Source organism: Coregonus clupeaformis, unplaced genomic scaffold (assembly GCF_020615455.1).
Source record: "Coregonus clupeaformis isolate EN_2021a unplaced genomic scaffold, ASM2061545v1 scaf0053, whole genome shotgun sequence".
NCBI lineage: Eukaryota > Metazoa > Chordata > Actinopteri > Salmoniformes > Salmonidae > Coregonus > Coregonus clupeaformis.
Window position 1 is genome coordinate 1 of NW_025533508.1, and position 120000 is coordinate 120000.

General features: G+C 45.2%; 2 protein-coding genes across 10 annotated transcripts; one reads left to right on the top strand and one right to left on the bottom strand.

Annotated features, from left to right (window-relative positions):
* The first annotated feature begins 10226 nt into the window (after positions 1–10226).
* LOC121586103 (suppressor of tumorigenicity 14 protein homolog) lies at positions 10227–46162 on the top strand. Its single transcript, XM_041902590.1, has 19 exons — positions 10227–10509; positions 26551–26698; positions 27470–27630; positions 28454–28524; positions 28830–28999; positions 29957–29992; positions 30597–30828; positions 32541–32680; positions 32801–32904; positions 33565–33674; positions 33801–33931; positions 34522–34626; positions 34858–34965; positions 35291–35404; positions 35824–35943; positions 36523–36703; positions 38213–38481; positions 44874–45010; positions 45245–46162. Exons 1-19 carry the CDS (start codon positions 10483–10485, stop codon positions 45404–45406), a joined length of 2526 nt encoding a protein of 841 aa, XP_041758524.1. The 5' UTR covers positions 10227–10482; the 3' UTR covers positions 45407–46162.
* Positions 46163–52153: 5991 nt separating this feature from the next.
* Positions 52154–96084, bottom strand: LOC121586099 (kin of IRRE-like protein 3). 9 transcript variants are annotated; one of them, XM_041902579.2, is made up of 15 exons: positions 95393–96084; positions 66302–66454; positions 65457–65606; positions 63073–63230; positions 61215–61365; positions 60172–60277; positions 59571–59719; positions 59222–59349; positions 57812–57938; positions 57347–57447; positions 56345–56549; positions 55284–55403; positions 54864–55000; positions 54601–54720; positions 52154–54425 (listed from the first exon to the last, which is right to left on the bottom strand). In XM_041902579.2, the coding sequence occupies exons 1-15, from the start codon at positions 95430–95432 to the stop codon at positions 53913–53915; spliced, it is 2358 nt and encodes a 785-aa protein (XP_041758513.2). In that variant the 5' UTR covers positions 95433–96084; the 3' UTR covers positions 52154–53912. The 9 variants fall into 9 exon arrangements, with proteins under 9 accessions (XP_041758513.2, XP_041758512.2, XP_041758515.2 ...); XM_041902578.2 differs by having other exon boundaries at positions 56351–56549; positions 59571–59728; XM_041902581.2 differs by having other exon boundaries at positions 55296–55403; positions 59571–59728.
* Between the last annotated feature and the right edge of the window lie 23916 nt (positions 96085–120000).

Sequence of the window (120000 nt, forward strand, 5' to 3'; positions counted from 1 at the left end):
GCAATTGAGTGCAGTTAGAGATATCTGCTGTGAGAACATACTGTATGTGGAGGATATTGTCTCGTTCCAGGTATGAAAAATGTACACTCAGACGAGCAGCAGTGAGATATGACAAGGAAGACAGAGTCTGTGTGTTGAGAGAGAGAGAACATAGAGAGGGAGAAAGAGGAGAGAGAGAGGTAGAGAGTGAGAGAGGACAGGAGGAGAGAGAGAGGAAGTAGAGGAGGAGAGGAGGAGCAGGAGGAGAGAGAGAGGTAGAGGAGGAGAGGTGAAGACTGGAGAGAGAGGTAGAGAGTGAGAGTGAGGACAGGAGGAGAGAGAGCGGAACAGAGAGTGGGCGTGAGAGCAGATGAATATGTCAAGAGCAAACCTAGCGTACGATGTAGAAAAAACCAGGAGAAGAACTGGTGTACAGTCAGGATCCACTCTGAGGCAGAGGGGAGTGGAGGAAGGAGGGAGGGAGGGGGCTGGGGTGGGTTCTAGGGAGATTGAGTGCGTGAGCAAGAGTTCCAGAGCCCAATCCAACAAGGCAAGAGCCCCGGACCTTTCCAAGGCCGTCAATAATTGATCGCAGCTGCCGCAGCGTACAGTCATCTTTTTAAAGCAGTGAGTGTGAGTGTGCCTGGTAGTGTGTAGTGTGTGTGTGGTGTGTGGGTGTTGGAGATACCCTGCGTGTGACTGGGCTGTTTGTCTATCAGCGGTGTGTGTCATTGAGGTGCATTGTGTACCCATCAAATGTGTACCCACTACCCTTTGTATTCATGTGAGCATAGGAAGGAGGAAATGAGCCGGTAGCTCGCTTCGCTGCACACCACATCACGACTCCCGCCACCAGCTGCTGTGTATGCCCTCGCTACCGCTGTGCCATGCTACGCACCTCTGCTGCTAGAGATGGCAGAGAGCAGCGCACTGACACTGATCCAGACATCTCTCTATGCCAATCCACTCCACCCATCCAACAGTGTGTGGGAATGTTAATACACTGCTGATCAAGCCTCACTGACCCTCTGAAATCCTCCCCACCACACCCTGTCAGGCCAGGCCAGCTTCCACAAAACTATCCATGCATCCCGGGAACCATTATGGAAAGGTCCTGTGCAGTCCCAGCCCCCCCCGTCGCCTCGCCCCCCTCTTCACTGGCTCTCTGCAGTGTGTGTGAATGGGTAATGACTAGGCTCAGTGCTATGGCCTGCAGGCAGTGTCCTTTCTCCACTTTCTCCCTGGGCCACCTGTGAATACATATCCAGTACATGACAGAGATGAAGCTCTCTGCCTTTCCAGACACCAGGGCCAGAGAGAGCCGGTGGGTTTAGAGTTTCTCTTAGCACCACCAATGTACCCCCTACTACCCTCCAAGCTTATATCGCCGCTCTCTCTCAGGAAACTCTGTCTCCTCTCTCTCTGTCTACTCTCTCCATCCTCCACCGCTCTCTCTGACTAATGGAGATCTCTGCTCTCCTCCCAAAGACAGAGGACAAATGTTATCACTACGCTGCAGACTGTCTCAGGCGGTCTTCTGAAACCTCCCGCTAGGCGTCGGCAGGGACCAGCCAGACCCACAGCTCCCTTTCGCTTTGATCTTTCAACTTTTAAGTAAATTTAGCCAATTAGGGGGCTTACCAGGCCCTAGCGTTTGGGATGGGACCTTGGATTGAGTGATATCTCCAGCTTTGCCAGGAAGTTCTGACATGCAGGCAGGCACTGGAGCCAGACGTGATCAGAGTGGCTATGGAGTGTACTGGTATCCTCACTCGATCTCTGCTCTCCTCTAACTTCTGCACACGCACACACAGTTTTAGGGCATCTTAGTTCCCTTTGTACTGCCCTGTCTCAACTCTCTCCTAGCTGTTGGATTTGCCTGACACTCCCGATGGCCTTTCGTACTTCATGATACCATGTACTTCCTTGAATGCTCTGTCATGGCACGAATAACCCAGACCGCTCTTAAATGGCCCATAAGTCTTTTCATTTTAGCTGTCACCTCTGGTAATGGCTTGATTGCTGAGGCACATTTACAGCAATTATTTTATCTCATGCCTTTCCTTTCATTGTGCCCAGGTTTAATTTCACAATGACTGTGCAAGATTTTGGATCAGGTCCTTGTTATGTGCTTTTCACTTCAAACGCTTGGAAAGAGCACAATAAAAGAGAGGAGGAAAGATGGGATCCAATAAAACGGCACATTTCATGTCCTCTGGCACATGCACACGGCAGAGTAAAGCACAAGGGAAACCATTAACGAAACCCTATTATCTCCTGCCTCGAAAATTAATTAAACGAGAAAGAAATACAGACAGAGAAAGAGCTGCTAGTATCCTGTATCTGTTTCTACATATCCATAGTGCTGCAGTCACAGGCAGGGGGAGGGGGTGCGCTTCTGTGTTTGTGTTTCAACACAAGGCCTGTAAATGCTGAGGGGGGAACATGCGCAGCAATTTAGCAACTCCTGTACCCGTTTAATCTTCTTCCTCTCTTCAAACCCTTTCTCCCTTCCTCCCTCATTCATTGGAGTGCATATGAGACCTAGATAGCTGTGTTTCTTGGATCTACCAATGGCCGGGTAGTCTACGGCCTCCCTGGATTCCAGTGGCCTTATCTGCAATAATTTATCTTGATAAACACAGAGCTGTGAATTTCCTCCAAAGCTTGCAGGTTTACTGTACTATAGCTGGTGGATGAGTTTGCTTTCCTTCTACAAGTATCATCTATTCCCCTCTCTTTTCCCGCTCTCTCTTTCAGGAATGATTGAAGCAAGGGTGTTTCATGAAAAGAAAATGGATGCTCTCTCATTGTCTTCTCTCTCTTTGATTCAAGGCAGTGTTGTGTTCTCTCCCACCTCCTGTGATAAATGTGTGGATGTCTGTCTGTAATGGCTTTCTCAGTTCTACACAGTCCTACTCACAGAACGAAATCGAACACCATTATGTTGTCAGACCATCCTATGGTTGTGTTCTCAAGGCAATATAATACAATTCAAAGCAATTCTTTGGCAAATATATGCACTGGCAGATAACAACACCTGCTCATTCCTCATCATTAATACATCACTTGACTCTGACACGTCAGCTTGAAACAAAACATGTCTTTGAGGAAACATCATCTTTATCATTGAAATCTTTCCATTTCAGGCAGGTGGAAATGTAATATGAGGCTGAAGTGCTGTTGTAAACAGAATATGTCAATGTTTATGATCATCAATGTCATCTTTTAATAGCAGTTATTTTCTGTCGGAGTCATGACACACCTGTGTTATTGTAGGGAAAGTGACCTCTGCTTGCCTGGCTACCAAAACTCCTTCGGCCAAACGCTACACCACGCCCACAGACATGAGTTTCTTCTCTGCAATGAGTCTGGATCTGAGTACCTTCCCTACGATTTCTAGAATGGAAATATGTTCTAGACCGTCTGATTGGTCCCAGAAACCGATGGTTTGGGCCCAAGGATTTATATATACACTATATGTCTGATAGGGGGCGCTGTGTTGAAGCCACCATGCCTCCAACATTGCACTCCCCCACCGTTTTAACAAATATTTTGGAAGCTATAGAAATGCATGTATTAATGTCTAGAGATACCTTAATGCAGACACCCTAATGAATACTTTTACATTATGTGAGCTAAACATAAAACATTTAAAATGAACAAATATTTAAAAAATCCTTAAACGTACTTGTTTTTAAAGTTATTACTAATGTTACTGTCCTCACTACAACAGAAAATGCTAAAATACATGTAATTGTTTCGAATAAAAAAAAGAGTAGAATTCCATTTATTCCTTATGGAGGACTGCTCCTCTACTGGGGAGTGCCAATAGTGGCCGACGGTGGTTCAAAGTCAATGGCAATACAACATAAGCAATCAGGTTAAGCAGAGCCAAAACACACAGGTAAGTGATAATAATAATTTACATTTACATAGCATATAGCAGGATATCAGAGAAGTGTAATTATTTTTATTTCTTTTCATATGGCTCCCGATGGGAATCAAACCCACAACCCATGGCGTGGTAAACGCCATGCTCTACCAGCTGAGTAATCTGGGCATTCCTACCTGAGACGACGCTGCAATGTGGGCTGCCCATGGTCGGTAGACTAAGACAGAGCCTGGATTCGAACCAGGACAGTAGCCTTAGACCATGACTCGGGAGACGTCATTGGCTTTGATACTCTGATTGGTTAGAGATGATCAAATCACTGATGGCTTTGTTTTGTACAACACCCCTCATTTTGACACCACCACAAACAACTTCAATGATTGCAGTGTCAGACTGAAGTATGTAACGAATAAAGAATTCAGTTTGAGTCGTCAGGCAAGACCAATGCCAGGATGTCAATCAACTAAATACTCTCAGCACTGCAAGTGACACATGTCATTGCATCCAAGGTGGCTGAGGTTAAGACAAATAGGACAGTATAGATAAACTGTCAGTGTCATGCTAGGAGTGTCACACTACTGTGTTAGCTTCATGTACACTGTGATAACACGTAAATACACATGCCTAATTACTGCTAAATACACATGCTAACCCTTAACATCTTCAGGATGATTCCTTTGCACAACCTACTATGATGATTACATGCTAAGATGGAGATTGGGATATTATTTTTTTTTTTACATTTAGCAGACGCTCTTATCCAGAGCGACTTACAGGAGCAATTAGGGTTAAGTGTCTTGCTAAGGAAAAATTCAGAGTTTCGGCTGGATAGAATCAGACTCGGTTATTGGCATTAACTTTAAACTAATACTGAATAGTGGTTAAGTGTTGATTGCTATTCACACAGTATGTGAATAACAATCAAAATGGAGAACAAGAACAGAGAGCAAAGGTCACATTGCATAATGGTTGTGTTTCAGATGCTTTGAAACTCTAATGCCTTTGTTCTCTTACATTTCGTTCTCTGTCAACAAACACCATTTGTACTGCACCCTAAAGCCATTACATGATACAGACAACAGTTTGCCTCCATCTCCTTTACAAAGGCATTATTAGACTATCAAAATACAGAGTATTGCCATCTAACAACAATGCATTAAGTGAAAAAGATCAGGCCGTAGCAACGCAAAATTGCCCAATTTCAACCTTTACCACGGATATGGCGACAACATTCAAGAACCATCTTTAACACAGCTAATACCAGGGTGTTAAACCAGCAAGCCAGACCTCTTCAAAGTGTAATCCGGACTGTAAACCTTCACATATCTGCAGGTCTCCTTGTGTAAAGCTAAGCATGGTTCCTCAGCATACAGCAGTAATCCCAGTAATGCTCTTACAGCTATGGAATAATTCCACAGTGAAAGGAGCAGGTTTATGTCTAATAAATACACTGTGAGCAACCAGTGCCGATGGTTAATAAATACACATGCTAATCCTCTTAACATCTTCAGGATGATTCCTTGCACACCCCACTATGATGATTACATACTTTCTACTGACTGGAGATTGGGATTTCTAATATCTTCCAAGGGCATAATGTACAGTTGGTAGACAGTATATGGATAGATAGATCCAGTAAATAGATAGAAAGATAGATGTGTAGATAGATAGATAAATAGATAAGAGTGACAGATCATGCATGTGAGGTAGTTCTTACAGAGGAACATAGAGCTTCTCCTCTAGTCTACATACACCCTTACAATGCAACAGTAACAAAGAGAGGGAACAACTCATACTTCTATTTCCAGGTGGAAAGTGAGCTTGACCTGCACTGTAACTCCAGCTGAGACTCCATGAGTCCCTGCTCACGCCCCACTCTCCCCTGCCTTCCACACAGCACCCCCCCTGCCCTTTTATACCGCCCCTCCACTCCAGAGCCCCCACAGGGAGCCTGGCCTCCCTCATTAGCTGAGGGGCTGAAGGCATCCGGGGCTGGGTGAGGGAGGTGTCTGGGTCTGGTGGTCCCTGGAAGTCACCTCTGACGCATTGGCACAGCTCGGTGGTGGGTGGCACTGGCTGAAAGAGCCCATGATGTCACATATCAGTCTAGACCTTCACAGGTGTTCTATACAAAATAGTCAGATGTGAGAAAATTCTGCACATGTGCTATGGTTTCCCAATTAGCCTAGGGAGTGATTTGATCCTCTGTGGACAAGGTTAAATGATATGTCTAAGTGTTAGCACTTTGAGATACACCAGCCGTCATTATAAAGGTATAACGGTAGGAGAAAAAAGCAATTACCCCATTCAAGTAACACTGCAAGGTACTAACAATTCAAACGTCACGATTTTGAGTTGGGAAACTAAAATAATTGGTCTATTCTAGTGATCCATGGGGGATTGGAATGAGTCAGTCTGGAGAGTACAGTGCTATGCTGTGGTAGAGCTCATTAAACAGCTAGTCTGCTGTCAGTGATAGCGGTGTGGTGGGAGGGCTGACTGACTGATAGCTGCCTGGTCATTACATTGATCTGGCCCCAGAACAGTCTGTCTGTCAGAGACTCTTATCTACAACACATGAAGCATGAGATGGAGATAGAGCCTGCTGAGCTGACCTGAGAACAGCCATTTGCATTTCTTTTATATCATTCAGTGCAGTGACAAGATGGAGCTGAGTAGTAGCTCAGGCCTTAGTTCATTCTACATCCTGCTTTACAACATGGTTTTAGAGTAGTCGGATCAAAGAAGATCACGATCAAAGATGACCCCATATCAAAGCAGGAGGCTAAGGTGTAGGCTTACAGGAAGATAATTTGCTCTCATTCAAAAAAGAAACAAGGACGTAAGATGAAAAGCACCACATTTCACAATCAATACACCATTTCTCTCGCTCTTTCCCCTGGATCCACAGTGGTGCAATAAAGATTCAAGCACAGGTCTCCATTGCAGATAAATCTTATGCAAGTCCCAGATTCAAGACATAGCCTGGAGAAGACTGTGGATTTTCATTATAATAGCAGGTGTGATGCTACTCTTTCACTGTAGGCAGCCGGAAGGCCTACTACTGTGTTCTCTCATTCAGCATTCCTAGCACGGCATCATGACAAAGCAGGCAGGCAGGCAGTGGGGCTCCTCTACAGCTCTCTACATCCTCTCTACCTGGGATACTGATGGTATAAGGCCACCATTACATTAATGGCTCTGTGATGTTCAACCTGCACTTGATAGTGCATTCTTTCTATAGGCTTGCAAGCCTATAATAGCATATACCAGTCTATGGCCTACTGATATGATAAAAACAAATATGAGATGTCTGGGTGGCGTTGTTGTTATATTCTTCATTATTTTCAATTAGACCAGAAGAAAAACTGAGTTTCTGACAAAAAATTATGACCCCACCCCAGGCTATGAAGACGTTCAGTACATTTATCTCTTTGTTTATCAAGGGTAGGTCCCAGATGGTCTCTCTCTCGCTCAAACCAAGGGGAGGCTGACATACAATAGCCTAATACAAAATAAATGTGTTGGCTTGAATACTTGGTTGGCATGATTAAATGTCTGCTGATATTTCATGCATTTCAATAATACACATTTACTAATTAGACAAGAGCATTTAGTCTGCGTAGGTAAGCTACTAAGCGTTCCTTCTTGTTGACATGTAATTTATCAGCTGACAGTCTGTGTGCGCATTCATTTGCAAATTAAATCTGTGCAAGATAACGGTGCGCGTCAGCAAAAGGGATACGAATTGTTATTCATGACATGAGTGATATCGATATGAACATTTACAACACCACTTATACAACAAATGTTACAGCAACGCCAACAATTAGACGTTTATCATAGAGATTAAAGATATTCCTCTTGGTGCTTACCTCGACATTTCCCCACACATAATGGGACAATACGGCCATCAATATGGGTAACACAGTATGTCCCATTTTCACTCCTTCTTCTTCCGTTTCTCACGTTTTCTCTTTATAATCTGAATTGATTCCCAAATACAGTTACATCAGCTACTATGAAGAGCTCTGTTCTGGTCGGTGCCTGCCTCCGATATCTCCTGCGTCTGCGTCCGTGCGCACTTGCTCTGCCTGCTCGCTCCAATCGCAGCACGGGCTATTATGTGGCTGCAGCCTCGCCAGAAAAAAAAAACACGTTTTTTCTGTCTCAACGCCCATCTACGAGTTTGTATTGTACAATGAACTTTCCTCAAAGCGAAAACATTTTCAGATTAATTTAGGTTTTATTTGGTGGAGGGAGACACCCAATGGACATGAATGGGAAGTGCAGGCAGTGGATGGAAACTTGTCTATCTATGGAACTGGCTGAGCATTTTCATAACATGCGTCACGAATTCAGTGACATCAGTGCCGAAAGATGCCGCATTCACGTGCTAGTAGGAAATAGGCAACTTTGGAATGTCCGACTTGCTATATGGTTGTAGTTATACACGTGCCGCGTTTAACGTATCAGCAAATCGGAAATGTCCGAGTCTCCAAGTTCCGAATAGTATATGAACGCGGCAAGAGGTCATCTATTTTACGAACAAACCCACTCTTTGTTGTTCCGCTACAATTACATGATCACCGCGCACAAATTGCCTACATTTAAATTGGTGAGAGCACAATTAAATTATTTTAGGATATTACTGTTTAAGATTGGCCTAAAATATTTATTTTATGTAGTATATAAAGTGAATCTGAGAAATTAATAATATGATTGGATTCAATCAAATCTCCACTAAGGAAAACCTTCAATAGGTCAATGTCTCCAAAAACGCATCCTAAAAACACAATGGCATTCAATCCCATAATGATGTAATTGATCACAGGCCGATTTAAAAAATAGGAAACATTATGTTTTTAGTTAACTGATGATTAACTCAGGGTGTTTGATTGAATTTCAGCCAGTGTTGTGTTTTATGTTATATGTATGGTCGGGTCCCAATAATACTATTTCTTCTTCTTCTTCTGTGGATTTTATATGGCGGTTGGCAACCAACTTTAAGGTGCATTACCACCACCAACTGGACTGGAGGTGGCCCAAAGACAGTGAAGGTCTAAATCCTACCCAATAATCTCGTCTCCCTAAGGAAACGAAATACATAATTAAATACTACATCTCCTGAAGATTTCCCCAGCAGTTCACTTTCTCCTGGCTCTTCAACCCCATTACTCCACAAATCTATTAACAATCATTCCCTTTCTCTCAAATATTTCTGGCACTGAAATAGAACATGTTCCACTGTCTCCATCTCCTCCTGACAATGATCATACCTCCCAGTCGGATGTTTCCGCACCACTTTCAGTGCCTTGTGTGTCCCAGTCTCAGCCTTGTGACTACACTTTCCTCCCTTCTCTCTCGGCCTGAGGACCTCCCTGCCCCCACCTTTACCTGGATCTTTTTTTTTTTACCTTAATACAGGTGTCTTCCCTTACTCTCCCTGTTCCACAACTCTTGCCACTTATTTTTAACCACTGTTCTTATTAATCCCTTTGGCTTCTGCTTTACTGATTGACAATTCCATCTCAACATTAGGATGTTTAAGAGCCTGCTTGGCAATAATATTCACTCCCTCATTCCCTCTACTCCCACATGAGCTGGTACACAGAGGAACATCACAAATACCCCCATCTGTTTCTCTAAAAACCTCATACAATACATCCAGTCTGCTCTGAGACACACGTGAATGTAAGCTCATCAGTGCTGCACAGGAGTCAGAACAGATGACTACCCTGTCTGGCCTCACCTCTTCCACCCACTCTGCAGCCAATAGTATGGCCAGCAACTCCATTGTGTAAACAGATAAATGATCTGAATCTACTCCTTCCTCTACATCTCTTACCCTCTCAAGCAACCCTAGATCTATCACTGGTTGAGGGAGAAACCAAGGTGGGATAGCAGGAAGAACCACAGAGGGGCTAAACTCCCTCCCAAGCCTCCAACAATTTCTATGCCAATCCAAATTCTGCATTTGGTCACTAGGGGGCACGCAAGGTAAGAGAATGGTCTCGTTCTCTGCGTGAGGGGTATCAGTGTATTCAATCATTTCAATACTGTATTGGCGATTTTTCAATTTGACACAATATTTTTCTCTGCGTTGTGAAGATGAGATGTAGACCTATTTGTTATGAAACGTTGATATCAAGAAAATAGATATGTAGCCTACCTACCCGTAGAGCTGATATAACAGAACCGCATATGTTTACACAAACTACTTCTCATTTAAATCTTCAGTAAAATCGCAACTTCCTGATCATCAGGCCCAAATCTCACCTGGCGTTCTGGCGAATTACAAAGGCTGCACCAGGTGTGGGCATGGCTAAATGTTGTGGGTGTGAATGGAAAGGGTTAGTTTCAAGGTGTACAATTGTTGACTGAAATAAACACCTCAGCCACGACAACCACAAAGGTTTCAAAACTTTTAACCACAGGATTTGAGTCATAGAAGGAATTTACTAACATTGAATTAATCAAGCGTCGATTTGAAACTTCTTGGACCCCAGGGAGGGAGGAATATAGTCCCGTGTATTTAACGTGTCTAGATCGTTTTGTTTGATTGAACTGTCTACCAACTGGATTTAACTCTGAAGTAATTGAAGAAAATGAATTCTGCACGATTTGAACACGAGGTAAGATTTGTTTTAGGTTAATCTGGAGGCGAAAGAAACACAAACGCACACCTCTTTTAGGCGAGGTGCTGATGAAGACCGCTTGTCTGTCGAACCGTTGGTTATTAAATTATTGCATCTGAGCTCCTAGAGTGTGCGGCTCTCCTTTTCTTTTTCAAGTTTTGTTTCAGAAAAATGTTGTGTATACCAAACATTAGAAATGTAGGAACAACGATGTAACCAAGTCACGCATGCGCCGCTGCTTCACGTTTGCATTTTCACAGCTGTATTGTTATTCGCGACTTCATTTTAAATTGAATTTTACAGACCAATACATAACGTTTAATTCCAGTCACCACAATGTAAGGCCCACCTGTCGAACTCTGCCCATATAGGAAAACCTACTCCAATTGATTTTCAGTGACAACATACCAGAAGTAAACACTTCAAGGAAGTACGTTGCTTTCTCACTGGCCTTCAGGTTATCCCAGTAAATTTTTAACTTGTATAGTAAACTCATGTAGGGTAATTATTCATTATCATATCATTTGAAGATGGATGGGCATAATTAGATGTCTTTTTGATTACTTAAGAAATAATTATGTAGGAGGAAGGAACACAGTATAGGATTTCTGTTATTTTAAAATATCCTTTATTTAACTAGGTAAGTCACATCGAGATTTACATCTGTTTTCCAGATGAGCCCTGGATAATATGACTGAAACACCTGTAGCCTAGTTAGCAGGGACCCCTCTCCTTATCATGACTCTGGATATTTCTCCACTCCTTGTTAATTTAAAGACACAGCAAATACTTTGATATGACACGCAAATGACGTACATGTATCAACCAATCAATCATGGTATAAGTCACACCACTCTAATTAACGTGTCAGCTCTGTGTACCCTATCCCCCTCACTGGTCAGGGTGGCCATATTGATTTCATAAACCTGCAGTGTTCAGTGGTCACAAACTAATTACGTGCCCCTGCTGTACTAATCAAATCACATTTTATTTGTCACATACAGGTGTTTAGCAGATGTTATTGCAGGTGTAGCGAAATGCTTGTGCTTCTAGCTCCGACAGTGCAGTAATATCAAACAATTTCGCAACATATACACACAAACCTAAGTAAGGAATGGAATTTAAGAATATATACATATATGGACATGCAATGACAGAGCGGCATGGACTAAGATACAGTAGAATATTATAGAATACAGTATATACATATGAGATGAGTAATGCAAGATATATAAACATTATTAAAGTGACTTGTGTTCCATTTCTTAAAGTGGCCAGTGATTTCAATAGGCAGCAGCAGCCTCTAATGTGCTAGTGATGGCTATTTAACAGTCTGATGGCCTTGAGACAGAAGCTGTTTTTCATTCTCTCTGTCCCAGCTTTGTGGCACCTGTACTGACCTCGCCTTCTGGATGATAGCAGGGTGAACAGGCAGTGGCTCGTGTGGTTGATGTCCTTGATGATCTTTTTGGCCTTCCTGTGACATTGGGTGCTGTAGGTGTCCTGGAGGGCGGGTAATTTGCCCCCGGTAATGCGTTCGGCAGACCGCACCACCCTCTGGAGAGCGTTGCGGGTGGTGCAGTTGCCGTACCAGGCGGTGATGCAGCCCGACAGGATGCTCTCAATTGTGCATCTGTAAAAGTTTGTGAGGGTTTTAGGTGCCAAGCCAAATTTCTTCAGCCTCCTGTCTGCGTGGGTGGACCATTTCAGATTGTCAGTGACGTTTACGCCAAGGAACTTGAAGCTTTCCACCTACTCCACTGTGGTCCTGTCGATGTGGATAGGGGGGTGCACCCTCTGCTGTTTCCTGAAGTCCACGATCATTTGTTTTGTTGACGTTGAGTGAGAGGTTATTTTCCTGGCACCACACTCCCTGTAGGCTGTCTCGTCATTGTTGGTAATCAAGCCTACTACTGTTTTGTCTGCAAACTTGATGATTGAGTTGGAGGCGTGCTTGGCCACGCAGTCATGGGTGAACAGGGAGTACAGGGGGGCTGAGCACGCGACGAGGGCCCCAGTGTTGAGGATCAGCGAAGTGGAGATGTTGTTTCTACCTTCACCACCTGGGGTTGGCACGTCAGGAATTCCAAGACCCAGTTGCACAGGGCGGGGTTCAGACCCAGGGCCTCAAGCTTAATGATGAGCTTGGAGGGTACTATGGCGTTGAATGCTGAGCTATAGTCAATGAACAGCATTCTTACATAGGTATTCCTCTTGTCCAAATGGGATAGGGCAGTGTTATGGTGATCGCATCGTCTGTGGCTCTATTGGGGCAGTAAGCAAATTGAAGTGGGTCTAGGGTGATGGGTAAGGTTGAGGTGCTATGATCCTTGACTAGTCTCTCAAAGCACTTCATGATGACAGAGGTGAGTGCTATTGGGCGATAGTCATTTAGTTCAGTTACCTTTGCTTTCTATGGGCAGGCCCTGGCCCCCTGGTAACAGTACGTAGTATTGAGTCCCCACTCCCAGCCCAGACAATGCTGCCCTGTCCCGACTTCCAGGTATTCTGACACCCTATGGATCCCAGACTTGTCCTGACTCGATCCCCCCCAGCCTCGCTGCTGCTTACCCACAGAGGAAGACAACAGAGAAGAAAGTTATTCGCTGCACAGAGGAGTTTAGAGAGAGGGGGGGCGGGTAGTTTCCTCTATGGTATACCTCTTCTGCATTTTGATATATAAAGGTTGAGTTGATTAAAAGTGGTTGTGCAATGCGTGCATAGGTTTTTTTGAGCTCAGTCAAAAATAAAAGCAAACAGGAGGTAGAGTCCTCTGATAAAACATGCACTTTTTTAGGGACAAGACGAGTGTCCCTGACTGCCTTGTGCAGTTCATTCATGCTCAGGAATGTACTCCTAGTTTTCCTGGTTTGTATGCATTGTCATAGTTCTTGGACCGTCTCTAGGTCTCCCGTAACGAATACAGAAATTATAGTAAAAACTCTGTCACCAGAGGTCTTTAGTTAAACATTAGCTACACATAGAAGGGCTGGATTAAGTATAGTCTGTAGAATTGGGTCATGGAGATGTCCGCACAGATAGCCTGGCTGTGATTGATATGTTTCCATGTTACACAGTAAGTTAATACATACAGTAGCTTTTCATTAGTTGTGTCTGAGGGAAAATGCTCCTTTCCTTCCACAAGTGTCATTAGGGGAATTTGTTTCATGAACACGTACACTACATGACGAAAGTATGTGGACACCTGCTCGTCGAACATCTTATTCCAAAATCATGGGCATTGATATGGAGTTGGCCCCCCCTTTGCTGCTATAACAGCCTCCACTCTCTGGGAAGGCTTTCCAATAGATGTTGGAACATTGCTGCGGACTGATTCAGCCAAGAGCATTAGTGCGAGGTTGGGCACTGATGTTGGGGCAATTAGGCCTGGCTTGCAGTCTGCTTGTCCAATTCATCCCAAAGGTGTTCACGATGGGGTTAGGTCAGGGCTCTGTGCAGGCCAGTCAAGTTCTTCCACACGGATTCTCGACAAACCATTTCTGTATGGACCTCGCTTTGTGCACAGGGCACTGTCATGCTGAAACAGGAAAGGGCCTTCCCAAACTGTTACCACAAAGTCAATAAACACTAGGACGTTTTAGCTAGTAAGGGGGGAAAAAATTTTGGGGGGGGGGCGACCTCGGGAAGGCGGGGTCCACAAAAGTTGGAAGCACAGAATCATCTAGAATGTAATTGTATGCTGTATGTGTTAAGATTTCCCTTCACTGGAACTAAGGGGGTCTAGCCCGAACCATGAAAAACAGCGCCAGACCATTATTCCTTCTCCACCAAACTTTACAGTTGGCACTATGCATTAGGTAAGCGTTCTCCTGGCATCCGGCCAAACCCAGATCATCCGTCGGATGACAGCAACCGTGATCCCGTGTTCTGTGAGCTTGTGTGGCCTACCACTTCATGGCTGAGCCGTTGTTGCTCCTAGAAATTTCCACTTCAAAATAACAGCACTTACAGTTGACTGGGGCAGCTCTAGCAGGGCAGAAATTGTCGAACTGACTTGTTCCGGAAAGGTGGCATCCTATGACGGTGCCTTGTTGAAAGTCAGGCTCTTCAGTAAGGCCATTCTACGCCAATGTTTGTCTATGGAGATTGCATACGGTGTTTGATTTTAGACACCGGTCAGCAACAGGTGTGGCTGAAATTGCCAAATCCACTAATTTGAAGGGGTGTCCACATACTTTTGTGTATATCTTTATGTATGGTATTAGTTGTTTCTCTCAACCCTGATCCCAATAAAGAGTGTATTGCTGTATGAAGTTTCCTCACTATCATATTCTATTTTCTCAGCCTCTAAGTTGTCTTTTGTTGAATGGTTATTTATGGCAACCATAGATAACCCATGAATCAAACATACAGTTCCTTCAGAAAGTATTCACACCCCTTATTTTCCACATTTTGTTGTTTTACAGCCTGAATTTTAAAAATGAATTAAATTGGATTTTCTGTCACTGGCCAGAGCATGTGAGCGGAGGGAGGAAGAGCGAAGAGCGGAGGACGGGATTTTGGACAGTGAGAGTGGATTTTTAAAAGGACAGAGCGTGCCCTATGTCCGCAATTTCAGTTGCTACACCACGTGTCTGAAGCATGCTCAAGCCTGACCTAGAATCCATCTGTGTCCTGACAGTCATCAATAGTAGACTATTTTAATCAAAACAATAATGGAGTTAACACAAGTATTCAAAAGATGAGAAGTATACAGTGGGTATTGGTTAATATCAAACTAACTGAGAGTTAAGAAAAGAATGTGGTGAATATTAGCAGTAAAGATTCATTTTGGAATCTGAAAAGAACATTCGAAAACACGAAAGTGTGAAAAGGAAGAAAGCAAAAGGTAAAGTTGAATAGGTAACTTGTAACAAAAGTGTAAAGTAATATAACTCTAATATTCAAACAAAGTTTTGATTTCAAAGCAATATAGGTTTGTTTAATTTAATTTGTGTATTTCATGAATTTGTATTTTATAGAGTAAGAGGGAGCAGCAGCAGTAACAAGAGAAAAGGGGTTGAGGAATTTGAAAGTTTTTTCTATGCAAAAAGGCCCAATCCATAACAAGGAGAGATGGATGAATTTAAAAAAATTATTTACATGGGACTATGAACCGCTGAGTAAAGGAGAACGCGAAGGGATGCAACACTTCGCCAGCGAGCTCACAACGCTGTACACCCCCCCATGCTACAACACCGTACGGGACACACTATGCCACATGCTCCTGGAAGAGATGGGAGAACTGCAAGACCTACTGCAAAATGGTGATGGGCGTTCTGTAGCGGACATTTGGACCAGTAGAAAATTTGGCATGCGGGTAGTTTCATTGATGGGAGTCCGGAGTGGGCTGAGAGTATATAGACCATACCCCAGATCGATTTACCAAAAGTATGAAAGTGATCTAATATTGGAAGAACGACCGGTGATTCGGTCAGTTATTGAGCAGAGCAGCAACAGATATGGTATTTAACTCTCCTCCCTGGTACTGAAGAGGAGGGGAGGGACAGATGCCAGCAAGGCAGAAATGAAGAGGAGGATGAGGAACCACGCGCCGCAAGTCAGTGGAAGTGATAACAAGAAAATATGATAAATCAGTACTTTATGTGTAAATTTACATCTGAGATGCCCCATTAATGCTTTAGCCAAGTGGATAAAGACAAGCACGACAACATTAATAGGTGTTAGGAAAGGAACTGGGTGGAAAGGAAAAATCGAAACAGAGGAGAATACAATTAGGTGTCCGCTCTCACAAAATGCCTGCGCCACTCAGAAGTGGAGCAGCCAGCCGCGGATGATTGCCGCTCATCGGTTCCAAAAAGACCTATATGGTGCAAAAAAACAAAGTTGATACCTGAATCAAGAGACGCAGCTGACGCACCTTGTGCAGGTGATACCACTGGCAGACCTCACAGACAAAATGCAGAAGGATGGGGAAACGGGATGATTCCTCCTGCGTATAGAAATCAAATCCTACCGATGACACTAAGAATTTCATGGGCATCGCTGTTTTTTCAGAAACATTGGTAAACATCGTATTAATTCGTATGGAATATATATACTGATAAAGATCTCTATTTTAGATCAGTGTTAGATCCTCATTTCAAGACAGAATGGATAATGATGAGTCAGATGTATGCAGACTCTCATAAAAGAAGAGTTGAGGAATAATAATCAGTGGACACGAAAGACAGACACCCCACCCGCCGCTGACCTGAATCTCGAGCCTGAACCAAAAAGAGCCATGTTCGGGATTCAGTGAGCAGCTAGTATAACCGGAGATGTTGGAAGGTGAAGTTAAAATTAATAGACAGAACCTGTGACGTAGGATAGGTTATTCGATTTTTGGAAAGAAAACTCACATCTTCCCCACTGACAAAGTAGCTGTATTGTGTTCAGCATCCCAAGCGGGTCTGCGAGCTAGCTGCTGGCCTGCTGTCAAGAAACCAAATGAGTGAAGTCAGACATTGGCCTAACTTGTGTTTTGAAGGTGAACTCAAAAGAACTGTAGATAAGGAAAGCAATTATTTTTTATTTTTTTTTATTTAAGTTTGAAATGAATACAACAAAATTTAATCCACGGAAAAAGATAGAATTTTAAAGACTAATAGTTAATATTTAAAAATGTAAGGTATATTTTTATTTATATAATTGGCATTGATTCGCTTTTATTTTTACAGGACTTTTTGGTATATTTTTTATATAGGCTAGGCCTAATTTGTAATTTGAAATAAAACATTTATATTTGGAAAATGTTGTCGGGTTCTTTGGGAGGTAAGGTTGAGGTTTAAGCTAAAAGTGAAATACATGCAGAATTTTTTTCATTTTTTTGGAGGAGCGAGGGGGCGATTGAGAGGTGATGCAAACTGCTGAGCGCCTGAGCGATAATGAGCGGACTGGCCTGATGTGGCTTTGAGGGGAGCGGAGGTGAACAGCTCTGTGAGGGTGAGCCGAGATTATCACCGCCCAACACATAGCTCTGTCACTAACTACACACAATACCCATAATGTCAAAGTGGTATTATGTTTTTAGACAATTTATAAATTAATTATATGAAAATATTGAGTAATAAGTATTCAACCCCTTTGTTGTGACACACCTAAATCAGGTTGAGGAGTAAAGATTTGCTTAACAAGTACATAATAAGTTGCATGGACTCACAGTTTGTACAATAATAGTGGTTAGCATGATTTTTGAATGACTACTCATTCTCTGTACCCACACATAAATATGTGTAAGGTCCTCAGTCGAGCAGTGAATTTCAAACACGATTAACCACATAGACCAAGAGGTTTTCAATGCCTCACAAAGAAGGGAACATGACAGATGGGTAAAAAGAAAAGACATTGAATGTCGAGAGGTGAAGTTATTTTATTAAATTTTGGATGGTGTATCAATAATAATTCAATAACTACAAAGATACTGTCTCATAACTCAGGCTGCCAGAGAGGAAGGAAACCGCCAGGGATTTCTACATGAGGCTAATGGTGACTTTAAAACAGTTATGAGCTAATGGCTGTGATAGGAGAGAATCGAGTGATGATCAACAACATTGTAGTTACTGTACTCCACAATACTAACCTAAATGACACAGAGTGAAAAGAAGGAAGAATGTATATAATAAAACTATTCCAAAAACATGCATTCTATTGCAATAAGGCAAGAAAGTAAAACTGAAAAAATGTGGAAACAAATGAAATCTTTATGTCTGAATAGAAAGCGCATGTTTGTAGTAAACACAACACATCATGGAGTACCAACCCATTAAATGGGATAGAGCTAAGCACAGGCAAAATCCAGAGGAAACCTGCTTGTCTGCTTTCCAACAGACACAAGGCCAAATATACACCGGAGTTGCTTACTGCAAGTTACATCGAGTGGCCTGGGCTAAATTCCTTGCAGCACTTAAATGGCTGTCTAGCAATGAACAACAATCAACTGACTGAGCTTGAATAATCTTTTAAAAAGAATAATGTACAAATATTGTACAATCCTGTGTGCAAAGCTCTTATACTGCATTTAGACAAGTGACGTAAAATATAAGGTATAGTGGGACAAGAAAGCAAAGACAGTGACAGCAAATGATGGGATTCAGTAAACAAACAGTGCAAATCAACATCGGGTAGAAAACACCTGCCACAGCAAATGTTGAAACAATTTAACTTGGCGGAAGTTCGTTTGTCAGTGGCAGCTGGACGCATTCACCGCCAGCTCAACGGGCATTTACCGTTGTGCTCTCATTGCAAACCGGATGTATTGTTTTAGTTTCACAATAAACGCAGCATTAGAGACTTACCCAGAAAGACTCACAGCTGTAATTGCTGCCAAAGGTGACTCTGGGTTGTGGAATACCTATGTACATTTAGCTATTTCTTATTTCCTCATTTTCAAAACATGAAAAATGCTCAACAACAGTTTTCGCTTTGTCATTATGGGACATTTAATCCATTTTGAATCCATTTTGAAGGGTTATGAATACTTTCTGAAGGCGCTTGTATGTTATCCACCTTAGTATAGGGAATGATGTCATAGTCTGATTTTGTGTTTATGTCATTTCCTCAGTTACCATTTTAGATTTCGTGTGAATATCCTTGAGTATTTGTATTTATTATGGCAGCAGCCAAGGCAGCAGAAGTTACTTCTTGGTAAGTCAGCAAAATTACAGTTACAATTAAAAACATTACTTACACTCACAACATACAAAATATAAATTACACTACTCTACTACCACATATCTACAACACAAAAATCGTCACGTTAGTGCCTATAAGAACGGTATGTGTATATAAAGGCCGTGTGGTGTTCACAGTCCTGCGGAATGAATAGTGATTTTATATATAAGTGAATTTATGCTTTTTTGCATCAGTTACTTCTTGATGTGGAATAGAGTATGGCTGGCGGTAGTATCAGGCACTCCACAGTCTGGTCTGACTTGGGGACTGTGAAGGACTCTGGATGTTTGTTATGATAGGGGACTTATAAGTGAGGTGAGATTTTATAATAGGAAAGAAATCATTCTCAGAGTGTAAAGATTGGAAAGTTTTTCGCCTAGCTAAATTGCACTTAGCTACATCCAATTTTGGACTTAAGTAAATTATAAATTAATGATATACACTGAGTATACAAAACATTAAGAACACCTGCTCTTTCTATGACAGACTGACCAGGTGAACTGGGAAGGTGTCTGCCGGTTGGTATACCCATTGATTCTGAAGAATATAACTTATAAATGCCTCATGAGCATAGTTCAACCGTCGTGACCCCATCAGAACCTAGAATATAAGCTTGTTATAGTTCTAATGTTTGTAAACAAATAAACGATGGAACACTGTATATTTCAACATGGTTAAATCTATCAATTTGATATCATGGAAAGTCAGTGCTTACAGTACCCTTCCCTCTCAGGAGGTTGAAAAAGTTTGTCCCTCAAATCCTGAAAAAGGTTTTACAGCTGTACCCATTGAGAGCATATTGACTTGGCTGCATCACTGCTTGGTATAAATAGCACCGACCTTGATCGCATGGCGCTACAGAGGGTTGTGCAGACAGCCCAGGCACATCACTGGGGCGTCAAGCCTCGCCATCCAGGACTAATGTACAATACAATATGAAAAACCCATAGAGGATGTATATATGTATGTTTACATTACAAACATCAGATGGTTGTGTGTGAAAAGGTGCTTGTCAGTGTTAGCTATTTCTCTGAACCACACCTCTCAGTACAGAACACCTCATTACCCATCAGTCTAACTGGATTGACTAATGCTGCGACCCTACTGTAGGCCTAGCTAGTCCTACTATGCTGTTTAGTTAATACCATTAGCTCTCCAGATGTCACCTCGTGCTTGTAGTGGTCACATACAGTGCCTTCAGAAAGTATTCACACCCTTTGACTTTTTCCACATTTTGTTGTTACAGCCTGAATTTAAAATGGATTACACTTACATTTTCTGTCACTGGCCTATGCACAATAAGTAGAATTATGTTTTTATAAGTGTTTACTAATTAATAAAAAATGAAACGCTGAAGTGTCTTGAGTCAATAAGTATTCAACCCCTTTGTTATGGCAAGCCTAAATACGTTCAGGAATAAACATTTGCTAAACAAGTCACACAAGTTGCATGGATTCACTCTGTGTGCAATAGTGTTAACATGTTTTTTGAATGACTACCTCATCTTTGTACCCCACACATACAGATAATTGTAAGGTCCCTCAGTCGAGCAGTGAATTTGATACACAAAGTCGATCAAAAACCGGGGGATTTTTATCCCGCCTAAAGAGCGATCCGTTTGTGGTGGGTGGAGAAAGAAAAAAGATCCCTCCAAGAGGGTTGAATTTATTAAATTTACATTGTGTGTTTTATATGCCCTCCAGAAGAAAAAAAGGCGGCCTCATCTAAGTTGCCGGCAGAGAGGGAGCAAACAAAGAATAGAAAATGCTTATACTTATTACAAAAAAAAAAGTGAAAATAAGGAAGACTGTACAGAATAAAACTATTCCAGAACATGCACCCTGTTTGCAACAAAGCACTAAAGTAATACTGCAACAAATGTGGCAAAGCAATTAACTTTTTGTATTGAATACAAAGTTATGTTTGGGGCAAATACAACACATTACTGAGGACCACTCTCCAGATTTTCAAACATAGTGGCGGCTGCATCATGTTATGGGTACGCTTGTAATCGTTAAGGACTGAGGAGTTTAATCAGGATAAAAAGAAAATGAATGGAGCTAAGCACAGACAAAACCCTAGTGGAAAACCTGGTTCAGTCTGCTTTCCAACAGACAATGGGAGATTAATTCACCTTTCAGTACAACAATAACCTAAAACATAAGGCCAAATCTACACAGGAGTTGCTTACCAAGAAGACAGTAAATGTTCCTGAGTGGCCGAGTTACAGTTTTGGATTAAATCTGCTTGAAAATCTATGGCAAGACTTAAATGGTTGTCTAGCAATGATCAACAACCAATTTGACAGAGCTTGAAGAATTTTGAAAAGAATAATGGGCAAATACTGTACAATCCAGGTTTGCAAAGCTCTTAGAGACTTACATTTACATTTTAGTCATTTTAGCAGACTCTCTTATCCAGAGCGATTTACAGTTAGAGTGCATAGATATTTTTATTTTTTATACTTACCCAGAAAGACTCACAGTTGTAACTGCTGCCAAATGTGATTATAATATGTATTGACTCAGGGGTTTGAATACTTATGTAAATGTGCTAACATTTCTAAAAACATTTAGTCATTATGGGGTATTGTGTGTAGATGGGTGAGAAAAATTAATGAAATCAATTTTGAATTCCGGCTGTAACAACAAAATGTGGAATAAGTCAAGGGGTATGAATACTTTCTGAAGGCACAGTATTTGACCTTTTTGTGGTGTTTTTTACAGGCATAATACTGTGACAGGCTTTTGCAGTGTTTTGATTTGTTTTCTCTTGTTCTGTTAATACTGTCAGTGAAAGTTGTGTGTGTAACAGTGTTGCTTCCGTCCCTCTCCTCGCCCCTACCTGGGCTTGAACCAGGGACCCTCTGCACACATCGACAACAGTCACGAAGCACCGTTACCTGTCGCTCCACAAAAGCCGCGGCCCTTGCAGAGCAAGGGAAACAACTACTTCAAGGTCACAGAGCGAGTGACGTCACCGACTGAAACGCTACTAGCGCGCACCGCTAACTAGCTAGCCATTTCACACCGGTTACATGTGTCTACTGCATTCAACACCATTTCCTGTGTAATCATAGGACACCACTGAGTCCTGTAGTTGGATAGACATCCAGCACAGTTCACAAATGGATCTAACTGGAGGAAGTTGTATTTTTGTTTGAGAGCAGAGAGATTGAGAGAAAGGGGATATGACGAAAAGCATTTAATGGTTTTATTAGGCTGTGATCAGGGTGACTGATGGAGAGAGCGACCCCCGAGCGCTCACTGACCCCATCCCTAATGATTCCCTTAATTCCAGGCCATGATTCCAAATCCCAATTAGGAGGCATGTGTGAGAGCCGGAGCATGGTAAGAATGGCTTTAATTGCGATGAGTTATCATCTAGACCAGTGTAATTGAGCCCCCATCTTAAGGGGCGGCACTTCTGACAAATTGATTTAATACCGAAGCGATTCTCCCGTCCCTAATGGTGGATCAGGTCCTTCTCTCCACGCTGGGCCACAGGCGCAGAGGCAATTGTGTGCGGTGATTACTAACTGCTCTGTAATCGCTCTCTGTCGTCTGCGTGCGCAAGAGGACTCAGACACACACCCAGGACCCATGGCAGGGCACATAGGTCTTAGCCTATGCCTCAGGTAGCCCTGAACATACCCATCATACTGAAGCACTGTAGGGAGAGAGAGAGAGAGGGCTGATATGGAGAGTCACTAGAAGTCAATACGACATCAAATTTTATTGGTCACATACACATATTTAGCAGATGTTATTGCAGGTGTAGCGAAATGCTTGTGTTCCTAGCTCCAACAGTGCAGGAATATCTAACAATTCACAACAATGCACACGTCTAAAAGTAAAAGAATAGCATTAAGAAATATATACAGTTGAAGTCTGAAGTTTACATACACCTTAGCCAAATACATTTAAGCTCAGTTTTTCACAATTCCTGACATTTAATCCTAGTAACAATTCCCTGTTTTAGGTCAGTTAGGATCACCACTTTATTTTAAGAATGTGAAATGTCAGAATAATAGTAGAGAGAATTATTTATTTCAGCTTTTATTTATTTCATCACATTCCCAGTGGGTCAGAAGTTTACATACACTCAATTAGTATTTGGTAGCATTGCCTTTATATTGTTTAACTTGGGTCAAACGTTTCAGGTAGCCTTCCACAAGCTTCCCACAATAAGTTGGGTGAATTTTGGCCCATTCCTCCTGACAGAGCTGGTGTAACTGAGTCAGGTTTGTAGGCCTCCTTGCTCACACACGCTTTTTCAGTTCTGCCCACAGATTTTCTATAGGATTGAGGTCAGGGCTTTGTGATGGCCACTCCAATACCTTGACTTTGTTGTCCTTAAGCCATTTTGTCACAAATTTGGAAGTATGCTTGGTGTCATTGTCCATTTGGAAGACCCATTTGCGACCAAGCTTTAACTTCCTGACTGATGTCTTGATGTTGCTTCAATATATCCACATAATTTTCCTTCCTCATGATGCGATCTATTTTGTGAAGTGCACCAATCCCTCCTGCAACAAAGCACCCCACAGCATGATGCCGCCACCCCGTGCTTCACGGTTGGGATGGTGTTCTTCGTCTTGCAAGCACCACCTTTTTCCTCCAAAATAAAAACGATGGTCATTATGGCCAAACAGTTCTATTTTTGTTTCATCAGACCAGAGGACATTTCTCAAAAAAGTACGATCTTTGTCCCCATGTGCAGTTGCAAACCGTAGTCTGGCTTTTGTATGGCGGGTTTGGAGCAGTGGCTTCTTCCTTGCTGAGCGGCCTTTCAGGTTATGTCGATATAGGACTCGTTTTACTGTGGATATAGACACTTTTGTACCTGTTTCCTCCAGCATCTTCACAAAGTTCTTTGCTGCTGTTCTGGGATTGATTTGCACTTTTCGCACCAAAGTATGTTAATCTCTAGAAGACAGAACATGTCTCCTTCCTGAGTGGTATGACGGCTGCTTGGTCCCATGGTGTTTATACTTGCGTACTATTGTTTGTACAGATTAATTTTGTACCTTCAGGCGTTTGGAAATTGCTCCCAAGGATGAACCAGACTTGTGGAGGTCTACCATTTTTTTTCTGAGTTCCAGGCTGATTCCTTTTGATTTTCCCATTATGTCAAGCAAAGAGGCACTGAGTTTGAAGGTAGGCCTTGAAATACATCCACAGGTACACCTCCAATTGACTCAAATGATGTCAATTAGCCTATCAGAAGCTTCTGAAGCCATGACATCATTTTCTGGAATTTTCCAAGCTGTTTAAAGGCACAGTCAACTTAGTGTGTAAACTTCTGACCCACTGGAATTGTGATACATTGAATTATAAGTCAAATAACCTGTCTGTAAACAATTTTTGGAAAGATGACCTGTGTCATGCACAAAGTAGATGTCCTAACCGACTTGCCAAAACTATAGTTTGTTAACAAGAAATTTGTGGAGTGGTTGAAAAACAAGTTTTAATAACCTAAGTGTATGTAAACTTCCGACTTCAACTGTAAATATTAGGACGAGCAATGTCGGAGGGGCATTGACTAAAATACAGTAGAATAGAATACAGTATATTCAAATGAAATGAGTAAAGCAGTATGTAAACATTGTTAAAGTGACCAGTGATTCTATGTATATCGGGCAGCAGCCTCGAAGGTGCAGGGTTGAGTAACCGGGTGGTAGCCGGCTAGTGATGGCTATTTAAAAGTCTGATGGCCTTGAGATAGAAGCTGTTTTTCAGTACAGCTTTGATGCACCTGTACTGACCTCACCTTCTGGATGGTAGCGGGGTGAACAGGCTGTGGCACAGGTGGTTGATGTCCTTGATGAGCTTTCCTGTGACATCGGGTGCTGTAGGTGTCCTGGAGGGCAGGCGGTGTGTGTGTGCCCCTGGTGATGCGTTGGGCAGACTGCTCCACCCTCTGGAGAGCCCTGTGGTTGCGAGCGGTACAGTTGCCAAACCAGGTGGTGATACAGCCCGACAGGATTCTCTCTGTGCATCTGTAAAGGTTTGTGAGGGTCTTAGGGGCCAAGCCGAATTTCTTCAGCCTCCTGAGGTTGAAGAGGCACAGTTTTGCCTTCTTTACCACTCTGTCTGTGTGGGTGGACCATTTCAGATTGTCAGTGATGTGTACGCCAAGGAACTTGAAGCTTTTCACCTTCTCCACTGTGGTCCTGTCGATGTAGATAGGGGCGTGCTCCCTCTGCTGTTTCCTGAAGTCCACGTTCAGCTCCTTCATTTTGTTGAAGTTGAGGGACATGGTGAGGCAGTGGCTAGGGAGTATTGTTGATGATGTCACCAAGTACTTGCTCACAGTTGGCTGTTCCTTAGAGAAGGTGGAGCATGTACAGAGTGCCATGGAGGTCTTCTCTGCAATGCAGAGCATGTGCTCTCAGGTCACTAAACTGGTTGGGCCTGTTTTGACGGCAGGATTCGTTCTGAGCCTGTTTCAACTTGTCAGTGATTCTCTCTATTTATTTTGTGTGGGGTACAAATTAAAACAAAAACATATATAAAGTAATGTGAAACAGATACATTTCTGACATTGTTGTTATGGTGTGAATCAGTGTTAGACGTCTTCGCAATTCACCATCAATAATCTAATACAGGGTGATGATCCAGATGGCGGTCAGTTTAACAAACAACGCAATTGTCTGTCTTTCCCCTGCAGACCTACACACACCACACATCTGACTACTGCACTGATAGACAGACACACACTGAACTTTCCATGGCAACACCTCAAGGACATCTCTCTCTCTGCCTGTCTCTCTCGCTCTCCCGCTCATCTCTGAGTCCATTAGTAAGGTTTTGGCCTCCAATGTGAAATGAGAGGTATGGCATAGGTTATACTAATGATACATAACCCTTCCTGATGACAACAGTGAGTTGGATCAGTTCCTCTTTGGGATAATGCTGTTTCTTCTTGATTTTTGTTGCTTTCGTTTTGTTTTTTTGTTACTGTTCGAATGTTGACGATGGGAACTGTCTGATGCCAGGAACAGTAGAATTGGCACTTTGTTTCTAGTGCCTTCGTTGAAGTCACAGGCTTTTCCTTTGTAGCTTTTTACAAGCCCACTGTCATTACTTTCACCTCGTATGGTGAGTCTGGAGGTGGCTATAGCTACTGTCTTGTACTTAGTGTTCAGTCTCTTCCTGAAACTCTGATCTCCTCCTAACAATCTCCATGTCCTGATGATTTCCTGCAAGTTTGATTACTCACACACAGTACACTGGATACGTTATTGTACTCCTATATCTTGAGTAATAGTAATCTCATCATATAACTGTATGTAAGAAATGAACTTATCTTATTTTCTCCCCCTCTTTTTCTGTCTGTCTCTCTCTGCCTCTGTCTACCTAGGGGCGGACCGGGCGGCATGAGCTGGTCACCTTTCTGGATAACAAAGAGAAGATGGCCTCGAAGAAGAAGACTGGCGTGATAGTGGGGGTCCTCATCACTCTGCTTGTCTTGGCAGCCGTGGCAGGAATCCTCATCTGGCTCTTTGCTAGTGAGTACAACTTTACTATTTAGTCTGAGACTAATGCATGTAAAAAATCATAGACTGTAGGTACTATCACTCAGTCTGACTGAGTGAAAATGCAAAGGATGGCCCAAAGTGGCTCAATAACTCCAACTGTAGTAATGTTGATGATTTCCAACCCTCTCAGTTTGGCTTGGAGTATTCTGGTTTGTTTCTTCTAATGTCTGAATATAAAATGGATAGCTCAATGTAAACAATGTCGAACAGCTTTTTATAATCTACCCGGAAGGACTTAGGTTTGAGTTGGCAGCCCTAGTCAACTGCCATTGGCCAATCTAAACCTGCCATCTACAGGGCACACCCAGGAGATTTCACATTCACATGCTCCACTAAAAGTGGAGCACTGCTTATTTGAAGGCCTAGACGTTTGATACAAATATCTGAAATAAGTATAACGTTTGGAAGTTTTAATTTGACATTGATGTTAACCTGTTTGACAGGCCTTAATTTGGTTGTTGTTAATAATTCAGGGGAGTAAAGGGGCGTGGTCAAGAGTAGACGGAACACCCTGACAGACAGTCACACACACGCTCACTCTCCAGCCTGATCAGAGGTTTTACAGCGAGATAAACAAAACAAACAAACTCCTAATTCTCCTAAATCACTGTTGTTCTCTTTGTAGTCGCTCCAGCAGAGAATCCCTATTAACCATCTCTGGAAGTTTATGAGGAGGCATTGGTGTTGCATGTAGAACTTTTCTAAACTACTTCCTCTTTCTCCCACTCTCTTTCCCCCCAGTCAAAGACAGGGAGTCGGCGGCCACCATAAGTATGAAGCGTGTCCCAGCTCAGCGGGTGTATAGCGGGCACATGAAGCTGGACAACGTGCCCTACAACCAGAATCTGGAGGACCCCACCAGCACAGAGTTCAACAAGCTGGCAGACAACCTGGAAGAGATTGTGAGTTTGACCCCAGTTTAGGCTCAGATGCCAAGATGTTCTGTTCAAAAAACAGATTGAGCTTATTGTTTTTGATGGTGGTCAAATGTTGACAGACAATAGTGACGAGACGACAGACATTTCCCATTTCTTTGCTTGAAATGAGTTGAACTTTTGTTGGATGACTGGCCCAATACCCTTACCTCCACCCACAGGACCCTTTAGGCCAGGTACAGTATAAAGTCGGGTGTCGGAGTTCAGAACTGACTGAGATTCAGTTTCTCTCTCTCGTAAGATTTGTTGTAGCTATCCGCCACAGCATGTTTTTCTCCTGGTGGAAGGAGATTGCCAAAGGCACATTTGTGTGGGTGGACTGGAAGAGAGAAAATCATCTAGTTAACTCTGTTATTCACTCCAAAAACATTTCCTTTCATTAGAGTAATGGAGATGTGTGTATCGCCACTTGGGAACATGACAATGGTAAATTGCTATTGCTAAACCCACGGTCAGTGAGGCAACGCTTTAGTATGTATATCTGCGTGAGTGACAATGTAAGGTGTGTGTGAATACCGAGGTGGTCTGAATATAATTCTAGATGACTGTTCACTGAGCATTAATGTGACAACAGAACACAAACACACACCACCATCACTTTTCTTGGTATCTAACTGGCCAATACCTGGCGCACTCCCAACACCATGGTAACCTTGATCAATTAAACCTTGTATGGAGGATTCAGCAGAACTCTGAGGTCATGGCTCCCTCTCTTCGCCATGATAACAACAAATGGGTCGTCAGGTAACCTAGTGAATGATCAGTTTTATGTTTTGGCTTTTTTCTCCAGCTTAAGATCAACTACAAACAAGTTGAGTTCCTCTCCAAGTACTACACCAAGTCTGTGGTGACCGCCTTCAGGTAGGAGAGCATTCTGGGATGTGGAGTTTCTGCATGTTGGTAATGTACAGATGGCCATAAAGCTAGTCATGTGATCACTTTGTTTATTACATAATATGAATCTTTGAAAATGCTTATAGGATAAGTGTAATTTGCACAATGGAAAGTCCATTGCAGCAACTCAAAACACCAGCTGTACTTGAGGAGGGGTTTGGTAAAAACTGCACTATAGAAACGTTGAAGTGCATGATTGTGAGTGATCCATTAAGGCCTCAGTCAGCATAGTTTGGTCTTCTACACCTTCCTTCAAGTCCTTCTCTCTCCAGTGAGGGGGTGCTGGCGTACCACTGGACCCAGTTTGACATCCCGGCAGCGGACCTGGAGATGCTGCCAGAGTTCTCTGAGGATCGGGTCCTGGAGGTGCTGTGGAATGGCATCAGGGAGCAGGGCAAAAGCTCCGGCCAGAACCTCCACATCAGCAAAGTCACTGCCTCACGTGAGTTAGTAGTTAGTAGCACCCAGTCAAGAACAAACCAGTGGGTGTAGTCTCTGGGGCAGGGGGTTCTATCGATAGACATAGGGTTTAAACTAAGGCAGCAGAGACCAACCCTCCTCCTGGAGAGTTAACCTGAGTCCTGCAAGCTTCCACTTCAACCCAAATCCAACACCCCTCATTTTACTAATTAGCTGCTCACCAGGAGCTTGATTAGCTGAATGAGGGGTAACAGAGTTGGAGCAAAAGCCTGCACACCCAGTATCTCTCCAGAAGGAGGGTTGGCCTCCCCTGAACTAAAGGGTTGTTTTTAATGAAGAGCAATGTACTGTCTGAAGCAAGCCCCCTCTCTGTCATCTTTCATAAGAATTCATATCTGATCTGATTTCTGCCATTAATGGCTGTTCTATGCCAGCTAGATGTCTCTGACATGCCCTAATAAGATAACATGGAGGTATAAGGGACGCCTCTCTGTTTGTATTGTATCAGAGATTGGACACTTTATGTAGTTTGGGTCCTCTGATGACATTACAGTAGCTGGCCTCTGGGCTGCCCTCTAGCTGCCTGCCTGCCTGGCGCTTGCCATTGTCATTTTTCTAGCTTCTGTCTACATCACATTGCATTGGTTTTGCTCTCTTTAAAATTATTTCTGTTTATATGATTTGATGTGGCTGTTAGACTGAGACGTATCGCTGGGCTCCGCGGGGCAAGGTGAGGGGGGGGGGGCGTTAAACAACAGTCCATTGGCAGCTGTCTTTTAACAGCAGTGTGTACGGCAACCCAAATATAATATACCCATGCATCAAACTCTATCAGCCTCTCAGTTTGGTAACACTCTCTTAACCCTCGCTCCTTATCTCTCATTTCCCCTTTCCCTCTCCTCTATCTCTCCTTTCCTCTCGTCTCCCTCCCCCTCTTACTCCACCACTCTGTCTCCTTCCACCGCCCCCTTCTCTCTAGGCACAGACCCCAGGATGGCCAGGAACCCCAGAGCTGGTGAGTAAACCCGCTGTCTCCCGTTTCAATCAATTGCCGCTGTAATTTTCCAGCCCGCTAGATGTTCACCCTGCTGCTGCCAGTCTGTGACGAATGCCTGCCCAGCTTGATACATAATGCTACTGCTACTGCTACTGCTGCTCCAGTCATGAAGAGATTGAGAGCCCTGGCTATATAGTACATGAGTGGACTACTGAATAAAAATGGTTGTTGGCCTATTTCACTCATATTTTTTTACCCTCTGTGTTGACGTGTAATCCTCAAACGATTTCACGCATGTTACATTTAATTTCAGATGAGAGTTGATAGTTGACATTGCATCAACAGATGAAATTGCATGATGAACAGTGTATAAGATGTGTACATTTCTCCACATCATGATATGACATTTTGATTGATGCCATACAACACAACACAGATCAAAAAATGTTTCCCACAATGTTATCTGCCTTGACGTTTGCACTTTTGGGAGTAGCGAGTCCAGAGTTTTTCCTTAGCATGTGAGCTGACCAGGGAAAACCCACGGCCTTGTTGGGCTACTGTACCTGGATGTCTGTACATCTACTAATGTAATCTGTTATGCTGTTACTTTCCTGCCCGTCAGATGACGAGTGTTTCTTCCGGTTGGAGGCTGACACTTTAGTTCAGAGCTTCCAGTCTCCAGGCTTTCCAGATCAGTACCCAGCCCATTCCCGCTGCCAGTGGCAGATCAGAGCCCCAGAACAGAACGCCATCTCAGTCCGATTCTCCCACTTCCACATAGAGGACGACTGCTCCGAAGACTTTGTGTCCATCTACGACTCCCTCAGCCCGGACGAGTCCCAGGCCATCACTCAGTGAGTGCTCTCACAACCACTACTGTGATGATGATAAATAATATTAATAATGCATTGATTTTTATTAGTGCTTTTCATGGACCCAAATACTCTTGTATAGGGATGGTGATGAGAGAGGCTGAATCAGGCCAATGTTTGTCATAATGCAGCTATTCTCCACAGCCCAAGGAAATCTGTGACAAACTCCAGCTTAATATCAGCAGTGATGCACAGACAAGTGAATTCAATTGTAAGATTGCAGATTTGTGTGAGACATATGGGCTTTGTTCGATCGAAGGTGGTTACCTGGTGTCTAGGCTAAGTTTAATTGATAGGTTGTTGTGCTGCGAGAATGCGGGTTTGTTTCCAATCGATAAAGCTATGTTAACAGTGGGAAAAAGGAAGCAGAAAGTCATAACTTCAAGGTTGCTTTCTTTCAGCGCAATAAATTATAGATTCTTCATCCTACCAAGAAACAAAACATTAGGAACACGTGCTCTTTCCATGACAGACTGACCAGGTGAACTTGACACAACTTCTGAGGGCAAAAGTGGGCGGTGCAACTCAATATTAGACGGTTTTGTACGCTCAGTGTATCCCACTTGTTTACAACCTTTATTAATTATTGTCCAACCAAGACATACATACTACCAGTACCAACATATGCTTACTTAATGAGAAAATAAAGTAAAAGTGTGTCATGTAGTTTTCCAGGATTCCCAAGAGGGACCGGAACATAACTTTATATTTGGCTAAGGTGCCTGGTGGGAATAGAAAAACATGGGAGAAAACTGTCGTTTTGAAGTGTAGTGAATGCTGTGGACTTCATTCCCATCACATTATTGGTGATTTTAGTTACTTGTTGGTATCCTGGTGCATTTAGCCCAGCACGTCGTCTTTCACTGTTAACATTGGGGACCTTCAGTGAGATTGAGTTGGCTCAAAAGGACCTCTCTTTTCCAATCTACCAGGGGTGCCACCCGGCCACCATGCTGCTGTGTGTAATTACGGTTGGTTGTCTGTGGACTCTATGGGCGGCCGGATCTCTCTCTCTCCCACTGTGGCCACCTGAGTGCAAATCCGTGGCGGCTACACTGCAGGCAATTTCAAGTTCCAAACCCTTCGCCAAACAAATGTGGGTAGCCAGGCGATGCGTAAGATTTTTATATTGCTGCTCAGCCCATCAGCTTTATCCAAGGTGACACCAGGTTTATGAGAGCCATAATACAGTAGTTTCTAATGGCATTACCCTGCTGCAGGTAGATGTAGTGCTGCTCTTGCAGTGTCATTCACACCTCTGTGGCTCCGGCCGCCGGCCCACACTGTAGGAACGTTTAGCTAAAATACCTGTTTGACTTTGAAATGCCGTGTGTGTGTCTGAGCGGGCAAGAGCGAAGCGAGAGCCCAAGAGTGATCTATTGATCTCCACTCAGGCTATTTTTTCCCCCTTTTAATCGTTGATTTAATGGTTTTTGATGTGTGGGTGCTCATCAGTTATTTAGACATTTCAAATATATTTAATGGACATTTTGGGTTTCTGATTCATGTGTTTTATTGAAAGTGTGAAATGTCACTCTAGCAACACAGTGTAGATGGTATACTGATGGTTTATGCCTTTCATGCCTGCACCACATTCTGTCAGTGAATGAATTGAAGTCCCACACCTTGATCAGTGTTGCCCAGCCCTGTCATTGGTTGACGTCTCCATTTCCTGTATGAATCTCCTCCTACAGCAAGTGTGGTCAGAGGCCTCCTACCAATCCCTTGGAGGTGGTGTCGTCCAGTAACATCATGCTCATCAACCTCATCACCGACAGCAATGTCCAGAGGCCCGGCTTCAGGGCAGAGTACTCAATCATCCCCCTAACAACATGTAAGCTAACATGACACAGTCATCCCCTTATCTGTAACAACAGGTACAACGACAATGCCACTCAAACTGTCCATCTTTAACATGATGAACACTCTAATGACCCAACTGTTGCCATTTCAGCCAAAAGTTGTGGAGGAGTCCTGAGTGATGCTCAGGGGAACTTCAGCTCCGCCCATTACCCCAGCTTCTACCCCCCAGCCCTGGACTGCAAGTGGACCATTGAGGTAGGTGATGCTGCACCATAGCCCCTTCTGTTACCCTCTCTCTCTGGTCCCTCTCTATTTACCCCCTCTCTCTCTCTGGTCCCTCTCTATTTACCCCCTCTCTCTCTCTGGTCCCTCTCTATTTACACCTTCTCTCTCTGGTCCCTCTCGATTTACCCCCTTTCTCTGGTACCTCTCTATTTACACCCTCTCTCTGGTACCTCTATATTTACACCCTCTCTCTGGTACCTCTCTCTAGTCCCCTCTTTCCTGAACTATCCAATACTCTGTATGAGGGGAATGCTGAGGCTGCAGGATGTCAGCCAGGCTGTTCAGTACCTCTTCCATCTTCATCTGTCCTATTGCAGCAGCAGCCATTAAGGCTGTGTGTCTGGGGGGAGGAGGTGGGCTGGGTGTTCTCCAACAGTTACTGTAGGTTGAGTTCCAATTCCCTACACCTGCCACTTGGTCCCATTCCCCTTGTGGATTTGAAATCATTGGATTGGTGTAAGCAGGCTCGAGGGAGTTCCCACCGTATTTTCTTCACCATTTATTTTGAATTGATGAGGAGGAATGATCAAGGAGCAGGGCAGAGGGGAGGAGTGGTAGCATTTTCCAACTCTTAAGACTCACATGAACACAACCCTGGTTAATGATCTATCCACGTCCTCTGTCTCTCAGGTCCCTGCAGGGAAGCAGGTACGTGTCAAGTTCACCATGTTCCGTATGAAGGAGCCGAGAGTGGACGTCAGGGTGTGTCACAAAGACTACATAGAGGTCATGGGCACCAAGTAAGACTTTCCCTCTACTTACTGGACTTTATTGATTATCACAGGATAAAGGAAATGTGTCATCTGCTTTAAACCATCACATTCCATTGACATACGATGTCAGTATTTCCACTGTTTCTTTGTCAGGTACTGTGGGGAGATGTCTTCTCTGGCCCTGACCAGTACCACCAGCTCTCTGGTTGTGGTGTTCCACTCTGACGAGTCCTTCACAGACAAAGGCTTCCTGGCTCAGTACAATGCATACGATCCTTCCAACCGTGAGTAGTTTCTCTGGTGTTTATATATGACTCTGGATTGTATAAAATGTGCTACCATTTTATGGTACTGTTTTCAAACCCCTCTTACTCTCCATGGCAACTGATATGGGAGTGGTAGTGCTATTAATGTGAAAGTCGCTATATGACTGAGTAATCGTCACTATAACAACTGAACTAGTGCCCCAAACCCAGTGGCACACTGACTGACACTCAGACAGAGACGGTTCAATGATGGAGGTTTACAGACTGCAGCTCTGACATTTCACAGGTCCACTAATCACCATGGGAGCTTGTTTATGGTTTGTTTTATCTGGCTGTCAGTCAGGAGCACTTCTAGTTTCCGTCTCAGTCCCCTCCACTCCCCTCGTTCCCTCCACCCTCTGTAGTGCTGCTCTCTCAGAGTTGGGGCCATAATGGATTTCTAATTGCTTTGATCAATGGGTACGAGCAGAAGGCAACAAGACGGATGGGCCGACTATACACTGTCATTCCCTCACACACTCCTTCTGTCACTCGCTCTCTCTCCATCTTTCTCTCTCTCATCCCCTCCTCCCCCCACCTCATTCTCTCTATTCTGTTACTGTGTGCAGCTTGCCCCAACCAGTTTGCCTGTGGCTCTGGATTCTGTATCAAGAAGGAGCTGCATTGTGACGGCTGGAACGACTGTGGGGACATGAGTGATGAAATGAACTGCAGTAAGTAGACACTGTCCTTGCTTGGCCTCACCTCACCCCTACCTCACTGCCCCTCAACACTCCCCCTCACCCCTCCCTCACTCCCCTCCCTCTCTCCCCCTTCACCTCACGTTACCTCTCCCCCTTACCTTCCCTTCACCTACTTCCCACTCCCCTCACATTCCTGTGTGTGTGCATGTCTGTGTGATAGAAGCCTCTGACACACTGGCCGTTTCCTCTTGCTATTTTCAGAATGTGAAAAGGACCAGTTTGCCTGTGACAACGGGATGTGCAAGCCCAAGTACTGGGTGTGCGACCGTGTCAACGACTGCGGTGACGAGAGTGATGAGAAGCACTGCAGTGAGTAGCCGGCCAGACCCTCTCTATCTATGTAATGCCAGTCTGCGGGCTATATGGCCCGCTAATTGTGCTAACATTAAAGGCGCTAATGCGGTGGGCACTGGCTCCTAGCTCGGCTGTGTGTGGTCATTACTTTAGCAGTAATGTGGCTTGATGGAAGCCTTGCCCAATTTGCTCAGCCTCCATCTAGACTCTTAATCATGTATAATGCATTCAGCCTTTTAAAGCACAGAGCGGAGGAGGGATAGAGGGAGAACAAGCGGCCAGTCTGGCCACATTAGTAAAAATGTCTCTCTCTCTCTCCTCCCCCCTCCCCCTGTTCCAGGCTGTGCTAAGAATGAGTTTAGGTGTGGTGATGGGACCTGTTTTCCTCAGGATGTGGTGTGTGACACCAAGACGGACTGTGTGGACGGGAGTGACGAGGCTTCCTGTACCATCTGTAAGTCAACCCACAGAACACACACCAGACTCACTCATTACATGACATGACACACCTCTCTTTTGACATATTTTAGCAATGTTTATGCTACTACACACACCACACATACACACACCTCTCCTCACATGAAAACCCTGTCACTCCTTTTTAATCTCAGTTTTGTGGATAAAGTGGATTTGTTAGACTATCTCAATCAATACAGCCAATGTAAACCACAGCCCTATCACTGTGTATGGTGCACTGCATTCTGATGCCTAACTGATAGGAGTGTCTTTTCATCCAACCTGGCCTAGCACTGAAATAGGTTTATGATAAATGGGATTGTTTTTAAAAAATCAGAAATGTGGTTTCTTATGATGTCTGGTTGGGTTTTCACTTTATTCATTTTTTCTCCTCTCTCTCTCTCTCTCTGTGTGCAGCTTCTGGTATCTGCTCTGACTTCAGCTTTAAGTGTAAGAACGAGGCGTGTGTGAACAAGGTGAACGCTGAGTGTGACCGGGTCAAAGACTGCACTGACGAATCAGACGAGGAGGGCTGCGGTAAGACAAGACAACCCAGCAGCAAGCTCTTTCATTCCTCCTCTCCTCCTCTCCTTTAGGTCTTCACTCGCTTCCCATCCTCTGGGCATCTCTCGCTCTTCTCTTGTCTTTGGAAAAACATCCATGAGTTAGCATGTAGTCTTAGAACTCCTATTTGATGCAAAAACCTCAACTAGCACATGAAACCAGTTGTAAGCTCATCAGTGTCACTCCTAACAGTGAGCTACAGGACAGCAGAGTAGTGGGGCTGAGATAACGTATGACTGGCTGCCTGTCTACAGAGCACCAAACAAGCCTGAGGGCCTCCATCCAGCAATTTTATTTATTTGATTCTTCTTTTGAGAACTATTGACGTCTGTGTGAATATTTTTATGTTTTTCCTTTCCTACAAGCCTCGGGGTCTGGCAGTGTTTTTTTTATCAGCTAATGTGTCGGTGCCTTATTATAATTCCAACGAGCCACGCGGTTCAGCGCCAAGGCCACAGTGTCAAGTTAAAGTTATTTTCTCCTTCTCTTCTCTCTGTTCATTAACTCTCATCTCACTCTTCCTCTCCTCCATTCCGCCTTACCTCCCAACAGACTGTGGCATCCGGCCATACAAGCTTAACCGTATTGTGGGCGGGGAGAACGCGCAGCTGGGGGAGTGGCCCTGGCAGGTGAGCCTGCACTTCCAGACCCGTGGGCATGTGTGTGGTGCGTCAATCATCTCCAACCGCTGGCTCCTGTCTGCCGCCCACTGCTTCAAGACCGTCAACCCTGAGTTAGTTCCACATACACACCACTGCTCTCCCTTCCTCCCTGCTTCTTCCCTGCTCCTCCTGCCTCTCAGCAGATTGCCCTTCCTATTGTTTCTGGAGCCTTTCAAATTTCCTCCTTTCACTTTGCTTTTGTTCTCTATGCCTCTTTTTTGGGTCTGTCTATCCCATCATGCCTGTGGGGAGTTTATGGGTTCTCTACTATACTGAAGCTTCTCTCCTTGACTTCTTCTTTCAAGATCTCCAGCCTTGCATGTGTACATGGCACCCCTCACACCTCTTCTTGTTTCTGATTCATAGACGGATCCTCCCATCTCTGCTTCTGAAGCCTTTGATATCTCCCACCTCCCTCTACTCTGCTTCCAAACACCTTTTTACTCCTCCTTTCCCACGCCCGGGGGTAGTTTATGGCCACTCTGCTGTCTTTCATCTACTTGACTGAGTTAACTTTGTTTGTTGGCGTCCCATTCTCTTTATTATTGTTCATTATTCCAGAGGACCTAGTTTTAGGGAACCTGTTCATTCATTTAATACTAAGGGCTCTTCAATCTGTAAAGCTGATTCCGCAATAGAAATGTAAAGGTCATTTCCGATTGAGCAAACATATGCAGCGTTTACCGTGAATGCGTTCTCTGCTAAAGTGGGAACATTGCCTTTACATTTCAATCACACTGTAAAGCTGAATTTCCGCAATGCGGATTGAATAGGTCCCTAAGAGAGACACGAGTATGATGGGTAAACCGTGCTTTACACAACACAGGAGTGTTTTGATCCACAGTACAAGGACTGAGAAATTAGTCCCTGATTATACTGTTTAGAAGAGATGCCTCAGGGGCCACATTTGCATCAAAGCAGCTTTATAGTGTATATAATAAAGTGTAAATATCTGGGCTGACAGTAGGTGGAGCACTAGCCATGCACTATAATATGATCCAGCACCGCTGTGTTGGGATGGATGTGGTCTTTTCCATTTAGCGAGCCAGCCACTGTAGGGGATGATGTAGCTGTGCACTGCGGCGGTTTCATGAACAGTACAGAGATTTACAGAGCTCTGCTGCTAGCATTGGTTACTCTCACAATCACACAGTCAGCTTGGAAGAGAAATTGCTTCCTTTCTGTATACAGACAGCATTCTCTTATTATGTGGGGAGGCTCTATAGGATGAGCTCAATCCTATAGCAGCAGTAGGCAGTCTTAGACTCAATCTTACATGGCTGATTCAATCAATTGAGTCTTTATTAATGACTGATTAGTTCATTATTGGAGTCAGGTGTGTTGCTGCTTTGGCCGGAGCAAAAGCCTGCCCCCACATTGGCCCCTTTCAGATAAGACTGTCAGCTCCTGGACCTATTGGCTGGTTAACATACACACAATCAATTCAATCTGCTCCTGTACTTTGTAAAAAACACTTTCAAGTGAGATTTCAAAGGCAGAGAGGGCAGCAGAATAACTGAATAATGTTACCCTCCCGTGCCCTCTCTCTCTCTCTCTCCCCTCATCTCCTCCTCCTCTAGAAACCACGTGGCCTCCAACTGGCAGACATACAGTGGCATGCAGGACCAGTACAAGCAGGATAATGTTCAGAGACGCTTGCTGAAGACCATTATCACCCACCCAGACTACAACCAGATGACCTATGACTACGACATCGCCCTGCTGGAGCTGAGCCAGCCGCTGGAGTTCACAAACACCATCCACCCCATCTGCCTACCTGCACGCTCCCACCTCTTCCCTGCTGGCATGTCCTGTTGGGTCACAGGCTGGGGCACGCTCCGCGAAGGAGGTGAGGGGTCGTATAGTTACGCTATTGTTCTTATAGACCTGGGTCATATACAATACATATATTGAATAATTTCAAATGCTAATGTTGCAATTGATTTAGTGCATTGGGTTAAAGTTAACATACATTTACTTATCTTTTATGCTACAGAACTGGGTCAATCTAGGGATGGGCATTTGACATTTCTTGAGTGTTAGAGTTCTCGCATTATTTTTTTGTAGTATTGAAATAAATTGAAATAAGTATTGAAATAAATAAATAAAATATATATTTTTAGAACACAAGGCCTGCACTAGAGAAAAATATGTGTGCATTTATCTATATGCCAACAGCGCGCAAAAATGCCTAATTTATCATAACCTTTACAGATAACACGTTCTAATTGCTAAATTGCCCCATATAGCCTACAGTATATTCAGTCAATAAAAAAACAAGTGCCATTTGAGAATCATGAATTGAAACCATAATGAGCTGTATAACCGGCTTGGCTCTGGCGGGTCACTCACAGCTTCGCCTAGCAGTGGCAAAATATAAAACGCATAAGGAACTATCTTACTGTGTTTTCTAAACGCAGATCTAAAATGATTCTTATAGTAATTTCTGCTCGGCATCAGACTTATGTGCTTCAGTTGCGCTTCTTCACTCTGATGAGAATTCACGAACTGGCGTTCTATCCGCAGACAGTGCTCTGACTGATGTGTAGCTACTTTTCTCTTGTACTTTTCTTGGTGTAGCCTCCTTTTCTCTGGTAAAATGCAAGATTAACTTCAAACAAAACATTTGATTAAGAAATGTAGCTGGCTACATCCTTTCTATGATAAACACTAGAAATATGATGGCCATGCATCGTTTTTGCAAAAAAAGACCTTACTCATTGGAAGCTCATTTACATGTGTGGCTGCTAGCCAAATAGCGCTGCTCTTCGGTTGTCATCTGATGAAAATTAAGCTATTTCCTGACAAATGTGTTGCACAAATGTATTTTCTGTGAAGGAGAACTATAGTTGCACAACCCTGATCACTCTATTGAAGGGGGGGGAAAAACATTTGACTTTCAACATAAAACGCAGGTGAAAGGTTTTAAACTCAACCGCCTATCCTGGCGTTCGGGCCAGGTAGCCTACATCTGTGCGCAATCGAGCAATAGGCCCTTTTCACGATGACGTCATCTAACTTCCGCCTTTCCGCGTAGCAGGTTAACTTCACTTCCGTTCGCCCGTAACCTGAGACTTCTCAACGAAAATACAACTGTTGACCACTACATTTACATTTTTTTACATTTTAGTCATTTAGCAGACGCTCTTATCCAGAGCGACTTACAGGAGCAATTAGGGTTAAGTGCCTTGCTCAAGGGCACATTAACGTCATTTAGCAGACGCTCTTAGCCAGAGCGACTCACAAATTGGTGCGTTCACCCTATAGCCAGTGGGATAACCACTTTACAGCTAGCTACTTGAAGAAATTCCAAAAGGTACGTTTAAGTTAAATTAGTAAAGTTAAGAGTAATAATGTTTACGTATATGCAATGGTTTGTAACTTGCTAACGTTATTGTTAATTCATAATTGTTCACTGCCTTAGTTACTTAAAAGTGGGCTAACGTTAGCTAACAACAACTTAGTACCAGATACCGATAACGTTAAAAGGTAGCGTTACATTGCTGCCTGGCTGTAATGTAACAAGTTTACTTAGTTAGCTATCTAACCCTTTGTTAGGCAGTTAGTTTATTCATGAATGTATAGTAACTCACCTATTCAAATACTGTTGTGCATGATAGCTAGATAAATATTGATTCCTGGTCAAAGCTGAATGTTAAAAAAATCTCCTCAGCTCAGCAGGGAGGACACTCTTAAGACCCAGGCCATCGCCCGGCTGAGGATTTTAGTCGAGAGGGCCATACGGAGGGTGAAGGAGTACCATATCTGGGATGGGCTTGTTCCTCTTTCCACAGTGGGTTCAGTGAATCAGCTGTGGGCCATCTGCTGCCTCATGTCGAACTATCAGGGACCTCTTGACATTAAAGGAGACAAACCAGTCTGATGTTTTTGTCAACTGGAAGTTGTATATTTCCTGAGTAAGCTAGATGGGCTGTAAATAGAAGTACTTTTATATTACTGTATTGTATGTACAAAAAAATGTAAATATGAATTAACTTTGTTGGTAATTTAATTGATCTAATGTTATACTGTATGTTTTTGTTAAGGGTAATAACTTTTTCATAGCTATTAATGAACCTAATGTGATATATTGTAAAAATATCCAACTATTAACCATGTTATGTGCTTATGTGTCATGGCACTGATGGAACTATTAAATATATGTTTGCAAGCAACTGCTTCCAATCCTTTTTGATTTTGGTAAGAGCATTTACAACATCGCAATCCTTTTCAAGATTTGTATTTCAATACATAGATATACAGTATATAACACAATTAAGTTCATTTGCAGTTAAAGAAAAACATGTCGACATTTACATCACAATCCTTTTCAAAATGTGTGTTTCAGTACATAGGAGATATACAGTATATGACAAGTTAATTTGCAGTTAAAGAAAAAAATGTCAAAGGTTCACCTTCCACATTTACCTTAACACTATTTACACATAAAATTCTGCCTTATGTTTTATAACTTAAGAAGACATCCATGTAGATGTTATAATAGAAATGATCAAGCTTCTGTCGCATTGAGTGGATAATCTCCTCATCCCTAAAGATTCTCTCAACTGTGAAGTCAGTGCGGGTATCTGTAATGAAGTCACACCACTGAAGTCCGCTTAAGGCGAGTTGGCCTTGAACCTGATAGTAGTATTTGTGGCTCTTCTTAAGGCAGGCCTGGCCTTTAACTGTGATCAGGTGTTTAACTTGGGTAACATTTTCAACATCGTAACTCTTAACCTCAGCAAGACCAAATGGTGGTGCTTCTGTTGGGCAGAAGACTTTAGCATCCGGGCTGGCTGCAAGGTGAGGTGAATCAGGGTGGATGATGACCCCGCATTGTTTCAGAGAGACATCACAAAAATCAGAATATTGCCTCAGTATCTCAGGTTCCAGATCCAACCCTCTTCTCATAGCAGCTGTCTGAGGAGTTCCTCTCAGAATGCGGGTTGCCAAAGCCTTGGCAGACAACTCCCCACGAACATGGCATATTTCACGGAATCTGCTGGCTGTCAGTCGGGGTTTGCGTACCTGGCTCCACAGCTGGCATTCTGACTGCATTCTTGTTTCTGCTTCAATAGCAGCAGACATCTCCTCTGACACAATCAGGCTGTCCAAATGACATTGTTGTATGTAGTTGGGCTCAAAATCAATGGGAAATTTAAAGTTGTAACCTTCAATAGGCAACTGAGGAAACTCACTGGCACCAGGGTGTTTAATAATATCTCTACTTAATTCTAGAGGGCACTGGTAAGAAAGCACAGACCCAAATGGCACAGGGCCAAATTTAGAGTCCACCAAATTAAGGCCCTCAAGCCCGTGCAGCAATTTGCAAATCCCTGGTTGTGGACGGATGTCTTTCAGTTTCTCAGCACTGGCCATGACGTGAGGATCCGGAATAGGCCCTGGCATGAAAGTGAGATATGTCAAGTTTAGATTTCATTAAATGCCACCTTATCTTTTTCACTAAAAAAGACAACCACACTCATCCAGTCTCGTACATGCTTCTAATACAAATAAAAAAATATCCACTGAAAGTCTATATAAAAAGTAACAAATAATAATCACTTTTATGTTTGTATTATTTTAGAAATGCACTAAAGTCTTTGTGCTCTAGTACAGGCGGGGGCTCATTCAGACTCACCATCATAGGCTTGGTACAGTGTGCACTTCACACCAGCTCTGACACTTGTTTTTTTCTTAGCCGCTGGTTTACACACCGCCATATCATTGGTGGCCTCTGGTACAATTCCCTGTGATATAATAATGATGAACAATACATTGTCAAAAGTCAATACAAACTGCAAAGTTCTGCATCAGTGTAACAAATAATGTCTGACCTGTGTCCTAGGCCGGTGCCAGGTCTGCAGTGCGCTGGTGCATGACAGAGGCAATGGCACTGTCTTAAAGCCCATGGTAACATAGTGAGCACTTTGAAAAGAAGTGCTACTATGTGATTACATAGTGCTTTCCCAGCAGAGCAGGAACATGACATGTGATTGAGTACCACAGGAACCTCTGCAGAGTCTAGTGTAACCTGTTCATAGAGACATAACAATTAGTGCTGTACTTACAAAACATTTTTTCTGCGTTTCATTATAAACTACTGTACACAATTTTCAAAACCCAATTTCTTTTTTTAATTAAGAAAAATTGGCTGTTCTGAAACCTTTGACAAGTAGTGCCAACACTTGTCAAATTTGAACATTTTGAGTTATCACAGAATCTTTCCCAGTCTTTATTGCCGTCAACAACCCACATCGGTTTGTAAGAATTTCGTTGTGTATTAAGTTTAATGATACAAAATCAGAGCTCAGACTGAGAAACAAACTGATCCACAGTGGAACTTTGTGGAATCATTCTTATTAAATCTGCAACCGCAGCAAAACACAACAAAAGAAAACTTATCTATCTTAACCTATCTTATCATAATGTTAGAGAACTGTTTATCTGAGAAACCTGAAGCCGATGAGCCTCCTCATTTTTCTTCATGGACCTGTAACATCGCCCTCTCACTGTCACCTCACCGTTAACTACACTTGAGACTGTTTCAATACAGTGATTGGGAGAAAGGGCGCAGCATTAGCCATTAATACATTACTGACTCTTATCTTACGGTCGATACAAACAGCAGTAATATTAAAAAGAGGCTGCAAAACAGAAACTCGTCAGCTCATAACCTTCGCTAGCATAGGGCTAATTTAAGCTAAATAAAGATAAACACGTACCTTCATAATCAAACAGGTAACCTTCAACGAAGAACTTGTAGCCTTTATCAAGCTTCGATCTTGAAGTAAGGGACCACTTGTCAGCAAGTCGTTCTACGTCGTTAAGTCGTATTGGTGGCAGATGTGAAAGGGACTGGGTGAACTCCATAATGATGTGCTACTAGCTAAGCGTTCCTAAGCGACACCGGATGTAAACATAACCTGCATCGCGGCAGAACGGAAGTTGTCTGACGTCACGTGAAAAGGGCCTATACTGACAAGACGGAGAAACCAGACATGTTGACATAAAACATATATAATTAAATAAACCACAACTTCATTATCACCGCATAGTTTGAGCTCTCCAAACAACGTGTCCACTACAAGAATGAGAATGGTATGCCGTATTAATACATTGAATGAACAGAAATGACCGTAACCAAATATTCTAGATTAATGGGGAAATGGCAATGATTAATAGTAGCCTACAATTACTACTGGTGATACTTTTGATATATAGCAGGGAATTCATGAACTTTGACAAACAATTCACACCATGAAAACAATGTGATTTGAGCATGAATTGGCATGGAGAGAGATGTGCCCATTAGATAAAATAAAATCTGATTTTAAAGATTTTTGATGTCCATTTGATTATTCATGCCCATCCCTAGGTCATACATGTTGAATACTTTCAGATAGTTGAGCTTTGCTTGATTTAGTATGAAGGGTCATTTAGACTAATGCTACTGTTCTCATACTGCAGACTTGGGCCAAATACTGTGCATTAGGTCAAGTATTTCCATATGCTTGAGCTGCACTTGATTTTAGTTTGAAAGGAATGGTGCCAAGTGACAGTGGAATAGTCCAAGAAAATGCTGAATCCGCACACCTCACATACTAACCATTTGGCATAGTATTTGACTCAGTCAGGTGTGTTATACAGCTCCTCTATGATATACACATCTTCTACGTCTCTCTTTCATCCTGGCATGCTTCTCTTCCCTCATCTTGACAATCCTCGCTCGCTCGCTCTCTCTCCATCCCTCTCTCCTCATGTCATCCCTCTTTCCTCATCTGTCTCCCATCATGGCGTCTTTCTCTTCATCGCCATGGCATCCTTCTCTTCTCTTCATCCCTCTTCCCTTACCTCCTCCCCATTCATTATCAACCCTCATCTCTCCCGTTCATGACCTCCCTCTCTCATGACGTCCCTCTCTTCTGTCAGCCCGTTCCAATTCCTTCTCCCTCATCTTCCGTCATAATATTTTCCTCATGTCATCCCTCTCATTCCCTTTCATCTCTCCCACATCTTTCTCTTATCATCCCTCTCTCTTCCATTACACCTTCCTCCATATCCATATTTCATACCAGACCTCCTCCCTCTCTCTTTCTCTTGAGGGATCTCTTAACTCTCCATTAGCCAACACAAAGCCAACCCGTTAGTACCTGGGCTGTAGGCTGTAGCTAGTGGACATGAAGGTCATCTCCTGGTAGTTATAACCACGCGTCTTCTCTTTTTCTCGTGGCCGATCAGGTTCCGTAGCACGGCTGCTGCAGAAGGCGGAGGTGAAGATCATTAACGACACGGTGTGTAACGTAGTCACCGAGGGTCAGGTCACATCCAGGATGCTCTGCTCCGGCTTCCTGTCTGGAGGGGTCGACGCCTGTCAGGTGGGAGGGATACGCACGGCAGGCTACATGCACACACTACACATATACAACTACACACACACACACACACACACACACACACACACACACACACACACACAATACAAACACATGCAATTATAAACAGAAGCATATGGCTTACACCTACATCTTAAAACACTCCTAAACACGTTTCCTTTGTGCCCAATGTAATGTCTCTCTCCTTCTATTCTCCTCTGTTTCTCTCATCACTAGGGAGACTCGGGGGGTCCCCTGGTGTGCTTTGAGGAAAGTGGGTCGTGGTTCCAGGCAGGCATCGTGAGCTGGGGCGAGGGCTGCGCTCGTCGGAACAAGCCCGGCGTCTACTCACGCGTCACCAAGCTGAGAGACTGGATCCGCAAACTCACAGGGGTTTGATGATGAGGGGACATGAGGGAGGGGGGGCAGCGGGTAGACAGTTTGGGGGTCTGATGGGAGAAGACAAAAAATAAGGGATATGGAACATTGAGACTGATTGAGGACGTGTCCCCCCCATGGCGACCACAGCTATCCATCCATCTAGCTAGCCTCAACCAGCCCCCAACACCCACTGAGGGCCTGCATGGGGCTAGCTACTGCTCAGATGAATGATTTCAAATGGGTTGGGATTAGGTTTATCAATGTTTTTATGTTGTACTGATGCAACCTTGGTTCTCAAAGGCTCCAAGAGGCAGCAAGACTCCTGCACCTCGCTCAATCATGTCATGTTCCACTGGTTTGATGAATATTCTCCCAGTGTAAATAATGGATGATGTATATTTTGAAGACTCACTTTGTTTTTGGTGGTATTTGCCAAATCTCCCCCATTGCTATGATGTGAGATCACGTGTTCTGTTGTGCAGACAGACATGCCAAATGAACTGAGGGAAATAGAAATAGAACAGAAGTAGAATAGATATATTATAGAAAGATTTTACCTGCCAATTTTCACTTACTTAAAGTACCTTGACAAGAACATGGAATATTTTATAAGTGAGTGTGATACTAGTGATGTTAGTAATGCCGAGATGCATAGAATCTTGAGTTCTAACAAAGATTGTCTATTGCAGTGCAATCAGAACCTATTCATACCCCTTGATTTATTCCACATTTTGTTACAGCCTGAATTCAAAATGGATTAAATACTTTTTTTCACCCATCTATACACAATTACCCCATGATGACAAATTGAAAACATATTTTTAGAAATGTTTGTACAGACATATCTAATTTACATAAGTATTCACACCCCTGAGTAAATGCATGTTATCATCACCTTCGGCAGATATTACTGCTGTGAGTTTTTCATGGTAAGTCCCTATGAGCTTTCCACACCTGGATTGTACAATACTTGCACATTATTCTTTTCAAAATTCTTCAAGCTCTGTCAAGTTGGTTGTTGATCATTGCTAGACAGCCGTTTTCAAGTCTTGCCATAGGTTTTCAAGCCGATTTTAATTCAAAACTGTAGCTAAGCCACTCAGGAACATTCAATGTCGTCTTGGTAAGCAACTCCAGTGTATATATGGCCATGTGTGTTAAGTTAATGAAAGGTGAATTTGCCTATCAGTGTCTGTTGGAAAGCAGACTGAACCAGGTTTTCCTCTAGGATTTTGCCTGTGCTTAGCTCTGTCAAGTTTTGCTTTTATCCCACCAGAAAACTCCCAAGCCCTAGCCAATGACAAGCATACCCATAACATGATGCAGCCACCACCATGCTTGAAAATATGAAGTGTTACTCAGTGTTGTGTTGGATTTGCCCCAAACATAACACTTTGTATTCAGGAAACAAATGTCATTTCTTTGCCACATTTTTTGTAGTTTTACTTTTAGTGCCTTATTGCAAACTGGATGCATGTTTTCCAATATTTTTATTCTGTACAGGCTTTCTTCTTTTCACGCTGTCATTTAGGTTAGTATTGTGGAGTAACTACAATGTTGTTGATCCATCCTCATTGTTCTCCTATCACAGCAATTAAACTCTGTAACTGTTTTAAAGTCATCATTGGCCTCATGGTAAAATTCCTGAGCTGTTTCCTTCCTCTCTGGCAACTGAGTTAGGAAGGTCGCCTGTATCTTTGTAGTAACTGGGTGTATTGATACACCATCCAAAGTGTAATGAATAACTTCACCATGCTCAAAAGGTATAGTCAATGTCTGCTTTTTATTATTATTATTATTATTATTATTATTATTATTATTTTACCCATCTACCAATAGGTGCCCTTCTTTGCGAGGCATTGGAAAACCTTCCTGGTCTTTGTGGTTGAATTTGTGTTTGAAATTCACTGCTCGACTGAGGGACCTTGCGATTATCTGTATGTGTGGGGTACAGAGATGAGGTAGTCATTCAGAAATCATGTAAAACGCTATTATTGCACACCAAGTGAATCCATGCAATTTATATGACTTATTTAGCAGGTTTTTATTTCTGAACTTATTTAGGTTTGCCATAACAAAGGGTTTGAATACTTATTGACTATACATCTAAAAACATAATTCAACTTTGACATTATGGGATATTGTGCATAGGCCAGTGACACAATCTCAATTTAATCCATTTTAAATTCAGAATGTAACAACAAAATGTGGAAAATGTCAAGGGGTATGAATACTTTCTCAAGGCACTAAGAAGATATTTGAGTGACCGCTCGAACAATGGAAATATGTCCTCAAAGATGGGAGGAGGCGAGATCAGGTGGGACCATTCTAGCCAATGAGAGGGCAGATACGTGTGTGTGTGAACAACAGGCCATAGAGATAGATGGATGACTCGTCTTTGTATCTGTGCCACTATAGTGTCTGAACGCTACAATGGCGCTTCCCATGCGATCTCTTGGGTTGGGCGGTATCCAGATTTCCATACCTTCATACTGTGCCAAACTGGGATATAAGGTATTACCAGCAGTGCACACAAGGGGTGCAATTTATTTATTTACGGGAAAAATCCCCAACAAACGGCACTTACCAGAATGCTGACAAAATGCTAACAAGTACTAAGGAATCCCCCATAGCGAATGCTAGGTAAATGCTAGTGACCGCATGCAAACATTTACTACTAAAACAGACAACCCAGCTCATACATTTATGCAAGTAACTCAAAGTGCAGTTTGCAGCACTCACAAAAAAACATTTTAGACAGCAGGGATCTTAATCCAGGAGGGGATTGTCTCTGCTGCTGTTACCAAGAAGCTTGATCTTTCAAGCTAAAGTTAGCCACTTAGCTAACATTATCAAGTTAGCAAAACAAAGATGTGCCAAAATAAATTATTTCCAGGTTAACTTAATAGTTAAGAATATATATATATATATATATATATATATATATATATATAGCTGGCAAACATTAGTGAATTTCATGTAACTTGATCACCTCACTTAAAGTGGGAATATGTAAATGTTTTGGTACCTGACCAAATTCACATAGAAATGTGAGTTATAGATATACAGTGGGGAGAACAATTATTTGATACACTGCAGATTTTGCAGGTTTTCCTACTTACAAAGCATGTAGAGGTCTGTAATTTGTATCATAGGTACACTTCAACTGTGAGAGACGGAATCTAAAACAAAAATCCAGAAAATCACATTGTATGATTTTTAAGTAATTAATTTGCATTTTATTGCATGACATAAGTATTTGATACATCAGAAAAGCAGAACTTAATATTTGGTACAGAAACCTTTGTTTGCAATTACAGAGATCATACGTTTCCTGTAGGTCTTGACCAGGTTTGCACACACTGCAGCAGGGATTTTGGCCCACTCCTCCATACAGACCTTCTCCAGATCCTTCAGGTTTTGGGGCTGTCGTTGGGCAATACAGACTTTCAGCTCCCTCCAAAGATGTTCTATTGGGTTCAGGTCTGGAAACTGTCTAGGCCACTCCAGGACCTTGAGATGCTTCTTACGGAGCCACTCCTTAGTTGCCCTGGCTGTGTGTTTCAGGTCGTTGTCATGCTGGAAGACCCAGCCACGACCCATCTTCAATGCTCTTACTGAGGGAAGGAGGTTGTTGGCCAAGATCTCGCGATACATGGCCCCATCCATCCTCCCCTCAATACTGTGCAGTCGTCCTGTCCCCTTTGCAGAAAAGCATCCCCAAAGAATTATGTTTCCACCTCCATGCTTCACGGTTGGGATGGTGTTCTTGGGGTTGTACTCATCCTTCTTCTTCCTCCAAACACAGCGAGTGGAGTTTAGACCAAAAAGCTCTATTTTTGTCTCATCAGACCACATGACCTTCTCCCATTCCTCCTCTGGATCATCCAAATGGTCATTGGCAAACTTCAGACGGGCCTGGACATGCGCTGGCTTGAGCAGGGGGACCTTGCGTGCGCTGCAGGATTTTAATCCATGACGGCGTTGTGTGTTACTAATGGTTTTCTTTGAGACTGTGGTCCCAGCTCTCTTCAGGTCATTGACCAGGTCCTGCCGTGTAGTTCTGGGCTGATCCCTCACCTTCCTCATGATCATTGATGCCCCACGAGGTGAGATCTTGCATGGAGCCCCAGACCGAGGGTGATTGACCGTCATCTTGAACTTCTTCCATTTTCTAATAATTGTGCAGGTCTACAATTTTATCCCTGATGTCCTTACACAGCTCTCTGGTCTTGGCCATTGTGGAGAGGTTGGAGTCTGTTTGATTGAGTGTGTGGACAGGTGTATTTTATACAGTTAACGAGTTCAAACAGGTGCAGTTAATACAGGTAATGAGTGGAGAACAGGAGGGCTTCTTAAAGAAAAACTAACAGGTCTGTGAGAGCCGGAATTCTTACTGGTTGGTAGGTGATCAAATACTTATGTCATGCAATAAAATGCAAATTAATTACTTAAAAATCATACAATGTGATTTTCTGGATTCCGTCTCTCACAGTTGAAGTGTACCTATGATAAAAATTACAGACCTCTACATGCTTTGTAAGTAGGAAAACCTGCAAAATCAGCAGTGTATCAAATACTTGTTCTCCCCACTGTAGAGCTGTTCTATGTGCGCTATTTTTATGCTTCCCATTCTTAAGTTTTGTTTTTGCGTCTTTTACTTTCGGTTTTGTATAACAGCTTCAAACTGCTGAAACAATATTTTTGTTTATGGAAAATGCTGTATATTTCAGAGGTTTAGATGGTACAATGATTATCTACACTATACTAGCTTATTTTGTCACATAAACTGAAATTAGGCAAACTGTTAGTTTTAGCAACCAGGAAATGGCAGAGCGATGAGCAAACTGCAGGAGTGACTCACCTCACAAAGCTCCTGTTTTGCTTGTTGTGCTTCTTTGTAAATAAACACTTGACTGGCTCAAACAGCTGTTTTGTGAAACTAGTACATGTAAGCTTCATAATGAAAAATTATGTAACAGGCAAAATGATGAATGCGATCTGCTTTATCTATTACCTTGTGCATAAGTTTAATGCAGATATTTATTTAAAAAGTACAAATATTCAAATTTATATATAAAAATAAACTACTGTATTTGAAAATCATACCGAGGGTATTTCGAAATACTCTGGATATGGTATACCGCTCAACCTTAGCTATCTCCATTTTAAAGTAGTCCTTTTTCTTCTTCATTGGCTGATTGCTCCCAACTCAGGAATACCCACCCAGTTGTCTACTTTAAAATGGTGGAAGCCCTCAATGGCAATGCCCATGCTAAAACGGTTATATCTATGATGAGGCTCTGTGACAACAGGTACAACTCTGATATAAAGTCAATTTTGGGTAAGTTGCCGAAAGGCCACATGCTTCCACTTATATCAGTGTATTCGTAATAACCTAACCATTACAAAACTTATATTTGATCAAATAAGCGTCACGTAGCAAATTAGCAATTACATTTTTTGTTGACCATATTCGACACTTCGTGGGCTTATTTTTGTGGACAGATTTTGACTGGAGTAAAACCTCTCGCTTCGCGTCTGGGGGTCAAAGGGCACAATGCAATTCTGAGGTTCCTATCAATTCCTATAGATGTTGCGGCCATTTTCCTCACATTAGTATTATCTAAGAGAACTCAATATACAGGCTAGCTAAAATGGTCTCCATTTGCCAGTTGAGCTGATGGTGATGCGGGTCTTCACTCCCCTACGCACGGCAGCTCAAGCAAATCAATTGGGTTTAGCAGTTTGCCAGAGCAACACAATGAGTTACTCTCACCCCTCTCAAACAGTGGACTTCTTATTGGACAATCCTGGTCCTGCTTTTAACTGTTCAGATTCTTCATTGGTTTTCTTTCACTCTCTATTTTGGCTTGCGTTTGTATTTGTACAGTTACTGTGACTTGATAACCCAAAGATCTCCATTGTGTTTGTAAGTGTTGAAGTGCTGAAGAGATTTTAATTGTTAAAGGTTGAAGATAATCAATGTTGGGCTATTTTTTCAATGGTCCCTAACATTGGCACAATACTGGGTAATATGGAGTGTATAAAGGTATATTTTTCAGAACATGGGTTGAGGTGCCAAAAGCAACTTTATAAATCATAAATGTGAGCTCTTACTGTGTCTTCTATTGGATTGTGGACATTCCTTTTCTACTGTTCGATTTTTGTTTGTATGCCTCATTTTTATTTAAAAGATTTATGAATCCTACACAATAAACATACTTTATCTGAATCTTCTGCATGTCAATTACCTCCATTTGTCATTGACTGACTCGTGTCTCTATAATGGTTATTGTATAGTAAGTATTATCTGAGTCTGTTGTCGGGCCATGTCCCTTTACATGGCAGCCTGTAATGAATGTGGAGCTCTCATAGCTCCCATCTCCTCCCTGCCGTGACTAGCATGTCTACCTGGAGACGAGATGGAACAAGAGACCGAGGTGACAAGACAAGCTGATATTGTCACATTATACCTAGCTTTGTCACAGCAATATCCTGTTACCAGGGGAGCCTGGCGTGTGGGTGTAGGGAGGTGGATACACAGACAGTGGGGGATCTACAATCTCATCTGTCTTCGTTAAAAGCTACGCTCCACCACGGGAATAGGACAATCAACATAGACAGCGCTGCTAATTTATGTATTCATCAACTTCCGTACATAAGCAGCTTTGTTTGTACCTGTTCCCCCATGACACACACAGCACACTCATTGCATCTCCTCACCGTGCCAACTTACAGTACAGTACTCAAACCACGCTGGTCTTTATCTGAAATGGTTTTATTTAAATATAAATATGTGTACAAAGTTACAAGCAACAATAGCTCATTTTTAGCAAATAAAATCCTTAATACATTATTAAAAAACAAACAATATGAACCAAACCAACAAATGGCAATTGGTTATGTTCCCAAAAAGCATAGTTAATCTTTCTGCATTCAGTGATTGATGAACAACGGGAAAGAAAGAGAAGAATTGTGGACCCAAATAAAATCAATCAAGATATAGACTTATATGTATATATAATATAAAGGTACTTTACAGTAAAGCAGCTTACAAGCTGTACATTAAGGCTTATATAAAATATAAAAATAAAGACGAGCGATGATCTTTTTTAAAATCAGTTGGTTCACTTAGTGACGTTCTCCAATTGTGCCGACTGACCGGTCGCGCGGCTCTCGACACAAAATGGCAGTACAGGGTTCCAGTAGTGTCCGGAATCAGAATGCAACTGAGCCATGTGCAGTAAGCAATCTCTCAAACAAGCATAATGGACATGGAAAAGAAATGCTGAAGAGTTTCACTAGACACATCATCTGCATGCAACAGAGAAAGAATGGGGCTTCTTCACCAATTTGTACAGTTGATCTAGTCAGTATTTTAGGGTAGTACTGTGTTTTTGTAAACATATTGAAGCTACTTGATTGTGTTGTAAAGACTGGAGTGTGGATGGTGTCTGAAGAGGGACAGTTTCACAAGTAGAACCCATCTTAGCCTGTTCAAGTTGAGACAGTACCTCAAGCTTATTCAAGTTCAAGATTGCCACCATTTTACAAACCACATTCTCTGATTGTTCTGGAAATAGTCTCCATTTAGCAATCTGGCAAACAGAAGTAATACAGTACCCAGAGGAATTCATCTCTATCCCTAGCTCTTTCAATACACTGATATGTACTGTAGCTCACCATCTTTGGGTTTTTCCTTTTCCTTTTCATGTCCACCAGGGTAGAATGATAACACATAGGCTGTCTCTCCATTAGGTGAAGGCTAGGATACACATTATCTCCATTCCTCCCTCTGCTTTCACTCCCCAGTAACCCACACACAAGCCAAAGTTATTGTTTTGCAGAGTGGTTTATGACTGCCATTGTGGAGCTCAGGCTTCTTTTAATGGATAGAGACACTAATGTGCTTAGAATTCCTTTCGCATGCCGACAAACACCAAATGACCACAATGTGTTGACTCTTTTTAAATTTTTTATGAAGACGTCTGTATTTTTCTTTTTCGTTCATAGTCTGTTATAAGTTCTATTTGTCTGAGCATTCTGTTCCTTTTGAGAAATGTTAGCTAGGCTCCAGAATCCAGTTAGTTTAGGCCACCCAAAGTCATGAAATGTTCCTGTCTGGTGATTTCCAGTTTGCCTTCCTCCCATCCCCTCACTGGTAAAACAAAACCAGTGCCATGACAGAATTGCAGGCTCAGCTCTGATGGTCAAGTACCAGACACTGTAGTGGATTGTTTATTGATGGGGAATGTGAGTGACACATCACAATCTTGACTCCATTGGGACTCCATTGGAACTCCATTGGGACTCCATTGGGACCATTCAATCCCAAAATGACAACTGAATAACAAATTAGGAAGGCAATCCCTGTCACCTAAATCTCCTTCCAAAATGTGTCCAGGAGAAGGACCAACCAACCAGTCCTCTCTCCTCATGTTAGTCTGGCCACACCTCCTATAGAGATGACCAATGCTTCCCCCTTCTTCCTCCGCGCTCCACCCCCTGTTCCGCTGTCCAATCAGACGTGAGTCTGCATGCGTTGTGATGGCCGTCCGAAGTCTGACTGCTGGGAGGAGACCTGTGATGATGCATAGGAGAAACGGGAGGAGCTAGACACCTTGCTGGCCTGGTCCGATTGATCGTAGGCGTCCACCTTCTCGTAGGAGGCGGGCTTGACGTAGCTGGTGAAGGCCCGGCCGTATGTGGCGGCGGTGGGCAGGTAGGCAGAGCTGCTGTAGACGGGGTCGGTGGGGTAGATGGCTCCGGGCTGGGATGCTGCTGCCTGCTGGGCTGCTGCCTGCTGCTGCTCGTAGGTGGAGCGGGTCCCTGTGGTGGTGGCGTAGCGGTGGGAGAAGTCGTAGATGCGGGGCTGTGTGGCTGCCACCACTGTGTGCTGGCCGTACAGCGGGCTGGGGGAGGGCAGCTGGGATGGCGTGTAGACAGGACGGGGGTTGGGCACGTAATCTGAGAAACCGCTGCGGATAACCCGGTCCTCGTGAGCGTGCACGTTGTAGTAACCGTTTGTGGGGTCCTGAGGGGAGAGGAAATAACAACAGGGTTTTAAGTTGTTCAACCGCTTTTAAAGATACAGCATGTCTATAGAGATTTCAGACTTTTTCAAAACACCCAGCAAAACAGCCCATGCAACAAATGCTTGCAATATTTCCCATGCATGAATCATTGTATAAGTGAGTATTTCTCCTTACGGTTTTTACCTTGATGTCGGACCGCTCGTCCTCGTCCTCCTCCAGCAGGTCACTGTGTTCCGTCCGGGACGTCCCAGGAGACTCACTGCTGTTGGGGGCCTGAGGGGGAAACAACAGGCCCTACAATTACAAAGGTGGAACATCTTAGACTCAGACGAACATGAGCAAGACAAAATGACTGTACTGTATGTTATCACATCATCACAGTGATGTACATTATAGATATCTGTTCTATAAATTGAAATAGTTATTTGAAAACGTACTGAAAGTGATTGAACAGAGGCATTTACCATGGGCTCCTTGACATCCTCCTCATCATCATTGCCACGGGTAGCATTGTGGTCGCTGTGCACAATCTGAACTCTGATGTCACTCTTTGAGAGGCGTGTGCACTTTTTACCTGTGAGGATTCAAAAGAGACATGTAATTTAGAAACAATTCTAAAACTGTTTTTCATGCCTGTTGCCTTTATAGAAAAGGATTTGATTGTGCTCCTTTCATGAAGTTGAAACTAACCATGCATCGCTAAGGGTTGGGTTCAGTTCTATTTCAAATTCAGTCAGTTCAGGAAGTGAAATTAAATTAAATTAGTCCACATTGATTGAAAAATATTGAGTGAACAGTCATTTACTGAATGTCAATGAATGGAATGTAGCCCAACCCCGGTATGGCCCATATCTGACCTTCGACCTCACCTTTCCCGGTGTGCCTGCAGCAGAGAGAGACCAGGGTGACGACACAGATGAGCAGGACACACCCTCCGCCCACCGCCGCCCCAATGATGATCAGCATGGACAGGGCCTCTGTGAGGAGAGAGAGAGAGGAGGAGGAGGAGGAGAGGTGGAGAAAGAGAGAGGGGAGGGGGAGAGGAGGAGAGGAAATAGATAAGTGTCAGGATCTTGCTACTGATCAGAGAGAGACAGTGAAAGAGGCAGGAACAGATCCAGTCTGCAGAGCGTTGCTCCTCTCCTCTCCTCTGCTAACTCCACTCTACTCATTCCCCCCCAACTAATCTCTGCCAACGCCTGCTCCTATATAAATTCATCTGCAGTAAGCCTCATGGTCCCTCAGAAACACACACACACACACTCTTAGAGCCCCCTGCGTCCCCAGCTATTGTGTCTAATCTCTCTGGAAGAAGGGTAACAAGGCCTGACATGCAATGAAGCAATAGACAGTAATCTAATTAGAGATTCCAGGAGAGAGATACAGCGCAACGCTCAACTCTCCCGAGACCCCGGCTGAGCTGCCTTGATGTAAATTGCTGGCGAGGACCTTATTTTTGGTGTCTACTGCAACAAAGGCCTTCCTTCCTTACCTCCGTCAACTCCAGTGTGCAGAGTGTGCGGAGTGTGTGTGTGTGTGTGTGTGTGTAAATTGTGGTTTAAGTAAATTTGAAGAGGGTGGCTCTCACACATTTAGAGAGTGAGAGGGAGCTAAGGGACCGCCGGCGGCTCGGCCCCGGGACACCTGTGGCCTGATCTAATTAACTTGATTCCTCGATCGATATCTATGTTATGGACCCAACTTATTCATTAAGGCCACCATCTGCTGATTAAATTGTATTGATTAAAATAGTATAATTAAGATAAGCACTCAATTGGAGTTCTGCTTTGACCCCATCTAACCCCTCTCTCTCTTCCCAGCACTCTCGCCACAGTGCTCGTCTTAGTGAGATTGGTCATGCTGACTGTGTGAGATGTGGTGAGATGATAGATAATAAGGACACCTGTCCAATTCCTACCCGTACCTTGCTCCTTGAGGGTGACCAGCGCGGTGCCTGTGCCGAAGCGGTTCCAAGCGGTGCAGTTGTAGCGGAGCTGGAAGTCCTGGGCTAGGGTCTCAGACAGGACCAGGGAGGACAGGACCCCGTGGTCGCTGGTCACCGTCTGGACCGAGAAGCGACCGGAGGAGCCTGAGGAGAGTGTCAGGTCTCCAAACGTCCACACCTAGGGAGAGAGATGGGTGGATTTTAGAAATAGAGAAGCCTTATCCCCTCTAGCAGCGCTGTCAGAGCTCAGATCAACCACTACTTCCCATGCTTAGATCAATCACAGGTACCCTTTAACCAACCACCCTCCCTCTCTCATTCCTTCTCTCTGTTTTCCTCCCTCTCCATCCACCTGGCTGACATTGCTAAAGGCCGTACGTCTAAGCTGCCTCCCACGTCTTGCCCTGTAGGTAAGCCCTGTCAGCCTCTAAGCCCTGCTAGACCTGTGAGATTGTGTAAAATGCTCCTGACTGTGCTGAAGCCTCTCTCCTGCTGCTAGGTAAGGTCTACAGGGTGCCTGCCTCTCACTCCCCCTCAGACCCTAATTATCCTCTGTCAGAGCTGACCACGCACCCAGGGTCACCTGACGGGGTCAGCCCACCGAAGCCTGATGGATGCAGCGCTAATTGAGCCGGGGCTGTTTGGCTGCAGCCTGCAGGAGGTTCCGGCCCCCCCGTCTAGTTACCTATCTATTCTCTCTCCTTCTCCCTCTGTCTCTCCTTCTCCCTCTCTCTCATCCCCAATGAGTGGTGAAGGGATGAAGTGTGTGTGTGTGTGTGTAGGTGGGGGATTCAGTGTGCATTAAATGTGCACACGCATGTGTGCGCGAGCACATGCACCACACACACACACACACACACACACACACACACACACACACACACACACACACACACACACACACACACACACACACACACACACACACAAAACATTGAAACAGGAAAGACAGGAAAAGACAAGAGGCTCACTTACAATCTTGTCAGGCGGGGGGCTGTTTCCCACCAGGCACTCTAGCTTGCCCTTGGAGTGCTTGACAGCGTGCTGTGTGGCGTCCGCTGTAATGATAGGTGGGCCTGAAGATAGAGATAGAGAGAGAGAGAGAGAGAGAGAGAGAGAGAGAGAGAGAGAGAGAGAGAGAGAGAGAGAGAGAGAGAGAGAGAGAGAGAGAGAGAGAGAGAGAGAGAGAGAGAGAGAGAGAGAGAGAGATTTTGAGACATTGGCACATTGGCACATTAAACACAGATGCATTGTCAGATGGTTGACTCATCTTATGCTTGGGTAAACATTCTACATTGATAATACCTAACGTGCCTCCCTTTAATATTTTTTATCTTTAATATTCTACATCTAAAAGTCAACCAACAACCTAATGTTTAAAGTAGCATTAAATTAGCCCAATTTTCAGACAATTGAGACTCATATTATACTTTGACGTACCGTTGACGGTGAGCGTGACGTCCCTCTCAGCCACCCCGATGCGGGGGACGATGGCCTTGCAGGTATACGTCCCAGCATCCTCCTGGGTGACAGTCTTCAGCTGCAGGGTGTTGCCATTGCTGAGCACCTGGGGAGGGAGAGGAGGGGATGGAGGGAGGGAGAGGGGAAAAGAGAGAGAGAGGGGTGGACAGGAGGGATAAGAGGAGAGGGAGGGGAGAGAGAGAGTGAGTGACTCTTTAGCAGCAGTTCATTGGGGCAGTTGTTGCAGCAGTACGGATGTGGCCGAACGGACAGTCTCTCCAGCTCCTACACTCAGTTTCAGTTTCATTTCATCGTGGTGACAACACTGTGGCTTTAATCACAGACATTAAGCACTCCAGCCACTGCTGCTCTAACTTAACTCCAGCTACAGCCAGGCTCCTCTGGAGTGACCATGCTGCTGTGGAGATTGTCCTAATTAAATGTTGCCGGCAGAGCATAACGTTATCATGGTGTGAGTGGGCTTTAGCCTTTAGAGGCTGCTACAGTTTGCCTACACTTGCGCACTCGTTAGCGCATTGATCTCGCCATTCCATCAAGCTGTGATTAATCCATTTACTCTCCCCTCCCTCCCTCCCTCCCTCCCTCCCTCCTTTCACTCCCACTCTCCACTTTTTATTCAACCACACTTATAGAGTAACCCAATTAATCCATTACTGGTAGCTGTGTGAGGCGTGGTGGCCGTGGTGTGTGTGGATTAGAGAGCACTGCCTGTGTTATTTTCTTCCTGAGAGCTTTGGTTCACTCTGGGAGATGGAGATGACAGCATGGCTTTTACAGCATCGCCTGCTGTCCTGCAGCTCTTTTCTCTTTAAGTGGTGACGTTTTTTGGTAAAAGCTGCCTCTGAAATCTGATTAAGCACCGGGAGAGAAGCTCCCTGGAGATGTAGCTAGCGCTGATAGTGTTGCCTGGGGTGGGGTGGGAGACCTTTAACCAGGATGATGCAAACTAAAGATGGAACTGGGCCATTTGTAGGCTACCTCACATATTCCTCCCTAGATGTTCTTCGTGTTGAGTCTTGGTCTGGGTTGAGGAGCGGTTTGAGAAGCTGTTCTCGGAGTGGGATGTGAAATGTGTCGGCTGGTTCATAACTAGTGTGTCTCAGCTGTTGACGTGATTGATTTAGTGGTCACGTTGTTATGACAGAGTGTCACCTCCCCTGCTGTCAGCAGTATGCGAACCTGACAGTCATCACACACACTGCCTCTGAAGGTTTAGCTCTGATTTCTGAGGGCTTTCTCGCATTACACACACACACACACACACACACACACACACACACACACACACACACACACACACACACACACACACACACACACACACACACACACACACAGTATAAGTATTGATTGAGCTAGTTGTCTTACCACGCTGGAGCCCTGTTTAGTCCAGGCTAGGGTGAGGGGAGGGTTGCCTGTCCAGGTGCAGGTGAAGGCAGCATCCATCCCAATGTCCACCTTCATGGGCTTGGGGTCCGACAGCAGCCTGGGACCAACTGTAGAGGAGCCAGGACACCATCAGAACTAATACAGCCCGTATTCACCATTCAATTAAATATGACTTAATCAATCTCCTAAGGCATTGTCAAAGCACAATACACAGCATCCTCCAAAGACACTATAACTCTTATGACGAGGGTGAACGTGTTCACAGACACACTACTGGGATTACACTACAGGCTACTAGTACTATGATACAGTGATGTGCTCCACTCACATTGTACATCCACCAGGGTGCTGACGTTGGTGCTGCCCACTGAGTTGGACACCTCACAGGAGACAGGGTCTGTGAAGTACGAGTGGTCTACCGTCACCTCCAGGCTGTCCCCGTTCGCCTCCGAGATGGGGACTCCTCCCTTGGACCACCTGGACCACCAGATCACCACATCACATAGGGTTAGAAGGTCAATTTACCAGATCACATTGGGTTAGAAGGTCAATTTACCAGATCACATTGGGTTAGAAGGTCAATTTACCAGATCACATTGGGTTAGAAGGTCAATTTACCAGATCACATTGGGTTAGAAGTTCAATTTACCAGATCACATGGGGTTAGAAGGTCAATTTACCAGATCACATTGGGTTACAAGGTCAATTTACCAGATCACATTGAGTTACAAGATCACTTTGGTTTACCAGATCATATTGGGTTACCAGGTCACTTTGGGTCACAATATCATTTTGAGTTACATGTGCCATAATGATAAAGTCAAAACTGGCCCAACTAAAAGGCTAATAGTGCCATAATAACACAGTACACACTGACTCTATGAAAGAAATTAACCCAATAAAGTGTAGGTTGAGGTGCTGTTTTTTACCTGTATCCTGTGATCTCAGGGTTGGCAGAGGCAGAGCAGATGAACAGAACCTTGGCTCCCTCCATGACAGTCTGGGGCTGGACGGACAGGGTCACTGATGGGGGGTCTGCAGGATGGAGGGGAACACACAACATTACTGAGAGGTGAACATAATATATGCCATATATATATCACTATGGACGATCCTACAGTATATGACAGTATATGAAGGCTAAATATGTGTCAGTGAAGGGAGAAGGAACAGGACAGCAGTACTAAAGGAAGCTCTGTGAACACTGGAGGTAAGTGTCACTGAGCTAGGACCTATATGAAGGGGTGTGTGTTTGTCACAGAGAGGTTAGTGTATGAATCATTGAAGGGTGAGCGAGTGCATGTGCAGGCATGCAGAACTAACCACTCTTCCATTAACTCTAAAGTGGTGCTGGGTGAAATGTATTTTTTCAACCAAAGCCTTCAACTAATGCCTAAAGTATTTAAATACATATATTATATATTATATATGTGTATAGGCTACTTCCTAGTCGTTATTGGCAGTATATTTGTCACTATAAACAAATTTTCCTTCTCTGAGTTTACCTATAGGACTATGTCCCAATATCCACACTAGCATACTAGTGTCCATGGACAATACATCAGTACATACTAAGTAGTATGCAAGTGTGATAGTTGGTATTTGAATGTATCTGACTCTGTATTCTCTGTCCTCTGACAGAGTGTTGTACCCGAGGTGTGTCCCCATCACTGGGACGAGGACACTACAGAGTGTTGTAGCCGAGTGTGTCCCCATCACTTGGACGAGGACACTACAGAGTGTTGTAGCCGAGTGTGTCCCCATCACTTGGACGAGGACACTACAGAGTGTTGTAGCCGAGTGTGTCCCCATCACTTGGACGAGGACACTACAGAGTGTTGTAGCCGAGTGTGTCCCCATCACTTGGACGAGGACACTACAGAGTGTTGTACCCAGGGTGTGTCCCCATCACTGAGAAGAGGACACTACAGAGTGACTGTAGGGGACACTAAGTGCCACGGAGGACACTCACGCTGGACGTTGATGGTGACGGAGGTCTGGAGTCCGGCGGGGGCGGCAGGGTTGAGGACGCGGCAGGTGTAGGTACGGCCAGAGTCCTTATCCTCCGGCACCACAGGAAGCATACTGACAGCCAGCTCCCTCTTCCCGTCCTCCATCCGCGTCTAGGAGAGACAGACCAGAGACATGGAAATAAGACACTGTACATCTCAATGGTCAAGACATACAAGAGACATGCAGAGGGAGTTATGAGTCCTTATTTCACCTCTTGGGTTAGATCCATTAATTAATGTACTTTGGTCCCTAAAGCGACAAAGGGGTTTAAATAGGGAAGTAAGGTATAGAAAAGGTATAGCTTCATGTAAGGCCCTGCTGAGTCTTCCCCCTCTGGGTGTCTGTGTGACACTGCAGGACCTATCATTCTGATGTGTGAGGCATTCAAATTGCCATCCAGTCAATTGGCATGGCGGTTAAATCATATATTTTATGATGCGCCTGGGGATATTGTGCTGTTCCCACATTTCTGAGAGTGCTCCCAGTCAGCGCTCCTTGTTTGTCATCATCTTTGAGATCTATTTATTGCTCGCAGGAATCAATACGCCTAAGTGAGGAAAGGGGTAGATTCTGGAGATATCGCCCGTCGCTTTTGAAGCACACACAAAAACACTCATACACGCACGCACGCACGCACGCACGCACGCACGCACGCACACACACACACACACACACACACACACACACACACACACACACACACACACACACACACACACACACACACACACACACAGGGCTGTCAGACTGTGTGGAGCAATGGCAGAGGTGGCTGTGTCTGTATTTCTGGGCTGTAGCGGTGAGGAGGGGGACCGGGGGAGGGTTGTCTCACAGGCAGCTCTGGGAAAGAGCAAGGGCAGAGAAGAGCAGAGCCCATTCCCTGGACGGACGGACAAACAGACAGCTGAATCAATGGACCAGGCTGTTCACTTCCTCAGCCAGACACACAAAAAGCATTTTTACGCTAGATAGAGTCGCATCACTCCCTGTCACCACCCCTCACTCTGCCCCAAGCCACCTCTCCCCCTCTCTACCTCTCCCTCCCCTACTCTAGCTTTCCCTCTCTCTAAAAGCACCTGTTTTCTTTCTTTCAGCTAACTGTATCTCAGTATCTCCCACCATTACTTTACTCCTGCTTTCTCTCTCCCTATCTCTCTCTCTTCCCTCCTTCCCCCCTCCTTTTCTCCACTGTGGGCCCTAGCCTCCTTAAATGTGTCGTTTAGCGTAGTTTAGCGTGGTCAGAGAGCATGACAAATGTGACACTTTCCCGACTGCGGCTGGTTCATGCTCTGGCACATCCCCCTATTGTGTTTCGGCATTGTTGTGGGTGATTTCTCCTCTGCAGAAATTCTACTCTATCAAACGCTCATGCCTGTCTGAGCTTTGGCATGCTCCAGTTATGCTGTAGTTTCTGTGCTTTAGAGTGCGAGGGGAGGGGGAGTAGGGGAGAGAGGAGAGGGGTTCAGGCGTGAGTGAAAAGGGGAAGGGGACTGCAGAGAGGGAGGTAGGGAGAGAAAGAACAAGTCCTGAGAGAGAAAGAGAGAGAGAGAAATAGAAAAGAGAATGAAGAAAATACAGAGAAAGCAGAGAAACGGAAAAGGAAGAGTCGGCTTCTGTATTCAGCCCTGAGAGAAAGTTGCTGCATTTTGAATAGCTGCTGTACGCTGGTGTAGCCTGCTTCGCTGGGCTCTGCTGTACTCTGCTGTGCTGGTGTTGTGTGGGTGTTAGTGGATCCTGGTGAGGTTGGGTATGGCCCTGCTCTCTCTAACCTGCCCTGGCCTCACCTGTTATCTGATTGTGCTGTAGTCTATCTGTACCTTGGAGTATATGGCCGTGTCCATGACCTCGCCGTCTCTGTACCAGGTGATCTCGGCAGCAGGCTTGGCCCCCGAGGCGCGGCAGGTGAGGTTGTAGGGCGTGTGGGCCTTCACACGTATGATAGGACCCCCCTCCACCACCGGGTCTGTGGGGGGAACTACAGGGAGAGGAGGAGGAAACACAACGGATTCATGTTAGAGGAGAGAAACAACCCACAAAACTAACAGCCCCTTTTACAGTACCAGGCTTCTGAATGGGAGGAACATCTAATGAGATTAATGTGATGTGTTAACGCTGCATCAATTCATCCACTGCACATAGAGAAAACAATATCCTTTTATCATCGTGCTGGTTCACGAGGTGTGTTTGTACTTTGTAGACTGGAATGGAAACCGACAACATTTGGGCATGAGAAGAAAAAAAGAGAAGAGCTTCAAACCTATTTCATTTTCCTTCTTAACATTGAGACTGGCATTAGTCCTCTCTTTTACTCCCACTATTGTGATGTTTCATCTGAATAGCTTATTTGTTCATTTATTTGCATGGTTTCGCTGCTGTCAAGCAGAGCCACCGCTGATGAAGGCGTCTATCTCCCCAGCCAATAACAGCAGGCGTAAACAGCAGCGGGCCTGAGCCCCGGTCTATCTCTCTCTCTTACTCCCTCCGCTGAACCAATTTCTGTGTGTGTATCTGAATTGTCAGAGGTTCTTCCGCCACCGCGGCCCGGACACTAATGGAATCCGAGTGCTAGGTGATTTTAATTTCCATGCCGATTCCCTTGGCTGCTCTCCCGCTGTTGACTCCTTTGACTGCGCCGGATTGCTTTGGTCTCATCTGGCTGCATTGATTTCCCCACACTCACACATTTCAAGACCCTAGCCTCTGTGTATCTGCATATCCCCCCCCCCGTCCCCGTCCCCGTCCCTGCTTGATTTGCTCCTCTCTTAGTGGGGACATTCTACAAGGCATTAGGAAACAACATCTGCCGCCTTTTCTGTCCACAATGGCTGAGGTCAGTGTGACCGTGGTGGTGGCTCACGCTCACGCTAACGCTAACCAATCAAACAGTTCATCCTCGCCCACCTCCACTCTGTGCTGTGCAGTGCGGGCGTTGTGAAGCAAGGTTTGAGTGGGTGTATGTGGGTGTGATCTCAATTGACCGCGCTGCTCTGTGCTCCTTTGAGCGGCGTGTGGTCGTAGGAACGGAGAAGAAGTGGAGACAGTGGATAGTCAGCGGAGCATGGCCCAACGCTGAGTCAAGACAATTAGAGCAGTTTTCCTCATCATGGGTCGTTTGAATTCACATGATCAGCCTTTCATTTGCTGCCTTTTATTCTCTCCCTCGTCTCGCTGCTTAAACAAGCTCATAAAATGACAAAAACAAGCAGGGCGGTGGGGAGACAGTACAGTAGCCTAGCCTTGTTGTTGGTGCGTAGAGTTGAGGCTCCAGTCTCTTCTGTAACTGCTTTGTTGGGTGTATTTGATAGATCATCAGAGAGACACTCAGTAAAGACTAATGAATGTGCTGCGGACTGTTCCCCCATTCGCCACCAGGTGCCAGCAGTGTTTCACTGTCTGGGAGTCCCATGAGGGGCCTCTCTCTCTCTCATCCCCCCCTCTGCTGTCCCTCTCTCCACCACCACCCTCCACTCCCAACCTCTAGATGCCTGGTGAATATGTAGATCACTCACATTGCGTTAATGTAAAAGCTGCCCCACACTTGACAAATATTGTGACTCACTGTAAAATGTGCTAACTGTGCAGAACTTGACTTTTAAGTGTCCACACAAGTCATTTGTGACTGCAGCAATCACATTATCCTAGACTTCCACAGTCTTGATTATCGATACTGAAGGGGGAAAAAAACAGTTTTTTTTGCTGGGTCTGTCGACTGTTTTGCTGGGTTTGAAAAATATTTACAGGGCTGATATACGGCAGTAAGTACATTTTCCAGGTGTTATTTGCGAAAGCTGATAACAGCAGGTGATTTCATAAACAGTCCCAAGAAAGATACATAGAAACCTTGAGCATTTTAAACATGTGTGTGTGTGTGTGTGTGTGTGTGTGTGTGTGTGTGTGTGTGTGTGTGTGTGTGTGTGTGTGTGTGTGTGTGTGTGTGTGTGTGTGTGTGTGTGTGTGTGTGTGTGTGTGTGTGTGTGTGTGTGTGTGTGTGTGTGTGTGTGTGTGAGTGTGTGAGTGTGTGTGTGTGTAAGTCTGTCTGAACCATAATGAAGATGGGAGCCTGACAATCTCCCTCTGTAGAGCCAACCTGCAGGTTTTGGCTGGAGGGCTGCTGTGCGGATCAGGGTGTGTGTGTGTGGTGTGTGTGGTGTGTGTGTGTGTGGTGTGTGTGGTGTGTGTGTGCAGCAGCTGTGTATCTTACCTAGAACAGTGAGCTTGGCTCGGTGGGAGCGCAGCCCGGCCTGCGTAGCCTGACACTCGTACACGGCGTCATCCGCCAGCTCTGCCGAATCGATCAGCAAGCTGTGCTCGCCTGATAGCGGGTCGCCCATTAAGGAGTAGCGTGTCCACCCTGCATTAAGCCAACACAGGGAATACAGTGAGTCAGAGAATGGGAAAGAAAACAAGAAAACAACAGCAGAACAACAAACCCAAACCGGAATGAAAAGACTGCAAAATGAGCAGACTCACACCACAAACAAACGCCAAGGGCCTTTAAGGTATAAATGGAAGTGGTGCTGCACCACCCCCTGTTAAGCACTGAGCCGTTCAGTTGGCTGAGCAGTGAGAGACTGGCTAGGGGAAGGCAGCAGCAACACGTGAGACAGAGGGCTGGGGCGTGAGGCGACTGACTGTCCTTTAAAGCACAGACACAATCAAGATGTAGTGTCTATGGTCAGCCCCGAGCCTCTCCACCTTCCCACTAGTCCAGAACACAGCTAAATGTCAGTGCGTGACACCAGCCAATTGATTATCCACCTTGGTACAAAAGCCTCAAAATGCTAAACAACAAATGAAACGCTCTGTGTCTGTTTGTGGTAGAGAGGCTGTCTGCAGTATATTTGTTTCTCTCCACCTCCATTCATTTGAGTAGACAGACAGACAGAGAGCCAAGGCTTCCTAATGAGACCAGGAATTGATCAGGGGGGAGAGAGAGAAGTAGGGGAGTGAGAGTGTGAGTGAGAGAAAGACAAAGAGAAAGAGAGAGAGGGGGGAGACAGAGAGAGAGAGACACACTGAGAGATGTTCGTCAGATCAGATGCGTACCTGGCAGATCTCTCTCTCCGCCCAGCGCCAGGCCGTCTTTGGTCCACTGCACCATTCCCCGGTACCCCACGATGACACAGGGCAGAGTCACCGATTGGCCAGACACCACTACCTGGTCTTGGGGCTGCTGGGAAAAGTAGGCTGCTTGGGTAGCTGTTGGAAGAAGAGGGAGAAGAGGTTTGATGAGTAACATGTAATGATATAGTCTAATAGCGTTACTTGAGCCAAATGCATGGCCATATTTAGCCTGGCCCCATAATGGACTGGCCTGTTCATTCTGTTGTTTACGTGTTGTCATGTCGTTACATGGGGTGGATGGAGGAGGCTGAATATCTGTCTTTTCCCTTTAACATGGCGGCTGAGCTGAGCAGGAAGCGTCAGCTGCCTCGTGACTTATTTAACTCTTTCCCCAGACCATATGGCAGCGACCGCACGGTGACACGAAACAAGCACACTGCGGAGGAGAGAAATCTGCCACTCTTTGGGGGAGCTTTTTGTTAAAATGGATGTTAAACAATCAAAAGTCCATTAAGTGTCCCGGGGGAAGCATCCGTCTGAGCCTGCTGAACGTCAACCAAGACACCTGCCTCTGTCTGTTCCATAGCTGTGTTTAAGGATGGGACACACACACACCGAACACACACACACATACACACTGAAAGCTGTTGGCTCGTCTTCACTCACACACACTGGAATACACACCCACACTCGCAACACACACACTTGCGTCGCAACATACGACTCCTTGTTTCCCACTGTTTGTGCCACGATGCTGGAGATTGAGTATTACAAACCCAACTGGCAGGGGAAGATGATGGCTCCCCTCCAGAGGTAGAGCTAATCCATTGGGGGAGATATGAAGAGAGGAGAGGGCTGAGAGAGAACAGAGTTGGTTGGCTAGATAGAGAAGAGAAACAGGGGGTTTATCTTTCCCTTAAAAGAAAGAACGTTCGTTTTTTCTATTTTCTCTCTCTCTCTCTCTCTCTCTCTCTCTCTCTCTCTCTCTCTCTCTCTCTCTCTCTCTCTCTCTCTCTCTCTCTCTCTCTCTCTCTCTCTGTCTTTCAATAGGAGAATGGGGGGCCAGGGGGAAGATAAAGAGGGGTCTATTCAGTCAGTGCTAAGCCCCTCTCCAATGGTTCTCTGGGTGGGAGTGCTTAAACAGACAGGCTGGGGGGTTGGGGGGCTCTCCTGGGTAAAGAAAAGCCGGTGAAAGGAAGGCAACATACGGCGGCCAGAGAAACGCTATTGTCCCCTTGTCCCTCTCTTTTAATAGGCCTCTTCATTTCCAATCAATCCTGCTAAATGCAAGTTTAATAGCTTTTCAATAGCAGATTTTCCCCACCCGAGGGAAGCTAGGATTTTCTCTCTCCTTCTCAACCCGCTCACCCCTGTCCTCACTCTTCTCTCTCCCTCTCCCCTCTCTCTCTCTCACTCCATCATTCTCTCTAGCTTTTCTTTCTTTTCAAATGGGGGCTTCCGAGGTTGGTTGGCGATGTTTGTTCCCTACTCAATTATCCACTTCATCTAGGGCTGGACCAGGACCACTGACTGAACCCGGTTCTTCTCCTCCTCCCCCTCTTCCCTAACCTCCCTCCCTCCCACACGCATAATTAGACCCGCCAAATGGTTAGCCCATCAGGAACGTGAGTTCTCCATGGCTCAAGCCTTGCAGCTTGCAGCTCTCCTAACACCAACTGCTTTCCCACATGTCTGCCCAAGCACTCTCCTCCTTTCTTCTCGTTTAAGGGTGAGAAAGACAGAAGAATGGAGATAATCATGTATAATAGCAGTGAATATCACCAGGAAAGTCCACTAACCCCAATTCTCTTCATATTGCTAATGTGTTTAAACAAGCATATCAAACTGTGTGTGTGTATTGGCATGCAGGTGTATTATTGTGTGTATGTGTCTGTGTCATAGACTGCATATCAAAAGAGTCCAATTTGAGTGTCAATGAGTAGTGAAATGTTTTCGTGTTTAGGCTATTAAGCATTTGGTGAAGGCTGGCATTTTCTAGTCATGCCTTCAAAACCGCTGCTTTTATAGGCTGTCTGTCCCTAATGTTCCGCTTTTATGAGCTATATTGAGCATTTTCATAGGCTGCTCCGCTGGATGGTGTGTTGGGGATTTTCCTCTTTATGCTTGCTGCAATATAAACATTGATTGCAATTAAGTATCTTGCCCACAGTATCTAAATGTTTACAATGGGCCATAATTTATCGCACTGGTGGGTTGTTCGAAATAGATTACATCCGTTAAATTGTTTCTCTCTCTCTCTCTCTCGCTCTCTCTCTCTCTCTCTCTCTCTCTCTCTCTCTCTCTCTCTCTCTCTCTCTCTCTCTCTCTCTCTCTCTCTGTCTGTCTGTCTGTCTGTCTGTCTGTCTGTCTGTCTGTCTGTCTGTCTGTCTCGGTCTGTCTGTCTGTCTGTCTGTCTCTCTCTCTCTCTCTCTCTCGCTCCATCTCTCTCTCTTTCTCTCTCTCTGTCTCTCTGTCTCTCTCGCTCGCTCTCTCACACACACGCACACACACACGTATGGGTACATGTTTATATATAGTCTGTGTGATATAGACTGACAAATTGCTTCACACCATGGAGTGATTCATTGCACTCCATATTCCTTATTGAGAATGCTCAACAAATCATCTCCGCTGGCTAATGAGTCATTGCATATTCCTTTAATTCCTCCTTGCTGAATTAGCCAATTCCTTGACGGTGTATTAGCAGCTTAATTACATGAATACATTTCTGACAGGGAAGAGGGAGAAAATGAGAGGAGAGGACAGGAGGGGGAGGGGGAGGAGGGAGAGGACAGGAGGGGAGGAGAGGACAGGAGGGGAGAGGACAGGAGGGGAGGAGAGGGGGGGAAAGGAGGGGAGAGGACAGGAGGGGAGGAGAGGAGAGGACAGGAGGGGAGAGGACAGGAGGGGAGGAGAGGAGAGGACAGGAGGGGAGAGGGGGGAAAGGAGGGGAGAGGACAGGAGGGGAGGAGAGGAGAGGACAGGAGGGGAGAGGACAGGAGGGGAGGAGAGGACAGGAGGGGAGAGGAGAAAAGGAGAGGAGAGGACAGGAGGGGAGAAGGGCCGTGGGTGTGAAGTGGTCCTTGTGTGTTGCTGTCTACCGTCTCTCTCTCACACACACACACACCCTCAGCCTACATACAGAGGGACCCTTGTCAATCGGCTGCCATTGAAACTACACTGAAAGTTCTGCTGTGAAAGATAATGATGGGCTGATACTTTTCAAAAACAGGTAACATCTCTGACCTGTGTGTGTGTGTGTGTGTGTGTGTGTGTGTGTGTGTGTGTGTGTGTGTGTGTGTGTGTGTGTGTGTGTGTGTGTGTGTGTGTGTGTGTCCATCCCTCCAGTAACAAGGTCAAAACACATTTGGCCCGATACATTTTAATCCCGATTTATACGAACTGAATATCTTTTCACGGCAGTGGATGCACAGGGGGGGTTAGTGTGTGTGTGTGTGTGCCTCTGAGTGTGTGTGTGTGTGTGTGTATGTTTGTTGCAGTATAAATAGGGCATGCAACTTGTAATGAATTGTAGGGCACATTTAGCAGTTACTTTGACATAGTGACTTTGCTTTCTCCGTCACACGGTCAGAGTTAAGTCCAGAACAGCAGGGCTGACATGGAGCATAACATATTAAAGAGCTTTGCAGTCCCCTGGCACCAGCCTTCCTCTCTCTCTGCCATCTGAACGGATGGGGAGGGAGGCACACTGCTGGTAGTGGGGACAGGATGGACAGATGTCTCCAATGATCCGCTACTGGGTATCTGCACTGGGGACTAACATGGCCTTGATGGAATTATGGGGAAGTGTGTCTGTGTGTGGCAATGTGTGTGTGTGTCCTGTTCTATTCTCAGTGCAGTCAAGTTAAGTAGTGGATGTGACCTTTGGGTGCACTGTGGCTAACTATTGAAAGCAGCAAATCACTCTAATCATAATCTTTCATGCCAACATGTGTACCCCCCCGCACACGCACACACTTTATGTATATTTATACACTTAAGTGAGACTCAACAGCCAACTTTAGCTACACAGGCTCCGCTTGGTTATACAATGACACTTAAAGTGTGTGTGTATGTGTGTGCGTGTGTTTGTGTGGAGACTCATGCTAAGAGGTTCGGAGCTCAGTCGAGGCAGGAACAGTTTCTATTTTAGGATCATCTTGAGTGTCCCCTCTTCCCATCCACTGAAGGCCGGCTCTAGAGTGCACCGCCCCAATCTAACAGGCTCTATAAACATGAGTGCTCTCAACTTGACTGGGCAATTGCTCCATGCAGTAATAATTTTAAAATGACAAAAAAATATAACCAAATATCTACTGGTGTCCTGTACACTCTGCTCTCCCAGTGGCAGTAGCAGTGTTATATGTCTCAGTGGTGCTTGTGTGGATATTCCACAGTAAAATATAGAATAAGAGGGGGAGGAAACACAAGCAGGAAAAAAAGAACACAAAACAATCGGCAAAAAAGTGTCACGCTCAGAATAAACAAGCTCTCTCCCCAAATACCATCTATTGTACTGTGTCTAGATAAGGCCTCTAAATCGGGCTGCAAAATGCAAGCTCCATTTCTCTGTACTGAATGGTTATCCTTTTGTTTTGACTCAGGCTCTTTTGTCTTCCTCTCATTGTCTCTTGCTGTATGTGTGTGTATGTGCATATGTGTGTGTTTGTGTGTGTATATGTGTGTGTGAAAGTGTAAATATCCTGCTGTGTGTGTGAGCATGTGTAGAACGACAGCTGAGCTAAATTTGTTTCAATGGGGTCCCTGCTCCCTCCAGTCTCAGGTCTGATTGGGCCAGGCTCACTGTAATCTCATTACTGTGTCTCCTACAGGAATTGTGTGGACTTGGGAGGAAAGTGAGCAGAGGATACCACCCACCACCCAAACACCACTATAGTCTATAGTCTCCAGACACAGACACAGGCTGAATCTGTGACCGCCTGCATCTGCTTCTCTGGTCTTCAGACCTGGTCCTGGCTGAACGATGCCTGTGTTTGTCTCTTTCCCTTTATCTGGCCTTGTCTCTCATGCCTTATCTCCTCCCCGCCTCGCATTCCAGACTCACTTTTCTTCTCTCCCTACCCATAACCCCCCTTTTCTCCCCTTTGTGCATTTTTGTGTCTAAATTGCAGTCTAACAGCTTTTTAAGAGCTGTTTTGCTGGAGTTTAATCCTCCTAGCCTCCCCTTTCAGCCTTTCTTCCATTGTGAAGATTCTTGGCTCAGACCGGGACCTCTTTTATACAGAGAAGATCGGCTCATCCATCCACCCGCCTGCCCCCCCTCCCCTCACCACCCAACACCCTCCATACCCACCGTTCTCTTCTACCATCCCTCCATCCCTCCACACGTCACCCTCTCTGCCAGCTTCCCCCATCTTCCCATCCTCTGTGTATCTCTCATACTATACAGTCAGTCAGCCATGATCCCTGAAATCAATGCAGGCCCCTTTTCAGAGTTATATACTAATTGTTGATGTGCCTTCTCCATGGCTCTTTCTGACACTGCTCGCCTTCTTCTTTCCACACTCCCCCTGTCAGCATTGTCACCCAGCCTCCCTGTCCCTCTCACTCTCTCTCTCTCTGTTCTCATTCTCTCTCTCTCTCTCTCTCTCTCTCTCTCTCTCTCTCTCTCTCTCTCTCTCTCTCTCTCTCTCTCTCTCTCTCTCTCTCACACACACACACACACACACATTCACACACTCTCTAATTCTCTCTCTCCTTATCCCTTTTTCTCCCTCTGTTTCTCCATCTCTGGTGAAAATCGCAAGGGTTTGTGTCAGCTTGTCAACTCACTGTGCTAGAATAACCAGGACATTGAGAGGCAGCAACAACAAGAAAAGACACACCAGAGTGAAAACCTGAAGTACTGTACGGTTGTAAAGAAAAATAACCATAAAAGTAGTCTCCTGTCAGGTCTAAATTGTAAAGGGCCGGGGCTGTAAGAGGGGATTGATGGAATGCTGTAATCAGTCCGTCACATGTGCTGTCACCCTGCATGGCTTGATTTCCACGCTGCTCCCATCAGGGCGAGGCGGACTGCGAGAGAGGCGGACCACGGAAGGGCTGATCGCATGGGCAAGCAGAGGCTGTGTCTCCCTGGGCACCTGCCACCACAGACACAGTGGATGGAGTAATAGAGAGGTAGAGAGGAAAGGAGGAGGGGACAGAGGAGTGCTGAAGTGAAAAATACTGTGTGTGTGGAGTGTGTGTGTGTGTGTGTGGTGTGTGTGTGTGCAGGCTAGGGCACCAGCAGTTGCTCGGCTACTGCAGTGGCTGATGCTGCTACACAAGCACACACCCATACACACTCACACATACACACTCATACACACTCAGAGACACTGGCACAGACACTTCCTGTGCTCTCTCTGGTGTCTCTAGTGAGCAGGAGAAGTTCTCTGAGTGTCATTATACCACAGTTGCCATCCCATCCACTGCTCCACTCCAGTGCCTAAGAGCTGAAGCTATACAGGGGGCGGCTGGCTGACTGGCTGGCTGTCTGGCTAGAGGACTGGAAATGAAACACCATGAAAAAAAAGAGGACAGAGGAGGGGGTTGGCGGTATAAAATTGTCTGTACACATCAGCCAACAGTCTTGACAAGATGTTGATTGAGCCAGCCTTGTTATTTGGTTTGCGCTTGCCCCCTGGTGTTTTCAGTACAAGATAGCTGCTGGCTGAATCTGTGTGTCACACTCACTCCCAGTCCGCCCCCTCTATCTCTCTCTCCTCTGTCTCTCCCTCTGTCTCTCCCTCCTTCTCTCTAGTACTGCTTGGAAGGGCTTTCAGTATAATTTACTGTGCTTTTAAATCATTAACTTGTTGTGCCGTTTGAAAAAGCCTGGGTTTAGTGTGCACACAACAGCTGACATGGTGGATAAAATGCCACTAGTGCTCAACATGTGACAGGAAGCCTAGCTGCTCAAAGATGGGACGCAAATAAATAAATAAACTCTACTTCTTACGTTCACCCCGCTTCGCTCCCCAGCTGCAGAAAACCAAGAGTAAACAAAAACAAATAAATAAAGAATAGATTAAAAATCCATAAAACAATGAAAAGATCATGTTAAAAAGCCCCTCCTCCCCTTTCTCTCTCTTGCACTTTCTCTCAAAGGCAGAGGAAATGAAAACAAAGGAATTCTCCACTTAGACTCCACCACTGGGACTCTGGGTCCAATGCCCTGGGGTGTCAATTAATTTAGTCCAGGGATTTGTGGCCTACACTTCCTAATTGAGCCCAGTGGAGGCCCCCTTGGCTCTTCGTGATAGGAAGTAGTGCGTTTCATAATTAATACGTTTTTTTTCTTCCATTATTATGATAATTTTTTTATGAGGGTGGTAATGTTGTAAATGCATGCATTTCAGTACTATTGTTGTCTGCTGATGCTGCTGTGCTGTGTGCTGGTGTTGTTGAACTATAAAGCAGAAGCAACCACTGTCGGTAACAGTGGTGGCGGCACATTGAAGTCAAAGCAATTTTTATGTTTGTGTGTTTGAAAATAAAGAAAGACTGGTTCAATGAGAGTCTCATTAGTACTGCTTAATGTGTGTGCTTTTTAAAGCTTAGAGGTTAATGTCGAATTCGCATCCATTCCGTTGAAGCTTCCCTCTAATTTTTCTCTTCCCAGGGCTTAAGAGGGAGAGAATGACTGGTGTGTGAACTGTATATCCAACAGGGATAAACATTAATGTAATTAAACAGTTGCATCACATAAGTATTTTTTCTTTTGTCTAGGCTACTCTTCCTCACACCTCTGTGTGCATGACACTAAAACACCCCGCCACGTAACTCCTGCCGATTACACAAATTACCCAGCGACGTCCCGGGAGAGCCATAGACCATAGAAACAACATAGACCTCTCCTCCACAACCCCAGCGCCTGTCTCCTCTTACAAACCGCCTTCAAACCGCCGTTTATTAATCAATGTCCGCCGTTTCACCGGCCACCACCGATTCTATTCCCCTTTCTCCGGGAAAGGTGGGGGAAAAGGAAAGTTTTAATTACGCGCCAAACTTTATTCCGTTCATCAGATTACCTCTGTCTTGAGACACTCTTTTAAAATTGGTGATGACTAAGGGCTTTCAGAGTACAATAAAGAGAGGAGGGGGGGGGGAAACGTTACCTGCCGACCTCAATATAATAATAATCCTGCTTTGTGTTGGGGAAATAAGAGAGGGAAAGGAGGGAAAAAACACATTTCCTGAAACTCAATTTCTTAAGCGTTGATTAGCGCAGCCGCACAATTAGAGTGAAATGTGAAGTCAGGCTTTTTTTTCAGATTCCACCGCTTCCTCTAGAAAAAGCAGGCCGTGATAAATGAATAAATGATTAATGAGAGAACTAATTAATCAATTAATTATTAAGCAAGCACTCTGAACAAGACGAAGGGGAGGATGGTAGCCAGCAGAGAAGAAAAGAGATGGAGGGATGGGTTGAGGTGTGTGGTATTAGAAAGAGGGGGATTTGGAGGGAAGGGTCTGCCTGTTTGTTCACTCAGTTTGTTTAGTTTTTCCGAGGTGGGAGGGAGGGAGGGAGGGAGAGAGGGAGACGAAAGACAAGAGTGAACCCTACCCTTTCACATTTGTTCAGCTCGTGTCTTCTTCTCTGTAAAGTCCTGACTCAGCTAGTACTGTCTTGTAAGTGCTGATCTTGTAACGTCAGGCGTTGCAACTTCTCCAGTACATCAAGGCTGTGGTCATGTGGTTGTGTAATGGTGTAGCCTGGCATAACCTCAAACTACTATGCGGCGGTCTGCGGGCACTGCACGGCGATGTTGGTGGGCGGTTACTGCTGCCACGTGGCCACACGACCAACACCCAACGCCCCCCTTCCCTCTCCCGCAGATAACCCAAAGTTTCCCCTCCCCCCTAGCACCCCACCCCCTGTCTTTAAGTAGGACACCCTATCAATCTTTGATAATGTGCGGCGTGGGCCTCTCCAGTGTGACCAGGGGCTGATGAGACATCGCAGCGGGGACTTGTTGTATGAAATGTGGGCCTCGACTGTAATTGTGATCTACTGTAGCGTTTCCAGTCAAGTTTGACCTTTTTCTTCCATATTAATCGCTGGAGTGAAAGAAAATATGTGTGATCTATTCCCCCCTCAGGATCCCCCTTCACCCCCTTCTTCCCCTCTACACTTTACTCAGTGATGGGGGGACTGGCAAATGTCCCATAGTGCACCCACACACAACAGGATATGACACACAAAATATTATTTTATGATGGGATTGGTTTACTGTGGGCCATTAAAATGCAACATAATTCTATAAAGCCTATCCTTCTCCACCCTACTCCCACCCCAACCTCCTCCCTTCTTACTCCAGGAAAACATATCCTCAAAGCTTGAACACAAGAGAAGTAGCTTTCATCCCGGCTTGGTATCCTACCTGGCATTTATTGCTGGCCTTATTAACAGAGTTGTGAGTGACAGAGGCAGAGAGAGAGAGAGAGAGAGAGAGAGAGAGAGAGAGAGAGAGAGAGAGAGAGAGAGAGAGAGGGAGGGGGAGAGAGAGAGAGAGAGAGAGGGAGACAGAGAGACAGAGAGAGAGAGAGAGAGAGAGAGAGAGAGAGAGAGAGAGAGAGAGAGAGAGAGAGAGAGAGAAACCTCCTGCCAAATGTATGACCATATTAGAGACACATATTTCCCTCAGATTACACAGACCCACAAAGAATTCAAAAACGAAGGCAATTTTGATAAACTCACGTATCTATTGGGTGAAAAACCACAGTGTGCCATCACAGCAGCAAGATATGTGATCTGTTGCCACAAGAAAAGGGCAACCAGTGAAGAACAACCACCATTGTAAATATAACCCATATTTATGTTTATTTGTTTTCTCTTTTGTAATTTAACTATTTGCACATCATTACAACACTGTATATAGCCATAATATGACATTTGGAATGTCTCTATTCCTTTTCAACTTTTGTGAGTGTAATGTTTACTGTTCATTTTTTATTGTTTATTTCACTTTTGTTTGTTATCTATTTCACTTCCTTCGGCAATGTAAACATATGTTTCCCATGCCAATAAAGCCCTTTGAATTGAATTGAGAGAGAGAGAGAGAGAGAGAGAGAGAGAGCGAGAGAGAGAAAGAGAGACACAGAGAGAGAGAGAGAGAGAGAGAGAGAGAGAGAGAGAGAGAGAGAGAGAGAGAGAGAGAGAGAGAGAGAGAGAGAGAGAGAGAGCGTGGGGGCTGCAGGGGGGGTCTCTAAGGGCCCTCTGGAGAGAAGGCTGCTGTGGAAGAACAGAGAGATGGGGCCACAGCACAGGCCATCATCCTCAGCCTGCCTGCCTGTTATGCCTGGTAAAGGTCCTTCTCTCTCTCTCTCTCTCTCTCTCTCTCTCTTACCCTTTATCTCTCTCTCTCTCTCTCTTACCCTTTATCTCTCTTTCTCCCCCTCCCTCTCATTCATTCCCCCTCTCTCCCTCTTTCCCCCCTCTCGTAGCTTAGCTGGTAGAGCACGGCGCTTGTAATGCCAAGGTAGTGGGTTTGATCCCCGGGACCACCCATACACAAAAATGTATGCACGCATGACTGTAAGTCGCTTTGGATAAAAGCGTCTGCTAAATGGCATATTATTATTATTATTATTATTATTATCTCTAACTCAGTGTATCCCTGGTGTTGACTGACTGGTGCTGTTTTCTGGCCTAACGGCAGCGTGGAATTGCAGATTTCCTCAGAGCTCAGTGGGTGTGAATAGTTCTTTGTCCTGCTGGCTGGGCTGGCCCATTGACTGGGGGACCTGGACATATGGTCCCTGACTGTGTGGTGTGCTGGGATGTGCCTAGCTGAAGAATGCTGTGGGCTGGGCCCTTGACCTCTGGCTGGCCCTTAACACCTTGCCTGCCTGAGCAAAGCTGGTGGCTTGATAAACTTAACCACTTCATTGTGTCACTCCATTTTTCTGGAGTGGGGTTTATTATTTGGGGGGTTTGTTAGTTGAAGGACAGATGTGTGACTGTTTCACCACTCAAACACACACACACACACACAAAGGAAGAGACACAAAGGAAGAGATACACTCAAACACACAGAGATGCAAACAGAGAAAACACACACACAAAGAGAAATAGAGAGAGAGACACACACACACACACACTCACACACACGTTACTCTGCAGCTCGCCTATCTGCCTGGCTACAGTAATGGATAGAGCCTTGGCGGCGGTGCCAGTATCTTTGATGTCCAGACTTATATTGGGAGAATCTCACTGTGTCTCAGTGCAATAAGGCCTTTAAATGAAGTGTCTAACAAGGACGTCCAGGGTGTCCGCAACGGTCACAATGCCACCCAAGTATAACCCCATCAAGCAGGAAAATTGATATACTATCTACCCACACCATGACTGTCCACTCCACACAGCAGCCAAAAAGTTTTAGCTAGCGCAGTTATGCTAAACGGCTATCTCTCTCCTCTCTCTGCAAATACTTATTTTTTATTTTTTTATGCAGTTCACAGCTCATCTGTCTATGGCCCCTGGTTTGGGGCCCTGATAAACTAGTGGAGCGTTGCAGGCTCTTAAAGCCATCCGGGGAGATTATCGATCATTAGACAGAGCGTGGAGATAACCCTCTCAGCTGGCCATATCGTCGCCACAGGATATGGTATGAATCACAGGAAGTTGAGATCAATCTACCGTATATAGATTGTGCCGCTTGGCTTAAACCACCCCAATGCCTGCGAGTGCGTAGAGAGAGGAGATTGGGACAGAGAGAGATTGTGTGGCATATCATATATTTTTCTATTTCCGTGACTTCTAGTGTTTGCTGAAGCCGCCTCTCTGCCTCCCATTCTATTCCACCACCGCCATGCAATCTGTCCCACCTCCACTCCTTCACTCTCCTCAGCCTGGCCTGCGCTTACATCTCCCTTCTTGAGGAAGGCTTCTTTTAAATCTGAATTAAAACAGACTCCAAACCCCCAGCTCTCCCAGGGGCCGGCTGAATGCAGCTTAGAACAATCAAGCAGACAGATTAGAAGTAAGAAGAAAAGAGGAGGAAGGGAGAGTGAGAGAACCGGAGAGAGGGAAAACAACCCAAAGAATGGAATGGTGGAGAAAAATATTGAGAGAAGGAAAAATTAACCCTTCACTCCACCTCCCTCCCTCCCTCCCTCCCTCCCTCCCTCCCTCCCTCCCTCCCTCCCTCCCTCCCTCCCTCCCTCCCTCCCTCCCTCCCTCCCTCCCTCCCTTCTTCGGCTCTGCCCCTCCTCTTGTCCCTGACCTATTGACATTCAGCTCTTCGATAGATTAGGCAGCGAGCAGAGCCGGAGGACAGGGTAAACACTATGGGGGAACAAAGACCAACAGGAGGCCACCTTATTGGATTCTAATTATGAGCTGGGGGAGAGCTTGCAGAGGGGCATGTTATAAAGTGATGTGGGACAAGTTAGAATAGAGGCACTTTGAGTGGTAACACCAGGCCAACTTTACTTTCATCACCTAGCATACACTCATCCCCACCCTTCCTCTAATATTTTCTCCCTCCCTCTCTCCATCCCTTCCTCCCTCTATCCTCTCTTTTTCCTCTCTGGTTCTCTCCCCATCTCTCTCTCTCTCAATCTCTTTGCCTGCTCTTTCACATATTGCCTGTGAGAATGGCAAACAGAAGGTTCTCAAAGCACTCCTCAGTGAGCTATTTGTCATCCCCCTTTCTCTCCCCTTCTCTTTTAACAAGGTGGAACGAGACTCATCCCCTAGAGGCGGCTGTTTGAGCGATAAGGTTAAAATGGGCTGAAAAATTGGGGAAGATTATTTGATATTGGACAGATTGAATTATCTGGAGTGAGAGGGAGGGAGAGAGGGAGGAGAGCAAAATAATTGTTCTGCAGTGCCCCAGGAGGAAGGGCTACCAGTGCCAGTGTGGAGGAGGACAGGAAAGATAGAGGAATAAGAGAGAGGAGAGAGAGCGAGAGAGAGAGTCTGGTTTTATATTAATGGTCACCAAACTCAAAAACAAGTCAGGAGAAAGTTAAAGGTCTTATTTTTTCCTCTCAAGAGTCAAATGTTCCCAATCCTCATCCCTCTAATTTGAGTGTGAAAAAGCAGTCTGTCCGAGTCTAGCCAGGAATTCTACATATGTGTGAACTTTCTCGCTGACGTTGAGGCGAGTCAAACCCATTGGCCCCTCTGATTAGGCTTGTGTTCAGGTCTCTCATGTTCCCACTCGTCCCCCCTCATCCCCCGGCGCTAATTACAGAGAGGGCTAATTAATGTAAAGTGTCAGAGAGGACCCTGCCATCACAGGCACACACACGGTCTGACACAGGAGAGAGAACAGGAGAAGAAACACACCCGCCCGCGCCCCGGCAAGAGACAAGCCATCGTCACCTCAGCAGCCTCACAAAGCGATTCATTAATTGGTGTGAAAACACACACACACTCATAAGTACACACACACAAATACACACACTAATGTTATGGGTATTCGGAGAAGCTGTTGCTCGCTAACACATTACCCAAAAGGGAGGGAGAGAGAAGAAATTAGAGAAAAGAAGAGTGGTTGGTTATATGGAGAGGAGAGAGGGAACATTTTGACCCAAGTGTTGTGTTAGTACCTTTGTGGTGTTGGCCAACACAGTTCATGTTTCACACAAAATGGCAGCTTCCTCTTCCGTACCCCCGGCCGTAAGTGTGAAAAGGCTTTTCTAGACCACCGTGCCTTTCTAATCAAAGCTGCAGGAAATGAATCAGAAGCCACAGTTCTGATTCGACCCCAGAGGTAAAGGTGGAATTAACATGGCCACCGTTCATTTTCACACCATTAAAACAACCGTCAAGCTTCTATGGCACAACTGAAGAACCATAGATCCCCCCACCATTCATTCCTGTTCTCACCTAAGAAAACCATGCACCACTTCAAAAACCTATCCTCTGTTAACTAAACCGAACAAAACACAAAAACACACACCAAACAAAACCTTCACACAACATAGTCACCATTCAAACTCCCGGATGTGCAAGACAAAGGAGCCCAACTCTAACTGGCTTTTAAAGACCTCCAATAACAATCAGAACTCTTTTTTAATAGAGAGTTCACTCTCTCCAGCCCCTATGGTATTTCTAAAGGAGTGCTCAGTCAGTTAGGCAGTGTAAGGCAGTTAGGCCATAGTCTATGGAGCAGTGAATGGCTAATCCAGAGTGTGAAGGACCCAGAGTTCCCTCCTCCAGCTCAGGCTGAATGCAGACTGAATGGACCTCGGAGTAGGACTGATTGCCCCACATTCTATGGTCAGCTTTTTTTAAAGTAGCCTGTGATTGAGTGGTTCCATGAATGTCCCATTTATCTTTCTCCCCTGCGCCAGAGCTCTGAAAGAGCGGGTGACACTCCTGGACACACCCACGCAGAGATCGGAGAACGGAGCATGCGCTCGGGCGCACGCGCTCACTCACACACACACAACACACCCATGCAGAAACCATCTCTCATACACACACACACTGGAGTCGTGACTGGACACAGGCTTTTCAGAACCCCAAGGATATTACCACTTTACGTCTATCTAGTGCACTATGAGCAACACCAAACTGCCAGCACTACCACTGTGTTAAAAGATAAACAACTGTGATGGCTTGGTGCAATGACTCAATAGTTCTCAAATAACACCAGAAATACTGTCAGTCTCTCAATAACTCCATCTGTCGCTCAGCATACATGCTTTTAAAGTACACAGGGCCGGATTAATGCAGGGGTTTACCGGGGCTGAAGCCCCTGGGCCCAGGCCCGTGGGGGGGCCCAAGAGGCAACAAATAATTTATAACAAATAATAATAAAGGAAATATATACCCCCCCAAAAAAAAACACAGGAGCCCACTCTCAATGTTCAAAATACACCAGAGAGCATAATTTAGCTACAGAGGATCAATAGTTTATAAAACATAACTGTGGATTAAGTTTTATCACAAGCACATACAGGTATCTGCCAAAATAAAGGAAACGCCAACATAAAGTGTCTTAAAAGGGTGTTGGGCCACCACGAGCTGCCAGAACAGATTTAATGTGCCTTGGCATAGATTCTATATGTGGACCTCTCTATGCCAGGAAAATGCACCCCACACCATAACATATACTTTGTATCCCTCGTTTACTCAAGTGTTTCCTTTATTTTGGCAGTTACTGGTATGCCTACAGTCGAGAAGGCTGCAGTTTGGGCAGCATGCATGTCAAATATACAGCTTGTTGCGTTGTGGCCATAGACATATAGTGGGGAAAAAAAGTATTTAGTCAGCCACCGATTGTGCAAGTTCTCCCACTTAAAAAGATGAGAGAGGCCTGTAATTTTCATCATAGGTACACGTCAACTATAGCAGACAAAATGAGAAAAAAATCCAGAAAATCACATTGTAGGATTTCTAATGAATTTATTTGCAAATTATGGTGGAAAAGAAGTATTTGGTCAATAACAAATGTTTCTCAATACTTTGTTACATACCCTTTGTTGGCAATGACACAGGTCAAACGTTTTCTGTAAGTCTTCACAAGGTTTTCACACACTGTTGCTGGTATTTTGGCCCATTCCTCCATGCAGATCTCCTCTAGAGCAGTGTTGTTTTGGGGCTGTCGCTGGGCAACACAGACTTTCAACTCCCTCCAAAGATTTTCTATGGGGTTGAGATCTGGAGACTGGCTAGGCCACTCCAGGACCATGAAATGCTTCTTACGAAGCCACTCCTTCGTTGCCCGGGCGGTGTGTTTGGGATCATTGTCATGCTGAAAGACCCAGCCACGTTTCATCTTCAATGCCCTTGCTGATGGAAGGAGGTTTTCACTCAAAATCTCACGATACATGGCCCCATTCATTTTTTCCTTTACACGGATCAGTCGTCCTGGTCCCTTTGCAGAAAAACAGCCCCAAAGCATGATGTTTCCACCCCCATGCTTCACAGTAGGTATGGTGTTCTTTGGATGCAACTCAGCATTCTTTGTCCTCCAAACACGACGAGTTGAGTTTTTACCAAAAAGTTATATTTTGGTTTCATCTGACCATATGACATTCTCCCAATCCTCTTCTGGATCATCCAAATGCACTCTAGCAAACTTCAGACGGGCCTGGACATGTACTGGCTTAAGCAGGGGGACACGTCTGGCACTGCAGGATTTGAGTCCCTGCACTCTGCAGGTCATTCACTAGGTCCCCCCGTGTGGTTCTGGGATTTTTGCTCACCGTTCTTGTGATCATTTTGACCCCACGGGGTGAGATCTTGCGTGGAGCCCCAGATCGAGGGAGATTATCAGTGGTCTTGTATGTCTTCCATTTCCTAATAATTGCTCCCACAGTTGATTTCTTCAAACCAAGCTGCTTACCTATTACAGATTCAGTCTTCCCAGCCTGGTGGACTTTGACAGCTCTTTGGTCTTGGCCATAGTGGAGTTTGTAGTGTGACTGTTTGAGGTTGTGGACAGGTGTCTTTTATACTGATAACAAGTTCAAACAGGTGCCATTAATACAGGTAACGAGTGGAGGACAGAGTGAGAGACAGAAATCTTGCTTGTTTGTAGGTGACCAAATACTTATTTTCCACCATAATTTGCAAATAAATTCATAAAAAATCCTACAATGTGATTTTCTGGAGAAAAAAAATCTCATTTTGTCTGTCATAGTTGATGTGTACCCATGATGAAAATTACAGGCCTCTCTCATCTTTTTAAGTGGGAGAACTTGCACAATTGGTGGCTGACTAAATACTTTTTTCCCCCACTGTATAATCCATAGAATGGTGTTGTAACCTCTTACCCTGTCCATTTGACTGTTAAACTCATGGGTACACTAGCTGTCACGCCCTGGCTCTGGGACTCTTATATGTTGAGCCAGGGTGTGTAGATTCTATGTGTTTGTGTTTCTATGTTAGGATCTAGTTCATGTGTATCTATGTTGGCCGGGGTGGTTCTCAATCAGAGGCAACGAGAATCAGCTGTTGCTTGTTGTCTCTGATTGGGAACCATACTTAGGCAGCCTGTTTGGCACAGTGTATTGTGGGATCTTGTTCCGTGTTGGTTTGTTACCAAGGACTTCACGTATCGTTTTTGTTTGTGTGGTGAATATAATAAAGTATGTTCGCATTCCACGCTGCGCATTGGTCTACTCCTTTTGACGATCGTGACAGAAGATCCCACCAATACTGGACCAAGCAGCGTGTTTCGGAGCTAACGCCGGGTAAGGAGATGGAGAAGTTGGCGATGGCCCAGGTGGGCCAATGGTGGTCCTGGGAGGACATGTTCGAGGGCAGAGGACCATGGGAAAAGGTTAAAGCCTTGGCGAGAGAGGAGGTACGGCGCCAACAGTGTCGTCGTCGGACAGGCGAGAGGCAACCCCAATGCATTTTTAGGGGGGGGCACATGGCATGGACGATGGGGCTGCTGGAGGCAGATAAGGGGCGAGTTTGTGGACGAGGAGAGAAGGCCACCGGGTTACGGGAGCCATTGGTGATTAGAGGGAGGGAAAGTGTAGAGGCACGGCGAGAGGTACTGAAGTGTGTTGCCAGTCCGGCCCGTTCCTGATCCCCGTATAAGGCCAGTGGTGTGTGTTCCCAGTGCGGTCCGGCCCATTCCTGCTCCCCGCACCAAGCCTGTGCTGCGCATCGTCAGCCCGGTCCGGCCCGTTCCTGCTCCCCGCACCAAGCCAGGGGTGCGCGTCGTCAGCCCGGTCCGGCCCATTCCTGCTCCCCGCACCAAGCCTGTGGTGCGCATCGTCAGCCCGGTCCGCCCGTTCCTGCTCCCCGCGCAAGCCAGGGGTGCGCGTCGTCAGCCCGGTCCGGCCCATTCCTGCTTCACGCACCAAGCCTGGGGTGTGCGTGTCGTCAGTCGGCACAGCCCGTGCCGGTTCACCCGTGCCTGGTCAGGTACCGGTCAGCTGCTCCACACCGGAGCCTAAGCAATCCGCTCCACCGATGTCCAGTCCAGCTCCAGCCAGCGGGGCCAGACCAGACCAGGGGCACTACGGGGGGGTTATTAGAGGGTGGTGGTCACGCCCGGAGCCGGATCCGCCTCCGAGGAGGAATGCCCACCCAGCCCTCCCCTGTTCGGTTTATGTTTGGCGCGGTCGCAGTCCGCGCCTTTGGGGGGGGGTACTGTCACGCCCTGGCACTGGGACTCCTATATGTTGAGCCAGGGTGTGTAGATTCTATGTGTTTGTGTTTCTATGTTAGGATCTAGTTCATGTGTATCTATGTTGGCCGGGGTGGTTCTCAATCAGAGGCAACGAGAATCAGCTGTTGCTTGTTGTCTCTGATTGGGAACCATACTTAGGCAGCCTGTTTGGCACAGTGTATTGTGGGATCTTGTTCCGTGTTGGTTTGTGTTTGTTACCAAGGACTTCACGTATCGTTTTGTTGTTTTTGTTCGTGTGGTGAATATAATAAAGTATGTTCGCATTCCACGCTGCGCATTGGTCTACTCCTTTTGACGATCGTGACACTAGCAATGGATGCCAGTCCTGACTTGAATGGGAACTGCCATTTTTTGATTATATTTCTATAGTTGGTTGCAGCTATCGGTTTGTGTTTTTCACAGGAAAAATTTACAGTTTGGAAAGCAAATGCCTACTGCTGAAAAGAGAAGACTAATCTGTCTGTAGAACTAATAGATTTTTTTTTTCTCAACAACTCCCAATTAGATTTCTTATCCGGACCTGAAAGTATAACAGGGGCTGCAGGTATTTCACAAATCACAAATTATCTTCCCGAGACTGATTTGTCTTGGGCTGTAGTTTCAGACAGTAACCTGTAATCATCTCACTCCAGATATCTCTCCATTGAGTAAGCTGAAGAACAGAGTGAGGACTGGCCGCTCTTCTGTTGTCTGTCTGCAGCTTACTGCTCCACATGTTCCCCAACTCCTCAACCTCACACACTCACAAACCAGGGTGTTGGGGTGTGTGTATAGCAGTGCCAGGGTGTGTGTGCTGTGTCTTCTTAGTGATGGTTTGGGAGGTAGCTGTGTTTGAGGTGTATGAAACAGCGATAAAACAGTGTGTTTGTGTGTATGTCAGGGTTGTGTCTGACAGAGACAGGAGCAGGGCCCTGTGGCCTCACACATGGAGGTTGGAGACCCTCCCAAACAACTGAAAACAAACAGGCACTTCCAGGGACCAGACACTGCCTTTGATCTGGAGGTGAGATGATCTCTCACTCTCTGTTTCCCTCTCTCCCCTCTCTCCCTCTCTCTCTCCCCTCTCTCCCTCTCTCCCTCTCCCCTCTCTCTCTCTCTCCCTCTCCCTCTCCCCTCTCTCTCTCCCTCTCCCCTCTCTCTCTTCTGCTTCTCAGTGGGAATCTATCCCTCTCCCTCTCTCTCTCATTCCTCATCTCCCCCCACTCTCTCTCTACCTCTCTATCACCTTCCCTCCTCCTCTCCCTCTCTCCCCACCTCTCTGCATCAAATGGGGTGACTTTTCAGGCAGCATCGGGCTGCACCTCAGTGCAGGCTGTGAAGACAGCTTTTCTCTCCTTTTCTCTCTCATCCTTTATCGTTCCATCTTTCTCTGATTCCTTTACTTTATACCGATACCCCCCTCACCCCCATCCAGATACCGCACCCCTCCTCCTCCTCCTCCTTTGCAGCCTTGAACGTTAAAACAGAGAGGGACATTTCCGTCATCTACGCATCTCATTTCATCTGCACATCTGTATCTATCTCCCTGTGCCCATCTATCTCTCTCCTCTGCCTTTGTCTGTTTATCTATATGTTTAATTATGCTGTCTCACTTATGTAATTAGCGCATAAACAAATGGCTGCCCCCTAGCAGAGCCCTGAGATAACAAATTATTGAGAACAATGGGTAGAAATGGCTCCTGCACCAAACCACATGATGGATGCAGCCTGGAACTCTACGTCTCATCCCCCTCTCCCTCCCTCCATCCGCTCCTCTCTCCTCCAATATTCTCTCCTGCTCTATCTGTCTCTGTTTGGAAACTCCCTGAAAACCTGCAGTATCTATACTCTCTCCTTCCCTCCCTCCATCCCAACTATCCTATCAATAGCAGGCTATATCATCTGTCATAGTCTGACACTGTATTCACACTGACATCATATTAGGCAATGTCCTCCCTATTGTGTGTGTGTCTGTAACACTCTTTCTCTCTTTTCCTTTCTCTCTTTCCTCCCTTTCTATCTCTCCTTCTCCCTTACTCCCTCTATCCCTGCTGTTGTCTCTACTGACTACCCCCCCCTCCCCCTCCCCTATCCTCTAGAGCATTCCATGCACCATGGCTGCCAAGCAAACGCTTGGGACTTTCAAAAGCAAACAGCCATCATCCTGTAGCAGGAGGTCCCAATCAGTTCCTCCCACTCCTCCTCCTCTTTCTCCCCCCCTCTCTCCGTCATGCTCCACGCCCCCCCCCACCCTCCCCGGGGATCTGATGAGCGCTGGGATGCCTCCGTCGGATGGGTGCAATGTGCTGGAACAATGGAGGGACTAGGGTTGCTTTCAATAAATTAACTGGTTTTCCTGAAATCCCGGTTGGCGTTTTCCCAGAATCAGAAGGAAATAAGCAGCAAATCCGGAATCCTCCAACCAGGACTTTGGGAAAACCAGGGAATTTATTGAAAGTTCCCGGAATTGTGCAACCCTAGGAGGGACTGCTGCTGTCTCCTGGCGGGGGTGCAGGGGTGTAGAGAGGTATAGGGTTCGCCCCTGTCAGCTTGGGAAGCACTTAGCGCTCCAGACCCTAACCCTGCTAGGAATTCTACTGGAATGTTGTTGGGATCAGGAAAGGCCCCGGCCCATTGATTATTTAGCACTACCTCATAAACTGAGATGGTTTTGGAAGGGGGATTGGATTCACCTCTCCAACACCTCATCGGCCCTTACCTCACCCACCCCACACACACACACACACACACACACACACACACACACACAGACACACAAAACCCCCTCTTCAAAAAACATTCTGTGTCTTAAGTCCATCTAACTGGCAAAGGGATACCTCAGGTTCTAATGTTTCGCCTAGAGGCATTGAAATAAACCCTTTCAATTCTTCCTCCCCGGATTCTCACTTCAGTTACATCTTTGTTATTCTTTTAGCTACCCTGTGCTGGGAGAAAAAAAACACAGGGTTCGCTTTACACCAATACAAGCATATCCATTACCTTTAATGCTATGCTGCTGGCAGTAAATCCTTCCGACCCCCCTCTCGTTCTCTCTCTCCCTCTCTGTGTCTCTCTCTCTCTCCCCTCCCTCCTCCACTGGCTGAGGCACAGCTCTCTCTCTTTCTCTGTCTCTCTGCTCAGACAAACATCTCCTCCAAACCCCCTGTCCAGAGTATCTCCAATGCCTCTCTCTGTGTGAAGCTCCTGCTTTTCCTCACCACAGAAGTTGGAAACACACCTACCCACCTACTGACACTGACCCCTATTCCCCAAACCTTCCGCCGCCCCCGGCTGTCGCCCCACCCCTCACCGCGCCTCACATCTCCAACACGGCTCGATACAATTACCATGTTTGGACATTGAGGGAGCCGCAGTTAAAACCCTGATCGATGAGCTTTGACTGACACCCCTCAGTTGATAGCAAATTGGCTGGCTTTCCTCCCGGCCTTCCACGGAGAGTTTCAAAGCCTTGCTCTAAATTCCCGGCTGGAGGAGAAGTGAGAGAAGAAAAAAGGTTGCTACACTTTCTGCCAACCCTTCACCCAGCTGTCTGCCTCGCAAAACAACCCAGAGAGGCAGAGAGACCTGCCTTTCTCACTGAGAGAAGGAGGAGAAAGTGAGTTTCAGAAGCGGTTTCCTTTCCCGACCGCCGAGCCCAGTATTTTGGTTAACGGTTGAGTCACTTTCACAATATTTGCCCTCACATTCCTGTAAGTTTAAACTGTCAGGAAGCAGGAAGATGGAGCTCTTTGTTTGAGGAGGAGAAAGAAAGACAGAGAAAGAAGGACACAGAGAGCGGGGAAGGAGGGGACCTGAAGCCCAGGGGAGCATGGGAGTTGTCCCTCCCTGCACGACTCAACCCTCTGGTCTCTATAATGTCCACCCAGCCCAGCCAGGCCATCGCTTGTTTCCTTGAGTGCATTCCTTTCCCCCTGGTTGGGTTGAGTTGGGACATGACATCCTGAGAGATAGAGCGTCATTAATTAGACAGTCGGGCTTTGACTAACCGCTCCATAAAGGGCACATAGCCCCAAAGATGGGAAACACTCATCTCAGCTCATCATCCTCTGCCCCAGTGCATGCCCTTGACCCTGTGTCTTAGTGTGTGTGTGTACTATGAGCAACACATAGTTTAGGGCGTTGCTTTGTTAAGCTCCTCATGAGTCACTTATGGATGTGCACACACAACAACCCTCCAAAATAACACACAATGGCCACATCATATTAACGTCCCTCTGCTCAAGAGGAGCCACTGAAAATCAGACCGCATCTCAAGAATGGATCGAAGTTGGGAATAGAAACTGATAAATAAGTCGAAAATATATAGATAGACAATGAAATAGCTTCTCACAGGATTCATAACCAAATGGGTTTTTCCCCCTTTGTCCCTTTCCAGCTGCCAGAATCCACCCCCAACAGGACAATGTTTAATAGAAGGTTAAGGAACACGGCTAGTGAAGATAACATAACCCAGATATAGCTGCAACATGGGAGATACAATTCAATTTGCTGTTCGTTTCTGTGTCTCTGCAGGAGATAGGAAATTATTGTCTTGGAGGGCAGGAATTGATTGGAAAATAAAGACGAATGTTTGGTCTAGTATGTCGGAGCTCTCTCTATGCTCTCTGGGTTTCTTGGGTTGGAGGTCTTCCCAAATTGTGATACATCTCTCCAGAAAGATGTGACACTTGCAATCCTGTTATTTTCCCTAAAATAGCTGGCTGGCTACTGTTTAAACACAGTGGCTGTGCTACTGCTCTACTCTCTCCCTCTGGGCTCTGTTTTAATGATTTGCAAAGAATTAACCCAGGGTTCCCTCTCGCTCTACCACTGTTTGGAGGAGGAGAATACAGAGAGTAAACAGCCTCTGCTCTCTCCCTACTGTATTCTAATCAGTAGGTGATAATAGAGCCCACTAATATGCTGGCAGTGGATGGTAGTGTGGCTGTTGTAGGACTGGTAGGGGCCCTGGGCTGAGAGACTGAGGGGCCGGGCGGCATGTGTGTGTGGATGGATCAGTTAGTGGGAAGAGGAAGCTGACACAGCCCCTCCATTGTCCCTGTCTTTATGAGTCACTTCCTGCCAGGATCTTCCTCTGCCCTGGAGGGAAACATATGCAAGGACGTGCAAAGACAGAGACAAGGAGAGAAGGAAGGGAGGGAGAGAGCAGTGAGAGAGAGAGTGAGAGTTAGAGAAAGAGAGAGTGAGAGTTAGAGAAAGAGAGAGAGAGAGAGCAGAGAGAGAGAGTTAGAGAAAGAGAGAGAACAGAGAGAGCAGAGAGAGAGAGGGAGAGAAAGAGAGAGAGCAGAGAGAGAGAGAGAGAGAGGGAGAGAGAGGATGAAAAGAGGGGGAGAAAATAAAGAGAAGAGAGAGGAAGCGAGAGAGAGACAAAGACAGGGATGGAATTGGCCAAGTGCCCCAGCTAGTAGTACAGCTCCAGCATATCTTGCCTGGCTGCCCACACAACACAAGGCCCTCCCTGTTGTGTTGAGCCGTGCCATCAACCACGTCCAGTGAAGTAGCTAACAGCTGATAACAAGGCCCCTGGACACAATACCAAGTTCTTTATCTCTGTTTACCCGCATGGCAAAGCTGATTAGCGAGACAGAGCTTGTTTTATGAACCCCCATTGTTTCTTTTCTCCCTCCAATTTCTGCCTCTGTACACAGCAAGGTTGTTGAGGGGATGGGGGTTGGGGGGATTGGGGGCCAAAGATGAGTGAGGAAGACCTCAGGGGCCATTGTGTTGTTTGTCAAGGAGGCGAGGTCCGAGAAAGAAGACAATGCCAGTGAGCGTGACCATGTCTTGGGGCTGGAAGACATAGTAACCCATTGTTATAGCTTCTCCCATCTGCACCCCTGTATGACTGTATGACTGTCTGTCTGTCTGTCTGTATGTCTGTATCACTGTCTGTCTGTATATCTGTATATCTGTATGACTGTCTGTCTGTCTGTATGGCTGTCTGTCAGTATGACTGTCTGCATATCTGTATGACTCTCTGTCTGTATGGTTGTCTGTCTGTATGGCTGTATCACTGTCTGTCTGTTTGTCTGTCTGTATGGCTGTATGGTTGTCTGTCTGTCTGTATCACTGTCTGTCTGTTTGTCTGTCTGTATGGCTATATGGCTGTCTGTCTGTATGACTGTCTGTCGGTTTGTCTGTTAGTACCTTCAGATGAGTTAGTTCTGAGTTACTGGTGGGAAAGTGAAAGTGCAGGGAAAGGAGGGCTCTCTACAAAAGGTTAAGATGTGGTGGGGAATGGATATGAATCGTTGTTTTTCTGAGTGTACTGGTCTGGGGGGAATAACTCTTGCAGAGTGACTCACGACTAAGTGTCTACAATTTCACTCAAACCAAAACAAATCTTAAGAGCTCTTATGCCATAAACAAAAATGACCTTTAAAGTTTGATTTGTGCCCCCTCCCCTGAATCATATTCCTTTCCATAGTCTATGAGGACTGTCTGGAAATCAAATCTCCACCAGTTTGAGCCATGGGTCCATTGCAGAGAGCACTCCTAGTGTGGGAATCAAAGTAGGCCAAACTCATCCATATCTTTGCCATGGGTACGTCTCCTAAATAATGCAACAGACTTCTGCACAAGATGGATTCTGCTGTGTCAGCGCTATTGTGACAGTGTACCCCCGGTCTGACACTCATCCTCAACTTGGCTTCTCTTCTCCCTCTCTGCCTTCCAACTCATTCTCTCTCATTTTACTTTCTCCTCAATTCCTTTTTTGCCCACAGCAACAGATAGAAAATGAGGGAGAGAGATACGGGGGAAAGGAGAGAAAGATGGAGAGAAGTAATGATGCTCCATGGTATTCCCCAGCGTTTTCCCGCCACGTGTCAACTTGATCATCACACTGGTAGTTACACTTCTGAGTCCCGTCTCTCTCCTCCTCCCTCCCCCTACAACCCTACTCCTCTGTCCCCCCACTCACTCCGCCCAAGCCTGACTCCTCCACAAGAATTCAAAGCAGCGGAGGTTCATGAAATATGCACAGTCCCCCTAAAACAAACCTCCCTAGCCACACTGCCACTGAATCGTCCAGAAATATTTCTGCCGCACAGCTCAGATCCAGGACAAATCTCTGCTAATGGGGAAGGGGGAGGAGGAGGGTAGAGGGGTCAAGGCAAAGCTATCTGTTCCTCTGATGGCGCCTGTCTAGGCCTCATTGTGTATTTACAGTATGTCCATGGTGGAAGGCTGTGTTTGTTTGTGTGTAGATGAGTTCTGCTAGACTTACTGATGCCCCACATTCACACATTACCCTCACTGGGCAAGTTCAGAGGAGGATGGTGATGGTGATGCATTTTCAGGGTGCCTCACTGGGTATAGACACGTGTGGTGACAGCCAGGACTTGAGGAAAAGCGAGGGAAACGTGTGATCTCAGCTCCCAGCCTTTGAACTTGGCCCTATGAGACTCAGCATACCAAAGCTAAAGGTTCCAAAAAAGAGCTCATTGAAGATTACTCGGAATACTGATGCAGGGTGGAATCCAATTCCAGTGGGAAGCCAAGGGACATTCTGAGAAAGCAAATTATGGATAGATGCTGCCGTTGCTGCTGCTGTGGCGGAGGAGGAGGGCCACAGAGAGGACATACATATGGATGGGTGAACAAGCATTGAACAACCAAGTTTTCTGGGACTGTGTGTGTGTGTGTGTTTTTGTTTGTGTGTGTGTGTTGGAGCCTGTGAACCATGCTGGCTGCTGCCCCTCCCAATCCAGCTGCTGTCTGTTTGTCAAGGAATTGTTCTGCTGCTAGTGTCATCTTACACCCCGACCCCTCTACCCCTCCCCTCTCTTTGATGATCTGATGAGAAAAACATGCGTATCTATGACTACTCTATCATGACAAATGAGACATTGCAGTTTGTTTGCCATTTTATGTTGTTTGTTTATCAGGAATGGATCCACTAGGACCCTGGAACTCTGCTGTTGTTTGTTTGTGCCCCTCACAGTCAATAGTTAGGGGAATATTGTATTTCCCAACCCTCGTTGACAATTCTTTAGGAGGGAAAAATCTGTTTGTGCTTGTGTTCCTGTTCCAGCAGGCGTTCCATCCCCATCTCCTCTCTCTTCTCCTCCCAGAGGAGAGTGGGTGTCAGTGTGACGATGTTGTGTATTCTGATTCAACATTTAAATTTAATTACTGCCTCCCCATGTGTCAATAACCGACTCTCGTTTATCAAAGACAGTGGGAAGAAAACACGGCTTAACTGCCAATAAACATTTTGTTTTTAATTAATTTACTGAAGCGTTGACCGAAAGCGCTTTACTTTACTCCTGGATGCTCAATGTTAATTGGAAGAAGTAAGATCCTCTGAATCCGAGGGGTCGGGGGATTTGAAGCCTTTATCTAGAGCCGAATCAAAGCCGGCGTTAATAATACACCAAAACTAAGGAAATGTTTGTTTAACCCTCCCGTTGTCCTAGGGTCAAAATGACCCGCCACTGTGTTGAACCAACTTTATTTAATTTTTATATTTTTTGGATCATTTGTGAGAAGGAGGCAGTGATACTTTCTTTAAAGTCTCACTGCCTCCTTCTCACAAATGATCCCCAAAATATAAAAATTAAATAAAGTTGGTTCAACACAGTGGCGGGTCATTTTGACCCTAGGACAACGGGAGGGTTAAAGGCGTGGAAACTGGAAACAACAACACACATGCATAAAAATAGAGCAACGAGGAGTTGGGTATGAAAATATAAATGTTCTATGACAGTGGTCTCACTCAATCAAAGGGCCCTTAGAACCTCAATAGGGGCCTTTGCTGTTTACTGCCATGCATAATTATGTATGTTTTGGGATGGTGCAATCAAATTTCCCCTCTGGGGGATTAATAAAGGACTATCTTATTTTATAGAATAACGCAATAGCCTATATTGCCTACTGTGCTGTAATATTGAGGTTAATTACAATTTCTCTATGGAAAAAGTACCCTAAAGGTTTTATTTGCTCTATATGGGATTTACTTCTGTTATATGAGGCATATTGCTTAACCATTCAAAGACCACATCAACTGCTTTTCTGGCACATAATAACACACACACACACACACACACACAGCCAAGATTAGTAGCCTATCAAAAGAAAGACCCACTGTTTTGAACTGTAGTATGTGAAACCTCCTTTCCCAAGAGGCACACTAATTAGACATTGCATTGACTTGTAAGTACAGCGACAGTAATAGTAAATTATAATTTGCATAGGCCACTACACAAATGACTGACACGCCAGTGTTGACTCCCATCAGACGATTGCCCCCGGTGGCTGAAGTCCTCACGATAAAATAACACAAACGCGCGGTTGCACAGATAAAAGAAAAATCATTGCACAATGCCCGGGGTCTGTTGGCTGCCTTTAATAGACATATGCTTTATTTCTAGATCATTTAATTATTGACCTTTTCTGTGTAGCCTAGTCGTGGTGCAGCCTTTTCCACCTGGCTGCGTTTGGCTATGAAATTATTAATTGTAGACTTGTGTTTAAAAGCCGTTGCAGAAGTGCATCTCAAATCCAATCCCATGGCTGTTTATGCACTTCCAACGACAGGTAGCCTGGCTGTCCCCCCTCTTAAACCTATCGAACGCTATTTGGTCTAGACTTTCGGCTGAGTGAGGTCGGTGATTAAACTTTGTAGGCTAGGTTAGTCTACATTGTTACTTTCCATATAGAATAATAACACAATAGTGTTGTCTAATAAATGACAAATACAGATTGCATAATAGGCTAGTAAACATTTGAATATGAATGAGATTATTATTAGCCTAATGCCCCCCTCCCCCCACAGTGGCCTTTGATAAACTTTTTTTTGTTTATTTTTTTTTAACATTTGTTTTAAATTTTTTAGTAATTTAGCAGACGCTCTTATCCAGAGCGATTTACAGTTAGTGAGTGCATACAAACTTCTGAAAAGGTAAGCTAAAAAAGAGATTGAGAGCTTGCTGCGGTGGTCTTACAACATAATGTGGTTTCCTCACACGCTTAAATCCCCATGCAATTCCACTCTGTGCTTAAAATATGAAGCCCATTCAAAATAAATGAAATAGGGTGAGAGGGGGGGTGTATGGGGCGAAAGAGGGGGAGGGAGTGTGTCGGGGTGGAGAGGTCGAGCCTTGGTGCATTTTAAGGTCTGCTTGGCTGCATTAGGGGAGTGTTCCCAGCTTATCTCTACTAGGCTTTGCATGTTGCTCGTTTCAGCAGAAAGGAGCACCATATTTCCCCCTCACATCTCGTTTGAAATTATGATCGGCGACACCCGCGGCCAGCCTCATAAGCTACAATCCTTTGCCTGGTAGCCTAGTGCGAATATCTAGAAGCGGCTATACACTCTTTCTCTCTCCGTCCTCTCTTTTATCTCTCTGCTTTATCTCTTTATTTCTCTTTCTCTCGCTATCTGTCTCTTGCTCTCTCTCTTTCGCTCACACACACACACACACCACTTGCTTCAACGGCGACTTTTGATGTCACCGCAGACCTCAGTGGCAACAAGCCCGTATTGCACAAGTTTTGGTCTGTCAGCATCGTCTATAGCCTTAGGTCTGCCTATCAAATGAACACATGCACTAACATGATGGACTGTTTCCAAACAAACGATCAGCGAAAAACCACCCCGCATAGCCTACACCAGCTAAATAGCCTAATGTATAAAACAACAAAAACCGCATCACCTCGCCAATGTGCGCTTTGGTAAGGATCGGCGCAGTGTCATTCAACCCGTACCCCGGGTCAGCTCTTTCAGCAGCGGAACTTTGTCTCAACATCCCTAGAAAAACTACAGTCCCGCAGAGCAAAAGCAGAGCAGCAGTATTATCTCCTCTCTCTCATCTCCGTCAGTACAGCGCATCCACTAGACTACAGTTTGACGCAGCGCGCCCTGAACGGAACGCGGAGGGAGCATCTCATGAGTTTATAGCAATAACGCAGAAAAACAACCAGCAAAAAAAAGTGACAATAACGGGTTTCTTACCTGTTCCCATTAGGCAAAGGACAAGGTAAAACGGAAACATTTTCTCTTGTCTTCTGTCGCCGGTTCGGCTGTGTTTTCCCCGAAAGTGTGGGACGGGAATCTATTGTTCCGTCAATTCGACTGGTGTGAGGGCTGCGGCTTGCTAGTTATCCTCCAACGCCGTGCAAAGCAATATCACTGCTTGGGTAAATCAAATTTACTGGGCGACGTCCCTGTCTCTGAAATCGTATGCTTCTCAAAGCACTGGTATTGTCCGAACACTTTGCAAACAGTCATTTAGGAAATATGTTCCATAGTTAGGAACTTTTTTCAGTAAGACAGCGTATATGTATCCACTGTCCGATTGATGTATTCCTCTTCCCTCTCAAGTTGGTGCTACTGACTGCTTTTGAATGAAGTACATCTCACCGTCCGTTTGTCCACAGTAGTGTCCAGAAGGCTATTCTCTCTTTTTCCGGTCGGTACTGATGCTGAGCTGCGCTCCGTCCTGCCTCTCGCGCAGTTCTGCCTACAGTGATGAAGCTCAATGAAGTTGCTATTCTCGCACCCTCCACTCGAGTCTCCCTCTCTCTCTTGCTCTGCTCTCTCTCTCTGTATCTTCAGCAGCGCATACACACACAATCTCTCTCTCACTCTCACTATCTCGTTATCCTCTATTTCTCGTAGCAGTCTGCTAGGGGAGATAATCCACACTGACAATCATCTGTTTAGGATCCTCTGAATTTAGGCATATCAAAATCCCCAAAGGGGAGGCTGCTGTGAGCTGGAGATGAGAACTCCCCTTTCCCATTGACAAGAACGCAAACTAGTGACGAGGGGATCACTGGCCTTTAACCATGGGGGGCGTTTAACCCCAAGGCACCCTACATTTTTAGGAAACAAACTTCAAAATACTTATTAAACCTCAAATACATTACACGTTTTTAAGTTCTCCTGCAACAGGGTGATCAAATTAAGATCCTATATCTGTATGTAATCTATTAGAAATAGGCCACACAATCTTCTTTGCCTTACGCATCAATCATCAAATGTGAGTTTATGTGGACAATGAAAAAATGAGAACAATGACATCTGTTTTAGACAGTTGTATCAAGTGGTAGGTTAATATTATACCCCACACATCCAGTTGTAGGCTAAATATTGATTTAAAACATGAGGAAGAAAAATACTAATCCCATCATTGTTGAAATTGAAGAAGAAAACCTTCATTGTATTGGATTATGTCTGTCAGACCCCAGATAGGAAGACTTGAACTTGCTCTACATAGCATATGCTGAACTCTGCCATTCTACCTATAATGCTTTAACCTCCAATTCAATGCCTGGACACTGCATAAAATTGGGCAGCATCCTTCTCCGTCCTAATGGTTGATTTGTATCCAAAAATCAATTTATTTTTTACAAATAAACAGAAAACTTGAGCGTGAATAACTATTCACCCCCCCGAAAGTCAATACTTTGTAGAGCCACCTTTAGCAGCAATTACAGCTGCAAGCCTCTTGGGGTATGTCTCCGTAAGCTTGGCACATCTAGCCACTGGGATTTTTATAATATAAAATAATATGCCATTTAGCAGACGCTTTTATCCAAAGCGACTTACAGTCATGCGTGCATACATTTTTTTTGTGTATGGGTGGTCCCGGGGATCGAACCCACTACCTTGGCGTTACAAGTGCCGTGCTCTACCAGCTGAGCTACAGAGGACCCATTCTTCAAGGCAAAACTGCTCCAGCTCCTTCAAGTTGGATGGGTTCCGCTGGTGTACAGCAATCTTTACGTCATACCACAGATTCTCAATTGGATTGAGGTCTGGGCTTTGACTAGGCCATTCCATGACATTTACATGTTTCCCCTTAAACCACTGAAGTGTTGCTTTAGCAGTATGATTAGGGTCATTGTCGTGCTGGAAGGTGAACCTCCATCCCAGTCTCAAATCTCTGGAAGACTGAAACAGGTTTCCCTCCAAGAATTTCCCTGTATTTAGCGCCATCCATCATTCCTTCAATTCTGACCAGTTTCCCAGTCCCTGTGGATGAAAAACATCCCCACAGCATGATGCTGCCACCACCATGCTTCACTGTGGGGATTGTGTTCTCGGGGTGATGAGAGGTGTTGGGTTTGCACCAGACATAGCGTTTTCCTTGATGGCCAAAAAGCTCAATTTTAGTCTCATCTGACCAGAGTACCTTCTTCCATATGTTTGGGGAGTCTCCCACATGCCTTTTGGTGAACACCAAACGGGTTTGCTTCTTTTTTTCTTTAAGCAATGGCTTTTTTCTGGCCACTCTTCCATAAAGCCCAGCTCTGTGGAGTGTACGGCTTAAAGTGGTCCTATTGACAGATACTCCAATCTCCGCTGTGGAGCTTTGCAGCTCCTTCAGGGTTATCTTTGTTCTCTTTGTTGCCTCTCTGATTAATGCCCTCCTTGCCTGGTCTGTGAGTTTTGGTGAGCGGCCCTCTCTTGGCAGGTTTGTTGTGGTGCCATATGCTTTAAATTTTTTAATAATGGATTTAATGGTGCTCCGTGGGATGTTCAACGTTTCTGATATTTTTTTTATAACCCAACCCTGATCTGTATTTCTCCACAACTTTGTCCCCGACCTGTTTGGAGAGCTCCTTGGTCTTCATGGTGCCGCATGCTTGGTGGTTCCCCTTGCTTAGTGGTGTTGCAGACTCTGGTTGCCTTTCAGAACAGGTGTATATATACTGAGATCATGTGACACTTAGATTGCACACAGGTGGAATGTATTTAACTAATTATGTGACTTCTGAAGGTAATTGGTTGCACCAGATCTTATTTAGGGGCTTCATAGCAAAGGGGGTGAATACATATGCACGCACCACTTTTCCATTTGAATTTTTTGAAACAAGTTATTTTTTTCATTTCACTTCACCAATTTGGACTATTTTGTGTATGTCCATTACATGAAACCCAAATAAAATCCATTTAAATTACAGGTTATAAAGCAACAAAATAGGAAAAACGCCAAGGGGGATGAATACTTTTGCAAGGCACTGTACATTCTCACTTCTCAGGTTACTGATAATTACTGTGAAATGATCAATAGAAAAGATTGGGTGAGGGTCTGACACTAAACAATATGAGAGATTGATGGACACAACAGTATGAAAAATGTATGCACTCACTAACTGTAAGTCGCTCTGGATAAGAGCATCTGCTAAATTACTAAAAATGTAAAAATGTAAAAATGTAACATGAGTCAGAATAGAGGGAGGCAATTTGCAGATGTGTCCTTTCCTGCTAATTTTAAGTAATTTCCAAAACATACTGTATGTCAGAGTTGGACGGTAATGTTGTTCTACTACTCAATAATTACACTCAAAGCTCAAAGGGTTTTCCCCAAACAATAGTTTCCTAACAAACCCTGGGGCCTCAGTCACTGTTTATTGCCGTGCTGTAATGCAAACGTCAGGGTCCCCTGCCAGCAAACACATGTTGATGTAAGAAACAGCTTGCCTAAAGGCCGCAGCAGCTGTGTTGAGCAAACCTGTGTGGGTGTAATACATGTGTGACTGTGTGTGTGTGTGTGTGTGTGAGAGAGAGTTTGTGTGTAAAGGGGGGTGAGTTAAATGGGAGGCCTAAAACACACCAGCTAGCGTCACAGTAAACATCAACATCCATTGTGTAACTTCTGTCACCTGGTGACAAGTTGTGATTGAGACGTGTGAATCAACAACAACTCTTCTCTCCAACAGAAGCCAGTTCTGATGCAGTCAGCATGTTTTAGTGTCACTCATAGCAATGCTCTTAATTAAGCTGTCCTCTGTATTATCAAATGGAGGGCACCCATACTCCCCAAGCTTTTCAGGGTGTGAATTATTTATATATATATAAAAATAGGGTTTGATATTTACTAAACTGTTCAGCGAGAGAAATGGTGGTAGTTAAGATGTCGTTTGCATGGTAATTGCAAGAAGGGTTATAAATAAAGCATGAAGAGAAGTTATATGGAAATGCGATTCCCGGGGAATTTAGAATAATTTAACAAAATATTATCTCAGTCCCTATTTGACCTGGGGTCAATTAAAAAGAAACGTCAACGTCGGTGAATGCCGGAGCGGAGCCTTGCAATTGCAATTGGTGCTTTCTCTTCTGTCTGGTTGGAAAGCTGATCCAACGTTCAAGTGGAATAGAAATGTATTCATACCAATGGCACAAACCGTATGTTTTGTTTGAATGAAAATTAAACAGTATGAAATAGACTTCATTATCAACAAAAGAAAGAAAAGCACGACTACTACAATAATATAAAGACATCTCTAACTAAGAAAACACTTAAAGAATGTGACTCATTGAGTTTCTTCTCAAAATATAAAAATCAGATTGAAATCCAATCACATTTTATTTGTCACGTACACAGTTTACAGCAGGTATAAAAGGTGCAGTGAAATGCTTGTGTGCTAGCTCCCTCAACTATGCAGTACATCAGTCAATAATGATAATAACAATAAGAGTCAAGTAAAAAATAACAAGTAATAGAAGAGGTTGTATGCATAGTAATAATAGACTGTATTTACAAGTGTGTGTGTGTGTGTATGTGCTTGTGTGTGTGTGTGAGTTTGAGTGTGTGTGTTTGTACTTGTGTGTGAGTGTTTATGAGTGTTTGTGTGTGTGTTTATGTGTAAGGGTTGAATGTGTGGAGAGTCAGATAAAAATTATCTCTAAGGGGCAGATAGTCTCTGAGGTGCAAATAGTCTCTAAGGTGCAGGTCTGTGTAGGGATATACATGTAGGGTTAGCTGTTCAGCAGTCTGGTGGCCTGGTGGTAGAAGCTGTCTCGGCGCATGTTGGTCTGAGACCTGATGCTCCGATACCGCTTGCCAGATGGTAACAGAGTGAACAGTCCGTGGTCCAGGTGACTGGAGTCCTTGACGATCTTCCAGGCCTTCCTCAAATACCGCCTGGTGTAGATGTCCTGAAGGGCAGGGAGCTCGGCCCCAGTGATGTATTGGGCAATCTGCACCACCCTCGGTAGAGCCTCATGGTGTAGGGCGGTGCAGTTGCCGTGCCAGGCGGTGATGCAGCCAGTCAAGATGCTCTCAATTGAGCAGCTGTAGAACTTCTTGAGGTTCTGAGGGCCCATGCCAAATGTCTTCATTCGCCTGAGGTTGAAGAGACACACATCACAGGTCCTCTGAAGACACGCTGAGGAACTTGAAGCTTTTGATCCTCTCCATTGCATCCACGCCAATGTCAATAGGGGCGTGCACCCTGCCCTCTGTTTCCTGTAGTCCACAATCAGCTCCTTGGTTTTGCTGAAGTTGAGGGAGAGGCTGTTTTCCTGGTACCACTCTGCCAGGGCTCTAACCTCCTGTAGGCTGTCTCGTCGCCATCGGTGATCAGGCCCACCACCGTCATGCCATCGGCAAACTTAATGATGATGTTGGAGTCGTGGGTGGCCACAGGAGGGGGCTGAGCACACACCCCTGGGGGGCCCCCGTGTCGAGGGTTAGCGTGGCAGAGGTGTTGTTGCCTACCCTCACCGCTTGGGACCTGCCTGTCAGGAAGTCCAGGATCCATTTGCAGAGGGAGGTGTTCATACCCAAGGCCTTGAGCTTAGTGACGAACTTGGAAGGGACTATGATGTTGAAGGCTGAGCTGTAGTCGAGGAACATCAATGGCGATTGTATCATCTGTGGATCTGTTGGGTCGGTATGCAAATTGTAGTGGGTTCAGGGTGTCAGGTAAGGTGGAGCTGATGTGGTCCTTGACCACAGCCTCTCAACGCACTTCATGATGAAAGAAGTGAGTGCTATAGGGCAATAGTCATTTAGGTAGGTTACCTTTGCTTGCTTAGGTACAGGGACATTGTTGGACATCTTAAAGCGTTAAAAGCTGTCAGGTCAAAGTTCAAATATTTTCAGACAAAAAGTCACACATTTTCAGACAAAACCACCTACATATGTTTTGTAATGTCAAGATCACATTAGTGTTCCTGAATACTCAAATGAGTCCAAGAGCAATCCATGTAAATAGCAAGTTCACACATTTTCAGACACAACCACGTACAAATGTCTTGTAATGTCAAGATCGCATTGTAGGCTACTCCTGAATACCCAAATGAGTCCAAGAGGAATCCATGTAATAACAACATTTTTACATTTTACATTTTAGTCATTTAGCAGACGCTCTTATCCAGAGCGACTTACAGTTAGTGAGTGCATACATTTTTTATTTTATTTTTCATACCCCCCGTGGGAAACGAACCCACAACCCTGGCGTTGCAAACACCATGCTCTACCAACTGAGCTACATCCCTGCCAGCCATTCCCTCCCCTACCCTGGACGACGCTGGGCCAATTGTGCGCCGTCCCATGGGTCTCCCGGTCGCGGCCGGCTACGACAGAGCATGGAAGTAAGAATGGGACAGGTGTTATTCTTTATATGCAATGATAACTCATCTGATATCTCAGGGAGTAGCAGTCTCTAGGAGTAGCTGTGTTTGGGTTCGCAGGGGTCCAGCAGCAGGTGTCCCTATCCTAACCATATGAGCAACATTACAACAGCTCTTACTGTAATTGTGATATTGAGCGCAGTGCTGATCTGTGTCAACCATAACTCTGAATACAGCTACACGCTCATAACTCATCACGACTTATACCTTTTCCAGGCAGCGCAGCATAGCTAATGCCATGGTATCCATCCACCAGGCATGCATGCAATTGAAAACCTGCCTCCACACTCAAATTCCAACGACATGACGTCAGTCTGGGCTCAAATCCACGATTAAGCATATTTTTTTATGTTTGATTGACGAGCACAATTGCAGAGGCTGTTAAAGCGACAACCCCAACCCTGAGCACCGCAGTTGGCAGTCTATAGCCTACGAGTTACGACTATTTCTGGATTTCATGTCAACTCTGTCCTCCGTCTTAATATCAACATAGGGCTATGCCCACCCTTTTGGATGCTGTTTATGCTGTAATGGTGGTCTCTCAGAGGATGTGGTGCAGGGATTCTGTTCTTCAGGGTTCAAGGAAAGGTTGAGGCTGCTGGTTCAAACCACACCTGGGAGAGCATGTGTATTTGTCACGCCCTGGCTCTGGGGACGCTTGTATGTTGAGCCAGGGTGTGAGTTTTCTTTGTTTATTCTAGTTTTGGATCTAGCTCTTTCGTTTCTATGTTGGCCAGTGTGGTTCTCAATCAGAGGCAACGTGTATCAGCTGTTGCTTGTTGTCTCTGATTGGGAACCATACTTAGGCAGCCAGTTTCCCACAGTGTTTGTGGGATCTTGTTCCTGTGTAGGTTTGTGTTTTGCACCTTTGGACGTCACGTATCGATTTGTTGTTTTGTTCGTGTAATCATTAAATAAATAAGTATGTTCACCTTCCACGCTGCGCCTTGGTCCTCCTCTCTTCCCGACGATCGTGACAGTATTACAGAAACGTGACCATGATGGACTAAAGCTTCAGTCCACAGACATCCAGAATGATTACAGACTTTGATTCCATGTGTTCTTAGATCCGGTCATCCTGATTTGCTTATACTGTTACAGCGACTATTAGGTCTTCATGTAGAGGAGCATAGAGATCTAGCTACAGTAACATCCCCAAAGTTGATGGTCGGATCACTGTAGCTACATCACTGGCTGTACAGTAAGTCCCTCTTGATAAGAACACTGGAGAAAATTGACAGAATTATTATTAATGCAAGGGTATTTTGACTCAGGTGGTCCACACCCTTAGCAACATCTGGTAATGGTGACTTGCATTCCACAGTGTCAAGTCATGCCCCTGTTTTCTGCCATGTCCAATCTGCAGTGCTACGCTCTGGCCAGCCAGGTACACATTTGTTTCTCTGTTTCCTCTCTCTCTCTCTCTTGCTCTCTCCCTTTCTCTCTCTTGCACTTGCTCTCTCTAGCTCTCTCTCTCTCTCTCTCTCTCTCTCTCTCTCTCTCTCTCTCTCAATTTCAATTTAAGGGCTTTATTGGCATGGGAACGTATGTTAACATTGCCAAAGCAAGTGAAGTAGATAGTAAACAAAAGTGAAATAAACAATACAAATTGGTAAACATTACACTCAGAAGTTCCAAAAGAATAAAGACATTTCAAATGTCATATTTTGATTATATACAGTGTTGTAACAATGTGCAAATAGTTAAAGTACGAATGGGAAAATAAAGAAACATAAATATAGGTTGAATTTACAATGGTGTTTGTTCTTCACTGGTTGCCCTTTTCTTGTGGCAACAGGTCACAAATCTTGCTGCTGGGATGGCACACTATGGTATTTCACCCTATAGATAAGGGAGTTGATAAATTTTTTGTTTGTTTTCAAATTCTTTGTGGAGCTGTGTAATCTGAGGGAAATATTTGTCTCTAATATGGTCATACATTTGGCAGGAGGTTAGGAAGTGCAGCTCAGTTTCCACCTCATTTTGTGGGCAGTGTGCACATAGCCTGTCTCCTCTTGAGAGCCAGGTCTGCCTACGGTGGCCTTTCTCAATAGCAAGGCTATGCTCACTGAGTCTGTACATAGTCAAAGCTTTCCTTAAGTTTGGGTTATTCACAGTGGTCAGGTATTCTGCCACTGTTACGCCCTAACTCAGGGGACGCTTATATGTTGAGTCAGGGTGTGTATATTTCCTTGTTATGCTTTGTCTATGTTGTCGATCTAGTATGTGTGGATCTATGTTGGCCGGTGTGGTTCCCAATCAGAGGCAGCTGTCGCTCATTGTCTCTGATTGGGGACCATACTTAGGCAGCCTATTGGCACTGTCTAGTTGTGGGATCTTGTTCCGTGTAAGGTTTGTTGTTCTGTACTACCTTGGACTTCACGTTTCGTTTCCGTTGTTGTTTTGTTGTGTTGTTTATTACGTTAATAAACATGTACGCATATCACGCTGCACCTTGGTCTGACCCGTCATTCAACGAACGTGACAGATGATCCCACCAAATGAGGACCAAGCAGCGTGCCGAAAAGGAGCAAATGCCTGGGACTCAACAGGAGGTTACATTAGTAGATGTCCTCCTCGGTTGGGGGAGAATTACGGAGGAGGAGGCCGTCCGTTATCGGTAGGCAATGAAGGAGGATGCCCAGGTAGGAGAGGAGAAACGTTGCCAACAGTGCCGACGACGGAGACCCGAGAGGCAACCCCAAGAACATTTTTTGGGGGGGCACACGGTGTGGACGACGAGGCAGCAGGAGGCCGTTAAAGGGCGGATCTGCAGGTTAGGAGAGGAGGCCACCATGTTACGGGGGCTATTGGTTCAGACGGAGCAGGAGTTATTCGGTCAGAGGGAGGCGCTACAGGAGGCTAAAATGGAGAAGGAAAGAGTAGAGACACGGCGAGAGGAGCTGGTTAGGCAGCAGAAGGAGCGGGGGTTAATAAAGGAACCCAGTCCTGCTCCTCGCACCAAGCAAGTGGTGCGTGTCGCCAGTCCGGTCCGGCCCGTTCCTGCTCCCCGCACCAAGCCAGTGGTGCGTGTTCCCAGTACGGCCCGGCCCGTTCCTGCCTCTCGCACCAAGCCTGTGGTGCGCGTCGCCAGTCCGGCCCGGCCTGTTCCTGCTCCTCGCACCAAGCCAGTGGTGCACGTCGCCAGTCCGGCCCGGCCTGTTCCTGCTCCTCGCACCAAGCCAGTGTTGCGTGTCGCCAGTCCGGCCCGGCCTGTTCCTGCTCGGCCCGGCCTGTTCCTGCTCCTCGCACCAAGCCAGTGTTGCGCGTCGCCAGTCCGGCCCGGCCTGTTCCTGCTCCTCGCACCAAGCCAGTGGTGCGCGTCGCCAGTCCGGCCCGGCCTGTTCCTGCTCCTCGCACCAAGCCAGTGGTGCGCGTCGCCAGTCCGGCCCGGCCTGTTCCTGCTCCTCGCACCAAGACAGTGGTGCGCGTCGCCAGTCCGGCCCGGCCTGTTCCGGCTCCTCGCACCAGACCAGTGGTGCGTTTGTCCAGTCCGGCACGGCCCGTGCCCGTTCCACCGGTGCCTGGTCCGACACCGGTCAGCTGCTCCACTCCGGAGCCAGAGCAGTCCGCTCCACCGGTGCCTGATCCAGTTCCGGTCAGCTGTTCAACTCCGGAGCCAGAGCAGTCCGCTCCACCGGTGCCTGATCCAGCTCCGGTCAGCTGCTCCACTCCGGAGCCAGAGCAGTCCGCTCCACCGGTGCCTGATCCAGCTCCGGTCAGCTGCTCCACTCCGGAGCCAGAGCAGTCCGCTCCACCGGTGCCTGATCCAGCTCCGGTCAGCTGCGCCACTCCGGAGCCAGAGCAGTCCGCTCCACCGGGGTCCAGTCCAGCTCCGGTCAGCGGCTCAACTCCGGAGCCAGAGCAGTCCGCTCCACCGGTGCCTGATCCAGCTCCGGTCAGCGGCTCCAGTCCAGACCATGACGTCAGCCCCTCTCCAGGTTCGGGAAGCAACGCGCCGAGGTCTAGACCAGACCAGGGGCGCAACAGGGAGGTGGAGAGTGAGAGGTCGTCACGCCCCGAGCCGGATCCGCCTCCGAGGCGGAATGCCCACCCGGCCCCTACCCTGTTATGTTTATGTTGTGCGGTCGGAGTCCGCACCTTTGGGGGGTACTGTCACGCCCTGACTCAGGGGACGCTTATATGTTGAGTCAGGGTGTGTATATTTCCTTGTTGTGCTTTGTCTATGTTGTCGATCTAGTATGTGTGGAACTATGTTGGCCGGTGTGGTTCCCAATCAGAGGCAGCTGTCGCTCGTTGTCTCTGATTGGGGACCATACTTAGGCAGCCTATTGGCACTGTCTAGTTGTGGGATCTTGTTCCGTGTAAGGTTTGTTGTTCTGTACTACCTTGGACTTCACGTTTCGTTTCCGTTGTTGTTTTGTTGTGTTGTTTATTACGTTAATAAACATGTACGCATATCACGCTGCGCCTTGGTCTGACCCGTCATTCAACGAACGTGACAGCCACTGTGTACTCTCTAGGGCCAAATAGCATTCTAGTTTGCTCAGTATTTTTGTTAATTCTTTCCAATGTGTCAAGTAATTCTCTTTTTGTTTTCTCATGATTTGGTTGGGTCTAACTGTGTTGTTGCCTCTCTCTCTCTCTCTCGCTCTCGCTCTCTCTCTCTCTCTCTCTCTCTCTCTCTCTCTCTCTCTCTCTCTCTCTCTCTCTCTCTCTCTCTCTCTCTCTCTCTCTCTCTCTCTCTCTCTCTCTCTCTCTCTCTCACTTCAGATAAATATGGGAGTCAATGACTGATCCTATTGAACACAGCCTGGTGATCCATAAGAATAGATTACTGGCTGGGTATCTCACTTTCAGATCAGTAATTCTGACACTCGTTGATGAATGTGTCAATTGATTGTTGGCTCTATCACCACTTTATGATCATTATAGTGCTTATTTCACCCATGCTTCCCTCTAGCAACGACATACCGTATATACACTGCTAACGGAGTGTCTGGAAATATATTTCCACACTGCAGGAATACCTGTTAGATCACCTTTGTCTACAGGATATGATACTGTAGCTATTGATGCTATATTTGACTAATATCTTCTATGTTTTGAGAGGAGCCTATAGAGACTGACAGAGCATATCATCCACCTGACTAGATAGAGAGATACTCAGAGACAGCTTGGCCCAGCCGTATGTCTCTACGGTACGGTGTACAGCCCATCCAGCACCATGCAGCTAGGTACCTCCACCACACCACACTGCACTGCACCGGCGGGCCCTGCTGCCCTGCTGACAATCACTGGAATGGGCCGTGACTGGCTGCTTGTTTTGTGCCATGATCCCTCGCTGCTCACGCTGCTGAAAACATAAATAATCCAGCTCTGCTGCGTTGCTATAAATAATGGATGACTTGTCCACTGTCACTTTCCATAGCATGTCAAGCCACAGCCATTATTAGGGGCTCCCCTCTCCCATTTCTCCCCCTTTTCCCCCTTTCCCTCCCTCCTTCCCCTACATTTCTCCTTCTGACTCCAGTTTTGTTTTTGTTCTGGTTGATGTGCCAGTACACCTCTGTGGCCGGTCGGCTGTCAGTCTTTCTCAGGGTCAGCAGAGTTGATGGTTTTCCACAGAGGGAAGGAAAAAGGGATGGTGCTATTTGGGACACTCTCACGTACAGACTCTGATGGAATAAAAACAACAGCAGAAAACACTCCTTGACCTGGAACAAATATCTTAGCACTTTGAGATAAGATGTCATTTTCATACTTGTGTTAGGTAAGCTGGGCTGAGGCTGAAGCGCTGCCTGCCGGTCACTCTGACTCAGAGAAGAGGTTGACCCTATCAGCTGGAGACAGTCTTCCTGTCTTACTGTCGCCCATGGCCCAGATGAACAGCAACATTACTTTAAAGTAGCTGTCACGCCCTGACTCAGGGGACTCGTATATGTTGAGTCAGGGTGTGTATATTCTTTGTTGCGTATATTCTATGTGGTGTTATTCTAGTATGTGTATATCTATGTTGGCCGGTGTGGTTCCCAATCAGAGGCAGCTGTCGCTCGTTGTCTCTGATTGGGGATCATACTTAGGCAGCCTATTGGCACTAGTGTGTTGTGGGATCTTGTTCCTGGTAAGGTTAGTTGTGTGTCTACCTTAGGACTTCACGTTTCGTTTCCTTTGTTGTTTTGTCGTGTGTTTATAGTTCAATAAACATGTACGCATATCACGCTGCGCCTTGGTCTGACCCGTCATTGAACGAACGTGACAGTAGCCTGGTCCTGCACTGAGCTGAGGGCACCAGAGGAGAGAGTGCTTAGTGCTTACACAGACAACACAAGATGCCCTGGTCGGGAGGATCCACCCATCTACCAGGAGACATCATGGATTATTTACATATGCAGCTGCGCTTGAGAAAAATGTATGAAGAACAGCTGGCTATGTGTACAGGGATATGAGAGAGAGTGAGAGAGAGAGAGAGCTTTGTCGGGTTGGCTTGGCTTCTGAACCTCTAACACACAGGCTGTTTTCAGGGCGTAGAGCTAAAGAAAAAAATGAAAGCGTCTTGTATTCCTGTTCCTGCCATACCATTATCTGTGTTAAAGGGTTTCAGGACCACCATGCCAGACCTGAGGCGAGAGAGGCGGCTTCCACTAGTAGCTCTCTGCTCTGGCCTGCAGCAAACAAACCCTGACAGTTCCCCTCATTTGGAATTCACTTTGGGGCAGCTGTGGCGCCATCCAGAATGGAGGGGGAACGGGACGGACGGAGAGGAGAGGAAGCCAGCAGTTTGTAATGTATGCAGAGTGTCTACACGTCCTGGGTGACAGCGACACGAGCACTTGTCACTAGAGACATCAGTTCTACTTAGTCACAGTGCTGCGGGGCAATCTGTATGACTGCAGTGCTGTGCGAACTCTATTAATAGTTAGCTACCTTTCAGGAGGTATTATGCTGAGCAGGGGAAGATGAAGAAATATAATAGAGGTGGACCCCGAACGAACGAGGGGAGGAGAGAGGTTCCGGTCGGAGCGGCTTCTGTGCCGCCCGCCCGGCCTCTCAGAGTTTAGGGAACAACCCCTCTCCCTGAACAACCCCTCTCCCTGAACAACCCCTCTCCCTGCAAGGCACACATATTTATGTGAGAGGCAGAATAACAATTTGTTGTGGAGGGGGGTGGGGGGGTGGAGTTAGAGAGGGGTTGTTTTAAATCAAGGTCTTGCGTTGCCACGGTTAATTTTTCATCAGTCTCCTAAATAAGAAATGTGAGCGGTCATCACTTATTTGTCAAGCCATCTTAGCTGCAAAAGGTGGACTTCACAGCAGGTTTGCACAAGGCTGGGAGAGCCTGGAGCCTGTAGGGAGAGGCAGGAAGGAGACTGTGGAACACAGAGTGAGTGCTGATCCCTCCAAATGCCCTGCAAAACAACACTAGCCGTTAAAGGGAATATTTATATTTACTCCCCAAAGGGGACTGACATTACTACCAACAGAGATGGGGATGATTTTGATTATAACATTGGGAAAGGCTTAAGGATTCAATATACTAACCCCCTGCCTAATGCGGGACTGATGCATATAGTCAATGTAAACATGGCGTACACATATTCTCTGCTTATATTTGACATCTGAAGAGCCTGAAAGCTGATACACATATGATTCATAATCTCAATAATACTTCACTCCACTTGTAGCACTAACATACCTGTCGCTGTCGGGTGAAAACCTCTCATCTCCAAAATAGAAACTTTTCAGAAAGAATAAAACCCCCGGCTATATTTGACCATTAACGAACATACAATTTTGAATCATCAGAAGCTATATTGAATACATGTTCTTGGTCCTAGAGTCATGCAATGTTCAGAGTACATTGAGGGGAGTTACTGCTTTGAATACATGTAAAAAAAAAGATGAAAATTGTCAAACATTTAATTACAAGGTTTTCATCGGACAGCGACGTTGTTTTACTTATCCACAATCATTATTATAATTGCTCACATGTGCAACAGATTGTACTTTGGAGCAGGTATATGAATACTTGTGGTTAGTATGTGGTTAGTAAACAATATGTAATTTTGTTGGTCTCGATATTGAAATAGAACAAACTATAAGCAAACAAAAACACATATTAAAACTGTTCGCTATAGCTTCCATTGCTTTTCCTGTCTGACTGCTGTGTTGCCTCTCCCCTCTCTTTTGGCCCCTATTCATTTGCTTTTCTTCTGGGAAAGACAGAGCAGTCTGTTTGGGCGACAGGAGAGTGATGCAAACACACACTCCGGCCAATCAACAACCCCCCCTTGGCAGCATGGACAACCGTCAACAGGTGACACGCCAGATTTGCGAGAACCCAGAGACGGACAGTGCTTGATGGGAAAAAGAGAAGAGATAAAAACACTGCTGCTTTCTCCACCTCTCCCAAAACTGCAAAATGTGCCCCTCTATGGATGACTGGCTGCTAAGCCCACAGCTGCCAACCGTGGGGGGAGCAAACCACAAAGGTCCCCTCTGTGTGCAAGAGACTGGCAAAGAAAGGCCAAGTTAAAGATTGGCAAGTTTACCTCAGCTGTCTCAAGGGTCAGAGGATCCTTTCCATTTCACTAACCTCCTGCCGCTTGACTAAAAACAGTTCATGATTGGCAAAACACATGGTTGTTTTAAAAAACTGTGCCGGATCAACAATCTACTATTGGCTCCAACTGTCCTCCCTTCGATTCTCTTTGAAGATACCTGTCATAACCTCAGAGGTTTAGAAAATACACGCCACTCCTGAGTCGTGTTGTTTCCTGCTTCGAGCCAAGTGGTGAATAGGAAGCAGGTTGGGTTGAGATTTAAAAAGGCGAAGGTTTGTCAGGAAATCCTCCTGACACTGAAAACACTGGCCTTGTTTAATTTTTACACATCTGGAGGGGTGGTTTTTTCCTCTGAGTCACCGATCCCCTGTTGTCGGAGCCCAAGATGAGCATCTGTTGTTTGGGACTTCTTAGGTGAAGAGGGCAGACAAACAGATTGTGTTTTGGAGAATGAGGTAAAGGTTGTTTAGATTCAAAGAGGAGGCGTGTACGCATCATTTAGGCTTCCTTTTGGTCTCTTGACATCTCCCTGTGGAAAAGGAGGGGGGCAGATTGGGATTTCCAGAGCAGATTGTTACAGGGTCAAAAGGATCAAAGTCAAGATGGGGATTCTGACCAAATCCGTTGTTCCATGTTGAAAACACCTCAAGATTTAGGGCCAAGATTATATTTCCTATTCTCATATTATAATGGAAAAATCAATCTGAAAATGTATTCTACTCAACTGGGGAAACTCAATAAAGGATGTGTTCCTCTGTAGCTCAATTGGTAGAGCATGGCACTTGTAATGCCAGGGTAGTGGGTTCGATCCCCGGGACCACCCATATGTAAAAATGTATGCACACATGACTGTAAGTCACTTTGGATAAAAGAGTCTGCTAAATGGCATATTATTAGAATCATATTAATATTCTGATAATTCACTGGTACTGCCAAATTTATGCTTCTGACAAAACGATTTGATACATTTTGAATGCTGTTATGTTTTATGTATTATAGTAGTCTATGCCACTGAGAGAAGAGGTGCTTAAAAAAAAGAATTGTTTCACCATCAATACTGCCTGCAAAATAGCTTGTCCTCATTGAATTTCCAACATAAGCCCTGTAAACCGCTGACATATTGCCAGGCATTGGCTCTGAAAAGTTGGACTGCAAATTGCTTTGGCGTCACAGCCATCATTGTTATTGTCTCTCTCTCTTATCACTGCCCTATTATTAGCCAGCCACTCGTTTTTGCTACTGCTTTCCTTCCAGTATTTCCTGATTGCATTTTTCATCCTCTTCCCGACCGGATTCCTTTTCGCCTAGTAACAACACTTGGAGTGAACTCCCTCCACTCTCTCCCCATCTTCATTTCCTGTGCTTCTTCCTCTACGTGGCGGCTACATCCTTGGTAGGATCCAGGCTGTGATTAGGGGTAGTGACCCAGAGGAACTCCCCAGCCCTCGTCACACCCAGGCAAGGCTCTGCCAGGCTGTGTGTATTTCCACCCGGAGACACCCCACTTACTTCACTGACTTAATTACATTTCACACTGCTGAGGCTGAGGTACCGGTGTATACTGCTCCGCGCAGCTCCTTGCATCAGCGCTAAAAGCAGCAGCAAATAAAGGGATGGCTTACTGCTCCCCTGCCCAGTCAATGCTGTTTTCCTTTCTGTAAATTGGGCCTTCTACCAAGCAGGGAGAGAGAGGGAAGAGGTGGAGAGGAGAGAGAAGAAGGGTCCAGACCATTATGAAAATATTAGTATTATTATTAATTTGGTTTGGCTCTGACTTTCATCCCAAGTGACTCACAAATTCTGGAAACCATTTTCTGAGCTGAGCTCTGCACCAGAGGAATGTCGGCAGGTAAAGTACATTGCTCAAGGGTACAACCGTTCCACATAACGTGTGTTGTATTAAAAAGGATCGTGCTCATATTATGTGGGCCCCATGAATTAAAATGAAAAAGGACCTCCTTTGAAATGAAAATAGATTGGTTGTGCTGATAAATGATCACGTGAGAGCTCCATGACGTGAATAAGGGTAGGTTGACCAGTTGCAGTACATTTGATCTATATCAGTTAGTTGGCCCCTGACGGTCACAGAGGGGGTCTGTGAAATGTATCAGTGATTACATCAAAGTCTCTCAAAGGTGCTTAAGCCCAGATATGCTGTTACTGTATATTGTTTGTATACAGTGAGGGAAAAAAGTATTTGATCCCCTGCTGATTTTGTACGTTTGCCCACTGACAAAGAAATGATCAGTCTATAATTTTAATGGTAGGTTTATTTGAACAGTGAGAGACAGAATAACAAACAAAAAATCCAGAAAAACGCATGTCAAAAATTTTATAAATTGATTTGCATTTTAATGCGGGAAATAAGTATTTGACCCCCTCGCAATCAGAAAGATTTCTGGCTCCCACGTGTCTTTTATACAGGTAACGAGCTGAGATTAGGAGCACAATATTAAAGGGAGTGCTCCTAATCTCAGTTTGTTACCTGTATAAAAGACACCTGTCCACAGAAGCAATCAATCAATCAGATTCCAAACACTCCACCATGGCCAAGACCAAAGAGCTCTCCAAGGATGTCAGGGACAAGATTATAGACCTACACAAGGCTGGAATGGGCTACAAGACCATCGCCAAGCAGCTTGGTGAGAAGGTGACAACAGTTGGTGCGATTATTCACAAATGGAAGAAACACAAAATAACTGTCAATCTCCCTCTGCCTGGGGCTCCATGCAAGATCTCACCTCGTGGAGTTGCAATGATCATGAGAACAGTGAGGAATCAGCCCAGAACTACACGGGAGGATCTTGTCAATGATCTCAAGGCAGCTTGGACCATAGTCACCAAGAAAACAATTGGTAACACACTACGCCGTGAAGGACTGAAATCCTGCAGCGCCCGCAAGGTCCCCCTGCTCAAGAAAGCACATATACAGGCCCGTCTGAAGTTTGCCAATGAACATCTGAATGATTCCGAGGAGAACTGGGTGAAAGTGTTGTGGTCAGATGAGACCAAAATTGAGCTCTTTGGCATCAACTCAACTCGCCATGTTTGAAGGAGGAGGAATGCTGCCTATGACCCCAAGAACACCATCCCCACCGTCAAACATGGAGGTGGAAACATTATGCTTTGGGGGTGTTTTTCTGCTAAGGGGACAGGACAACTTCACCGCATCAAAGGGACGATGGATGGGGCTATGTACCATCAAATCTTGGGTGAGAACCTCCTTCCCTCAGCCAGGGCATAGAAAATGGGTCGTGGATGGGTATTCCCGCATGACAATGACCCAAAATACACGGCCAAGGCAACAAAGGAGTGGCTCAAGAAGAAGCACATTAAGGTCCTGGAGTGGCCTAGCCAGTCTTCAGACCTTAATCCCATAGAAAATATGTGGAGGGAGCTGAAGGTTCGAGTTGCCAAACGTCAGCCTCGAAAACTTAATGACTTGGATAAGATCAGCAAAGAGGAGTGGGACAAAATCCCTTCTGAGATGTGTGCAAACCTGGTGGCCAATTACAAGAAACGTCTGACCTCTGTGATTGCCAACAAGGGTTTTGCCACCAAGTACTAAGTCATGTTTTGCAGAGGGGTCAAATACTTATTTCCCTCATTAAAATGCAAATCAATTTATAACATTTTTGACATGCGTTTTTCTGGATTTTTTTGTTGTTATTCTACATTTACATTTACATTTTCGTCATTTAGCAGACGCTCTTATCCAGAGCGACTTACAAATTGGTGCATTCACCTTATGATAGCCAGTGGGACAACCACTTTACAATATTATTATTATTATTATTAAAATTTTTTGGGGGGGTGGGGGTAGAAGGATTACTTTATCCTATCCCAGGTATTCCTTAAAGAGGTGGGGTTTCAAGTGTCTCTGGAAGGTGGTGAGTGACTCCGCTGTCCTGGCGTCGTGAGGGAGCTTGTTCCACCATTGGGGTGCCAGAGCAGCGAACAGTTTTGACTGGGCTGAGCGGGAACTGTGCTTCCGCAGAGGTAGGGGGGCCAGCAGGCCAGAGGTGGATGAACGTAGTGCCCTCGTTTGGGTGTAGGGTCTGATCAGAGCCTGAAGGTACGGAGGTGCCGTTCCCCTCACAGCTCCGTAGGCAAGCACCATGGTCTTGTAGCAGATGCGAGCTTCAACTGGAAGCCAGTGGAGTGTGCGGAGGAGCGGGATTACGTGAGAGGAGGTTGAACACCAGACGGGCTGCGGCGTTCTGGATGAGTTGTAGGGGTTTAATGGCACAGGCAGGGAGCCCAGCTGTCTCTCACTGTTCAAATAAACCTAACATTAAAATTATAGACTGATAATTTCTTTGTCAGTGGGCAAACGTACAAAATCAGCAGGGGATCAAATACTTTTTTCCCTCACTGTAGGTCGTTATCAATGAATCGTCACAATACGGTGCAGAGCATTCCATTTGGTTTCTGGGGGGCAAGGAGAACCCCAGCTCCGCTAAAACCATTGACAACTATGTGAAGCTTTCAAGGGATTGTTAAATAAATGTGAACTATTTGGTTTTAATATCATCATCTCATGAAGAGCATTGTCTGAACTACACATTTCCGATTATTCCACATTTAGCTCTATCATCAGAGTTATACAGCAAGTAACTGCATGCTTTTCATGAAAAGTAAACATGAATTGATCATGCAATTTCAGATATGTGAGGGTAGCCTATCCATTTGGCATGTAGCTAGCTAAGCAAACAACACGTGTCATTTAGCTTGTTTCATCAGAGATTAGGCTCTTGGAAAGAGCTTGACATCGCCAAATCCTCGTCCTGGTAAAGTTGTCAGTCAGACTAATGTAATCACCACTATAGATGGCAAACAAATCAAACAATATGTGGATATAGTCATCTAGATTATCCCCTGAAAGTTAGCTTGTTAACTAGCTATATTGAAGTGATCTGTTGTTAGCTAGCAAGCCAATTTGAACTGGTCCATCAATCAATGTAGCCTATCATGTCTGTCAGCGACAATTGTGATTAATCACTCTCAAAAACAATGTTGAAAAGGGGATAATGTTAGCTAACTTCACTAGGTAGGCCTACATTGGTTGGATATATTTTTTTAATGAGGTCTACTTACCGCTATATGTTTAGCCAACTATACAAAGTTTTTACCGGTAGCTTGCAAAGTAAATCAGCTAACAGTACATCGGCAAATGCACCCTTCTGCTGCTTAACAGGCAGAGCCCACAAAAGATGAGAAATTAACCTAAACCACTCATACTTGTCAGGTATAGTTCACTTTTATTTTATATCACTCAAATATACAATTAATGGTGGCCAATATTGAGAGATATCTTGAGGCTACCCTCACTTATCTGAAATTACATGATCAATTGTTGTTTACTGATCATGAAAAGCATGCAGTTACTTGCTGTATAACTCTGATGATAGAGCTAAATGTGCGCAATTGTTTTGCATGGAATAATCAGAAATGTGTAGTTCTGTCTATGCTGATGATATTACAACCAAATAGTTAACATTTATTTAACAATCCCTTGAAAATAGCACGCAGTTGTCAATGGTTTTAGAGGAGCTTGGAGTCTCCTTGCCCCACAGCAGACATATTGAGCGCTCTGTATTGTGTATTGTGATGTTGTATTGATAACGGCCTATTGTATATAGCCTCATTTAGTGTTGAAAGGAATTCTTAAACAAAGGTTGAGTTTCCTTTTCTCCCAATTAAGAGGGTTAAACCCTTTTAAATGAACAACATCTGTTTTCCAGCTGTTCATCATAATCAGATTTCGGTAAAACATTAATCAACAATTTATTCGCTCTCAGGACTCATATAGACCCAGAACTATTCAGTTCTGGACATTATAAAAAGGTTTTATTTAACAGAAAATCCCTATGAAACCTCTGGTTATTATTCCAGTAAACTACCTCCATGCAGAACCTTTGTGGAAACAGGTTTTTGCGGTCCACCTCAATCCAAACATATTCATATCCTATGTGAACAGCTCGTTTGATTCACTAAGCGTTCCCCGTGCTGTTTGCCCCAGAGACTGAAATGGGAGAAAGAAGGGAGGAGGGAGGGAGAGGTAGAATGGAGAAAGGGAGGGGGGGAAGGGTGATGTTGGGTTGTGGTTAGCCCCTGCATGCTCCAAGTGAAATATGATTGGTTTGTGCACTCGTGGATTGACATGCCCGCACCGCAGCTGAAACCTGTTAACTCGATGTGCACTGACTGGTCAGGACGAAGAGTCAAACCTGTTGTGACTGCTGCATGGCAAATATTATGGTTGGTCCACCGGGCCGCCAACCCAGTGGTGGAAAGTAAGATACAGGGTCATAATAGGAACAAAGGGGGGTGGTGATGTGTGTGTGTGTGTGTGTGTGTGTGTGTGTGTGTGTGTGTGTGTTTGTGTGTGTGTGTGTGTATGTGTGTTTGTGTATGTGTCCCGATATGTGTGAGACAGACAACATAATACAATGTGACAGACGTTAATCGTTCGTAAGCATCAGTTTGAATGTTATAAACAAACATGGCATGGACTTATTTTGCATTATTTTGGGACATGGCACAGCAGCATTATAACACAGTACACAGGAGGGAGAGTAGTATGTGAACCAGGAATTTGTACGTACCGTACTAGGGAAAGGTTGCCTTCCCATCAGCATAGAGAAAAAGTCCTCTGCCTAGCTTGGCGCCAGATCACCTGAACAAGTTCAGGCCACTATCCCTCTCTCTGGTTAATCCTGGAGTGGCTAATGTGGATTTAGCGCTGACTCATGCGAGGGTCCGATTAAATCAAGCCTCCCAAAGCTGCTGGTGGTGGTGGAGGGGTGGGTCCTGCAGTAGTGGGACAGCAGCATGAGAAACACAATAAGGGCCTCTCTCTCTCTCTCTCTCTCTCTCTTTCTCTCTCTCTCTCTCTCGCTCTCTCTTTCTCTCTCTCTCTCTCTCTCTCTCTCTCTCTCTCTCTCTCTCTCTCTCTCTCTCTCTCTCTCTCTCTCTCTCTCTCTCTCTCTTTCTCTCTCTCTCTCTCTCTCTCTCTCTCTCTCTCTCTCTCTCTCTCTCTCTCTCTCTCTCTCAATTCAATTTCAATTTAAGGGCTTTATTGGCATGGGAAATGTATGTTAACATTGCCAAAGCTCATCAGTAAGCTAAGGATCCACCTCCCTCTGCAACTGGATCCTGGACTTCCTGACGGGCCACCCCCAGGTGGTAAGAGTAGGTAAGAACACATCTGCCACACTGATCCTCAACACGGGGGCGTGTGCTCAGTCCCCTCCTGTACTCCCTGTTCACCCATGACTGCATGGCCAGGCACAATTCCAACACCATCATTAAGTTTGCCGACGACACAACAGTGGTAGGCCTGATCACAGACAACGATGAGACAGCCTATAGGGAGGAGGTCAGAGACCTGGCCGTGTGGTGCCAGGATAACAACCTCTCCCTCAACGTGACCAAGACAAAGGAGATGATTGTGGACTACAGGAAAAAATAAGAGGACTGAGCACGCCCCCATTCTCATCGACGGGGCTGTAGTGGAACAGGTTGAGAGCTTCAAGTTCCTTGGTGTCCACATCACCAACAAACTATCAAGACAGTCATGGTCCAAACACACCAAGACAGTCATGAAGAGGGCACGACAAAGCCTATTCCCCCTCAGGAAACTGAAAAGATTTGGCATGGGTCCTCAGATCCTCAAAAAATTCTACAGCTGCACCATCAAGAGCATCCTGACTGGTTGCATCACCGCCTGGTATGGCAACTGCTCAGCTTCCGACCGCAAGGCACTACAGAGGGTAGTGTGTACGGCCCAGTACATCACTGGGGCCAAGCTTCCTGCCATCCAGGACCTCTATACCAGGCGGTGTCAGAGGAAGGCCCTCAAAATTGTCAAAGACTCCAGCCACCCTAGAATAGACTGTTCTCTCTGCTACCGCACGGCAAGCGGTACCGGAGTGCCAAGTCTAGGTCCAAAATACTTCTCAACAGCTTCTACCCCCAAGCCATAAGACTCCTGAACAGCTAATCATGGCTACCCGAACTATTTGCACTGTCCCCCCACCCCATCTTTTTACGCTGCTGCTACTCTGTTAATTATTTATGCATAGTCACTTTAACTCTACCCACATGTACATACTGTATTACCTCAACTACCTCAACTAGCCGGTGCCTCCGCATATTGACTCTGCACTGGTACCCCCCTGTATATATAGCCTCCCTACTGTTATTTTATTTTACTTCTGCTCTTTTTTTCTCAACACTTTTTTGATGTTGTTTAGTATACGTTTTTAATAAAAAAAATTAATGCATTGTTGGTTAAGGGCTGTAAGTAAGCATTTCACTCTAATCTCTACACCTGTTGTATTTGGCGCATGTGGCCAATAAAATTGGATTTGATTTGAAGTAGATAGTAAACAAAAGTGAAATAAACAATAAATATTAACAGTAAACATTACACTCTGAAGTTCCAAAAGAATAAAGACATTTCAAATGTCATATTTTGATTATATACAGTGTTGTAACAATGTGCAAATAGTTAAAGTACGGATGGGAAAATAAATAAACATAAATATAGGTTAAATTTACAATGGTGTTTGTTCTTCACTGGTTGCCCTTTTCTTGTGGCAACAGGTCACAAATCTTGCTGCTGTGATTGCACACTGTGGTATTTCACCCAGTAGATAAGGGAGTTTATCAAAATTGGACTTGTTTTCTAATTATTTGTGGAGCTGTGTAATCTGAGGGAAATATGTGTCTCTAATATGGTCATACATTTGGCAGGAGGATAGGAAGTGCTGCTCAGTTTCCACCTCATTTTGTGGGCAGTGTGCACATAGCCAGTCTTCTCTTGAGAGCCATGTCTGCCTACGGAGGCCTTTCTCAATAGCAAGGCTAAGCTCCCTGAGTCTGTACATAGTCAAAGCTTTCCTTAGGTTTGGGTCAGTCACAGTGGTCAGGTATTCTGCCGCGGTGTACTCTCTGTTTAGGGCCAAATAGCATTCTAGTTTTCTCTGTTTTTTTTGTTAATTCTTTCCAATGTGTCAAGTAATTCTCTTTTTGTTTTCTCATGATTTGGTTGGGTCTATTTGTGTTGTTGTTGTTGTCCTGGGGCTCTGTTGGGTCTGTTTGTGTTTGTGAACAGAGCCCCAGGACCAGCTTACTTAGGGGACTCTTCTCCAAGTGCATCTCTCTGTAGGTGATGGCTTTGTTATGGAAGGTTTAGGAATCGCTTCCTTTTAAGTGGTTATAGAATTTAACCGCTCTTTTCTGGATTTTGATAATTAGCGGGTATCGGCTTAATTCACAGCTTTGTGGAAGTTACCTGTGGCGCTGATGTTTAGACCGAGGTATGTATAGTTTTTTGTGTGTTCTAGGGCAACGGTGTCTAGATGGAATTCGTATTTGTGGTCGTGGCAACTGGACCTTTTTTGGAACACCATTTTTAAAAACTGAGATTTACTGTCAGGGCCAAGGTCTGACAGAATCTGTGCAGAAGATCTAGGTGCTGCTGTTGGCCCTCCTTGGTTGGTGACAGAAGCACCAGATCATCAGCAAACAGTAGACATTTGACTTCAGATTCTAGTAGGGTGAATCTCTCTCTCTCTCTCTCTCTCTCTCTCTCTCTCTCTCTCTCTCTCTCTCTCTCTCTCTCTCTCTCTCTCTCTCTCTCTCTCTCTCTCTCTCTCTCTC

Coding starts and splice junctions, on each gene's coding strand:
- LOC121586103 (XM_041902590.1), top strand. CDS start 10,483: ATGAATTCTGCACGATTTGAACACGAG. Junction 26,699..27,469: donor CCTCATCTGGCTCTTTGCTA/GTGAGTACAACT, acceptor CTTTCCCCCCAG/TCAAAGACAGGGAGTCGGCG. Junction 34,627..34,857: donor GAGTGATGAAATGAACTGCA/GTAAGTAGACAC, acceptor TGCTATTTTCAG/AATGTGAAAAGGACCAGTTT.
- LOC121586099 (XM_041902577.2), bottom strand. CDS start 95,432: ATGTTTCCGTTTTACCTTGTCCTTTGCCTAATGGGAACAG. Junction 59,729..60,171: donor CCTGAGATCACAGGATACAG/GTAAAAAACAGC, acceptor TGTGGTGATCTG/GTGGTCCAGGTGGTCCAAGG. Junction 59,350..59,570: donor CACCCTGGTGGATGTACAAT/GTGAGTGGAGCA, acceptor GCTCCTCTACAG/TTGGTCCCAGGCTGCTGTCG.